Source organism: Tyto alba, unplaced genomic scaffold, assembly GCF_018691265.1.
Source record: "Tyto alba isolate M040663 unplaced genomic scaffold, T.alba_DEE_v4.0 Super-Scaffold_2, whole genome shotgun sequence".
NCBI classification, from domain to species: domain Eukaryota; kingdom Metazoa; phylum Chordata; class Aves; order Strigiformes; family Tytonidae; genus Tyto; species Tyto alba.
In genome coordinates, this window is record NW_024881282.1 from 33621164 (window position 1) to 33758308 (window position 137145).

The 137145-nt window shown below is 51.8% G+C and overlaps 6 protein-coding genes, 1 long non-coding RNA gene and 1 other non-coding gene across 12 annotated transcripts in view; 5 read left to right on the plus strand and 3 right to left on the minus strand.

Annotated features, from left to right (window-relative positions):
• Positions 1-15751: 15751 nt before the first annotated feature.
• Positions 15752-23374, minus strand: RPL3 (ribosomal protein L3). 2 transcript variants are annotated; one of them, XM_042792046.1, is made up of 10 exons: positions 23308-23374; positions 21829-22021; positions 21088-21256; positions 20058-20193; positions 18682-18868; positions 18123-18283; positions 17731-17832; positions 17143-17238; positions 16579-16698; positions 15752-15865 (listed from the first exon to the last, which is right to left on the minus strand). In XM_042792046.1, exons 1-10 carry the CDS (start codon positions 23308-23310, stop codon positions 15824-15826), a joined length of 1209 nt encoding a protein of 402 aa, XP_042647980.1. In that variant the 5' UTR covers positions 23311-23374; the 3' UTR covers positions 15752-15823. The 2 variants fall into 2 exon arrangements, with proteins under 2 accessions (XP_042647980.1, XP_009969074.2); XM_009970772.2 differs by lacking the exon at positions 23308-23374 and having other exon boundaries at positions 21829-22057.
• LOC116962617 lies at positions 18479-18571 on the minus strand. Its single transcript, XR_004407678.1, has one exon. It is a non-coding gene; the product is annotated as a small nucleolar RNA U83B (small nucleolar RNA).
• Positions 23375-28802: 5428 nt separating the features above from the next.
• SYNGR1 (synaptogyrin 1) lies at positions 28803-45358 on the plus strand. 2 transcript variants are annotated; one of them, XM_042792166.1, is made up of 4 exons: positions 28803-29051; positions 40684-40921; positions 42436-42581; positions 43767-44383. In XM_042792166.1, the coding sequence occupies exons 1-4, from the start codon at positions 28953-28955 to the stop codon at positions 43863-43865; spliced, it is 582 nt and encodes a 193-aa protein (XP_042648100.1). In that variant the 5' UTR covers positions 28803-28952; the 3' UTR covers positions 43866-44383. The 2 variants fall into 2 exon arrangements, with proteins under 2 accessions (XP_042648100.1, XP_042648099.1); XM_042792165.1 differs by lacking the exon at positions 43767-44383 and adding an exon at positions 45014-45358 and having other exon boundaries at positions 28807-29051.
• Positions 45359-54673: 9315 nt separating this feature from the next.
• Positions 54674-64398, plus strand: TAB1 (TGF-beta activated kinase 1 (MAP3K7) binding protein 1). 2 transcript variants are annotated; one of them, XM_032996709.2, is made up of 12 exons: positions 55151-55265; positions 55410-55458; positions 55636-55772; positions 55965-56118; positions 56739-56825; positions 57389-57527; positions 58035-58148; positions 60461-60572; positions 60675-60819; positions 61207-61429; positions 61727-61883; positions 63745-64398. In XM_032996709.2, exons 1-12 carry the CDS (start codon positions 55168-55170, stop codon positions 63950-63952), a joined length of 1623 nt encoding a protein of 540 aa, XP_032852600.2. In that variant the 5' UTR covers positions 55151-55167; the 3' UTR covers positions 63953-64398. The 2 variants fall into 2 exon arrangements, with proteins under 2 accessions (XP_042648098.1, XP_032852600.2); XM_042792164.1 differs by lacking the exons at positions 55151-55265; positions 55410-55458 and adding an exon at positions 54674-54766.
• A 22182-nt stretch (positions 64399-86580) lies between these two features.
• MGAT3 (beta-1,4-mannosyl-glycoprotein 4-beta-N-acetylglucosaminyltransferase) lies at positions 86581-110421 on the plus strand. 2 transcript variants are annotated; one of them, XM_042792412.1, is made up of 2 exons: positions 86581-86794; positions 103622-110421. In XM_042792412.1, the coding sequence occupies exon 2, from the start codon at positions 103623-103625 to the stop codon at positions 105129-105131; it is 1509 nt and encodes a 502-aa protein (XP_042648346.1). In that variant the 5' UTR covers positions 86581-86794; position 103622; the 3' UTR covers positions 105132-110421. The 2 variants fall into 2 exon arrangements, with proteins under 2 accessions (XP_042648346.1, XP_032852660.1); XM_032996769.2 differs by lacking the exon at positions 86581-86794 and adding an exon at positions 96981-101476.
• A 7977-nt stretch (positions 110422-118398) lies between these two features.
• On the plus strand, positions 118399-119087 carry LOC122153454 (MIEF1 upstream open reading frame protein-like). Its single transcript, XM_042792881.1, has 2 exons — positions 118399-118523; positions 118838-119087. The coding sequence occupies exon 2, from the start codon at positions 118864-118866 to the stop codon at positions 119074-119076; it is 213 nt and encodes a 70-aa protein (XP_042648815.1). The 5' UTR covers positions 118399-118523; positions 118838-118863; the 3' UTR covers positions 119077-119087.
• A 56-nt stretch (positions 119088-119143) lies between these two features.
• LOC104356376 (mitochondrial dynamics protein MID51) lies at positions 119144-125373 on the plus strand. The gene is made up of 5 exons (XM_009966572.3): positions 119144-119248; positions 120402-120550; positions 120713-120893; positions 122901-123163; positions 124269-125373. The coding sequence occupies exons 2-5, from the start codon at positions 120407-120409 to the stop codon at positions 125073-125075; spliced, it is 1395 nt and encodes a 464-aa protein (XP_009964874.2). The 5' UTR covers positions 119144-119248; positions 120402-120406; the 3' UTR covers positions 125076-125373.
• A 9032-nt stretch (positions 125374-134405) lies between these two features.
• LOC122153419 overlaps positions 134406-137145 on the minus strand; it is a 4210-nt gene continuing 1470 nt past the window's right edge. The window contains exon 2 of the long non-coding RNA XR_006165304.1: positions 134406-137145. This exon is cut by the window's right edge and continues 487 nt beyond it. This is a non-coding gene — a long non-coding RNA (uncharacterized LOC122153419).

Sequence of the window (137145 nt, forward strand, 5' to 3'; positions counted from 1 at the left end):
CTCGGGAATCCCAGAGCATGACTGGGCTTGCTGGTTGCCTCCTCAGCAGATGTGACTGACGAGCTGCTTGGCTGGAGATTTGGGCTGTGGTGGTGCCTCAGCTCCGCACCTTCCTGCCTACTCTCCCTTGCCAACAGTGGGGAGATTGGCCATTTTCTCTGGCAGTTCAAGAGGAATAACCTGCCAAGTCTTCAAGGTGAGCACAGACATCCAGGCTGGGGTCTACCCAGTGGAGTGAAAAAGCAAATGAGAGGAAAAACAAGGATAAAAAGGCTGGCTGATGGAGCAAGAAGGCCAAGACATGGAGCTGGTGTTTTATCCTTGGCCTGGGCACAAACCCTTGGCGCGGGAGGGGGATCCTTGCTCCGTCCGGAGCAGGATCTGGGAACGTTCCCGTGGGGCTGGAAAAGATCACAGCAGGAATTCAGTCCTTTCAGGCAGGGACCCTGGACCACAGCTTCCAGTGAGACGGCTCAGACATTTCCCTGTCCCCTGGGGTCACCAGCCCATGTCACTCAGCAATGGGCAGTGCCCAGTCCTCTGTGGTGCTGCAACTGGGACGCGCAGACTGGGATGCCCAGAGGCGGGCTGGTCCCTCAGCCAGCCCAGCCTCTGATTCATTCCTGCTGTTTGTTGCCGGTCCTTGGCAAAGGGAAGGCTGAGGAGAGCATGGGAAGAGGGGGTGACTCATCCTCAAAGCCCAGGTGGCTGTCCTAGCCGAGGGACACCTGAGGGCTTCCGCTGTGGCAGGAAGGGCAAATATTCCCGGAGGAGCTGTGCGGAATAACCGCAGGAGAACAAGGGTTTCCCTGCCTCATTGTGTGCCTCCGCATCTGGGAATCTCATCAAGCCCACGCAGCAGAATGAGCTCATAGCCAGGGTGGGAAGGAAAACCCAGGGCTTTGTCCACCCTGAAGTCCCCTCCAGCCATCGCTTTGGCTCCCTGTTGTGCTGCCAGTGCTGGCAGCTGAGTTGTTACCTCCTTGTCCCACCGCAAGTGCCACAGCATTGCCCTGACCTACTTGGGATGGGATAAGGAGGTGGGAGAGTCCTCAGCAAGCATGCCCTTGAAGGTACAGGCACACCTTCAATAGCATCAGTCACCTCCCTGCCACAAAACACTTCTGTGCCAACACCTCCAGAGAGCAACTGCTCAGGGGAAAGCTGGGGAAGAGAGCACTCAGGAGAGCAGAAAGAAGAGAGGAGGGAGAAGAAGGTATGGATGAGGGCAGAGGAGATGGTGATCCAAACAAGGGAGGCTGAAGCCAGCCAGGGAAAGCCCGGGGCTGGGTTTTGAAGAAGTAGGTGAGATGGAGGTGGAATGGCTGTTAATGAATAGTGTATGCGACCTGGCAATTGAGATAGATCGTACAGCAAGATTAGAGGTCATGGAAAGTGTATTAAAAACCCTGCATCGCTTTTATTCACTGGAGACTGTTGGAAAAACAAGCAGGAAGGCAGCACAATGGGTCCCCCAGCCACGGACATCTCAGCACACATTTGAAAGACAATGGAGAAAACGATTAACTCCAAGAGTCCTCTATCCTGTCTCCAGTAAGATGCATGCCTTGTTTTGCCTGGCTAGGAATTAGGGATCAAACAGACGATGCCAATTAAAAAAAAAAAAAAAATCTTTTAGAAATTTCTTCAGGGGAAAAAGCGGGTGGGGAGAGGGGAAGAATGGCTCAGCCACCAGTATTAAGCACAGTCTGAGTAAGCTGGGCCTTCGACAGATGTTGACTTGCAAGGGAAAGCAGGTTTGCACATAGCCTGCCGCTTTGGGGTCCCTCAGTCCTAGATGAGGGGTGCTTTGCTCTGAGGATGTGGTCTGGCTGCCGGTTGCCACAATCCCCAGGCGCTGATGACTAGCAGAGGTGTCCCACCTGGCCACTGGAAGCTGCAATCCACGACTTGGTCTGCAAACACCATGTCTCCATCTCGGGAGAGTGGAAGGCTAGAAATCCAAGCATTGTGGAGGAGAGAGCGCTTTGAGGGAGCGAGGGCTGCAGGAGCTCAGAAGCACCCAGATTCCGCAGAGCCACAGCCAGCTGGCCGTGCTGGGGGGCTGTGTCTCATCTGCCCTCGCCCCCCCAGACGGCAGGGTGGCCGGTGGGGTCAGGCACTGGGGAACAGCAAGGAGGGTGCTGAGAATCTGCATCCCCTCTTCCTGCTGTGGCACTTGGCCTTGGCTGAAAGGACAAGGTCAGGAACATCCTTGCATGAGGTCTCTCCAAATATCTCTCCAGGAGGGAAATTTGCAGCCTGTCACCTGTCTTAATTAGATAGATTATCTAATTAAATTGCTCTTCCACTGGTATTCTTCTTTCTGGTAACAGATGGTGGCTTCCTTTCCCAGGAACTAGGAAAGCTGTGCATCTCTCCTCGTGTTCTGTCACATCCCTGCTCATGACCACATCCCTCCCTCCGTGGATAACCATTGGCAGTTCACTGGGTTCTACTGAGGATTTTAAAGTTCAGTCACATTTGGCTGACAGATGGGTGGAGGGACCCTGAGGGACTGTACCACCTTCCCTGCATGGGGTCACCTGAGTCCTTCACCAGTGACTTGTCTACAAGATGGAAGCAGGCCAAGAAGTGTGGGCACAGCTCCTCAGGACTTCTGATCCCCATGCTGGCAGGGCTTTCCCACACCTCCCTGGGTTTCACAGATGACTTGAGCAATGGCAGACTCAGATGGGCAGTGGAATTAGACAGGCTAATGTGTTTGTAAGGTCTCTCAAAGACTAGAAGGGCCTGGCATGTTGTTCAGGTTGGCCTCTTGCTTCTTCTGCTGCCACAACAACAGCCTGTTTGCTCTTCCAAACCTCCCAAAGCCCATCACATCCTCACCATGGCCTCTCCCAGGTCAGCAATCTTGCCCCTCCGCCACTGTGCCACTCCCCGAGTCAGTCCTGACCCATGCGTACCCTGTTAGTATGGGCTTGAAAGTTTTCAATCATTGGTTCTCATGTCAAAACGAAAAATGGGGGACAGCAGAAAAACAAGTGCTACAGGTGGAGGAAGGCTAGGAGAAACAGTGGAGGCGGGAAGAGGTGTGGGGCAACCCCTCCTGGCAGCACCTGCTGTAAGCGACCCCCTCACCACCGCTCTCCATGGAGCTCCGGGAAGGTACCGTAACCTCTTGGCTCCGGAGGAGAAGGGATATCCTTAACATCACTTCTTAAGGTATTTCGGCTGAACATCCGGTCCTCTCTTCCTCTCCCTGAGTTCCTGTCCTCTGCAATGAGCAGTGACCTCAGCTCACTCAATGGGTTGTTGAAATCAGAGGTATGAGACCTCCCCATGGTCCCTTCTGGGCCAGTAGGCTACTTGGTTCATTTCCTAAGTCTAGAAATAACCTGTTATTTCAGAAGATCCTTCCCAATTTTTCAATTAACCTCCTTGAGAGTGCTGTTTGCTGCTTTGACTCATATACCCCCTTCCTCCTCCTGCCCCAGCCTAGGAAGGGCCTCAGCCCCTAATTTAACCACAGGTTTTGATGGAGTGCCATGAGGTTCCAAAGAACTGGAGAGTCTCCAGTTAGTTGAACAGGTCCTCCCTGGAGGAAAGAAAAGCTTTACACAGGGTGGGGAGGTTTTGCCACCCTACCTTGTGTCTCTTTGGTGTACCTCAGCAATCTATTTCCATTGCCCTCTATCCCTCCAGCTTGCTTTTGGGGACTCTCTCTGGAGCACTCTAAGCATCTACTCCCTTCCCAGCATGGTCCCTGAAAGAGAAGCCTTCCCTGATCCAAAACCATCCCTGCTCTGACCTCCATTCAGCACACGTCATCGCCGATCTCCCTTTCCTCTGCATGCCCTTCCACGTTTCCCTTCCCAGCCCTGCTCCTGGACACGTGTGACAGCCCCCAGGTCTGCTTTGCAGCAGAATGTGCCTCCATCCCTGGCTCTGAGCCCCTGGCTGTATCCTACTCCCCAGAAGCAGCTTAGTTTTGTGATTCCCAGCCCCACTCCACCACCTCCCACAGGAAACGCTGTTCAACATGAAGAGCAGCAGTGCTGGATCCTGCTTCCAGATCGGCATTTATCTCATGCCGGGCTCCATCCCTCAGTATCCCACACACATCCTTAAACCTTTTGTGTTCTACATAAACATCTTTGCCTGGATCTTCTAAAGGGCCGGGCAAGAGAGGAAGTCTACAAAGAGCATGAAACTTTTGCGTCAGGGTCTTATCCACTCGTCCTTGACAGACGCTGACAAATTTGACTATGAGACACTGTGTGAGGCAGGGGCTGCGCAGGGACCAAATGGAGATAGGTAGTGTCCGAATGTGCTGCAAAAGGCCAACGTGTGTCTGTGATAGATGCAGAGCCGGAGTTTCCTTCATCCTGAGCCTCAGGCTCCAATCTGGGTCCCACAAAGCATCCCATACGCCCCCCCACACCTGCAGCATCCTCTCTGTAACTGGAAGCCCATGAACCACCCAACCCACCCCCGGCTTTCCCTGCTGGGAAGAGCCAAGCTCCTGAATCCACGTACAGGGAGTGAACATGGTCCATCCAGGAGGAAAAGCAGGTGCAGATAAATTTGGAGCATAAGGAGGCGGAAGAGGCCTCACAGCCTGGTGGAAACCAGCTGCTGGTGCCGGGGGAGCTCAGAGGAGAGGCGGCAGCAGCAGCACGGCGAAGGGCAGGGTCACAGGGGCTGGGGGGAGGCTTGAATGGGGAAAGGGGGGGTGAAGCTGGTGAGGAGCATCTGGAGATGTAAGTGAGGTCAGGTAATTCCTCATATAGCAGTTCCTGCGCCGCTCTGGGAACAGGCAAACAAGGCTTTCCTTCCTCCCGGCTTCCTCCTCCTCAGCAGCTCTCCTTTTTGGGAGAGGCAGCTGACCGGACCGCTCCTCCCTCATCACTGGCTGCATCCCTCGGGGCGACACACCTGGCCCTCACTGTGCTCCACGGCTTCACAGCTCCCTGTCCCGCCGTGGGCCGCGTGGGCACAGGGGTCCCGCCTGGGACCCACTCAGGGCAATCGCCAGTGGTGCCCTGGGGTGGCACAGGGGGGTCGGGCAGCAGCCGGCGCTGCTTTGGGCAAAGGTTGCAAAGCACATGCTCGCCTCCCAGCACGGCGAGGCCACGGCTGCTATTTTAGGCTGGGAAAGCGCAGGAGAATAGACCTGAAATCTCCCCGCAAAGCCGCGATGGGCACTTGACCAGGTGTCAGCTCCAGCACTGGCAAGCCCGAGTGGCGGTGCTATTTTAGGGACGTATTCTTTCCCTCTGCTGGGGCTATTTTTGGAGGCTGAGTGGGTACCAAAAGGACCCGGATATGTTGCAGATAAGGGACTGATGACATTTTGGCGCTCATATTCCAGCCACAAACACTGCTCGTGAAGGCAGACCCTGGGAATAGCAACACTCCTGGCAGCAGCAGCATCCTGGCTGCGCTGCCCTTGTCGCAGGCAGCAGGGTAGGGGGGCTGTGAGCTTCCCCCCAGCAGTGCCACCCCGCACAGCTCCGTGGTCCCCAGTGCTCCCCCAGGTGTCAGCGGTGCCCCATGGCATCACTGATGGGAGATCCTCCTCCCTGGATCTGGAACAGACAGTGCACATGCCACGGGGATAGGGTTACGGACCAAAGGGGTCTACACCTGATGGGGCTGGGACAGGCAATTTCTCCTCAGCCGCAGAAGGGTCTGAGATGTGAGTGCTGCCCCTTGTAACAGAGAAAAGGAGGGTCTTCATTGCAGGCAGCTGTGGTACACATCCTTTTATTGGAATTAGGGATACAGAGACTGGATGGGGGGGGGAGTTTCCTTGGCACAAGTGTGTCGAGAAGCCTACGTCCACTGTCATCGCACTCCACTGCTATTCACAAGGCCAAGGCTTAGCGAGCAACCCAGCCCAGCCTGGCTGGGACACCTGCATCCCGCAGGGCCAGGAGCTGGGAGACCCAAAGCCATGTGGAAGAGCCCTTGGCATTTGGGATGGGGCTTTCTCAGGACCCAAAATGTGCCATGGATGGGGACATGGACAAGGGCGGCACGTGATTCTGAGGCAGATGCTTGCACGCTCCTCCCAGCCCCGGGTGAGATTGGCGGCCAGGCCCTCTGGCCTTTTTACTCAGAATTTCCATTTGTGCCTGTGGGACAGAGGGCCCGTTGTGTGCGTGGGACACGGGGACAGCCCCCCCTGGCATTTTGGGGTGGTGGAAGGGAGAGCTTTGAGACAGCGGCGAGGCTGGCGCCCACGCCACCACCATGCACGGCTCTGTTCCCACGCCTGCCCTCGCTCTGCCGTGCCCTAGCCGAAGCTCTCACAGCAGCTGGGCCCAGGATAGAGGACATTCCCCTGGGTCGCCCTCCCCAGGGCTTCTCCATACCAAAAACATTGGTGTTGGCTTAGAGCTGCCTCCTCTCCCCACCCTGGGTCCCCCTGAGATCTCCTTGCACCCCAGAACTTGGCACAGGGGGGCTCAGGCTGGGGGAGATGGAGGCACGGCATGCCGGAGGGGCGGGAGGTGTGCCATAAGCTGGGATTGAGATGATTTGTCCAGGCTGTCTCCAGCACGAGCCCGTGTATAAGCCCTCCTGAATCTCCGTCTTTGTTCCCCTCGGTGGCGTCAGCAGCTCTTCGCTCCCTCCAGGAGATGATTCTGCTTCCGTCGCTGCCGTTTCCTGTGTTTCTCAATCGCCTTCTCGCTCCCGTAGAGGCAGGCAACGCCGGCACAAAAACAGGATTCGAGCTGCTGGAGAATTACCCTGATAACAATGACCAAGGAGACAGTCCGCTGGACGGGACCCTCCCCGGAGCCAGACGGCTCACACCAACCCTTGGCACTCCCCCTTCCCTGTCCCCTGGGGCTGCTGGTGCACGGTGGGGATTTCGGGCAGGGGATTGAGCAGCCAGAAAGGGGAAATCCTGGGTGACCCGCTGCCCACTAGCAGGTCCTTCCATCCGCACGCCTTGGTCATGGTGGCCTGGCAAAGCAGCTCTGACACTGTCCCCACAACGGCTCCCGTCCCCACCAGTGGCTGGCAGAGCAGCAGGGACCACGTCGTGCTCTCCCTCTCCAACCCAGCTCCATTTCCCAGGGGGACAGACCGTTTTTGGGGAGCAGCCAAGGGCAACAGCCATCCCGTTTCATCCATGAGCAGAGCTGAAAGGCAGCTCTGGCTTGCAGGCAGGCCTGAGGGATACAATGCCTGCAGACATGCTCCCAGGCAGCAGTAGCCCTGGACCTGTGTGTCCATCCCTTCACCCCAAGCATGCCCAAGGGAGAGCTGGGGTTGCTCAGCTGCCCAGACGGAGATCTGAAACCTGGGGAACCCTCACCCACGGCCCCAAATCCTTGCCTGGATCTTCTGAAGGAGGTCCTATCCCCAGGTGCTGGCCACCGCTCTGCCGAGGAGCTGCTGCCCTCCCGGGGTGCTGATGGGGGAAGCATCACCCGCTTCTCTTCATGCAAAGCCGGCCGGCGCAGCTGAGGCAAGGGAAGAAGGGGCCTGAGCGAGCCCGGCTGACGGTGCCTGAAGCGAGCGAGGGAGCACATGGACAGATGGATCTGCTGGCAGGCCTGGAGGCAGCGACAAGGGCTGGGAAGGAGCCACAGAGCAGGAGCACAGCTGGAGCCCGAAGGAGACGCGTCTGTAGCCTCGCTCCAGCTTGATGAACAAACCGGGCCGGTGCATGCACCGGTGATTGCTCACCCCTCACCGAGTGTCCCCTTCACCTCACACAGCAGGCACGTGCAGCTTGGGGGGGGCAGCAAAAACTGACTGGGTGGCAGCAAAAACTGACTCTGGGTGGCAAAAACCACTCGAGTGACATCCCCTCTGGTTTTGTGGCCTGGAAACCACACCGCTGTGCCCCGCTTTAAGGGGGCGTCTGCTTCCCGTTGAGGCTGTGGGTATCTTGGAGGTGATGCAATGCAAGAGATGTCCTAGAGATGGAGGAGCTCAAAGAAGAAACAACCTGCTGCAACCACCAGAAAATGCCAACCTTGCAGAGCAAAGCTGAAGCAGGACGTTGTCTCCAGCCTTACTGATCCCTCCAGCCTTAGTTCTGACCTTGCTGGCCCAAGGGGAAATGACCACTTCCCTACCCTCTAGATGCCCAGCAGATGCCCAGATCCTTGGAGCAACTGGTGGGACCAAGGCCAACTGTAGGCATGAATCTGTCCTGCCAGGGCCAGGGGGTTGTAATCCCCCGGTTAGCAGCGGTGCTACTGATCCATAAATTCCCAGCGAGGGAGGAAAAGCTGACTTTTGGCCAACACAGGAGGTCTCTGACCAACAGAGGCAGGAAATAGCTACGGTGAGCGAATAAATAAATGGTGCAACTGCAGCTCTGCCTTACATGGTCTTCATGGGGAGTTTTCCTTTGTTTTTCAGGTTGGCTATTTATACCATAGAGTGTGAAAATGATGTCAGCGAAGCCTCTGCTCTTCGCTGCGAAGAAAACCAGCCCCAAGAATTTTTGCATGGCTGAGAGACCTCCTTGAGCAGCTAGACTCAGAGGCTGTTCACAAGGCTGGTGGAGCTGGCAGGAAACCCCAGCTGCCATGCAATTCCCTATGAGTCCCCTCCGCTTCCATGCACACAGCTTGGGGAGCCAGTTGTCCCCAAGCCATCTAGGATATGGCTCTGCCTTTCTTAAAGTCCATCTTGTCTCCCATAACCCCCTCCTAGAACACCTCCAACTCCCACCCAGCCTCCCTTTTCTTGCTGTCTTTTTTTTTTTTTTGCCCCTTTTTTCTCTATCCTCTTCTCCATTGCAGCTCTTAAGGGTTTCAGCTCCAGCCTGCTCAGCCTGGTGGTGTTGACCCAGGGCTGCCTTAGGGGACAGGGGAAGAGGGGACAGGGTGACCCTCTCCTTGTGGGGCTTTGCTACTCCCCTGGGAAATCCCAGCAATTTTAGAGAGCTGAGTTCCAAGCCCCACACTCACATGGAGTGGGAAAGCACAAGTTCAGCCCAGGAAAGGAAGGTCCCTCAAGTTCAAGCTGAGCCTGCCCAGTGCTGGAGGAGAGCAGCAACTGCCCGCTCCGGGAGAGGGGAAGAGGAATACACCCTCCCTTCCCACTGTGCTTGTTCCCTGCAATTAGGAGGGGTGATGATGAGCCCACCAGAGCCAGTGAAACCTCAACTGGCAGCCCCAGTGCCTGCAGGCAGGGGCCACCGGTGGCGGCGGGGTGGGAAGGGAAAAGCCAACTCAAGTTCAAGAGCTGCCGGTGTACTTGAGACAAGAAAAACTCTTGCTGGTGACACATGCATCAGGTGTTTCCAGATGATAACAAAACCTGCCTGAGGTCATCGATATTTAATTAGCAATGGGCTCTGTTAAACATTATCCCGGGGGCAGGAGGGAGGGGAAAAGTGCTGAATTGAAGAGAGAGATTTAACTCTTTGCAGGGAAAGAGGAGGAAGAGGGAAGGTTGCCTACAAGGAGAAAGGGTGTCCACGATCAGACCCCATTGGACGCCAATATTAGGCTGGCTGGAGGGCAGGAAAACCTTTGGGCTACGCACCTCCCTCAGGGCTCCAAGAGAAAGAGGAGCTTTGCCCCTTGGAATCAAAACGAGCTAGAATGGCAAATGTTCAACAAAGGCCCCAGGGCGTCCGAGTGAGGCAAAATGCTGGTGAGCGGGCGAGGCGAGCGGCTTGTCTGGTTCCCCCGGCGGAGCCCTCCGGGCTGCGGCCATGCCGGCGGCTGGGGCACCGCGGCGCTTTCTCTGGGCTGGCTGAGTCACAGCCCTGCTACCCGCGCAGGTTCGCACCTGGGTCCCCGCCTCGCCGCCGTCTCCCCCGTTTCCTCTGGCGGCTGAGCCCCTGGCACCCGTCCCATGCCCCCACCCCAGGCAGACCTGGCTCAGCACCCCAGGAGAAGGAGGAGGAGGAAGGAGGCATGGGGGAAGGCCTTACCTAGGGTTTCCCTTTGAGAGGAAGGCTCGGGTTGAGGAAGAAGGGATGATGAAGGCTTGGAGTAGAAGGGATGTGTGCGCGTTGGCCCTCCAAACACAGCTTGACACCCCAGCACATTCCAGGGGGAGATGCTGTGAAGGTCCAGCTCAGTCTGGCGCACGAGAAGCAAAGCAGCATGTGGTGGAGGGAGAAAGACCTGTTGTCAAGGGAAGGGAACTGCTTTGGGGTTGCAGCTTTCGTATCCTCGTGCTCCCTCCCCAGTCCTGGCCAGTGTGTGTGTGCACAGCAAAGGAGGGGGCCGGGCCGTGCACAGGGAGCTGCGATTAACGGGGCTGGATCATCCTGGTCGCTGCGGGTGCTGCGGTTGGTTGTGACAGGGAAGCTGTGGACCCTGAAACAGGGAGCCAGCACCCAACTGCGTGGGGTGAAAGGCTGCTGTGACACCTCGACATGAAGCAGGGGCAGGCCCTAGGTGAAATGGCACTGAAATCCCGCTAGCACCCACCCTGCTCCATCCTTCTCCGGCCCCTCATCTTCTCTCCGCTGCTCCCTGCCACTTCCCCCCTCCAAAATCCCCTCTTGGCTGCCCTGAACCTGACACCCGTAATTACCCCTGAGATCACAGGGACCTGCTGAAAGAGCAAGCATGAGCCAGGCCGGGGTGGGGCGGGGGGGAACATGAAAAGCAGCCGCAGCCCCTGCCCGCAGCCAGACACCACCACCACCCCCTCCCGCCGCCCCATGCCTGCAGCCCCCCGGCACCAGGGACACCTGGGGAAGCCTCTTGCTGGGAGAGGGGAGCAGGAATGTGTTCGGGAGGTGGACAGGACAGCACATCCCAGTTTGGGATGTGACCAGCCGCAGCTCCCGCCGACCCTCCGGCACCCCTGGGGTCTGCTCCTCCCGGCAGGGAAGCTTCTCCTGCTTGCCGGTGGCCGGGTGCTGGGGGGATGCTCCTGCTCTGCCCCAAGCAGAGCCTGGGGGGACAGTCAGCCTTTGCTGGTGCTGGGTGTCACCTCTCCAGGGCTGCTGCTGTCCCTCCAGCATCCCCCCCCCGTGGTGGCAGCAGTGGTCTCCCAGGGGCAAGCCCCCAGGAGGGACCGCCAGAGCAAAAAATAAGCCTTTGGGGAAAGGGTCTGTGCAGAGCCCCACGGCAGCAGCACGGCAAGGGCCCATGGCTGGGACGGGGTCAGCAGCAGCAGGTGCTCATGGCAAGGATGTCACCCCCCGTGCATCGCTGGTGACACAGACAACCCACCCAGCACAGCTGTGCCGTGCTTCTAGGACCTCACCCTCCCTTTATCCCTGCTCGTCACCGGAGCCGGGCACCGAGGAAGAGCGGGGGGAGGTATGGGACAGAAAAATAAACTCCTGCTGGGCACCTTCCTATCAGCCCCTCACCAGGAGCAGGCAGACTCTCTCACCCCCGGCCGCAGTGACATCCATGGCACAGACTGCACGGGAGCCATCAGACGTGGAGTGTGTCCTCACCGAGGTCCCTCAGGAGTGGGAGAGGGGATGAAGCCGAGGTGGGGAAGGTGGCACGGTCCTGGTCCCCCTGAACCCCTCACCCACGAGCTCTGAAAATGGGTGGGAAAAACGAGGAAATCCCCCCGTTTCAGGGCAGAAGAACCAGCAGCAGCAACCTCCCAAGTCTTCAAGAGAAGGAAGAGGCTGCAGCCCCAGGCAGGGCGGAGCAGGGCGGCAGATGCAGGGATTTCATCTACGAGGAGCGAGGAAATGTCCTGGAGTTGTTTGATCTTATTGTACGGAGGGAAGCGGGAGCGGGCGTCCAGCCTTGCTGGAACCAAACAAAGATTATAAATACCTCCTGCCATCAACAGCTCCTCACCAACCCGGCCTGCCTGGGCCCCGGTTGCTGGCTGATTCCCAAGGGGAAGAATGAACTTTGGTTTCCATCCAGCCCTCGAACGTGGTGGCAGAGAGGAGCAGAGCGCACGGCAGACAGCTCCAACCACAAAGCTGGGGGAGGATTTGTCTCTGTGGGAGGATGCGTCGGGGAGGGGGGGGACGGCCTCTCCCACTGGCCATACACACAGCCACGCACAACGGGACTGACCCTTGTTGGCTTAATTCGGTCTCTACGACCACTGGTGTCAATAAAGAAGTTAAAAAATATATCTTTTAAAAGCCCTGTGATGTGGTGGCTGGGTGTGAAGTGACGCCTGAGCCCAGCGACAGCCTCTGAGAGGTGTCCCCACATCCCTTAGGGCATGAGGCTGGATCTGGGCACATGCCTTTTCCCGCTTCAATCCTTGAGTTTGAATTCAGCGCCGCACGTGCCACCAACAATGCAGCCCGGCATTGGGGTGTTCTAGGGCTGGGGGGGGGGGGCCAAGCCCTGGCACTGCCTTTTGAGTGGCACCTGGGTCCCCCCCCCGGGGACCCCGGCACAGCGGCTGTCCCCTCCAGGAAGGGAGGGCAGCCCCGCGCCGCATTTTGGGGAAGTTGGGAGGCAGTAAGAGATAAATTTAGTCTTCCCCACTGTGCCTGGCAGCCACCGCAGAAACACGTGATTCCCCAGCACCGTGCTGGAGGAGATGAGACTTCCCAAAACTCACATGGGCTCCCGTAAGCCCTGTGCCTGACTGGGGAGCAGCGCTGCACTGGGACCGACACTGGGAAGGCCATGGTGGTCATGGGGGAGCTTCAGCCTTGGCTTTGCCTTGGCGTGGGGATGTCAGGGTGCCCCCAGGGCTGCAGTCCTGAAGCAGGGCTGCCTGCCCCCCCCCCCCGCCCCCTTCCCTCCACACAAGGAGGGCCTGACCTCCAAGGGGGACCCATCTCCCCGCCTCATCCATCCCTTCAGACATCCTGCAGGCACTTCTAAGCGTTGATGAGAAGCCAGAGTTGTCAGGTACAAAAGTAGTCCTCGGGCCGGGGAGGCTGCACATCAAACGCACGCCGCGCTCGGAGGAGCCCAGTGGAGCTGCTCCGGCAGAAAAGCCGCCGTGCGGCGCATGAACCCGGCTGCGGCTCCCCCAGGGGAACCTTCCTCAGCCCCTCTCCCCCCTCAAGCATACTTGAAGCTCCCTGCCTGTCACTGGGATCAAAGGCAGGGGTGTCAGCTGGGCCACTTGTGAAGCTGACTGTGGGAGCCAAGACCTCCAACTTGAACCCGCTTTTTTTTTTTTTTTTTTTTTTTTTTTTCCCCCGGGGCAGCCTCACACACTTCTAATGTCGCCGCTCCAGCATCGCAGCTGCATCTCGTTTCATCTCCAGCGAGGGAAAGAGGCAGTGCTGGAGCCAGATGCACCCCAGGAAGGCTGGAAAAGTGCCCCCCCCCCCCCCCAAAAGGTCCCAGCCCCTGTGCCACTGGCAGCTGGGGAGCACTGGGTGCCGGGGGTGAAACCCAGCCCCGGCCCTCCTGGCACCAGCTGGGATGGGGCACGTTCCCACGGTGCTGGGCACTATTTTGGCGGGGTCAGGGCTGTGTTTGTCCTCCCCGCGGCTCTGGGGTTGATCCGAGCATCAACCAGGGCTCAGGATCTTTTCTGAGTGGACAGGGATGTTATTGGCCATTTTGGAGCAGAGGAGAATCGCTCAAAGGAGCGCTGGGGGAGCTGGGGGGGTAAGACAGCCGTGCCGAAGAGAAAAAGCTCAATGTTAAAGAGAAGGTGGTTCAAAAAAAAAAAAATCATAATACACCCTAAAAACAGTTTCTGGGCTTTTGGGAGCTGCTGCACCGATGCTTGACATGCACTGATTGCTGCCTATTGCACTGGGGACTGTCCCCAAAACAGAGGACAGGAGCGGGAAGGCCAGGGGACAAGGCAGACCCAGGCGTTGGGAGTGGGAAGCTTTGCTGAAGGCAGCTCAGCATCCCCCCAGCTACGCTGGAGGGGATCCCAGGAGCTCCCCACTGTGCCTGGGCAGCATCACGGGGCTTCAGGGAGCTGTCGGGGGGGGGCTGAGAGGGACCGCAGAGACCCAGCCCCAGCTGAGTAGGGTTTTTCTCCAGGCCAGCCCCCCCAGCCAACAAGCTCTTGGGGACAAATGTCCCACACAGCATCTACAGAGGGAGGAGCGCCACCTCCTGACGCCAGGTGTCCTCTTGTCCCCAGGATGGAAAAAGATTAAAAAACGCTTTTGTGGGGCGGTTTTCCACCCCCCATCCCGTGTTCCATCAGTCAGCAACCATCATCTCAAGAATAAAAAAAAAAAAACGAGTCCAGCACTGGGTCCTAAGCTGAAGCAGCTCCTCCTGCTAGACAAGTGCTGAGCATCTTCAAGGACAGCGTTTCTTCAGGAGTACTTCCTTCTACTTAAGTGCTAATTTGACTAAAAACTCCCTCTGCTACCATTGCCACTTCCAGCTGCCTTCACCAGCTCCCCAGCCTTGAATGGAACTCTCACCGCAAGATGCAATCTGGTACAATTAAGGTGCTTTTACAGATTTTCATCGAGGCAGCATCTAGCTTGTCATGGATGCTCATCTGCAACACTTCTCAGTTTATTCTGATACTCCCAAGTACCCTTGGAGGTATCTGACTGGTTTGATCCAAGCAGACAGGTTTAGGGCCGTGCACTTGCTAGCCAGCTAGCCCCTACGTGCTTTAAAATGGCCAACTCACCACCAAGTGAAAAGACCACCTAACAGGCAGGAAAGCCTCGTTCTTCAGAGCTGCTCGTAAAACTGCAGCCTCAAGATGGACAGAAGTTGGAAGTTCCATTTTCCTGCATCAGGAATTTAAGGCTGTTTACCCATCTGCTGATTTAAGACTTGTGGCACCGGGGGGGTTGGGGGGTGGGTGGGAAAATGGGTGAGACCTCTCTTGTTACACTTGGCTGAAATCAGCCAGCAGGTTCATGTGTTAAATGAGGCTGACAGGGAGCCAGCCAGCTTGTGCAGTCATGGAGCCTGGTTTCTAGGGAAACAAGGTAAATGTTTTTCTTCCCTCTTGCCACCTTTTAACTCTTAGAAGGTTTTTGCACACCACCACAGGAAATGTTCTCTACCATCCACCTTTCCCCATGGCAGTTGGAGCAAATAGCATCACACTGGGTCCATCTCAGCCCCCCCTAACTGCAACGCTTCTGTGGGGAGTGGTGCTCTACAGAGCCAGTCCCCGCAGAGCTGCCGGGTCTCCTCTGCCCGTCACCCCCAGACTCGGCCGGGAACACCGGCCAAACCCCCTCCCGGGGAGCCAACAGAGGGTTTTGAGCCATTCAGTAACGCAACACCAGCAGCACCCAAACCTCTCCCTCCGCCGTGGAGGGTGGGGATGCAGAGGTCACCCCTCATCCCCTCCCAGGCGAGCCCGTTGCCCGTCACCAGGCGGAGCCTTTCGGCAGGGATGGGAAATGGATCCGGGAACACCCAGCTGCTGCAAGGTGGGGATCTGTCACATCACCTGCTGCCTTCTGCTGCTCTTAAGAACAGCAACAAACTGCATTTACAAACAGCGCGCAGGTTACAGCCCCGCTGTCATGCCGAAACTGGAGGGTTTCCATGGCAACAGCCAGCATCAGCCACCTACCTAAAATTTAATGATGCTTCCACTATCTGAAGTAGTTTCGTTATTTCAAAACCCGTTTCACTCAAAGGAGCTCCCTAGCCACCCAGCAGAGGATTTAACATGTTGAATAATACCTCAGTATTGCAAACACATTCGCGGCTCCTGCTGCTTCTCTATTTCACACAACCCAACAGAGAAGCCTTGCTTTAACCCCAAAATTTTTGGTCTCCAAAAATAGCAATGGCAGCTTCTTTCTCATTACAGGAACCCTGCTGTGAGTTGGATGCTCATGGATTTCAGCTCTACTTGCTTCTTTTGGCTGGTCCCACACACAGGGTCTGCAGTGAGAGTACCAGACTTGAAGCAGCTGGCTATAAACCAAAAAGCAAAGTTCGTTTCTTTAAAATATTTATTTTCTGGTCTGAGAGCACACAGGCCACAGGACTCAAGACCATTCCACATATTAAGCTGTCTCTCTTGCAGTACGATCTTTCTTGAGTGGTCCCTGAAAGCAAAAAGAAAGACTATGTAAACAGCAGTCTGCAAAGACCGTATCACCTCCCAATTTCAATGCTGCAATTTATTCTCTTGCTGCAGAGAAATTAAGGCAAAAAAAATCCCTCTGTGTTGCAAACCCATTGGAAATCCCAAGCCCCATCCCCACAGCTACGGTTTTCAAGGGAAAAAGCTGAACCCTGCACAACCACACCGCACCAGATCCATGGCTGCATATATTAAGAGAAGAAATGGTGGTGCCACCTTGTGGGGAAGCTCCCGTGCAGCCCCTGAGCAGCTGAACTGCTCTCTGACCACGCAAGGGCCTCGCACCCAGGGCTCCCCCCTTGCTTTCTCCAGCCAGTGACAAATTGAGAATGCCACCCCCCCAGCCCGCTGCGAGCACCCTCATCCGGAGCTCTCAGGAGAAATGCAGGGCAGAGCCACTCCCCACGGGGGGGCAGATCCTGCTCTGTGCTTGTTCCACACCTCTCCCCTGAACCACTTGTGCCCAAACACAGCAACAACTGAGCTCTGTCACAGGGGCAGCAAGACCCCAGCTGCCACGGTGGTTATAACCAAGTTGGCAGGAAACTACACACTTTATTTCACAGGAATCTTGGCCCTGTGGCAGCCCAAAGGTCACGCTACCGACTGCTATTAGCTGAAAGACAATTAGAGACACGCAACACAAAGCTGTCAGCTTTGGAAAGTTGTCCTTACCATGAAAGACTTCTTCTCCTCAGCTGTCTGGAAGCGGCCATGACCAAATTTGGAGGTTGTGTCAATGAACTTCAAGTCAATCTTCTCCAGGGCCCGGCGCTTGGTCTGCACAAGCAGGGACTAGAAAAGAGATGCCAAGTGAGCATGCAGCAGCACCCTTTCAGCCTGCCAGTTTGCTGGCTACTTCTCACCACCTCCGTGGCTAGCACCTCCCAAGTCACTCTGACCTCACTCTTCAGCAGCTGTAACATGCAAGCAGCACTTGCTAGTAAGCCAGTCTACACCTTTGGCCTTCAAGGCTGAAGACTGGTCAGCTCAAACCAGCAGGTGAGCTCGAGTCTGCCTGCCAGTGTCCTTAACCAAACAGCCCTGGACTGATTTAAGCAGGGAAAGGACCTCGTGCTTTTCCCGAGGTCATTAACAGGAGGTGGGTTTGCATGCACAGGGGTTTTCTTTCTATCTGACTACGTGAATCCCCACAGCATCCAGTGACACCTGTACCGAAGGCCACACAGCTAACCGAAAGCTGTTCCAGCCCATCTGACAGCAGGTTGCACCACTCACCTTGCGCAGGGTTAGGACCCTTTTCTTGGTCCCAACAACGCAGCCTTTCAGCATGATGAAGTCACTGGTCACCTCACCGTAGTGGACAAAGCCTCCCTGCACAAGGAGAGAACAGTCAGTGTATAAAGCAGGACCAGTGACCACATCTGCCTACAGCCCAATGTTCTCATACCACTTCTGAGTCTCAGGCAGTCCCACATTCACCAAAATCCTCTTTCTGGTATTACCTTTCACCGATCGTGTTTCTCGATACAGCAATTTATTTGCTGCTAGGAGGCTTTTGCTGAGAACAGCAACGAGAGACCAACAAAACAGCAAAAGCTGCTCTCCCTTCTAAGTTATTCCTTATTTACAAGTATCATTTCTAGGTTTGTAACATTTCTCTATACTGTTGCCACATATCAAATGTAATTAGCAAGTTACACAAGTCAATACTGAGAATGACTAAGCAACACCACCTCCTCCCGCAGCAGCTGAGTTTTATCTCAAGAGCTCATTCAATCACTTTGCAACTTACACCAGGCCCATTTGCCTTCTAAAGATTGCAGCTCACACGCAGACTCTCTCCACAGAGCTGCAACAACTCACCAGAGGATTAATGCTCTTGTCAGACAAGTCATAATCAGTCGACGCATTGTTTTTGATCAGCTTTCCATCCTTAATTTGGTAACCCTGGCCGATCTTGTAGATCTAAAAATGTCAAGAATTTCTACTTAGCAAGAAGTAGGATAACAGGCTCGTCATCAACCAAAGTGCAAAGAATTCTACATAGGGTTTGAGAAAAATGTCTGTTTCCCTTTGAAAACATGTGGCCATACACCAATTTTATGGTTATCCAACATAGCAGACTATGGTTACTGCCCCCAAGATGACATTCAAACAGAGCGAAACATCCAAAGCAGCACTCTCCACTCCTCTGTCATGCAGCAAGTGACCTGTGCCAGCTCTTGTTTCTTCCCCAACAGTTCAGACACACAAACCTTCTTATTGATTTCAGTCCGATGGTGATACCCCTTCTGGCCAGCCCTGGCCACAGAGAAAGCCACTCGAGCAGGATGCCACGCACCGATGCAGGCCACTTTGCGCAGACCCCTGTGAGTCTTGCGGGGCAGCTTTTTGGTGTGCCAGCGGCTGGTAACACCTGAAACAAACCAAAGCAAACGTCGTTTTGTCAAGCTGAGATGTCACCAAATTGTTCAACTAGAGTTTAAGCCGCCTTTCAAGCTGCTGTCCCCGAGCAACATGTGGGAAGCCTGGACCCAGGAATTAACCACATTTCCTGGCGAAGCACCCTGCCCCTGAACCACCCAGGCTCCCTCCCCAGCAGTCCCTGGGTTGTGTTCTCAGAAGGAAGGCAGCATGGAATGACTCCTCACGGCTGTCAGACGCTGTGCCCAGCGCTCATTCCATGGTCTCATCATTGAACCGTGACAGCAGCATGGATTCACCTCCTCAGCTCTTAGCCCACACACTTGTGAAAACTAGGATTTCATTAAAAACTGTATCTGAACACAAAGAGGAGAACCTCCATGCATTTACCTTTGTATCCCTTGCCCTTGGTGACTCCAATGACATCTATCATCTCATCCTGGCCAAAGACAGTTGACACTGGCACCTGCTGTTCCAGCTTCTCCCGGGCCCAATCCACTTTCTCAGCAACAGTGCCACCATTCACCTGAATCTCCATCAGGTGAGCCTTCTTCTGTCTCAGGGGAAGCAAGCGCATCTAGGAAACAGAAAAGAAGAAATTTAGCTCCTGCTGTTCTACGATGGACCTTACATTAACTAGGCCGGTATGCTACACAACTTCAACATACTGAATTAAAAGGCCCTACTCTAAAGGGAAAAGCTGTACTGTGGCTTAAATGACAAGTCAGAGTATCTGGAAGTTATATGCTACCCACAGGAATACAGAATTCTAACCACACAGCAACCAGGCAAACTCCAGGAAAGACAGGAAATATAATACAGGGCAATAGTTTTTAAACTGAGAGGTGACAGATTTAGATTAGACTTTTTTTTTTTTTTTTTTTTTTTTATGGTGAGGGTGGTCAAACACAGGCACAGGATGCCCAGGGAAGAAGATGCTCTACTATTCCAAGCGTTCAAATTTAGTGCTTTGAGCAACCTGATCTAGTAGTGGAAGGTGTCCCCCATGGCAGGGGCATTGGACTAGATCCTTAAAGGTCCCTTCCAACCCAAACCATTCTATGATTCTTCAATAAAGCCTGCTACACTGAAGGCACTTTGAGCAGGGTCACATTTACAGCTACTTTTACTACATTTAGCACAGAGGGACTAATAAAGAGTATCAACAGCAGCTGCAATACTACCTTTGCTGTCTAGTACGGAAAATTAATTCCAGTAAAATTAGCACTGTCATAACTAGACATCTTATTGCACTCATGGCCAACTCAGATTTAACTGCATCTCCCAAGAAAGTCTGGCACAGCACTGATGGTTAGAGAGACACCACCATACCACTCAGCAGCACACCTCCTTCAGCTGAGCAACAGAAGCCACCAAAAGCCTCTGGGTGCTTGCAGTCTCTATAGAACGCAGCCTGAAATGACACTGACCACACAAACCCCAGAGTTAAGTGTTCAGCCTGTTTTTATTTATAGTTGTAATTAAGAGAGCCGAGGTCTACACGGTATCAGCAAAGGACTCAGTCCAAGAAGTTCCTACTATGGTTCAGTCTCTTTTGGACACTGCTTCAGAAGACTGCCAGCAACTGCCCTCAGGCATCCTGCGAGTACACACTTTGTACAGAACGAGGAGTGCTACTATTTGTCTTGTGCTTAACAGCATCAGGCTGCAAGGGAGGGCAGAGATCTCCCTACAGAGGTGGATCAAGTTTTATGCTTGCTCTCTTAGCTGTTTCCAGCGTACATCTGAGTCCTGCAGACACTTACCTGAGTGTGAGCCATGACTCTAATAACCTGGCAGTACTTCTTCATGCTATTGAAATCTTTCTCCAACTGCTTTTTGCCCTCCTCATCTTGCCATTTCTTGCAGTACTTGGTGAAGGCCTTCTTCTTGGATTTGTGCCTTCAGGAGCAGAGCAGAGACAAGGTTTGGCTAAGCCCTTCATCAATCCCCCAGGGAAGCGGGGACGAGCGGAAGGAGCTGCCACCTCAGCTGGTTTCGGCTCATTGCCAGCTTCTAAGGACTCTTTTCCACTGGCAAGCGGAGCCTGGAGCTCATCAGACAGTGGCAAAGTTGCCAGAGCTGAGCGGAGCTGCCATGAATTCCAAAGCACATTAATATTCACAGTACAGAAGACAAAAGACTGTAGAGAGATGTCAAACAGTAACAGAAAAAACAGATCTTTAAAGCAATTGTCAAATGACTGCTATCTGCTTCAGAATACCATAGCTTCCCCCCTTTTAAGCCCGAGCTATGCCTGACAGCAAGGTCATTACTGTAACACCCTTGAGATCATTATTGCTCTGACGTGTTTTCAGCCTGCAAAGTTCATAAACAGGCTGTAAGCTCTAGACACACTGGAGCCACACTCGGGCAAATGTGCATACTTTGAATCACAACAGTGCCTGGAACAGTAATCAGAAGTAACACTTGTCTTCCCCTTTCCTGAGAAAACAGGGCTACAGTCAGGACTCGACACTCAACAACAAGCGCCAGAGGCGATTTTTTTATGTCCGCCCGTCGAGGTTATCATCACATGTAGCCTGTTAAGGAGATCACAGGCAAAAACCAACACTGTCACCCCCACACCAAGAACTGTGCTAAGTAACATTACGCTCACCCTCCCAGAACCATTCCTACAGCCTAATCCCATTATTAGGCCAGTTCATCGAGGCCAAACACTAACTGCTGAGAAGCCTCTTCAAAAAGCTTCACTAGCATAATCTGCAACCCAGGAGAAAAAAAATAAACCAAGGCATGAGATTAAGGCAACAAGCAAAAGCCCTGCCCTCTTACCAGTTCTTGTAGAAGCGACGCTTACACTCGTCACTGATGTGCTCAGCAAAAATGGTCTTGAAGCTACGGAGTCCACGAGGAGTCTGCACGTATCCCACGATGCCCACAATGATCATGGGAGGGGTCTCTACTATAGTGACTGCCTCGACCACCTCCTTCTTGTTCACCTCTGGATGAAGACAGAAACGCAGCATAACAATTAACACCAGCATCAGCTATTAAATATCATCTGTTCTTTCTCACTCTCAAATCCTTCACATGAGGGGTTAAAGGGCTCTAGCTCTTTTCACAAAGGCAAAGATGATTCATGGTGGACTGACCAACTCTTAAATTGCGACTTAATGCCTTGCAAAAATTTGAGGCCGGCTCAGTAGGAAGCACAGCAAAGCCCAACAGGCAAAATGGATGATAGCAAGTAACAAAACCACATTCAGGACTGGATAATGAGGAAAAAAAAAGGTCAAAGGCAATTTACTTATGTCTGCCCATCAATAAGAAGTCATCCTAAGTAGCCTGTTACAATACAGCTAAACCAAACCATCAGGTCACAGTCCATCACAAAGAAGACCCTGCATTCACATGGGAGGGGCTTGGGTGCTTCATATCCCACCCACTCGAGGACTTTGAACTGGGTAGTCAATCTAGGACTAAAATCCAGAGCAACTAACAAGCAGGTCATCTTTCGCCGTTCATAAAGAACAGAAAACCACCACTTCTATTAAGAGGAACATTAACACATACTGGATCCAGGTCTGTCGACTTCACGGACGATGTGGGTCATGCCAGCTTTGTACCCCAAGAAGGCGGTGAGATGGACGGGCTTGCTGGGGTCATCTTTGGGAAAGCTCTTCACCTTGCCCCTGTGCCTGCTACTGCGCTTGCGGGGCAGGAAGCCCAGAGACCCGTGCCTCGGAGCTGAGAACTTGCGGTGAGACTGGAAAGAGAAAATAAACATTTAGTGCCTGCTAAAGAAGCTCACTTATACCTACACAGGGGCCAAGGTCAATCCTCTTCTTGCCTTGAAACAGGAATATTACATATACACAAGACACTCTGCATTCTAGAAATTCTACTCTGCATCAGCTGTTTGGCTTCTGCATTCCAATATAATAAGAACTTAAACCTCACGCCCCAACTATGTCATTCCTGAATTTCCTGAACATCCCCTCCCCTTCAGGCTTATTTTAAGGTATCACCAAGTCCCACTCTAGTTAGGGAACCACATAAGCTGTAGTTTGGTGACGGCACGCCACCAGAATTTCAACACACCCCAGGAGCCTAGAAAACACAGAAGCACGGATCATTTTAGTGTTCCAACAAATCAATAACGCTACAAAAAGAAGCATTATAAAATCATTTTCGGTTTGAAAAGCTGCAATAAAACAGCATTTCAACACCCACATTTGAGTCGGTCACTTTGGGTAGAAGTGCAGGTTTTTTCTCTAAGGCCTTTTCCTCAACTACCAGCCCTGCAGCCTCCCTCTGCAACCCAAGAGCCCAGTAAGGCTGGGTTCCACCCACAGAACTCAGCCCAAGAAAGAATTACCCATCCAAATTTAATAAAAATATCGTACAGCTAAACACGGAGCTAACAACCAATCGCTAAAAAAAAAAAAAAAAAAGTCTTACTTTTAAAAAATACTCAGCACAAATTGCCTCAAGCAGAGAGTTTACCAGCCCCCAAAAGGGCTTTCTGCCAGGATTACAAATCTCGCGGCGGGGCGCAGCAGAACCAAATTCTGACCCTTCGGCGAGACCGAGGGCTGCAAGCACAACCCCTCCGCGTCCGTTATGACGCCACCGAACACGCCATTTCCTCTCAGAGCTGGAAGGCGGCGAACCGCACTACGAGACCGACCACTGGCAGCAGCCGCGCACCGGGCCTCAACCGCGGGGCCGCCGGCCGCGCCCGACAGAGCCACCCGCTACTCCCCACCCCCCCCAACACCTCCCCAAAAAAACGGGGCAGCAATCCCCGCCTCGGGCACGGCGCCCTCCCGGCAGCCCCCCCCCCCCGGCCCCACCAAGCAGGCCCGGCGGGCGGCCCCAAGGCAACGCCGCGCCCGCCCACGCCGGAGCCCCGGGAAGGAGCCCCGGCGCCGCCTCCCGTAGGGCCCCGGCGCGGCGGGAGCGGGACCGGGCGGCCGCCGGGGCCGGGATGGCGCCGATGACCGAGGGATGGCGCGGCCAGGCCGGAGCGGCGCCGCCGGCTGCACCCACCATTTTGCCGCCGCGCCGGGCCGGAAGGGCCGCCCGCCGCCGCGCGCGCGGCTTTTATGGGCGCCCCGCCCCTCCGGCGACGCGCTGACGCAGGCGCGCGCGCCTCGCGAGAGGTGGGCGGGGCGGGGCGGGGCGCGACGGGTGGCGAGCGGGGCCATAAGGGGGCGGGGGGGGGCGGGGCGGCGTTGTTGGAAACTTCAGTGCCTACGGTATGTGTCGTAACAGGTGACGTTAGCGTTATAATGTGGTTTTGGACGGCAGAAGGAGAGGGAGGAACGTAATAAAGCACATGCTGGTACCCGTGAGCTAAGGTTATTAGAAAACAGGTATTTGTGGAATAGAATTATTAAGATCAATTTAAGCTGTTTTAACTGTTGTGGTGCAGAACCAGCACCGATCTTTTGAGGAATAGTTAGAACAGCCGTAGGATGAGGAACTCGGAAATAATCTTACTTGAGACGGTTCGGCCTTGTAGTAGCAGGCACCAAAAAAACATAAGGAAGCTGCAAATTAGCAACAAAACCAGAGCGGGCCAGCCTTGGGGGACAAGATCTACGTGACCTCAGGACTGAGTTTGCACAGAAGTAAGGGTCAACTGGCGGACACAGCAAAGAAGCCTACGAGCCTTCATCTAAAGACCTCTGACAACCACCTGAAGACTCCAACAGACATGCACAAGAGACGTTAACATACGCTAATGAGTGCCTGGGAAAGTTATGAATATGATCAAACACGGTAACAAATTCAATGAATATGTATGATTAAGGTAGTATAAATGCTTGTTGATTTCATTTTCACACACACGCATTAGGAGGAGCTATCCCCTGTGTGTCTGGCACCATAATAAAGAATGCCTGCTTTCTAAAACTCCAAAATTGAGACTTAGAGAGTGAATGAATTACCGCCTTCGGGTAACAATGCAACGCCTTACATGAGTGATTGGCTGCAGTTCTTTCCCACGTTATGCAAAACCGTGACATCCTCGTGCCATCGTTCAGGTGTACGTAGTGTCAGAAAGCGTGTCCCGCTGCAGTCGCCCTCCTCACATAGGCTACATGTTCCCTTTCGCTGAAAATACTGCGCTGGTTCCCAGCTGAGAGTGAGCACCTTCCTCGGCAGAGCATCCCCATATCGTGTTTAACTGGGCTGATTAAACAGCTCTGAATCTGTAATGACTCCTGAGTCAAAAGGCGCTTGACAAATCTTCGTTGCAGTTTGCAGAAGTTGTTAGGCAGTGTGAAGAAACGCAGTAACGAGAGAGAAATTAAAAAAAAAAAAAAAAAGGTAAAATAGGTTTCACCACTAACATCGTCACCCATTGCTTTTGCATATATCTCAAAACAGAAAAAGACATCGAGTAATCTCTCTCCTTTCATGCAGGGACACATTCTCAGGCTGATGGTGTGTTTTTCAGGGGCTGCGTCCTGCTGTGTATTCCCACGGTGCTTGGTACCGCGCAGCTCCAAACTCAATCAGGGCCTCTGTGTGCTACTGTTGAATTAATAATAAACAATAAAACCAGTGCAAATGCTAAAGTTATGCTGTGAAAGGGGAACTGAAAATAAGTCTTCCTCTGGAACCTGTCTGGAGCTGTTGTTATTCATGCTATTATTTCTCTCGCTCTATTTACTGCTGTTTGGGCACACGGGTGAGCGCCGCCAGGACTGGCCGTGGCTCTGGGAGATGTTGGCTGGCTCGGCCCACGTCGGAAACTTGCCAACACGGGAGCTGGCACTGGAGCATCTCTTCAGGATAGGGGCGAAGCAGAGCCGAGGTGAAACCTGAACAGAGAGGGAGCTGGGGGACAGGAAATAAATTATTCACTCTCTCTCCATTGATGCCGGGAAATCAGATAGGACCCAGCTGAAGAAGCTCCCTCAGACTTCCCTGGATTGGGAACGGCACGAGCCCACTTGCAGGATAACTGGTGTGACACACAGCTCCGGCTGAAATGTCCCCTGAAGCGGCTCTGGTCCTCAGCCAGAAATCCTGCACCTCCTGGCCGAGGAGGGGGAAGGAGGACTACCCTAAAGGATCTGGAATCAACCCACATCTGAGGGGCAAAAGAAGGTAACGGGGCCGGGCAGAGCTGCCCACTTTGCCCAGCCGCCTGCCCAGTTGGGGCTAAAGACCAGCTGAGGAGGTATCAAGAAAGCGATGCTGCGAGACACGGTCCCTCCAAGGGCCACCACAGGTTGGCGCAGGGACAGGCACCCTCCCGGCCTCGCAAGCCGTGTACCTGATTTTTCACATGGCTGGAGACACAGGACATGCACCCGGCAGCTGGGAGAGCTGAGAGCACCATCCAGCCCCCGCTCCAGCAGCTGAAGGCCAGTCCCTTTGGAGGAATGACTCCTGGCTACTCGCTCAAAATGTTGGGGTGTACCATTGCCTCTGGGTCAGCCTGAGAGTCTCATCTGAGCCAACACAGGCTGAACCCCGGCTTCAGATAGCTGGCATCCAGGTGGCTGGTAAACCTACGAGCCCAGTCAGCTCAGCTGGTGGCCACATCCTGCTACCTACAGCCCTTCTGTGGGGTGAGGGTCAGGACACGAGCAAAGCGAGGAAGAAGGCAATGAAGCCACTGGGTGGAGGAGATGGTATTAGATATATCCACAAGGTTATCTGTGGAAAAAAAACAAACTGATGAATAATAAGAGCCACCCACACCACATCCAGAGGATTAATAAATTAGGAATAAGTAGATAATTCGGTGTTATTATAAGGAACATGTGCCTTAATCCACCACTGCCTGCAGTACAAAAAGGGATGCAAACCCAGGGCCATGAAGGTGGTGGTATCCAGACCTGGGTGGGCTGGAGCTTCCCACAGATGTGGCACCTGGAGTTTGCCCTCAGGATCCCCTGGGGTTTACGGAGAAGGATGTGTTTGACAGACACCACACCATGGGGAGATTGGTGCCCCTGGGGATGGCTCCTGCTCTGCTACCTCCTCTCTCCCTGCCAGGAACTGCAGCACCATGCAGAAGCCATCCGAACTCCCACCACAGGGGTGCTGACCCGTTACACATAGTGTAAGTGCTGCACATTACAGTTACATCAAGTTACTGCAAACATTCATTAAACAATTCAAGCAAACACCTACCTGTAGAGCCAAATCCTGCTGCCAGCTGCACAGGTGTAACACAGCTAAGCCATTCAGCATGAGGGTGGGGGGGAGAGGCTGGTTACCCAGCTAGCGTGAAATAATTAAGGAGGGCATATCCAAGTGTTAAACACGCTTAATCAACTCCCAGAGACCTTCCACCTCCCCAACTCCAGTTCCCGCAGGTGAAGTAATACCCGAGGCTGGAGGCTTTGCTGGAGGGACTCTGCGTGCAAACCTGCGTGAAAAAGCCTATACAGACCGAGAGGTTCTTCGTTTGGAGGATGTTTCATTGCCTGCCCTAAGCTGGCAGACAGTGGGAAGGGAACCAGTATGAACTGGAGGGCTGAGGGTCCGGCTGTGCTGGCACTGCAGCTCATCTTCCTTTCACAGAGCTGCCCCCACCCCTGGAAACATTCAAGGTCGAGTGGACGGGGCTCTGAGTCAACCTGATCTAGTTGAAGATGTCCCGTCTCATGGCAGGTGGAATAGGTGACCTTTAAATGTCCCTTCCAACCCAAACCATTCTAAGATTCTGTGACAGGATGTGATGGGGGAGTGTCCACTCCCTACCTCCAACCTGCCCCTCGGAAAGTGTCCCAGATGAGGGATGGCTGCTCACTTTTTAGGGTGCTACTCCTAATGGGCAGCCAAGGGTGGGCTTTAAATGCTTGTTTCTCTCTCCCATACATTTGCCTCTAGCTCCTGCACTGAGCTCTTGAGCCACGAAGCCGATTTGTAGACTCTGCCAAGAAAATGGATTCGGACTTGGGCAGAATGAAATGGTGCTAGAGGGGGGTGAAGCACGTTCCCCATGCCGCTGCTCTGCCCTTTGCTCCCTTGCTGCTAACTGGACTCTCTGCAGAGGTGTGACGTGGAGGTGAGGAGGATGTAAGCCATCCAGCCAGTCATTCTGCTTTGTCAGCCTCCGTGCTGATGGTGGGGTGAAGCACCATCGCTCCGCCTGCATCTGGAGTGGAAGCAGCTGGTTTTGCTGCGTACCTGGCTTGCTTGGCCAGGTCCAAACCCAGTTCATCCAGAACTCCGGGGCATTTTGGACACCTATGTAGCAAAACCAAACCTCTCCCCTCTTCATTTATTTCTCCTCTTTCATTCATATCCCCCAATTCATGGGGATTTAGCTTTCAATACGGGGAATTTTATATTGATGGGACCTTCAGAGATGTCCTGGAGCTGTATATGACCTTACAGAGTGCCCACAGCATTCTCACCTCACCCTTCATCTGGCTGCTCCCAGCAAAGCTGCTGCCTGGTTTGAGTTGAGTGTCCTCATAATGAAGAGCTAGAGTTGTCCCGTGGTACAGCTGGTGGAAACGCAGTGCTGAGCATCTGCTCACCTGAAGCATTTGAGCGGTTGAGCTTCAGTTGTGTCCAGGCTGAAGCAGACAAGCAGATTCAGAACGGTTTTGGCCTCTGCTGCCGAGCTTAGGGAGCCACGTTCCAACCCAAGGGCTTGCTTTTCAGTCCTGTTGATACAGGTTGTTGGGGACTCTGCAGAAGCCAGCGGACCGCTGGTAAGCAGCTGCTCTGCGCAAAAGCCACGGGCCAAGGAGCTCGAGCCACCCCTAAGGCTGGACGGCTTCTCCGTGGGGCATCTCTCCCCGTCTGTGCCGATGGCCGTGGTGGTACCGTGGCTGCCAGGGAAGCCCAGGTGACTCCCAAGGCTGCAGCCTCAGAGATGCGAGGTGTGTATTTCGCCGCCTTAGCCTCCCGGAGTCAGGGGGGGGGGGGGTTCTCCCCAAAATCTGGACTCCCCATATTCGCAAAGGGCCTTTTTCCTGCTGTCCCCCCTTCCCAGGGACGCGGTGTCTGTAGGGTGAGGGACACCAGGGACGAGAGCCCGAGGCTTTGCTGCGGCGCGATTTGGAGGCTCACCAGGCACCCCTGCGTGGGGGGCAGGCACCGGGCAGGGGTGCGGCACCACCGAGTGCTCCCCCCGGGGATAGCCGGGTGTCACCCGAGGGGGCCCAGCCTGACCCCCCCGGGATAGCCGGTGTCACCCGAGGGGCCCAGCCTTACCCCAGCGCAGGGGTGCGTGGCAGAGGGGTGACGGGGGTCCAGAGGGTGTGAGCGGGTGGGGGGGGGGGGGGCTGGCCCCGCGCTTCTGCTAGGCCCTACCAAAACAAAGCGGGGCAGCACCCCTGCCTCCCTCTGCCTTTGCGGCAGTGGTGGGGTGCCTCTGGGCTGGGAAGGTGTTCACGCACGCCCCCTCCCCCAGCACACCCCAAGCAAACACACCCCACACCCCCACACCCCCCCCCAATTCCTGCACCACGGCCGCCCCGACGTGCCCACCCCTGCGCGATGTGGCACCGGCGGCGGGCGGGCGGGCGGGGGGGGGGGAAGGGGGTGGGGGTGCGCGCTCCCGGCGCGGCGCGCCCCCGTGGGCGGGAACGCGCGGCTCGTCGCCGCCGGGCTGCCAGGCACGACACGGAGCAGCCCGGCACGGCTCGGCCCGGCCCGGCCCGGCACCGCCCGCCGAGCCCCCCGCCCGCCTCCCGCCCACCCCCCGCGCCGCCATGGACGGGGGCGCCTTCGGAGCGGGGAAAGCCGGCGGCGCCTTCGACCCGCACGCCTTCATCCGGCAGCCGCACACCCTCCTGCGGCTCCTCTCCTGGGTAAGGCCCCGCCGGCACCGGCACCGGCACCGGCACCGGCACCGGCACCGGGGGGGCGGGGGCCTGCCGGGCTGCGGGGGGCACGGGCGCGGGGCTGCCCTGCGGGGTGGGGGGGGCTACCGGCCCCAACCCCGACCTCTCTGCACGCCTGCGTATGTGTTTTATAGAGATAAATATATAAAAAAAAAAAAAAAGTCACGATGTTCTAGGCTGTATATGATGATATATTTATTAGATATTATTATCTGGTTTGATATGTTTGCGTATGCATATGTATCAACACATATAGCTATGCATATGTCCATTGATATGGCTCCACACCTCTATATCTGTACACACACATGTACGTGGATGCACCTCCGTAAGTGTTTATGGGTATATGTGTGTGTATATATATATATATATACACACACATATATATATGCATGTATGTTTGGATACATGGATCTATCTCTGGGTTAACACATCTCCATATGTTCGAGTCTCCATATATACCTCCACATATACGAGCACACACAGATGTACAGCTCTATGTACATATATATCCGTGTGCATGGCTATAGGGCCGCGTGGGGTGAGAGCGCTCTGGTTTGGGGTTTCTTCCCCTGGGAGGGAAGGAGCGAGCTGGGTTGGACCACGACCCCATCGCCAGCTCTGCTTTTTTGGGGGGCAGTGGTGGGGTCTTCTCCCCCCCCACCGTGCCGGTGGGTTTATGGTGGGCATGGGGAGGGGTGTGGGGTGATGGGGGGGGAACTGGGGGGGATGCGGCAGTCCTGGCGTTGCTTCTCAGCGGTTTGGGGGCTTGGAGGGGTGCTGGGTTCTGGCTGTGCCGGGGCCAGTTGGGGGGGGCTCTGGGGGGGCTGGATGTCAGTCTGGTTTTCATCCTCTCCCCCCTCCAACCTCCTTTCCCTGTTACGCTTTCCTCCCTATAATTTGTGGGGAAGGGGGCAGAGGGGAAGGGGGGGGTCTAGCGGGGGCGGTGAGGATGCCAGGGGGGGGAAGGTTTCTCCCGCTTCCCGTGACACCGATCCCAGGGGTGCCCGTGGGGCCGGCGCATATGTGCAAGAAGGTCATTGGGATTAAGGGAACAAGAGCTGCAGCACCGAGCCGGCGGGGGAGAGATTGAGGTCTCGTCCGGGAGCAGGGAAGGGAGGGCAGAGAGAGAGAGAGCGGAGGAGACACATGCGCACCGGAGCTGTGAGGAGAGGCGTCAGGCTGGCTTTGGAGAAATAAAATAAAATAAAAGCAGTGCCAGCCGGGGGGAAACGAGGAAGGGAAGGGAAGGGTGGCCCAGCTTGCTGCTGGCGGTGGGGACGCAGCTCTTGTGCTCCCGGCCGGGTGGGTGGGTGATGTCTCCTCTGGGTGACGTGACTCGGAGGGCGGCCAGAGAGCCCCAAGACAGCCGAGGATGTGATTAATGCAGGCAGTCTGTCCATCCGTCCGTCCGTCCGCCTGAGCTTGTTTACAGTACACCACATCACGCCGGGAGCAGGCTGGGCGAGGGGGTACGTGTGCCCCCCGCTCCCGGGCGGGTGGAGCAGAGCCAGCCTGCGTGCCCGGGGATGATGGACGTGATGTGACCTACAAAGGCTCTCCCATTGCTAATCTCCGTGGCAGAATTTCCTCTTTCTCTCTCTCAGTCTAGTGGGTTTGGTTTGGTTTGTTTTTTTTTTTTTTTTTTTTTTTTTTCCCCTTCATCCAAGCACTGCGGGATTTTGGCTTCCCAGAGGCACCAGGTGAGGGAGAGAGAACAGGAAATATGTTTAGTTTTTAATTAGGCGCCTACTCTGCTTCAGAGTATCTCAGACCCTGTCAGCTTGCTCACCAAGCTCAGCTCTGCGCCCCACAGGGTCTCCCTGGGCAAGGACCGCTTCCCGGGGACTGGCATCTCCTTGGGACCCCGTGTTGTTTCCCCCAGCCCATCTGACCTTGACAGAGGACAGAACAGGATTTACCTGGGGCATGCCACTTGGCTGTGGAAATTAAGAGTCGTTTTGCAGGAGCTGGAGGTGCTCTAGGTCAGTGGTCCAGCAAGGGGGGCTGGCCTAGCCATCGCGGCACACGGCTATGTGTGCACCTCTTCTCTCCTGAAATACGACTTCCTTCTCCTGCTTTTCCACCAACTTGGTCTTGTCTGTCCTCCTGAGTATCTCTCCGTCCACAAAGCTGGGGAGCCATAAGCTCACCCCAGATATTTAGTTGTGGGTTTGGTCTTTTTTTATTATCTAGAGACCAAGAGGGTTCCTCGTGGGCACTGAAGTCCTATCTCATCATGTCACAAGCATCAGACTTTTTATGGCCCCTTCCACAAATTGGTTTAACTTTGCTGCAAAAAGACTAGTCCATGGGGTTTTTGCCCTTCTCCCTCCCTCTGGGAGAGGGTTCAGCGGCACCAACAGTCAGGGCCTTCCACCAGAAATCTATTCTTGGCCGGGTTTTTATCCATTTGCTTTTGTGCTCTTGTGCCCTTCAGTTTAAATGGTGCTTTTCCCTCCCTGGTGTTTTCCCCCGGGTGTATTTATAGACTGCGATTGCATCCACACTTAGCCTTTCTATTGCCAGGCTCTACGAGCCAAACTCTCCTGGTGGCGAAGGGCTCTCCCTCCCCGAGGTCCTTGTGAGACTCCTTCCTTTCACCTGCTCTTGCACGCACAGGAAGCACCTTGCCTGCCATCTCCTGAGATCTCATTTGCCTTTATCCTGCTCGTGGCGTGGGTGGTCCATCATCTCCCCAGGGCAAGCTGGAGACCCCTTTCAGCCCGTTTCACAGGGAGCAGAAATTCTCGCGATCGCTTCCCCAGGCAGTGACCTTGTGCTCAGGTCATGCTGCCTTTTAGCAGACTTTTATGATGGCACGGAGGTGCATATGGCCTTTTACCAACAGGCAGCAAAACTGGCTCATGCCCAGGGAGTTTGCAGCCCGGTTGAGATGGTGGCAAATCTCCAGGGAGAGCTGCAGGATCAGGAGCAGATGGGGTGACCAAAGATTATTTATGTTGCTCCTTGCTGAGGAGGAGATGGGATAGGTTTGAGAAGGATGCTAAACTATGGAAAGAGGTTAGCAATTCTGGCGCATCTCTCCACCGTGACAGTGTTGTGAGGCAGCTCATGTTTCCTGGGTGCTTTGGAGGTCAGGCACAGCAGAATAAGTATGCATCTCCCTAGGGAAAGGTTGCCTGGCATGGGTGCTGGCAGGTAGTGGTGGTCCTGCAGAGCATCCGTGTCAGGTTTGGATGTTCAGCCTCAGCGTGAGCCATTTCTCTACTGCTGCCTGCCCCAGATACACTTATCTGGATGAAGCAGCACCTTGTAGCGCAGGGAGGCAGCCCGAGAGAGCAGTGCCTCCTGAGCATCTCTGCTGAGGATGCCTCCAAGGGCATCTGGACCTTGCAGTGAGGGGACTTGTCCCAGTCTGGCTGGACTGAGGCTTGCACAACGAAAGCAGTGCGCCGCTGGAAGATCCCGGAGGCTTCCCCACCTCTGTGTGGGGAAGGGCAGAACAACTCCCTCCCTGTTCCCAGCGGTGGGCGGTGAAGAGAAGACAGGCAACTTGCCCTGTTGCGATGGGCGGCTGGGGTTTACTCCGAGCCCCGGTCTTTCAAGGCATTGCTCCACGCTGCGCCGCTTTGCTCGCTGCTGGCTGCAGCACGGACGTGTGCTCTGAGCTGAGCACAGCTAGCTCCCCACAGCACACGGGACATGGGTGCATGGGTGGGTTTTTTACCACCCTGCTACATAAACCTGCTTTTAGGCCGCTTAGGTGACCCAGCTGCTGGAGCTGGTGGTGCTACAGCTGGAGCTAGCGGAGCTAGGTGACCCACACCAAGCTGGGTACGTGGCTATGGTACGTGGCTCCAGGATCATTCTTGAAATAAAGCAGGTGAGCGTGGGCACATCCCTGCGTAATCCTCTCGCGCCCTGACCCACGGTACTCTCCACAGCCGGTGCGAGGGAGCTGGGAGGCTCCTTTGCAACCCGCAGGCGTTGGATGTAGCACTGGCTCCATAAATAAGTAAAATGCTAATTGAAACAGGTTGTTCCAGGCACTCCTGATTGCTTGGAAACCTGCTTGCTGGAGAAACCGAAGCGCTGCTCGATGTCAAAGCCTAACAAGGCAAAAGTAACTCGCTTTTTGGAAGCAGGCCCAGCTAGGTGGCTTGAGTGAGAGTCTTTCCAACTGCAGCCACGTAGGCAAAGCAGCCCATTAAAACTTGCCACATAGATTGAGACACCAAATCTCTCTCTTTCACCAAGGGCATTGCCCCTCTGGAGGGAGGTTTGGTGAGGAGAGGCGCTGCCTGCCCTCCGTCTCCTCCTCCATCATCTGTCGCCATTGCCACCGTGTCCCCTGGCTGGTGGGAGCACACTGACATTTCGAGCTGGGGTGGGAAGCGCTGTCCCCTGTCTCTGCAGGCACGGCACATCCCAGGCAGCTCCGGCTGGGCAGGCAAGGCAGGTGATGGATGGGAACCGCATCCCCGGCCTCGCTACGACAGGCTGGCGCCTGCGAGCTGGAGGATGGGGGCAAGCCCTGGTGTGGCAGGGAGCCCCCTCTCCTGCCTTGCCGGTGGGTCCTGGCTCGCCACGCTGACACCCTGCTTACGACACCCTTTGTCTCTTCCCCCCCACGCTGCCCTTTGCCATATGGAAAGGTCACCCAGCATGGGCTTCCAGTGGCAGTTAAACCGAGCCTTAGAACCCCAGGGCCACATTAGTCTGAAACCAGATGCAAACTCCACCTTCTTTCTGTCCTGGCTAAATTTAACTGAGGTGTTCCCCATGCTCGTGCTCTCTGCGTCTGATCCTCCACGTGACTTTTGCTCCAGCCACCACGTTTGCTGGCTGCGTGCTTGAGAGATATGTTGGCGCACAACGAAAGGAGCACGACAATTCCAAGCATGTGCTTTGAGTCAAGCCCTAGCTGTGGTTCTTCATTGGATCCCCTTCCTTGGGTCAGCTTCAGAAGGGTTTTTTGGGGATCATTGTCATCGGGATTGGGTGAGAGGCCATGTCAGAAGACAAGAAATAGATGCGCAGAGCCATGGGGTGATTCAGGGTTGGATACAGCAGGTTGCATTGTTTCCAGCATTGCACTTCCAGGAAAGATCTTGAAGCAGGAGCAAATCTCTCATTAATGGCATTTGCAGACAAAAATCTGAGGAATAGCACATAGGGACCAAAGGCAGTCAGAAATATGAGAGAAAAAAAAAAAAAAAAAAGATAGTCGCATGTTATCTGCTATTTCAAAACACGAGAGGCACACAGGTGAGGAGCAGAGAAATTACATGGAGATGAGACGTGGCTAAGGCAAACATTTGTGGCAGCAGAGAGGACTAGTGTGGCTGTGAGGGGAGCAGATGCAGGTGGCAGTGGATGCGGTCCTCCACCTAGGTTGGTACAGCCAAGCCAAGGAGGTAGAGATGTGTTGCCAGAAAGATGCAGCTTTTGGGTGGTCACTTTGCTGAGCAGCAACCTGGTGGTGTAGGGACCATCTGGAAAGCACAGGAGGACCTGGGGACTACCATGCAGGTGTTGGCCTTGGGGAGTTGTCACTAGTAGCGGTGGGACAGAAGATGCTGTTTGACCACGAGAAGGACTTGAAACCGGCAGGACTGGACGGAGCTTCCTGAAGTCACGCTCTGGGCCACAGCTCCCCGTTACACCAGTGAGCATCTTCCCACGGCAAAGCCCGTTCCTCCCTCCCCGGGGCGGCGCGAGCGGCTGCTCAGCCCGGGCCTGGCTGTTGTCGGAGGTTTCCTGGCCGCTGGCTCACAGAGTGCCCCAGCATCGCCCGGGGGTTCCGGGGGGAATGATTGACCCGGGCACGGGTCTGGCAGGAGGTGGGAGGGTTAATGGACTGTTGGCTGCCAAGCCGTGCGTGACAAAAAGCGGGCTGGCCGGGGAAAGCCTGTCCCAGATCCCGTGGCAGGAATTAGGGGTGTGGAGCCTTTCTCCCCTCCATCACCTGCTCCAGCTCAGCCCTGGCTGGGGAGCTGGTGCCGTGTGGCTGCTGGCCAGGGAGGGTGAACTGGGAGGGAGGTGCTGGCGTACCCGTGCTCTTCCCCCCCCCCGTCCCGTGCTCAGGGGAATAGGGTACAAATGGGTACGGGGAGGCTGGCTCCCTCCAGCACCCGCACAGGGCTCAGACACGCCAGCGAGACCGTGGGCAGGAGTTGTTTGCTGCCTGCGTGGTTCCGGCTGGAGGGAATAAATAGAGGCCTCCTCTTTCCAAGCTGCCAGTCCCATGCATATCAAGAGCTGCATATGTTTTTAAGATGAACTAAATACGAGTAGATTTAATGATGATGAAGACGGAGGGAATAAATAGAGGCCTCCCGTTTCCAAGCTGCTGGTCCCATGCATATCAAGAGCTGCATATGTTTTCTTTAAAATGAACTAAATACAAGTAGATTTAATGATGGTGATGATGATGATAATAATAATAATACGTGTCTGTACAGAGCTCTCCAAAGCTTTCCGGAGACCCCATTTGCAAGTGGCTGAATGAAAATGAAAAACAGATAATCTCTGACAGTTTATCGTTTGTACTCTCCCTTGCTCTTGCTTTCTTTTTAAACAGATTTATTCCTGGTCATTACCAGATCAGATACAGAAGAGGTTATTGCTTCATTCTGCTTGAGGTGGATTTGATTTGAAGTCCCACGAGGAATATAATGTCACCAAACTATTTCCTCTCTATAATAGAATATAAAAAGGGGGTTTGGGAGAGGGAGAAGCATCACGCAGTGCAACAGAGCCTGTGACCGGAGGGCACCGCAGCGAGCCCAGGCAGGCGGCTTGACAGAAACCCTCTTCAGCCTCATGCCTGCTGTGACCATCATGGGGATCTCGGGGATGAAGTCAGGAGGCAGCGTGACAAACTCCTGGGATGACACGCAGGAAAATCCTAGTGCACCGCCAGAGGCTGGCTGTGCTGTGCATCCATCACATGATGCTCAGGAGCGTCTGATGCATGGCTGGGGATGGGCAGCGCGGTGAAAAGCTTCACATGATGCTCAGGAGGTTTCGCCTGGCTTTCTGCGGGGCTGAGCCTGCAGCAGGGAGGTGGGGAGGGACCGGAGAGCCTCTCCTCTGAGGGCTCATCTCTTGCCTTTGCCTCTGGAAAAATCAGATCACCCGGTTCAGTGAGAGAAAAAATAAAAGGTCTTTTATGGTGGGATGCAGCCTTTTGCCTGTTCTACACTTTTGTTGCTGTAGTGAGCCCTTACTGCAGTGGCCAGCACGAGCTCCTTGAGAAACTGGGACGGAAACTCGCAGGCTCTCCCTGTCTTCTCCCCGCAGTGCTCAGCATTACGTTCATTTTTCTGCATCTTTCAGCAAGTTGCTCTGTCTCTGTCAGCTTTGCAAAGTGCCTGGATCTGGGCTTTGCTTAGTGTCTCAGAGCTCTTTGATGAAAACAGAAGTCTAGGAAAATCATTGTGACAACCTTTGTGGATGCAATGTTTAAGGAGTGGCGAAGTCGAGAAAAGCCAGGTCCCAGCAGCAATGCTGAGTTGGTCAGGTCTTCTCTACATGCTGTTTTCTGTCCCTCTTTTTTTTAGCAGAGACAGATATATTACTGCTTATTAAACGCACACCTCCAGACAGGCCACACACCTGCCCAATTAACATTGCTCTTGGAGGCTTAAGGAAACCCTCTCAACCTAAAAATCTCGTTACTTTAGGTCCCGTTAACTGACTTAAGCAGCCTCACTAAAGAAGCGAGGCCGTTCAGGTGCACAAAGCTGGGGATGGCTGGCTGGTTTTAGCCACCGAGTGCAGGAAAGTGGCTAATGATCTCCCTCTGCGGTGCGGAAGGATGGGCTGTGTTTGGGAGCGTTGGGTTGCAGTGCTTTGTGCCAGCCTCCTGCCAGCCTTTGGGCAAGTCACTTCGCTGCGTCTCGGTGCTTAGTCAGGAGAAGACTCCTGCCATCTTCTCCTCGCCTCCTCTTTGCCACTGGACGTGTATTTTGGACCGTTTTATTAGTGGCTGTAGGCAAGACTTTGTGCAGCCAGGATTTGCTATGCCAAACGGGCATAGAAGGAACAAGCAGCAGTAACACAGAGGGGCAAGAGGATTGTGCCAGTGCTGCTGGTAGCTGACATTTCTTCAGAAGTGCTGCAGATGTGATGGGAATGAGAACGTAAATGCTTCATCCTGCCAGGCTTGGTGCTTTGTTTATAATCCAGGCAGACATTCATACTGCACCTGCTGCCTGGATCATCTTTGCACGGGCACAGATAGTGAAATCAAGAAAATAAAAAAGACTTGCTCTTTCTGTGATGACTTGCTGCATCAGTGAGCTACCCACCTGCCCCCTTACAACAAGAAGTAGCTGCCATGGATTAAGTGTGCGACAGTTTCTCCTGAGGGCTGGAAGATCCGGGCTCTGATAATTATCATTTTCTCTAGAAAATTGTTTGTATGTGCACCCATCACAACAGTTTCTGGGTATAGACATCACAGGGATGAAACGGGCGACACCCCCTGTCAGCAGCAGCAGCGATTGATTGCCTCTTCTCCTGCTGTCCAGTTCTGCCTGTCAGTCTGAAACCCCTGGTTTGAGCCTGCCCATTCTTGCCCAGTCAGTGTTATCCAGTCCAGCTCAAGGCTTCTGCACACAGCGGATCCTCACAGCGCTTTGCTGTGCCAGGAGGGTGGTGGTAGGCTGGCAAAGGGAGCGAGCCCTCTCCATTGCCACTGACTTTGCTCTCTCTGCAACACCGAGGAGCAGAGCATGGACCAGAGCTGATCCAGCGGTGAGGAAAATGTGGAGAGAAGGAGACATCCCTTAAGTTGCTGTGCTTTGGTCCGTAGAAAGCTGTCCTAAGGACAAAGAGTACTTTGGGGTGGCTGTTTCAGGACCCAGAAGATCAGCATCTGCGGTGACTTGTTCTGCTCACGAGTGAGAATACGCTTAGTGGAATCTCCCTAGAAAAACTAGGATCATCTTAAATCAGATGCTTGCCAGTAAATCATACCTTGGCACCTCTAGGCTGAGAAATGGGTTTCTCTTTATAGGAGAGAAGTTGTGACATCTTGGCTGACCGAAGATGAAGAAAGGAAGTAGGAATGCCACCTCTGCTTGAAAATTAGGGAGAGGGAGGTGTCCCTCTGGTCTCGTGACTCTGAGCTGTGTCTTTGTGACGTGCTGGCATAAAAAGGCATAAAAGAGAAAATGCAAAAAAAAAAAAAATATTGTGCTTCTTCTGCTCACAGATGAGAGCTCTTCCAGGCCAGCAGCAAACCCAAAGATAAGAGCAGAGGGAAGATGTGTATCAGGATATGAGCAGAGTAAACAGAGGTGTCTCTGGGGAGAGGCCATTACAGAAGTTCATTCATCCTAAATGAGTGAGCAGAGACTTGCAATACAGCTCGCTGCAAGTGTTGGCCTGACTCAGGGAATTGACATTTTACTAGTTTTGAGCCCTAAACCAAACCCGAACAGCTGACTAATCCACTTTTGAGGCTGTTTCTCATCATCCAAAGAGAAGATACGCACTCTGACTAATGCCGTGGAAAACGGGGCACCCGCTTTGTAATCCCAATATATGGAGGTTGGTACTTCAGGTGGCAGCATTGGTGCTGGTCACAGCCTCACACTGGGACATTGCTTCAGGAGTCTGTCAGCTCCCCCTCAGGTTAGAGGAACACGGTGTTAGTGCCAGCGGTCCTAGGCAGACCTGTCAGCCCAGCCTGTTGTGAAGGTGTGTAAAACTTCCCACTGAAAAAGCCTGGGTGTAATTGTGTGCAGTTTTGCTGCTTTCCAAACCGTTCAGGCTGGAGTTTTGAAGACCAGACCTTTGCTTCAAGCAGAAGAGATTTTTGTTTAATTTTCACGGGCAATTTCTGCAAAGATCAGTCTTGATTTTCAAGAAGAAAGAGGAGGAAGGACAAATCTGTTGTTTTACTTCTAAGCTTAAAAAGCTCTTGTGAACTTTCAGAGAACCCATACAGTCCCCACACTTAGGAGCACTGGCTTCAAGCTTTTTTAGTTTGCTCTAGTGTATCAAAAATGTGCCCAGTCTCAGCAACCCGAGCGTGTCCCAATTATGAGCCTTGGGATAAAAAAATAATATCGGTGTCAGTGGATACTTGTTAGAACTTGGCAGCTGAAACGTGGTCAGGATGTTGGGGACTGTAAATAAGGTTTTTCCTCTGGTTCTGGATGCCACAGGTCAGTCAGCAGAGGTCTGTGCTGTGAATCTCAGACGTCCAACCCCACTGATGATAGATGGTGTATTGGGTTGGCATGAATCAACAGTTAATTTTCCGTGCACTCACAAAGCTGCTTCTCTGTTTTCTGAGTTGTCTGCCATGTTATCTTCTGATGCTTGCTTGGTTGGGTTAAGTGGTACTAAGCTCCTTCTGACCTAGCAAACCCTCAGACCTACCTCCATGCCCTGCAGAAGGCTTGGCCACTTCATCTTCTCCTTGGGGATGGGGTGGTGGTTCCAAGGGTGCCAGGTCCCTGCTGTGCCAACAACCCCCAGGCTAGCAGAGTGCCCCAGTGATGTCCTAGTGCACGTTGTACGTATGTTCACCCTGTGCTTGAGGTCCCATTTCCCATCTCCTTGGGGCTCACGCAGGCAGCCTGCAGTTGGGCAGCTCCTACTAAGGATCTCAAGATGCCCTGCAAAGGAAAATCTATACATGCTGATTTAATCTTCTCCTCTTTCTCCTGTGGCTGTGAGAGGAAGATGCTTATTTGAGATGCAGGACTGAGGCTGCTGTAAATAGCTCTCCTGATTTGGTGAACCTGCTGTGTCAAAGAGGGATAGCCTTGGGGCAGGCAATGAAGGCTAAACCCATGAGTGAAGATTAGACCAGCAACTGCAGATCATGGCATTTCTACCTGGACTCATCCTTAAATCTACCTGATTTAAAATAACATGCAGTGGCAGTGGCAGTGATGGGTAGGAAGGACTCGTGGTGGCCCTGCCAGGTGGACCTGGAGGGGGGATGTTTGGCTCATGAAATCCATAGGGAAGGTTGGAGGGTGTTGGTGTATGGGTGAGTGGCGGAAGGATGGGTGGTGTCATGGACTGGGCTGGTGGAAAACTGGTGGAGCGAGGTGTGTGACGTGCGGGGAGATGGGGAGAGCGGGAGCCTGGCAAAATGGAGCTGCAGAGCAAGCAGGGCTGTGGATTGTGGGAGGGTGGATGGGGAAAAGACCATAGTAGCTGGATAGATAAAATTAGTGAACAAATGCGTGGTAGAAACAATGTATTCCTAGAAGGGAGAGGAGTGGGTGGGAGAATAAGTGCAGACTAAGAGGATTTCCACTACCCTTGTACGCAGGCACCCGCACCAAAACCATATCCCAACTTACACTCCATGTCGCCTCCCTGTCTGTCTGTGTCTGTGCTTTACATTGCTTTAGATCAGATGGATAAAAAGGCTCAGTCTAAAAGTGTCCTATTTTAAGTTTATCCTCAGAAATAAAATGACACCGTGTCCCCAGTGAGCAACCTGTGGCTACAGCCCAGGCAAGGCAGCGGGACGGGAGCTCAGCAGAGCAGAGCGGTGCTTGCGAAGGGTGTGGATCCCCCGCAGAGCTCTCTGCTCCTTTGTGCTGGTCCACAGAGATGGGGCTTGCCCTGACGTGTCTCCTGCCTCCCTCCCTGCCAGGTGTTCTCCATCGTGGTGTTTGGCTCCATTGTCAACGAGGGGTACACGAACCACCTGGACGAGACACAAGAGCACTGCATTTTCAACCGCAATCGCAATGCCTGCAACTATGGCATTACCGTGGGTGTCCTGGCCTTCCTCAGCTGCCTTCTTTACCTGGCTCTGGATGCCTACTTCCCACAGATCAGCAGCGTCAAGGACCGCAAGAAGGCAGTGCTCTCAGACATCGGAGTCTCGGGTGAGTTGCCTGGACGACTGGCCATAGTGGAGTCAAAGAAAGTAGTCCTCTCAGTCCTCTTAGTCCTCATAGTCCTCTCCGCCAGCAAGGGAGAGGGAGGAAGCTTCTGCTACCTTGCAGGCCAGGTTCCTGTTAGCAGGGAGGTCTTTGGGTTCCTTATTCTCTCAGGCCTCTCTCCTTTTCTTTCCCTTTCTCTTCTCAGCCAGTCTAGCTGATGCCTCTCTGCTGTTCTCCATAGGCGTAGCTCAGGGAGCCCTTTAGGATCAACAGGTCTTTCCTCCCTGCACGCTTGTGCTTGCTAAGTCCAAGTGTTGATGCCTCTGGAGATGGTACTTCCTTCTTTTCCAGCTCCAGCTGATTGAACCCTCTATATTTTAACCTAAAAAAAGTTGAGGGTTTTTCATGCAGGCTGACCAAACCAGTCCTCCTAGGTTACTTAGCATTGCCTATGTGAATAGCTGTGCAGCACCTCAGCCAGCCCTGAGGCTTATACTAACTTATAGTCAGATCTCTCCATCTCCAGTGGTGTGTTGAAGTGACGGAGTGATGGTGCGTGTGTACGTGCACGTGTAATGCCAGTCAGCAGCATCACGAGGAAGCGCTTTGCTCTCGTGCTGTGATCCTGAGTCACTCTCCTGGCTTACTCCGGCCACACAGGCAAGCTCCTCCACGTCAGGGTCCCCCCACAGTTTGTCAAAGGGGCCACGGGTGGAGCAAGGGCAGGATCAGATGCAGCGTCTGAACTTGTTTAGGACTTCTGGCTTGCAGGTTTGTTGACGGTTAGCCCCTTGCCTCGCAGTCCTGTGTACAGCCAAAAAGAGACGGGGAAGGACTGAGCCCTGTTTTGCTGTCACTTAGGAATGCCCATTTTCCTCGCTGATGGGTATCTGGCAGTGCCTGGCAGAGGGGGTGAGTCCCACTCCTCCGCACCAGCTGCCAGTCTGGACTCGGGGCTCCCCGCTACCTTGACCCCTTTCCCAGGGGTACAGCATGTTATTGATCCTTCATCAACTTTCCTCAGTGTGACTCCCTTCGCCTGTGCTGTCCTGAGCAAAAGCCAGTTTCTGTGCAACTGCAGGCCAGCTGCTTCCCACTCTTCTGCAGCTCCATTGGAAGGAATTGCTCTTTGTTTGTCCTTACAGGAGAGGCTTGTTGAGGCAGTGGCTGTTTCAGAGAGCCTAGGTGATCGCTTCTGTACTGGAAGCCCTTCAGGCTCCCTCCCAAGGCCAAATGCAAGTCCTGTGATCAATCCAAACACAAGCAAATGAACTCTCCTGAGGTACTTTCCGCAGATACCTATCGTCACCTTGAAAATTTAGCCGTCAGCGAGCCTGCCAGCTCGCGTGGGCGTAGACAGGCTGCACAGTCAGGATTTGGCCCAGTCTGCAACACATTGGTGGGTCTCGTAGGGTTGAAGTTTACAGAGAAACGTGATGTGTTTATGCTCTGTTCACACGTAGCATCTTGGTGTCTCTCCCCTTCCCCTTTGGCATGCTGGTTGCGGTTCATTCCAGCCTTTTGGGCATTCCTTTGGTTTGTTGGCTTCTGCTTTCTGACCAACCAGTGGCACGCTTCAAAAGAAGAGGACAACCCAATGAATGAGGGAGGGGATGCAGCCCGAGCAGCCATCACGTTCTCGTTCTTCTCCATCTTCACCTGGGTGAGTACAGCGGTCATGATGTTGGATCAAGTGTCCTCTGCACTGTATTAGCTTGTGGGGAATGGAATGTGGCTGGTTAAGAGTGATTCCCTCTGAAATCTCAGTTCACATGGCTTCTGAGAAGGGAGAGCAGAAGGGGAGGTGGTTAAGAAGCAAACTTGGGAAACGAGGACTCAAAAACTTACAGGGAAGAAGGTGCTAGAGCTTTAATAAGCACAGTGGGAAAGAGGCTCCCGTATCCCAGTAAGGAGTGTCCTTGACAAACCTCTGATATGACCTTGGACAAGCCAGCTCCCCAAACATCATTTTCCCTGTGCGTCAGAGGACTTGAACAGCATTTTCACCTCACAGGCACTAAGCAGAGAAGGGAGCTCCAGGCCAGGGGGGTTGCACCCACCTCCCTCCCTGCTATGCTCCCATCACATGAAATGTTGTCAGTGGCCACAAGAGCCTGCGGTCAGTGTCCCTCTGGGCTCTCCATCTCCACCCACGACTGCAGTACCGCCTCACTGCATTGCCTCTTAGGAAGGTGATGGTGCTGCCTCTTAAGACTACCCTTTCCCCAGCAGTTCTTTATTGCTCGTTTCCTGGAAAAACTGTGGTGCGCAATATAAATATCCCCCACAATTTCCTCCTGTCTTTGAAAGCACCAAGCTCAAGTGATTTTTGGCTGAAGTCACAGGAGCGCGCCTTCACAGGAAGGCGTTTTAGGCCAGTCTCCATGCTTAAATCCTTGTGGCTTTGTCTTCGCCTCTCCCTGAGGGCCTCAACATTGGGCAGAGGCCAGGTAGGAAGGGTGCCGTAAGACCATGAAGCTATCACAGAGAGGAAGGGGGGCTGCAAAGGGTTGTGTGGTCAGCATCCTCGCCAAGGTGACACCAAGTCAGGGCAAGGGACAGCAGTGTATGTGTCCCCCCCACGAGCTGTCTCCTGCACTCGAGTGCTGCTGAAAGCTCCTTGCAAGCTCCAGCGAAAAGTGTGACAAGGAGCGAGGCTTTTGCAAGGGTTCCCTCAGGACCCTTTTTGAGGTGCCACCACCTGCAGTGGTCCTCCTCAATGCATGGGCTTGCAAGTGGATAAATAGGCACACTCTTCCTCCAATTCCTTAGGGTTTTTATTTCAATCAAACGCTGTGGTTTCCTCTTCCTTACTGATTCTTCTCCCCACACCCCTCTCTCCTCACAGGGCTTCCTCACGTTTCTGGCTTTCCGGAGACTCAGAGACATTACTTTTCAGGAAGAATACAACACCCTGTTCCCTAACTCCCCATCCTTGCTGCCTTAGTGGCCCTCGCTGATGGGGGAATTTGGGGGAAGGGGTGGAGAAGTGCAGCTGGAGGAGGTTACTGAGCAGAAACAGTTCCAACGCCCCAACTGGGGGTGTGTGATCACTGCAGGGCACAGGGTGGGAAGACATGGGCCACTGAACTGGAGTGGAATTGTCCCTGCTATGGGGGATCTCCCTCCGGGGAGTTGGAACTGGCAGTTTCTTCTCCTCCTCCTCTGCTCCCTTCTCTCCCTCACCCATACCCTAACTAATGCTGCATAACACTGCTGTGCCTTTCTTTCGATGACTGCTCAGACCTAATACTTCAGCCAGGAGATGCCCTCTGCCTCCACCACTTTATCTCCTCCATTTCCTTCCAGCCCCCATTCCCCAAAAACCTCTCCCCCTGTCACCTGCTAGACTGCTCACCTCTGTCAGAAATGCTCTGGGACAACGAGCTGTGCTTGCTGGGGTCTGTGTTGCTGAACTCCCTCAGTCCACCAAAGGGTGTCTTGCCTGCAGTGCCTGGGGCAGGAGGCAGCAGTGTGCTGCTAACTGTGCCCTGGTTTGGGAAGCAGCCGCTTTGCCTCCTGCTCCTCCTTCCCAAGGTCGGTGCTGCTCCGTGTGGATGTTGCCCGGCGAAGGGGGGTTACAGGGGGTGACCACTACCTCGCTACTCCGGGTCAAATCTTGCTCTCTTTCCTGGCCTCTGAAGGCAAAATGGCCTCTGAAGGCAAAGCTGCAGCGTAGCTGAGGCAGATTGCCTTCCCAGGGACAGGAGGAGCTGAATGGGATAACCGCATTGCCAACTGAGCCTCTGCGACCCCTGTGCCACGTTGGTGAAACCCCACCGCCGGGCAGGAGGTGCCCAGCACACCCCAGGGCCAGCGGGGAGCCCCGGCAGGCTGCACCCAGCCGGCTGGGCTCACAGCCACCCCTGCCCATCCCTCCTCTCTCCCGGCGGGCTTGTGCTTTCCGTGGGGCAGCCTGAACCTCCATGCTCTCACGGGTGTTCCGCCGGTGGTCTGCCAGGCAGGCCTCTCGCACTAATCCGTAACCACTACTAACCTCACTTTTGTTTGTTTCTCTTTCTCGGTACGTTCCCCCTCTCTCTCTCCCCTCCCCTCTCTGCTTCCCATCTCTTCCCTCCACCTTCTCCCTTAAAGGTGGGCCAGGCATTCCTGGCGTATCAGCGTTTCCGGCTGGGTGCCGATTCGGCCCTCTTCTCCCAGGACTACATGGACCCAAGCCAGGACTCCGGCATGCCTTATGCTCCCTACACGAACGAGGAGGATGCTACAGATGCGGTGGGGACGTACCAGCAGCCCCCTCCAGCAGATGCTTTCGACACCGAGACACAGGGGTACCAAACGCAGAACTACTGAGCCACCGATGCCCCTTTCCCTTCCCCCCTTTCCCTTCCGCCCCCTTTCCCACTGCCGGCAGAAAGCCGAGGCACAAAACCAGACACGTGCGTAGTGGCACAAGAGGTGGCTCTCAGCTATGCTCCAGCCTTCTGGGTCATCTGTTTTTATTTATCTTTTTAAAAAAGGGAAAAAAAAAAAAAAAAAAAGAAAAGAAGGTTTCCCCATCACCTCTTCCTTCTCCTCCTCCCCCAAAAGTACCTGCCAGAACCAGATTCTTCCACAAACTGTCACTGCATTGTGACAGGAAGGTCCCCCCTTCCCTCCTCTCCCTCCTGCCTTGCTGTAGAGGGCAGAGTCTGGCCAGTGGGCAGGAGAGGGGCTACGGCACCAGCGGGGCAGGGAAGGGGGTGTTGGAGGAAGAAGGGGAGAAGTGAGAGGAATCAGGGACCTTCCTAGAAGAGATGGTGTCGCTAAAGGCTGGAGCAGATGTGGAAGTATCCGAACTGGGCTGGAGGGCCTGGTGGCTCAGGGAGGGGGATAGTGTTGGAGTCAGTATGCAGGAGTGTGTGGGGGGGGGGCTGGAGGGGAGTGGGAATGGCATCCCCCATGAAAAGACAGGGGGGCTCTTCTCTGCCACACATTAGTGAGGGAGGAACGCTTTATTTTTAGAGGGTTTGGGGAGAAGGGGTATTGTGGCAGCAGGGGGCACAAAGCGATAAAATGGGAAGGAGGAAGATTTGCAGGTACAATCAGAAACCCCAGGCACGTCTGTCGGTTTACAGCAAGGGACTCTGCAGAGCAGAGAGGCAGTGCCACGAGAGTCACTCCTTCCCCAGTCCCCTCGGACTGAGCTGGAGGTGGGTCCCCTTGCCTGTACGTCCTGCTCGCCACTCTTCCCAGAGCGGTGTCTGGTGAGGCAGGAGGGGAGCCATGCCCAGTGCCTGGCCCCCAGATGCGGTGCCTGCGGGAGGAAGGATGGAGGAGGTGGGCATCTGGGGGGCTCTGAGAACCCTCCTCCCCAGCTGGACTGGTTCGAGTGGGAGAGGAGAGCTTTGCCATTTTACCCTGGGCAGGAGGAGGAGCGGAAAGCCAGTTTTGCTCCTCAGGTCCTGCTGAACCCTGCTCCGTTCCTCTGCTACCGCAGCGCAAAGCCTCTTGCTGACACCATCTTTGTAGCACACAGGAACGGAGCAGGACTCCCCCTGGAAAGAAATACTGCTGCTGGGATGGCCAGCGTGCGTCTGGCTCTTGCAACAGGGCTGCAACCAAGCAGGGAAGGGTCCTGCCCCAAGCAGCTGCACTTTGCCTCCCACTGAGAGGGGGAGAAGGTCTTGGTGTGCAGAGAATTGGCTGGGCCAAACTGAGCTCTCTGAAAACCGGTCTTACTGTACTTTACATAGACTGTATCTTAGTGCATCTTCCTGTGGCATCTCAGATCCTGGCTGTCTTTAAATCCTCACCTAGGTGGCAGTAGTGACTCTCAGATAGGACTCATAGGGACATCGTTCCACACTCCTCATGATTTTGCTTCAAGTAAAGACACAGCTGTGGAAGCACACTTTATATTCCAGGTTAGAAGTATGGTCTGTGTACGAAGACGGTCCCTAAAGGGAAATGATTCAGCAATAGCCACCGGGAGAATTCTCCCCAGCATAGATGTCTCTCGGCACAAGAAGTGGGGTATGCCTTGCAGCAGTGAGGAGCTCCATCCAGGCAGCCGCCCTGCTCCACACAACACTGGCCCCAGTAGCAGGGATCAGGAGCAGATCCAAAATCCATAGGTGCCCTTCCTGAGCGACCAGCCTATTCCCCATAGCACCCTTAGGAGTCCGGAGGAGGTCTGGCCTGTGGTTGTGTGAACATCTCATCTGGAGGACACTGAGGTTACCAGTCCTTCCCCTCCTCCCTGCGCGACTCCCCTCCAGCTGCCCCACAACGATGGGGAAGGGGGTAGAAATCGTAGAGCTGCAGGCTCCAAGAGGGAAGGGGGACAGTTGTTCTCTGTTGTATATAGGCACCATTTCTACCTGCTCCTACCAGCAGACTTCTGCTGCCGGTGGCTGTCCGCATGGCTTGTCCTCCCCGTGGCTTTCCCCCCCCTTGCTGGTGGTTAACCACCGGTGAGGACGGGAGAGGGGGACCAGCAAGCCCCATGGACGCATTGGGAGGGACTGGGCACACATCCCTTGCTCTGTGGATGTAAGCGAAAGCAATACTGTAAATAGGAGGGGTATTTTTTGGAGGGAAGCCCCTTGGGCTTCTTTTTCTGTGGGTTCAGCCTAATATTTAGGCTTGGGAGGGGGTTACTTTATTGAGAGAGGGTTGTTATGACTGTGGCTGTGGTGGGAGCTCCCTCCAGTCCATCTTTCCCAGCAGGGGAAAGGAAAGAACAAATTACAAGGTGGAGGAGGAGAAAAACTAGTTGTACTCACCCAGACTCATCTGTGTCATCCTTCATACTTTTGTTTGGGGGGGGGGTGGGGGTGGGGAGGGTGAAAACCAAGAGGAGAAGGAGGCTGTAAATAACCAGCCCTCAGCACAAAAATGTGTTGCACTTTTTGGGAGGAACTGCCCATCACTTGTCCCCTCTCCTTGGTGAGGAACCAGGTGCCTGAGGAGAGGTATGGACCATATATGGGGGGGGGGGGGTGTCTACCTGGGCTCTGTTTTGGGGTGTAGCACAGGAGCATCTTCCATGCCCTTTCTCCCATCAGAGTTACGTAGATGACTAAACACCATTTGGGGCTGACTAATGAGCAAGCTTTTATTTAGCCTCTTTGTCTTGCTTCCCTCGTGTAACCAGCTGACGGGCTCCAGTGGGCTTGAGGTAGGAATGAGCCTCTCCCTCAGAGCCAGAACTTCAGTGAGACATGAGCCGGGTGGCTTCATCCTGGGTTACTGCCCATCTCTCTGTCCCTTTCCTCCTTGCTTTATGTCGTAGGAAAGGCATTGGTGTGGCAGGGGACACTACAACAGGAGATGCTGGGGCAACTTCTTGCTTTTGCTCCTGGGAGAAGACATACTCTCCTTGGGTTGACATGCTTTCAACCTTTGCAGTGAGTGGAAGGTTGGTGGTGACAGACCTGGGGGGTGGGAGGTGGGATTCTCCTTGTTTGCATGCAGCTCTTTAAAATGCAATTTCCAGTGGCATTTGGCTGGTTCTGCAGCTGATGAGACATACGGACCTGCCCAAAAGGTTGGTTATCTTCTCGTAGGCGCTTCTGACAAGGTGCTGCCTATTTCTGGTGGTCGTAGGCAAGGCCCGAGCAGCTGTCTGGAACATGTCCCTTTAGATCCTAAACGTGGGTGCGATCAGCCGCACTCTAGGGATTAGGAGATCAGCGGGAAGGCTGTATAAGCAAAATGGTAAGGCGGCTTTCTTCCCCCTCTGCCGTTTGTCGGGATTACAGAGGATTACGCATCCCCTGTTGGGAGCAATGGCCCCTTGATTGTCATCTTACAAAGCCCCCAAGTAAGGGGCTATTTTGTGGAAGTAGGGGCTGTGAAGGGCAAAGGGATGATGGAACTTTGCCTCAATTTTACCTGTGGCTTCAAGTCTCCTGACGTGTCCCCATCCCCGGCTCACCCGCGTCCCCACCACGTTGTTCATCACCTCATCACGCACCCCCCCTCCCCTCCGCGTTATTCCTGGCAGTTCCCTCCGGGGAGGAGGCATCTTTGTCCCTGCACCCTCGCAAACACTTGGGAGGACCTGGGAAGGCAGGCGTTGCGGGGTGGTTCCCACAGGAGTCTCAGCTCTGGTCCCCAGAGCAGGTAGAAGGCAAGGAGCCCAGCGAGGCCACCTCACGCAGCAAGTCCAAACCATCCGCCCAGACGGCTCCCTGCTGCCTGCGTGGCATCCGAAACATCACCTGGGCTGCCCTGCCCCTTCCCCTGACGCATTACTGCCTGTGTATAGTATATATATTATATATATATATTTAAAAAGATGTATAATATAAAGCTATACATATATACGTATATATGATGACTCATGGATGGCCTGCCGCATACAGGATCCCCTGAGTGGTCTTGTCTAAGCCCGAGTGTCCCTTCACCCCTCCTCCCTCTCCGCCCCTCGCCCCCGTCCGTTCAGAAATCCAACTACAGCGAACCCCGCCACCTCGACACCCGTGTTTACAATGTCCTGTATGTTTGTGGTTAACAAAGTGAAGGTGGTAACTACTGGTGTCTCAATAAAGTTATGACGTTCAAAATAACCAAACTATATGGAAAAAAAAAAAAAAAAAAAAGTGGTCTGGATTTTCTTCTTTGGGGGAGGGATGGCTTTTTTCACATGGTTTGCTATGAGAGCATGGCTTCTGTGCTCCTGCACGCCTGGACAGCAAGTTTAGTGACAATCGGTGGCTTGAATGGAGGAGAGAGACCTAAAAACCTGCCCTTACAGAGATAGGGATTTTAGGGGGAGCTAATGGTTGCTTTTTCTTGGCCTAAGTTTCAAATCACATGCACACACCGTCAAGCATCTCTTGCCTAATCAGTAGGAAATAATGAGAAGGAGCCTGACATGCCACGTGTGAAATGGACGTGGCTACAGGAGGTGTGGATGGGGGACCTACAGGAACACAGGACACAAACCTATATGAAAATAAACATCTGTATTTCCACACCCGGGGAAGATGATCTGTTTATTCCTTTGATGTGTCTTTACCTCTGTTTGTCTGTGTGTGACCATTGCTCGGGTGTCTAGCATAGTACCCATTTTCAAAACATAATCGGGTGCTGGGAAATGAGCTCTCAGGGCACTGCCGACAGTGGGTGTCAGTAATCGATAGCCCACCATTAGAAAGGATCGCACTTCAACGGGCTCTTCAATAAAATTCAAAATCCCATCCCGTTGCTGATGCTTAGGTAAAGCTTCCTTCTCATCCCCTTTTAATGAGGCTGTCACCCGAGTGCCCAAGTATCACGTTTCCCAACCTTTGTGCAGCGTGAGGGTGGTAAGCAGGGGTGCATGATGGTGAGCAGGCTCTATCCATTCCTCCAAACTCTCTCCCCTCTTGGGGACACAGCTGAGCACAAACCCGCTGTAGATCCACATCAGATTATCTGCAGAAGTGTTGATAGACCCAGCTGTTTCCTGATTAATCTTTGTTTGGACAAAGACCCTTCCTACAGTCCCAGCTTTTGGGGTGGAAGTGTTGTGGAGATAACCATGCTCATAGAAAGGCAAATACCTGTGTTGGCAGCAGGTGGAGTTAAAAACTGGTGAGAAAAGATGTTGCCAAAAAGCAGGCATTTAAGATGAATAAGACTCCAACTTTAGTAGTTTGTGTCTTCTAATCATCTGAAATCTCTTTAATTTTGCTTTCTGGTATTTCAAGCTCTTATGAGTCATGTTTTGAAGCTTCTCCCTGTGGCCATGACATCTAGAAACATAATTCTGTTATAAAGTTGTTTTTCAAGAAAAGTTCACATAATCCCAGGACTCGGGGAGATGAGACTTGTTTAGTGTATCAAGGAATTCAATAAAATCGTATGTTTTGGCACAACTGAAGCAACTCCATTTCCCTCCCCCGAGAATCCAGCTGGCCTAAAGCTCTGCAGACTGTTTAGCAGCGATATTTGGCTCTCTCTCAGGGGGATCAGCACACCCTCACCATTCCTCCTTCCCCTTGCAGAAGTTCTCCACGTTGGCTCTCCAACTCTCTGGAGGGTGCTGGGAGAAGGAAGCTGCTGTCTCCAGCTCTTTCCTTGATACTTGTTCTCTCTATTGCTCCATCTCTGTTTTTTTTTTTTTTTTTGCTGTTCCAGCCTGCCTGGAAATGATGGCCTGCAGAGGAGTGAGGAACATTAGGGCATCTGCACCCGTGGGAAGCATCAGGCTGAAGTTGGTAGAGGTAACTGGGGAAACCTCGGTGTGGAGATGTGTGAGGGCTTGCAGTGCCACCCCCTCCACTATCCCTTTCTGTAATGGTCTGCCGAAGGAGCAGAGCCGAGTGTGGCAAGCTGGCTGTCAGAGAGACACTTCTTTTTTTCCATATCACCTCCTGCAAGCCTTGCCAAAAGTCATGACTTTCCTTTCTAACCCCAGCCTCTGTTATTATCAAAACAAGGCAGGAAAAAAAAAAAAAAATCTTCCTAAACATATCTCACACATGATCAAGAGAGAGAAACTTCTGCTTCTGCTGGCGATCCTGTATTTGCTTCCCATTTTGTATGGTTTCTGAGTGCCTACAAGCACAGGCTGCCCAGTGCTCCCTGCTCCCCACCGCATGCTGTTCAATCATGTTGTTCATCTTTTAACCAGCAGCCCAGCAGTGACCATCCATCTTCCTTTTCTACAGTCGAAACAGGAAGGCAGCAGTACAGCTTGGCACCAGAAATACCATTTATATAATCCCTAGCATTGGCGACAAAGCAGCAATGAGAAACAATAATTATAAAAAGAGAGAGAGAGAGAGGAATAAGAAATGTGGGAGTTTAACACAAGAGAGGGAGCTGTGGATCTAGTTAGTAGTCACTGAATCATTTAATTCATTTATTGGTGCATGGATGATGAGGTTCAGTGACTGTCGTCCTCCATCCTTGGGGAGATTTTGGCTGCGTGAGAATACAGCATGGTAATTTCTGAGAGGATTTACAGAAAGTAAGAAGTGTAACTAAAACAAAGGATAAAATTAGCTTGATCAATACAGCCAACAAAAACTCTGTTGGTTCAGTATTTCATCTTGCAAGAGTTGCATAAAGCTACCGGTGCTCATGAAGCACCACACCAGCTTCGGTAGCACTTTCCTTTGGAAGACTGTAAATGCTGGACAAATATGCATTTTGCACTGCAAGCAGCCTCGTTTGGTAAATCTTACTATTCACTTTTTGCAGGTCAAGACGTTAGTTGCCTCGCTCAATGTTAGGGCAGAAGCTCAGTGACAGAACCACAGGAACATCCAGAGAGGATCTGGCACAAGTATTTTCACCAAGAAAAAAATGTTTTGTGCCAGGTCTGTGTCCCAACCCAAACAGGTAGGAAAAAAAAAAAAAAATCAGAATGACAAAGATTAGTGGCTGTGAGCTGAAGCTAGACACTCAAATTAGGAACACGGTACAGTTTTAACTGCAAGAGGTGACTAGTCATTGTACAAACAAGGAAAGTGGCTGCTTTTCTTTAGGAAAGTTGTTTTGCTCTCTCATTGAGATCACATTCTGCCCTATCACACCCACACACAGACTCTGCTCTCGTTAGTCTCAAAAGGACTCACTTATGGATGTAAGAAGACAGAAATGACTCCTAAATTCCCAGTCCTGCAATGCGATACAGCTGGCAGTCTCTGAGCACACCCGAAGCCTTGCTGATTTCAGAGGTGCTCTGAGCAAGGACAGGGTCTGCCCGTGCTCATCAAGGTGCATGACTGCAACCTTGAATGTCATTAAATAAGCATAAGGTTCTGCTGCAATGCTGAAAAAGTGACATCGTGCTTTGAAGCAGAGGAACTCGCCTGTTGCTTTTTAATGACACGGACAGTGCTGTTCTACACATATTTCTGCAGCACCAGGAATTCTTGATACTGGTAAGGAAACAAATCTTTATCGGTACTAAATCTGTCCATCCTACTTTTAATTTCAATGCAGACTTGAGACCCATTCCTATAATTATTTGTACCCACTCACAGCTTTACCCACAGGAATACTCCAAACGACATCGGTGAGACCAAGCTTATACAGAAAGCTAAACATATGGAAACTTGTTTGTAGACTGGGGTTCTAAATTTAGGATTTTCTTCTATCTTTGGCTAAGATAATCTTTAAAAAAGTAATTCTGCCTGTGTACCTAAGTCTGCTCGAATCACTGAATATTTGTGAGCCTTGTATGAAGGGGAAGGATCTGTAATCTTTGTACATTTGGGAGATAAAACAAAACAATAGAAAAAGAGTTTACAGGAAAGGGAGCTGGAATCCTCCAGCAGGATCCCCTGCAGCAAAAACTATCTTTCCATAGAATGAGGCTAATTAACTGGCAATTATTTCTGAAGTAAGTCTGAATCTAATATATTTGCCACAAAGATGTCATTAAAAGAGTATCAAGCCACTGCTGGAAGTCAAGACTGCTTAACACTCCCACCCTCACCATAATTGCAGTGCTACACATGACTGAAACTGCACGTCTCTCATGTTGGACCCCTTCAGCCTCGATTCACACAGTGAAACATGCTCTTCCTCGAGCCCCCCGCTGATGCAGCCTGTCTGCAGGCCATCACTCACTTCACGATATGCCACTCACACACCTGGAGGGCTCTTCTACTGACTTATAATGTTAAGGAAGTGATGGGAATGATTCTTGTGTCTTCCCTCCTTCTCCAGCTGAGCTGATTCAATGGAAGCTGTCCCTCCTGAAACAGCCTACTTCAGCCTAGAAGAGATCTTAAAGAGAAAAATCTGTGATCTCTGGTTTTGTCTGTATTCAGGCAGGCGCACAAGCTATTTTACTATTGTGTCTGACTCGAGACTACCGAGGACTGCTCCAAATCTGTGGTGGGTATTGAGAACCACCTGTCAGCTGTTCTAGCCACCTTCCCACTGCGGGCCTTGTCATGGTCTGCAAAAGAGGGTAAGAAAGGGTTGTGGATCGCCTCAGCAGAAGACAGATTCCAAGCTGAGACAAATGGATGCTTCTTGTGGTGTCTGTGGAGCCGCAGTGCCGCTGACAGCTGGTATCTTGGGCTTATCTGGGCTTGGTCTTCCCTAGAGGTTGCACAGAACATGACACAGCGCTAAGAAAAACATTTCAACACCAGGCTCCCTTAGGGCTCTCTGCCGCCCAAGGTGACCCCGTTTCACAGGTGCCTCACAACCGGGCCCCTCTTCCCTCCCTCTCCACACACGCTGGCTGTGGTGGCCAAAAGGCGCCCCTTTCTCACACAACCGAAGGCCTCAAGGGGAGAAATGGAGATGTCTCCATTCACCCTAGCCAAGAGGATGGGGTAATGAGAGGGAACTCTTAAAAACATTTCACTTCCGTGGGATTTATCTCCTCAGCAGGGTGAGGTGCCTACGCTCTCTCCTCCAGCCACACGAGTCAGCGCCACACTGGGGCAGCACCACAGGCTCCCCTATACCGCAGGGTGTGCGGGGGGGGGGGAATGCCCCCCCGAGGGTACCACTTCGGGAGCCCCTGAGGCCTCAGGGCACCGCTCAGGTTACGTTTTCAAGCGCCCTCAGAGCCCGCACACCAGCGCGGCCCCGCGGCCCGAACCCCGGGGCTGTGGGGACAGAGCCCGCCTCAGCGCGGGGGGCGGAGCCTGGGGCGGGGGGCGGAGCCTGAGGAATGGGGCGCCCCCCGCCGCTCTCGCCCATTGGGCGGGGAGGGGGGGGGGGCGGTAGGGGCGCGGCCATACGCGAGCGAGTGGGCGGAGCCGGTCGCCGCCAGGGGCGTGGAGAGGGGGGTGGGGGGGGGGGGTGGGAAAGGCGGGGTCCTGAGGCGCGGCCGTTCTATCCGGCGGACTCAGCTGCTCTGGAGGAGAAGGGCGGGTGGAGGGGGGAGGAGGTCGCTCCTGTTCCAAGATGGCGGCGCAGAGGAGGAGCCTGCTGCAGAGTGTGAGTGGCACCTTCCCCCCGCCATGCACACGCACCCCCCTCCCCCCCGGGTGGGTGCGAGGGGGGGTACCCGGGCCTTTTCCTCGCCCGCCCCCCGCGGTGCTGTGGGAAGGGGGAAGGCCCGGCGAGGGCGGCGAGCGCGTGTCGTGTGTGTGTCCCCCCCCGCCCCGCCGCCTCCCCTCAGTGGGGAGGTCGGTTGCTGCCCTCCCTCCCCCTGTGCCGCCTGAGGGCAGGGGGCTCCCAAATTGCGGGGGGGGGGGGGCCCTGCGTGGTCATCCAGCCTCACCCTAGGCTGGCCCGCAGCGCTGTGGGACGGGCGGGGGGGCGGCAGGTGGCTGGGGGGGGCTGTGGGCTTCGGGGTGCTCAGCTGTGTGAGGGGGCAGCTGGCGTTTGCAGGCCGTATGCGTGTGAACGGGCAGTGCGCGCCGGGGAGATGGAGGCCCCCGGGGATGTCTCTCAAGTTGCCGGCACCAGCGGGGCCCCAGTCTCCTTGTCCTGGGTGAGCGGACTCCGGCGGGGAACCAGAGCCTTCCCTGTCCTCCTGTGCCACGGATGCGCGAGGGTCTGATGAATAGCTAAGCTAGTGCTGTGCTGTTTCGAGCGTAAAACTCAGGTGCAAATTTCACTTCTGGTTTCTTGTTAGCAAGAGCCCGAGGTGCAGCCAGAGCTCAGCTTCAGAGGGAAAGGAAGTGGTAAGTGTTGCAGTTCTGCAGCAGGGAATATTAAATTATTGGCTGGGGAGGTGTGCTACCCTGTTAGCAAAGGGAGAAGGGTTGACAAGAGGGTGGGGATGGACTTGTAACCCATACTAGACCAGGATTCTCACTTCAGGCTGCTTGGGGCTTATGTGATCTCTTTCTGTCTCCCAGGAACAGCAGCCCAGTTGGACAGATGACTTGCCATCCTGCCATCTCTCGGGGGTGGGTTCAGCTCCAAACCGTTTCTACAGTGCAGATGGCAAGGGGACAGAGGGTCACCCCTTGGAAGATAACTGGTTAAAATTCAGGTAAGTGTGGTGCACCTGGGACACAGACTGCTGCAGACACAAGGGCAGGTAAAAATGGTATTTAGTTTGTCACACAGGACTCAGAAGAAGAGGGTGGGGCCCGAGCATGCAGGAAGTGTCTGGAGGAACTTGTTACCTATGTCTGTGTCTCACAGACATCTGTGACCTCTTTGCTTCTGCCCTATTTGTCAGGAGTGAGAACAACTGCTACCTCTATGGTGTCTTCAATGGCTATGATGGCAACCGAGTCACCAACTTCGTGGGTCAGAGGCTCTCTGCAGAATTGCTGCTGGGCCAGCTACATGCAGATCACAGCGATGCTGACGTGCGTCGAGTTCTGCTGCAGGTAAAGAAGCTTTGGCTGGGAACGGCTCCTGCTTCTCACACTACCCACCTCCTCTTTTTGCCACCAGGGGAGCAGCATCTGGTTTCCGTGGGGGTTGGGAACATCTGCCAGTGGTTGCAATTGCACTCATCCTGAGCAGCTGTAGCGCTTTGTTTCACTCCCGCCTCACTCCCATCTGTCCCCCTGGCTCTGTCAGCAGAGTGCTGAGAGCTCTCAGGAAAGCTGCAGCTTGTCTTCGCTGGACATGTAGGGACGAGTCAGCCTGTAAAGGAGATGACAGTGAAGGAAAGGGGATATGGGGAGGTGGATTTGTGAGTGCTCTTTCTTGAGTGATCGGAAAGTTCTTACCATCAACACACAGAATCAGATAGGTCTCTGACATTGCTGTAAGTGTCATTTTTGTGTTTGTCTCCTGCTTTGGGTAGTTGCAGATTGTTTTTACAAGCTGTTCACTAGTTGCGCTGAAATCATTGTGTTTTAGTGTGATGTAGGGATCCTTGAATGTCTGTGTGTACAGTGATCATCCACTCTCATGAGTCTTAGAGAGGTGGGTATGGGTAGCCTCAAAGTTCAGTAGGCGTTGGATAAGAGCTTAGTTTCTCTTTATGGCCTTTTTTTAGGCTTTTGATGTGGTGGAAAGAAGTTTTCTGGAGTCCATTGATGATGCCTTGGCAGAGAAGGCCAGCCTGCAGTCCCAGCTACCAGAGGTAACGTAACCTTAACAATAGAAATTGCTGGAGGTCCCACCTTCCAGATTGCTGGATCAGGCTTGGGCATATTAGTTAGTCTGGTCCAGGGGAGGTTGTAATTGAAAATAATTTCTCTGTGGTTCTCTTCTGGGAGCTTGTATGAAGTGAAACAAGCATCTCGGTCTGTTTCCCAGAGTTCCCACTGTTCACACTGGCACTACTTATAGACCTCATTGGTTACCTTAGTAAGGAACTAAATATCAGGCACAGGAGTTCAAACCTGTATGTGTGGCTCTTCCAGGACAAAGCCATATTACTCAGATAAGAGGTAAGGCCTCAAATTTGCATGGCATCTGGGCAGATGTGTAATCTGTTCTTCAGGTAAACCAGACTGTCATCTCCAGAACTGTTAGAGCGGTGTCATTTGTTAGGATTGAACAAATAATTGTATGTCTTGCACAGTTTTGGTGTGAGGCTAAGACACACCAAGATGAATCCCCTTCCTCCAGAATTTTGATTCCAGCTGTGGCTTCTGTGTTGTGGACTGTGTGTTTAAGCTTCTCCCTCATTTTGGGTTCCAGGGTGTCCCTCACCACCAGCTGCCTCCTCAGTACCAGAAGATTGTGGAGAGACTGAAGGTTGTAGAGCAGGAGATCTCTGGAGGAGCCATGGCTATTGTGGCTGTTGTTCTCAACAACAAGCTCTATATCGCCAATGTGGGTGAGTTTTGGGGTTTGTTTGTTTGTTTTTTTTTTTTTTGTCAGCAGCTCAGTCTAGGCATTTCTGAGGATGGCTGCGGTTCTAGGAAGTGAAAGAAATTTGAATGTGGGGGACAATTACTGTGGTCTGTGGTCAAGGAGTGATATGCTTGTTACTTATTAAGAGCACTTGAAATCAGCCTGGCTCTTTATTTCTGCAGATGTTGGCTGATGCAATGTGTATGACCAAAGAACAGAGAGAAAATGGGTTGAGAGGCAGTAGTGCAGCTTCACTGAGAAACGGAGAGCTTTCTTGTGAGGTACCAGCTCAGGCCTGGATGAAGAGCTGCCTAGCAGGCCTACTATGCTGCTAGCAAGGCTGCTTTTTGGAGATCATGATGAGACAGTACATGAGCCTTTCTCTTCTTTTCTGTCTTTATTCCCCTCTCCTGTTCCTTTTCCCTTTGGATATGTTCCCCCTCTTAACGGCAGAGCTGTCTGGTGCCTCATCTCGCTGCTCCCACTGCAGGTACCAACCGGGCACTGTTATGCAAGTCCACAGTGGATGGGCTGCAGGTGACTCAGCTCAACGTGGACCACACGACAGAGAATGAGGATGAACTTTTTCGCTTTTCCCAGCTGGGTGAGTGTTGGGTTTCATGTTCTTATCTGAGAACATCGTGTGCCTCTGTTTATCTGGGTCGCCAGGAATGACTCAAGCCGCTGGAAACAATAAGTGACCACAGAAAGAAGCTTACCCCAGTTTCAAATGACCAGTTCAGTGCCGCCTTTTTCTGCACATCTAGCTGTTGTGAGGCTACAGAGTGAGTAAGTTCAGCTCACTGAACCAGCAGAAAACACTTTTTTTTTTTTTTTTTTTTTTTTTCCCCCCAAGTTTTGAGTGTTAGTTTTGTGTCTGACTGCCAAACTGACATTGATTTGCCCTCCAGCTGTGTGATTGCTGGAGTTGATAGGAAGGCAGGAGTGGAAGCACACAGCCAGAGGGTAGAAGCAGGATGGACTGTATATGACTGTTCCTTTGGAGGCAAACCACAGTTATGCTGGGTTAAGTTCTGTGTGATGCCGCACCCTCGGGATGGTGCGTTTCAATATGCCTTTGTACAAGCTACTGCAAAGAAAAGCAGCTACACTTCAGACAGAGCCAGGCCGAGCACTGGCATTTACTTCTCTTATATCAGTAACTATTGAACTCAGTGCTGACATTTTGCTTTAGGCAGTTTCCCTTTTTCTTTACAATGTTTGACATGTTTCCTTTCTTGGTCTAGAACTAGCCCAGACTACTTGTGTGAATGATAGTACCAAATTCTTCTTGCTGAGATACTTAAGTTCTGTAACTTTGTTTAGGTAGATCTAGCTTGACATTCTTCATTAGGTTTGCCTGGTAAATATATTCTTATCTGGTAATTTTCTGCTGTTGGGTCCAGTTGTTTTCTGTTTCTCCTATTTCCTTTTTTACTCATACCCCTGCAGGTAGGGGTATGTGCTATGAAACGCAAGACTGAACACAAGAATCCAGGGAAGGAGAGCCTTTGACTGCCTTTCTCCTGGCGGAGATGCAGAATTTAGCTGCAGTCCATAGCGGAACAGGGGTCTGCTGGAAATGCTGACCTTAACTCGGTGCAGCAGCAGCTCATCTGCTGGCAATCCCAGCAGAAGGGAGAGCCTGTGGAACAAGCCAGTGTGCACAGGCTGTTTTGGGGACCTAGAGGAGGTTGTTGTAGGGCTAGGTTGAAGCACAGTGATAAGAGGTAGAGGGGATAACATTTGTCATGGTGGTGCCTGTGTTGCACCTCTCCTGGGGGAAGGGAGGGAGAGGTCTTAAGCCTTCATAGCTCACATTGCAGCTTGTTCGGTGCTCGGGGAGAGTTGCTGTGATTTAGACACAACCTCTCAGGCGTGCTGCGAGCCTGCCTATGTTTGTGTCTGTCTACAGCGTGTATCCCCCTGCCAGGAGCTCGCAAATAAGCCAGGCCATGTTGATGAGTCAGCTTTGGTCTGCAGCAGATGGCAGAGTTGTGTCTTATTGCTGGGGTAGGTGTGGAGCCATCTGTGCAATGAGGCTTGGTTTGACTCCGGGAGAGTTTCAGTTGGACCCCTGCCTTCACCTTGTACTGAGGACGGTCATCCCTAGATAAAATCTCAAAATAACGTTTTCTGCCTCTTAGCCCTAGGTATAACCAGGAAAGGGGAATTGCCAGAACAGACCAGGTCAGTGACTCAGTAGCCCCACCCAGATGGTCCCTGTTAGAACCTTCTTCAAGAGGGGATTCCTTCCTAGCCCCTGCCAGAGGTATAACCTCTTAAATTTATTTAAATAAACACTTGTTTGGTCATTATCCTTATTTTAGGAGTAGCCCACGTCAGTTTGAGCACTTGAGCAAATTCAGTGCCTCTTGTAGATAGATGGTTCTCCTTTTCTCCCTCTGCAATCTAGTGTATTAGTAAAATTGTCACATGGAGTTTAGGCGCGGGGGTTAATAATGGGCAGAAGAAAAAGCAGAATCCTTCACATCCGTTTTCTTCCTTTCTGCCTTCTCCCCTCACACAGTCCAGAGCTGACAGGCGCAGATGTTCCCCTGCCTTTTCAGCAAATGCCTGTGCACCCAGGCCAGCTGCTGCTGGTGGCTTTGAACCAGGATGTGGGCTTTGTCTCAGGGCCAACCGTTGCATTCAGAGTGCACGTGTCGGGCTGTGTGCATCCCTCTCCTCTCTCCTTCCCAGATTACAACTAATGGAAAGGTGTCCCTTGGAACACAGCAAACTGCTCTTCCTTTTCTCCCTGTTGGGCTCCTGATTGTTCTTTGGCGTCTTGGTTTCTCTTACAATTCTCTTTAGCTGTGGATATTTCTTTTATCATTCCTGACAGTGTAACCAGGGGAAGTCCTGCAAGTTTTCCAAAGTCAATTAAACTTTTTTTGTTTTTCAATCTGGCAGGCTTGGATGCAGGGAAAATAAAACAAGTGGGAACTATTCGTGGGCAAGAAAGCACTCGGCGCATTGGAGATTACAAAGTCAAATATGGCTATACTGATATTGAACTGCTCAGGTCAGAAAAATTTGTGGTTTCAAGCCCTCATTTTCTTTATGACCCTTCCATTCTCACCTACTATGTCACCACTAAATACTGAGTAATACCATCTCTTTCCAGTGCTGCTAAATCAAAGCCCATCATAGCAGAACCTGAAATCCACGGCGGTCACTTGCTGGATGGGGTGACTGGCTTCTTGGTGCTCATGTCTGAAGGGCTCTACAAAGCGCTGGAGGCAGCTCATGGGCCCGGGCAGGCCAACCAGGTGAGCCTGCTCACGTGGGAAACGTTCCCTTGGCTAGTGACTCACTCTGGCAGTGTCAGCTGCCCCTGTACAGACTTTCCTCCTCGTCTGTCGCGTGAGGGCTGGCCGGGTTGAACACCTGTGCCACCCCATTCCAGTCTGTAATAACACGGGAGCTGCTTTGCCAAGCCAGTTCTCCTAGGCAGCTGCCTGTCCCTTAGGAGCAGCCAATTAAAGGGGATGGGATGATTCGAGGCACACGGGCACGTGTCAGCAGGTGAGACCGACAAGCATCACAGTCAGATGGGTTGCCATAAAAACTCTTAGATCAGATGGCAAGAAAACCTTTCCTTCAGAATCTCCTAAACATCCTTCCCTCTTTTTTTTTTTTTTCCTTCTCTGGCTCAGGAAATAGCAGCCATGATAGCCACAGAGTTTGCCAAGCAGACATCACTGGATGCTGTGGCCCAAGCAGTAGTGGACCGAGTTAAGCGGATCCACTGCGACACTTTTGCCAGTGGTGGGGAACGGTCCAAGTTCTGTCCCCGGCACGAAGACATGACACTGCTTGTGAGGAATTTTGGGTACCCCTTGGGTGAGATGAGCCAGCCCACGCTGACGCCAACACAAGGTATGTTGGGGAGAGAATGAAACGAAATGGAGGGTGGAAGATAAGATCTCTTGATTGATCCAACATTGCCCTAACATTGGGAGAGGGGATACCGAGTGTTAAAGGAATTTTCTTGTTTAAGGCATTACTGTCTTCTGAGACATAGAGTCTGTGACAGTTTGGCAAAATACAGGACAACATCTAAGCAAGACGGTTTAATATAAATTCTTGGGTTCTCTGGCCTGTCTTCGCTGCTGTGCGCTGCCAGTCACTCATGTCTCAACCGCATTTTATAACTCTTGTTTTCTCCCTTCTCAGGAGGCCGTGTCTACCCAGTCTCTGTGCCATATTCCAGCTCCCAAAGCACAAGCAAGACGAGTGTCACGCTGTCCCTTGTCATGCCTTCCCAAGGCCAGATGGTCAACGGTGCCCACAGCAGCTCAACTCTGGATGAAGCCACCCCCACTCTCACTAAGTAAAAGTCCTGCTCTCTCGCTACCCGCAGTTTTTTCCCTGTACCTCACGCTGCGTAAAATGGTTGAAAAGCAGAGAGACACCTGCCAGTTCCCTGTCAATCCTGCCCTTATCTGGAGCGTGGCCTTCCTGACTTGCAGCACTGACAGCCAGCGTAACGTGTTAGCTGGAAAGCGATTGTGTGAGGAGTGGGAATGAGTAACGCCAGCAGCTCCGAAAGCCAGCTCTGGGAACGTGCCTGGGGAGCAGCATCTGCCGCCGTTGGCAGAGGGCACGCTGGCAGCGAGCAGCCCTTTGCATCTTGTGTGCCAAGTGCGTTGGGTGCTGCGCGTGGAGGGAGTGTGGGTGCCCTTCATTTTAATAAGGAAGAGGGGCTATGCAGGTCACCTGTAAGGCTGCTGGAGAGGCCGTGCTGCGCGAGTTGGCTTGCTCACAGGCAGTGGCCAGGGTAGAAAAAAAAGGGATGAAGGTTAGAGCTGGATTCTATTTGTATCCACTTCGCAGAATCGTACTAGTTAGTGGCTCTGGTTATGGCTCAGCCTTTGGCACAGGCTGGCGTGTGTACACACTGCAAAGTGAAGAAGCTCTCTGGTTATTGTGTTCTGGTAGCTCCAGAAACAATGAGGCTGACGCACTAGAGCTGTTTTGGCTGCAGCACAGGTCATGCAAGAACGGCTTTCCTTGCTGCCAGATTCTTCCCGTAAAGCTCGTACTGTATGGGTATGGGGAGGCCAGCAGAGTGCATGCCTCTCTTTCTTTTCCTCTTTCTTTCTTTTCCTCTTTCTTTCTTTTCCTCTTTCTTTCTTTTCCTCTTTCTTTCTTTTCCTCTTTCTTTCTTTTCCTCTTTCTTTCTTTTCCTCTTTCTTTCTTTTCCTCTTTCTTTCTTTTCCTCTTTCTTTCTTTTCCTCTTTCTTTCTTTTCCTCTTTCTTTCTTTTCCTCTTTCTTTCTTTTCCTCTTTCTTTCTTTTCCTCTTTCTTTCTTTTCCTCTTTCTTTCTTTTCCTCTTTCTTTCTTTTCCTCTTTCTTTCTTTTCCTCTTTCTTTCTTTTCCTCTTTCTTTCTTTTCCTCTTTCTTTCTTTTCCTCTTTCTTTCTTTTCCTCTTTCTTTCTTTTCCTCTTTCTTTCTTTTCCTCTTTCTTTCTTTTCCTCTTTCTTTCTTTTCCTCTTTCTTTCTTTTCCTCTTTCTTTCTTTTCCTCTTTCTTTCTTTTCCTCTTTCTTTCTTTTCCTCTTTCTTTCTTTTCCTCTTTCTTTCTTTTCCTCTTTCTTTCTTTTCCTCTTTCTTTCTTTTCCTCTTTCTTTCTTTTCCTCTTTCTTTCTTTTCCTCTTTCTTTCTTTTCCTCTTTCTTTCTTTTCCTCTTTCTTTCTTTTCCTCTTTCTTTCTTTTCCTCTTTCTTTCTTTTCCTCTTTCTTTCTTTTCCTCTTTCTTTCTTTTCCTCTTTCTTTCTTTTCCTCTTTCTTTCTTTTCCTCTTTCTTTCTTTTCCTCTTTCTTTCTTTTCCTCTTTCTTTCTTTTCCTCTTTCTTTCTTTTCCTCTTTCTTTCTTTTCCTCTTTCTTTCTTTTCCTCTTTCTTTCTTTTCCTCTTTCTTTCTTTTCCTCTTTCTTTCTTTTCCTCTGTTCCTCAGATGCCTGATTGTACTTAAAGCCTTCCAGTTAAATGTGAATCAGATACCTTTGCCGTTCATCAATTCCAAGCAGTTCTTGACACTTAGTGCTCTGATAGATCAGGACACTGCAACTTTTTACCTGTTTGCAAAGGACGGCTTGATCTGTGAAGAAGCTGGCACGTGTTCTGGTGCTTTTCTTGCCCAAAGCATCGGATGGGGAAGAATAAAGATGCTTGTGTTCTCTTTTTCTCTCCATAGCCAAAGCCCAACTGTGACGCTCCAGTCGACTAATACTCACACGCAGAGTAGCAGCTCGAGTTCAGACGGGGGGCTCTTCCGCTCCCGGCCCACCCACTCGCTCCAGCCAGACGAAGATGGGCGTGTGGAGCCCTACGTGGATTTTGCGGAGTTTTACCGGCTTTGGAACATGGACCATGGCGAGCAGGGAGCACTGACTGTGTCCTAACGTGGAAATCCGCCTCCTCCAGACACCCTGCGCTCCGGCTGCGGGAGCGGAGCCCGAGAGCGCTCCGCCGAGGGCTGTGTCCTGCCGAGAGTTAACCCCCCCTGCCCGGGCTGGGGGGCGCGTGCAGCACGCTCGACACACGCCTTGCCTGCGCCACGCACCCCGTCCCGACCAACCTCGTTCCCTCGGGAGCCCTGTGAATAGGGAAAGGGGTCTTGAGTGCAGGTTTATTGCCAATAAAGATGCAGAGAGGGCTCCCCCTGGCTAACGCGAGAGCAAGGGGCCTGTACAGAGGCTGTGTGCGCGTGTGTAGGTGTACACGTGTGTGTGTGTGTGTGTGTGCGCGTGTGCCCTCATCATGTTTCCACAACTCCATTCATAATGCTGTGATTCCAGTGTTCATAGAAGATACCTCTATTTTGCAGAATAAATAACTTATAGCTACACTCGCTGGCACCTATGTGGCTTGCTTACATTCCTTACAATCTTGCGTGCGGGTGTGACAGCTCTTCCTGGTGAAACCCTCTGTTCTTCCAGAACAGGGGGGTCGTACCTTGCAGCGGGCAAGCTTTTATTGTAAAAGTAGCCAGAGCCCTCGCAGGTGACTTAAAAGTGTCTTTGTCCTGTGCTTTATTTGCCGAGCTGGATTAGGGCTCGGAGTTAAAACCCAATAATCTGAATTTAGAGTTCGTCGGCGAAATGTGGGCAGTTTCCCTTAGTGCAGGCCATCTGGAAAGCTGCAGAGGGCAGGTGGGGGTTTGTAACGCAGTTTGCCTGTGGAGGCTTCTGCTGGGGCACAGCAGGAAATCACTCGGCTGGAACCAAAACTCTGTCGTGATGTGGCTGCCTTGGAGGTGCAGGTGTGCGCCCTTGGTGTCGGGGAGGAGAGGAGGGGTCCCGCACGGCGGGTGGGCCCGGGCCCGGGCGGGCTGGCGGAGGCATCGGCGTGGCAGCGATCCTCTTCAGTTCAGGGTTTTGACGGCAGGCGGCAAGCGCACCCCTTCCCTCCCTGCTCCAGCCTTCCCCTTCAGCCTGGCTCCCTGGGGAAGGAGCTTTTCTCCGGCAAACACAGGGAGGCCTCGGGGGTGACGGCTGTGCCGCAGCACCGGGTGCCTCCGTGGGGAGTTGCGATAAGGCAGCAGGCAGAGCCAAGAGGGGAGTTGGCAGGAGAAAGGGCAAGCGAGGGAACCGGCCTGGGTTTCTTCCTGGATGTATTTTTGCTTCCAGGCTTACCGCTTTAGGAAGGAGAAGGGGAATGGGATCGGGATGAAATAGCAGAGGGTGCTACAGTCAAGGGGAGCGTGTAGCCAAGCCCTTGTGCGTGTGGGTTCAAGGCACTTGGGGTGTGCCGCCCGAGAAAGGAGCAGAGAGGGATTCATCCCTTTGGCTAAATCCAAGAACACCGAGTGCCCTGAGGCAAGATCTGAGTTCACTGACAAATCCGTGGGCAGGATCAGCGCGGTGAGAAACACCCGTTTCCTCGGCAGGCACGGTGGGGGTCCCCTGCACGCCAGTGGGTGGGTTCTGTCCCACCGGCACGGCTTTTCCCTGCGGGGTTTTGTGTGAATCGTGGGGGGGCTGCTGGGCTGCCCTGCAGAAGCTTGCATTTCCCTGCTCCCCTGTAGTTCCCGGGCAGGCTGGGTGTGCTGAGCGCCCCAGCAAGGCACCTACGGTCGAGACCCTTCCAGCCCTGCCGGGGAAGGGGCTTTCAGAGGCGTGGAGGGAAAGGCAGCAGAGCTCTGTGAGGTTTGGTGCCTTGTCCCCGAGGCAGCAGCTAGCAATCCCTCTCCCATGTCCTCTGCCTTTGCCTCTGCCCTGTGAGGTGCAGGATGCTCGGGTATCTCAGCCCAGCCTGGCCTCATCCAGGACTGCTCCAAAATGTTGTCTGACCTGGGGAGTCTCTCCTTTCCTCCACGTTGTTGTGTGGCTATTTAATAGGATGGTGTGATCCCGGTATGGACTAAAATGGAACTGAAGAGGTTTTATCCTATTCTGCATTCTCTAACCTGGCACGGATTTTGATAGCTGTATAAACAAGTCTTTCTCGCTTATTCCCCCATCCCATTTATCTATGTTATTTGCTAACTTATACTGAGAACAGTTCCAATGGGAAATATTCCAGCATGAGGATGCTCCAGATAAAAGTTTAAGAATTGCCAAATGCATTTATATAAAGCAGATCACACAAAGCAAGCTTATCCTTTGGCATAATTACTGGTTTATGAACTGGGTAGGAGCGGGTGGATCACCCTAAGCTGTGTCTGTACAGCCCCTGGAAAAAAAAAAAAAAAAAAAAGAGGAAAATAGGTTTTCTGCACATGCTATGTAAGACATGGCTTAGGAGTCCAGGTCAAAGAAACAGACTGAACGTTGTGTATGGGGGGAAGGAGGCTTGTGAGCGAATGTCGGTATTTAATATTGTCCATAGGGAGCGATGGGAAGATGCAGGCTGGAACGACAGTGGAAAAAACTCCTCTCCCCTGCCCCTTTAAAATGAAGGAGTGGATGGAAGAGGACAGAACCAGAGCAATCTGGAGAAACAAGAGCAGGGGCCTTTTTGCAGTGTAGTGAAATTCAAAACCACTAGAAACATAAAGTCCTAGGCAGAAAGAGAGAAAAACAGCACAGCTATGCACCACTAGACTGCTAGAGAGGAGCTGGCAAATTAAAATCTGGATATGCAGAATAAGCCTGCCATAAAGGCAGCTAATCTTATATTTCAAGAACTATCCCCCTGAGAGGCAAGGGTAGAAATGAGAAGCCCTGTCCCCGGAATAGGAACAACAGGGACGCTTTGCATGTCCCCGAGCTGGGGGTGCTGGCTGAGGGTTGTTAGAGGTGCTCAGACTGTGGCTGATGAGACAGAGTGGGAGAAGGTCCTGGCTCCAAGGCCTGGGGGCAGCCAGGCTGAAGCGGTGTGTGCTGAGGATTCGGCAGGGCTGAAGGTGATGCAAAGATTTCAGACGGCCGGGGGAAGGACTGAAGCCGTCTGCATCTCTCTGCGCGCCAGGGGGGTGGAGAAAATCCAGCAAAGACTGGAAAGGGCTTTGCAGACTCCTCGCTGCCTTTGAGGACCTCCAGAAGGAGCTGACCCAGAGGAGGTCATGTGGGGGCTGGTTTCAGTATGGAGCTGAGGCTTGCATTGATCTGGAGTCGAAGCAGTGCCTCTGTCCCGAGCCATCCTCAAAAGCCTTCTCTTGCTCCTCCCCAAACCACTGTTACCACCTCACCAGGTGGAGGTGCCTCATCATCCTTCCCATTGCTAATTTTCTGCCCCTCCTTGCTTCTCCTCCCCTGAGAAACCTTTCCAGCAACCCGGTGGGGAGTATCCAGCACCGGCGGAGGGGGATCGGTGGGTGTCGGTGAGACGTTCTTGCTGGCAGTCTGCACGTTCTGCCCCCCATACATCTTGCAGTCCCAGGACAAGCAGGGGGGCCTCTGCAGTACTAGGAAAGGGCAGTTTCCAAAAAATGCCTGGCAGGGTCATGTCCACCCCAGCCTGAGGTAGAAATAAGATATCAGAGGGCGTGCTGGAAACTCCCAGGCTGCCTTGGCGTATGAGGGTTTGCAGCATGGGGGGGGGGCCTTTGAATGCCACCTCAATCTGAGGTCCTCACCACCTCTGCTGCTGAAGGATCACCAGGACCTTTTTTATTTTAAGCTCTCCATTATCTGAGCAGCACACCCATTTATAAAAAAAATCTTGAAACAGCGGAAGGATAGCCAGGCAGGGTCACGGCTGGCAGTTAGTGCTCAGCTCCAGTACACGGTCTGCGGGCAAGTCACGTAGGGCGTGGGTTTCCGTCAGCAGCCGAGACATCAGCTGAAGCTAACATGGGCTGGTTTGTTCCCATTCACCTCTTACTTTGCACTAGGTTGCTTTTAACACACCCGGACTTTCCAACAGGGAAGAGGCACATGGTGAGCGTGTGCCACTTGGTGCAAAGGAAATGCAGCATCCTCAACCAGAGCCTCTGCTCTCTCAGATACCATGCTCTGAAGAGGAAGGAATATGTTCCTCTTCCCTCACCCATACTTTTTTTTTTTTTTTTTTCCTACCACATTGAGGTTTTGAGAGTGTTAGGAGATAGCAGAAGGGTTTGTGGCATCGCTGAAAAAAATGCCACATTTGGCCTGCTGTCATCATGGGGCAGAGACAGCCATAGCTGAAGGGTGAAGCTGCCTAAAATATATATTTTTTTAATCTGATAGCTAATGGATAGTTGTTTATGTATAATAGAGTGATTTTTCCTTCCCTAGAAATTCTGAGGAAGGGCTTTAGAGTAATCCTGTATAGTTCATTACTCAAGTGACTTGCCTTTCTCCAGTTAAGAGCATCCCTGGCATCCTAAAATGTCAGTGCCATTAACATGAGTTGTAAATAAACCACCAGGGACGGGTTAGGTATTTTAAATCCTATAGCTCTTTCTGTAAGCATAGGAATGCTATTTGGAGCATTCTGGCTAAAATTCAACACAAGGACTTATATTCTGCCAACTCCAATCCCCTCCTGGAGTTTCAACTGGATATGATATTTATCTTCACTTCCCGTCTTAACTATTGTGTGTTGTCACTGTAGGTTGCTAAACAACTGCTGTCTCATCGGTGGCTGTATTTTGCTGGCAAATAAAGTGAGCCCCATGTGCATGTGAACTATAAAGCTATTTGGAGTCCTTGCAGAAGAACCCCAAGATACATGTAAGCTGTTAATATTTATTATGTGGAGCTGAGAACATCACTGAAGATGGAGGGATTAGAGTAACTGAGTTCAGGCTGTTGAGCAGCCAGACAGAATGGAAGAGAAAACAGATGCCCTGGAGGAATAAGAGCAAAAAGCATGAGGAATTTTCTGCATGCAGGATTAGACTCCAGCGGAGCATGGAAAGAAAAAGCCTGGGAATGCTCCGGAGAGCCAGGGCGGGTAGAACGGATGCAGCGTTACGGCTTCTTGCTTGGAGGCGAATCTTCCCCTCTCCGCTTCCCTCAAACAAGCAGCAGCTTAACCACAGGCTCACTGGGCTGCAAAGAGCAAGAGCCCTGAGAGAAGGGACCTGACCACAGCAGGAGGCAGGTTGGGAGAGGGTGTTGCCAGGGCGCGTGAGACAGGACTCGGTCTTCTGGGCTGTGCAATTCTTGGGCCTGGCCCTCTCTCTTGTCGGTGTTTCAGGAGTTTCCTAACCTGTTTTCTCTTTTTGCCTCATCTCTCAAGAACAGCATGACCTAGAAACTCTGCGTTTTGTCTGCTAGTTTTGCCTGAGCCGGGCAAAGGGCTTTTCTCTGCCTTACAGAAACCAAGTGACAGCAGGGAGCAACACCAGGCACTTATTGTGGAGCAAGGTCCTTGGCAAACCAGCTTCTTTGATGTCCAAAGGACTGGTAAGAAGGAAAGGCAAGGCTCGGAGAGCCAGAGGCTCTGGAAGGGTGGCCAGCCCTACACCTCTCTGTTTGGGAGCTACGGAAACGCTTCTGCACAAAGCCCTTCTGGTTCCTGTGGCACTAAGGCGGCCAGCTGCCACCAAAACATCTTGGGAAGCCACTGTGGTTTGTTTCCAAAAGGAACCACAAGCCCAGTCATCCAAAACTAAGGTTCCTAGAGGTAGTTGGGCATTTCCAAACACGCAGTGCAGAGCTCCCAGCTGAAGCAAAATCAGGCAAACACGGCCACCTCTGACCTCTGATGAGAGTTGGTTGCTTTGGAAAATTCAGGACTCTTTTTAAAGTACAGGGATCAAAGCTGAGCTGTTAGTGGTTTCATGCATCAGCAGTTTGGAAAGTCCCTTGCTCCAGCCAACAGCAACTGGCAATCGAAGTAAAACAGGTAGCTGCCCTCGTTTGCTGCAGGCTCCTCAGTGCCCGAGACGCTCGACCCCTGTCCTGGCTGCAAATCTGCTCAGTGAAATGACCAAAAAACTGGTGCATTCATCACCTCTGGGGCAGCTGGGCAGGGTCCCCCTCCCACAGCCAGGGAGAAGGTGATTTCACATCGCTGTCGGGCAGATGGGGACCATATGAGGGAGGAGAAGAACTCGGGTGCCTTGTCTTGACCAAATCTCCACTCAAGATCCGCCGTGCAATCCCCATGCAAGGGCCGCCAGCTGCCCGTGTCAGGAAAGGGGTGCCTCTGTGCCTAGTTTTAGGCAAAACAGAGCAAACCGGCCAGGTCACCTAGTTTAGCCTTTGTTAAAGGTTTTCTGTGGGTGCACACCATGGAGCGAGTGTGAGAGCAGAAATGAAAACCCATCTCTAAACAGGCTCGCCGGGCGCTGCTCATCAGTTCGGTGTGGAGGCTGGCCCCAGCCGGCCCTCCCAAGACCCACAGAATTTTTTTACCTGCAGTCATGTGCTGTATGAAAAGGGAAGAGGCTCTTCCCTCTGTCCGAAGCAAGAAATATGCAGAGGAGCAGCTTCAGAGCTCATCCCTAAAACACTTACAGCTCTTAAATGTAAATGAGAGTCGGGCACTAAGGAGAAATAGCTTTTCGATATGAATTCTTCATCCAGGTAGTTCAATAATTTACTGAACCCTCCCCCCTAATCCGAACATATTCTGAGGCCCGCTCTGCTTTCCTTATTGCTCCTGTCATTAGCTCTTCTAGGAGTTCTTAGCTGCTGTGGTGAGAAATATCCAAAATATCTCCACAAGGGACTTCTTGGAGATCTGAAGCCTTGAAACAACAACAGCAAAAAACCCAAAAGGCTAGATGGGAAATGGAAAAGGTGAGGAGACAAAACCAACATGCAGTCAATAAAAGCTTTCAGAGAAGAGATAAGAGCAACAAAACACAGAATGGCTTACTGCTTGGTAAAGGTGTGATGAGAATGAAAAGAGCTTTTGCAAATGTCTGGAGGGGGAAAGAAATTAGAGGAGAAGTGTATCCATTAGTAAATGAGTGTGTGTGTATTATTCATGGCTGCAAATATCTGAGCTGCAAAAGTGTGACATTTTTTATTTCTATCCGCCTTTAGTGGTAAATTTAAGAATTTTGGATAGCAAGGAAGTAATTAAGACCTAATAAAGCAGCTTGTGCCTGCTGATGCAAGCGGGGAACGTGGCGGCATCCCTCCTGAACTCCACAGGGCCGTTCACCTGGATAAAGTTACTCCGTGTTTGCAGAACCGTGGCTTGAGTCAACATGAAAAAACCCAAACAGATACAGCACCTTGACAGAAATAAGGTACTGTAGTCAGTGATTTGGCTGAGATGCGCATCAGCTGGCGCCCTTCACCGTGGGGCTTCGTTTTTGATAAACCACCGAGACCCTGCAGCCATCTGTCACCAAGGGACCCTCGCTGTCATCTCCTTGACCCCCAGCAGTGCCCCGTGGAGGGGTGCGGGAGGACTATGCAGCGCCTGGAAGCAAGGTGGGCGACTGAGCGTGCCTGTAATTTGCAGCTGCCGTTGCCAGTCCCACCACAAAGCGGTTGTTAATTGTTATGCTTGGCACCTCCAGACAGCCTGGCTACATCTGGTCGGCCGCCTGCCAAGTGTGCGAGCAAATGCGTAGTTCTGGGGAGACATGTTGTCGCGCTAATGGTCTTACGCGGAGCTTTAAGTAGGCTGGGGACCGGCGGCTCTCCAAGCAGGGGAAGCAGTTCACTCTCCTCTAATTAGACCAATTTCTCGAACCGGGGCATTGGAGTGGGGTTGGGGCTCCTGGAGAAAGGGGCGAGTCTGCAGGCAGCTTGCCAAACCCACCGCTGGTGAGGGAGGGATGTGTCCCCCCACGCAGGGGAGCTGGGAGGCACGCTGCCACACCAACCCTTTTGCCTCCGCCTTTTCCACACCCCACAGACGGACACACATGCCACTTCTGTGGTTCTCAGGGCAGCCAATAACCTGTGACACACACCAAGGTGGGATGGGGGAGAGATGTGAGGTCCAAGTGTTAGCCAGGCTCCGTGTCCACTGGGAAAGTCAACTTTGTGCCAGTAGCAGAGAAATGAGGGTAGTTTCCAGAAGAGCGGCCACAGCTAGTGGGGAGATCAAGGGGTGAGAGAATGATAAGTTGTGACAAACTTCGTTTGAGAGGTAGCTGATGTTTATTGAACCACAGGAGTGTGGCAGCTTTGATGGGAAATTTCAGCAGAGAATAGAAGCATTTCTGTATTTCTGAAAATAAATTAAAATTGGCGTGGCTATAAATACAGCCATGCAAAAGCACGCTGCCTAGAGGACCCAGACTGCAGTGACAAACGACTGCTGAGTGCTATTTAGGGCATGGAGGCCTAAGGAAGTGCCAGCAATCTAAATATCTAGTCAAGTCTTGGCGTCTTCACTAATGAGTTCAAAAGAGGATGGCAAAAGGAGCTGCTCCAGGCTCCCTACTTATCCGGGGCTTGTGAAGTCCCTGTGCTGGAAAATAGCTCTGAGAGGCCTGAGCTGCAGTCGTGTCGCTGCAGAAATCCCACCAGGCAGCAATGCCGGGGTGGTGACAGCCTCACAGAAGGTACGTTCACTCAACTGCATTAAGCAGATCATCTAGGGGCAGGGACATGGCCAGGAGGGTAGCACAAAAGTGGGCTGTGGCATGCAGACTTGGTAGGGACACCAAGGTTTGGACCCACCAAAACATTAGGAAATTATAATGGGCATCAAAAGCAACCGGGTTTGGTGGGAAACACCACGTCGGACAGCCTCTCGTGAGAAAGCCCTGTGGAGCTGGACTGGCCAAGCAGCCTGGTCTGCTGATCACTCCTTGCCCGTTTCAGTCCCTCCATTTATTTCTGCTAGCATGATCAAAAAAACAAGTCAGGGAAGTGTTTTCCAATCAGAACAATTCCCTGGCCAAACACCAACGAAACTCTGACTTTTTATTCCTGTCTGGTATGTAAACACATTTCAAAGGGCTGCAGCGGTGGAGAGGAAGGAATCTCTGCTCCAAGCCAGCTCCTGATAGCCAGGAGCAGTGGCCGTGCTCCCCGGGCACTGGGAGAGTGCTGCCCCTGGTCTTTAGGGAAGAGGCTCCAGAGTTTGGTGTTTGAACTCAGCTCGGACTGCTGATATTTCAGCTTTATTGCCAATGGGATGAACTCTAAAGCATCCCTGTCCTCCTACCTGCTCCCAGGATGCCCTTTGGCTCTTTTGGAGGAACAAGAGGAAATCAGGTCGAGGAGCTGAGCTGGATTAAAAAATAACCAAGGGGAAAAATTAAATTGAAAAAAAAAAAAAAAAAAAAAAAAAAGGGATTTTTTTCAGCCAGATCAGTTCCCCAGCTGGGCTCGGCAAACGGACTCACGTGCAGCCGAGCTGCTCGCGGCGCTCGGTTTTGGAGCCATTCCCACCACGGGGGTTGTACTGTGAACGGCAGGCTGGAGGGGTGCTAGGGGGCCTGGGAAACATGGGCAGGACGCAGCAACCTCCGCTCAGCCTTGCCGAAGTGGTACCTCGCAGGGACCGCTGGTGGGAGGAGGCAGAGCGAGATACACGTCTCCGAGGACTGGGGAAACTGGAGAGGAGCCAGCGCGGGTGATGGCAGGGTGGCGACGTGGGCCAAACTGGATTTTGCTACCCTGAGGGTAGGGAAGAGCTGAGGAGGGGAGGGTAGAGAGGGATAGTGCAGGCACAGAAAGCAGAGGAGGGTCTGAGTGACTGCCTGCGCTGCTTGCCCCGGTCCTGACCGCTCGTGGCCAAGGCGCCCAGAGCCGCCTGGCATCAAACAGCTCTGAGAGCCGGCGCTCGCCCAGCAGCCGGGGAGGGCTGCCGTGTGCTGGCATGGGCTTGGCAGGTCCAGAACTATAAAAATGGATTCAGCCCCCTCCTAACAGCTGAGATCTGAGGAAAGGTGTGCGGGCCACCTCATCGGTGGCACCCCTGTTTCTGCAGAGCCAAGGACGGGGCTCCTCGCTCTCCTGAACTCAGCTCCCGTGCACTGGCTGTGTCTGTTTGCAGAGATGTGCAGCAACATCTAGCTCATCCCCCGGTTCCCTCACTCTCCTCTTGAATCCCCAAATACCTCTAGTTTATCACTCCAGCAGCGGTGTGGCCTTCCCACCAGGGAGCAAGCGCCATCGTTCGCTAACCGAGACATGTCAGAGGGATGCTTTTGCTCCCCCTTGCTCCAGCTATGCTGAGCACGCGGGCTGACTGAAAATGAGAGATATCAGGGGAGATCAGCCCCGTGGGGAGTGTATCCTCCCCACGGCATTGATCTGCTGCTCCTGGGGAGGATCGGCAATGGGGAGAGAGTCAATTCTCCATTATCCACAGCACAGGGAAGGCAGTTGGGGCTCGCGGGGGAGCTGGCAGGAAGATGGAGGAGCTGGAGGGATGCAGCAGAGTTTGTACTACATTTACTAAACGTGTCTAAAACATGAGGCCAAACCATTTATTTATGGTCTGGCTGATGTGTACAACTTTGACCACAGTGACTGCTGCTAGAGAGAGACCAGACGCCCTTAGAAAGGCTGCTGGTGCAAACCCTCTGCTTGCCACATTCCTCCTACACGGGTGCAAAAGGCCACTATGGACGTACAAGAGCAGCAGCACTGCTGCACACAAAAGGGTGGTGCAAAAGCACGAGGAGGCAAGCGCCAGCAAATGGAAACTGTGCTCAGAGAACTGCTCTCAGCTATTTCACAGGAGCTGGAATCTGCATGTGTGTCCTGCCCCAAAACATCACTGCTTATCCCCAAATACCTGCAAAAAAACATACCTGGGCACTGCATTATACAGATACCTGAAGGCAGGAGAGGGTGATCTATGTTAGGGGGTATGTAGGTGGAATGAGATAGCCATAAAACCACCACCACCACCATGAATCTTGCTAATTTAACTAAGCCCCTATATTTATTCACTGATCCATAAGGCCTTGATTAGAGATGGGTTAGGAAGACATTTGTTTTAGATTATACGCAGGAAAAATCTCGTGCTTCTGAGAAGGCTCTGCTGTGTATCACTCCCAGGTGTTCAAGCACCACGAATCAGATCCCTTAATATTCTCGTGTTTGGCTTAAAATAAAAAGAAAATCATATCAGCTCCTTTCCATTTGTGTCCTGCTCTCCCAGCCTCTGAGGTGCCTCAGGTAGCTTCTCCAGGCAGTTCTGTGCAACTCCCCTGGCCCGAAGCTCCCAGAAAAGTGAGAGGGGCAGAGCAGGGAGGATGCAGCGGGGGGATGTTGCCTCCTCCTCCCCAGCTCAGCGATTTCCCCCATCCCACTGACGCTAAATGCAACTTCACCAGGCCTGAGCTTGTTCTGTCCTTAAGGCATCTGTGGTATTTTGGACACATCCATGTTCCTCCCACCCTCCAGTTCCCATGACCCATCTAAGGGGCTGGGGAGGGGGCTGCAGCCCCCGCCAGCGGTAGCTCCCACAGCTGCTGCTTGGCCTCGGGTGGGCAAGCGCTTCCCCCCGACACCAGCACATCTGCTCGGCCTTGGCTGCGAGCAACGAGCTTCGCACGAGCGATCCAGCAGCCCGGGGGGACCCAAACTAAAGCTGAACCACAGGAATGTCCCCCTGCATCCCCACCAGCCACAACCAGGAAAGCAGGGGCCGGGAAAGACCTTTTTAAATAGAGTCCGCTGATCCCTCTTAAATCTGGAGGAAAGCTCTGGCAACATCTAAAACCTGCCTCCTTTCACCTGCAAGGATTGTTCACTACAGGAAAAACAGGTTTAAATAAGCAAAAAGAAAAATAAAAGAGCACTCAAAAGGGAAATAGTTCTGCAAATTGAGACCCAAGGAATCCCGGAGGTATTTGATGCTTGAATGGCTGAATGAGATGCCATTCTGCAAGTCGAAGCATTCGGACTCATTTATTTATTTAAATTGGCATTGAGACACTGCTCAAATTTGCTGCCTGCAGCTATCCATCAGCCAGGATCCAGCGGGCTGACAAGGGCACTGGAGGCACTGTGGGATGCAGAGCGCTCCTCACTCAGCGCTTTCCTTGGGAGGGTTTTCTTCCACACAGCGGGCACAGCGGCGAGGGTAGGCAAAGCAGGGGACCGCATACCCCCCAGCACCCCCCGAAATGCATCACCCTCCACTCCAGCCACGATTTCCCAAGCCGGATGCCATCGTACGGGCAGTGCTGGGGCGGCCCGCGGGGATGGGATCATCCTTCACTTAGCAGGCTGTGACATTTCTGATATCACGTCGGATGGTGTTAAAATAGCCCAGCAGCGAGGAGAACAGTAATTCACCGAGTGGTTTGGCCCCCAGCCGATGGTGCATAAGCACACCAGGGAAACCCAGCTCTGGGGCATCCACAAGATGGAGCAGCCCATGGCAAGTTGCCCCAAACGAATTTGGGAGGGAGAGTTAGCAAAATTCAGGAGTGGCCTGTCAAACCAGTCCTTCCTAAAGGTCTTACAGTCAGTGCCAGTAACACCTGTACGCGCCTGGACAAGTCGTCAGCAGGCTCCAGGATGGGATGTAGACCCCGTGCAGCGATGCAGAGCTGGGGCTGGTGGCTCAAACACCCTGCTGTCTCCGCACTAGGGGATGCACGCAGCTTGGATAACTGCTTCTTCCACCCTGTGGCAAGCAGGAATGGAGCAGTTTGAGACCTGGCACAGGACAACAGCCGAGGGAAGGAGTCAATACTTCTCCTGAGCATCCTTGTCTCCCAGGCACAAGACCCCTTACTGGGCAGGAGGGCTCCCAACACCAACCTGCAGGTGGAAAAGGTGCTGGTTTGGAGGGGTGGGTCCTCCAAATACAGGACCCTCCTTGGAGGTACCTGCCAGTCCCTCTCCTGCTCCATGACCCAAACACAACTGCTGCAGCTGGTGGGGACAAATGGTTGTCAGGGCAGGAAGCAGTAGGAAATGGGAATTAATTGCACAAGGTGTGACAGGTCCACACAGGACCAGACCCCCTCATTTTTGACCGCCGGCCTCTTCCTGGCCTCTTCCAGCTCAGGATGTATAAAACAGCCAGTGGGTTACTGCAGCCTGTCAGGACTGACCCACAAAAAAATCAGGCAGCTAGGAAAGCAAGGAGGATTTTGGTTCCTGTCCCCAGCAGGCCCTGAGCTCAGCTGCATTCAGAGGAGTGGTTTGCTGGTTCAAGGTGGAAATTAAGGTAAGCTAAACCCAATCCAGGCTTTGTTTAACCATGTTATGCTCCTCTCTCTAGGGCTCTGCTGAGATCGTACGTTGTTTTCTGGACTAGCGCCAGATGTTTTCTGTGGACACATTCCCAGTGGCTTTCCAGACGAAGAGCTGTGATAAAAACCTAACCTGTTATGTTGTAGGGCACTTCCTCTTCACCCTCACATAGTCCAGGAATGGGATTTATTTGGGATATTTACAGCTGCAAAGGAACGGCACCTGGGTAGAACGTCTCACCAAACAAAAAGGAAAACCCCACAATTAAAATGCAGCTAAAGAAAACATGTGAAACCCGAGATATGGAACAAATCCCAGCTTGAATCATCTTGTTCCAAGACCTGCGTGGAGCCCATTGAGCTTGAGCTAATATCTATTCACAACATGCAAGAAGCAAAGACAAATAGGAATGGCCTGGAGCTAAAGTTACACGGCGCTGCATCCGGAGACGATACCAGCCCCCTCTTCTGCTCTGACACCCGGTCAGGACACCGGCCCCGCTCCCTGCATACACGTCTCTGTGGTGCTGTCACTGCCCTCTCCTCAAACCTCAAAGCCCTTCTCCAGGGAGGGCAGGAACACCACCAACGGGAGCACGCAGCCTTCTGCAAATTCGGGAGCTTTCGGCGACTAGACCTCGGGCTTGGAGAGCGCCTCGGCGTACCCCTGGCACTGTGGCAGCCCGGTGGTGCCGGTACGTGTCGCACCCGGAGGGCCGGTGGTTGCATGGGGCACTTTCTGCTGGCCTGGTGTCCCTCCCGTGGGAACTAGCTGGAGGGATAGCATGCAGCACCCTCTTAGGTGTCGCTCCCACAGCGGTGCCCCCAAGCATGCCATTTCATTCTGGCAACGCATCCAAGGGGGCGAGACGGAATGAGCCCTGCGTAGCGTTTCGGAGCACGCATACCTGCCAAAGCCTCCTTTGCAGCACCAACTGACCCAGAAGGGCTCGGTCTTGTGGGCAGCTGCACCCCGAGGAAACCCACCATCGCTTCTTTCCTCTCCCCGGGCCGGGCCGGCGCTGCTCCTGGCTGCCCGCCCCGTGCGAAGCCCTGCCTGCACCGGCACAGGCAACACGAGCTGGGCAAGCGAAGGCTGGCCGATGAAGCGGTCACAGTTAACCTGAGTCACTTGAGAAAAATGGGTTTCGCAGAGCCTGAGCCAGTAATTTTGAAAGTGCCCGGGAGGAGGCCGAGCCTGCTGGCGGGGAGACTGGTGGTGACAGCTAGTTGGGCTTGGTTACCTTTTAACCCTGCTCAGCTGCAGGCAGCTCAGATGCTATCAGACCTTTAGCTGTCATTTCCTTTCCAGGTCTCATTTTGCTTTCAGGGTGTTTTCCTAATTTTGCATTTCTGGGCTATCAGGAATCTGTCGTGGTTTGGAAGATAAGTAAATCTCTGTCGAGGGCTCTGTGCCCGCTCGCAGCTCCCCAGTGAGCTGGAGGGGGGTGCAGAGCCCCCGTGCAGGCACAGACCGTGGGTCTCCACCAGAGCATGCCAGGCCGGGCAGAACGAGCAGCTCGCTGCAGTGTAACCACATTAGCCCTGCAATAAGCTGTCACCCCGAGCAGGGTTTAATAGTTTAGTTAGATTTATGAGCCTGGGAGAGCTGATCCGGTTCATGCCCCAGCCATGTGGTTCAGTCACTGCAGCCAGGGTGAGGAATCACCATTAAGCCAGTGCAGCCAAATTTTGCCAAATAAGAGGCTGCAGGGTCAGGGCAGTCTTGCCGACGGTGATTGCACTGGCCTTCCCGCTTGCGCCTATCACCCCTCCTGAGACAGTCTGAATGGTTCTCTCTTAGACGCTTTGATAAGCCTCTGTATGTCACGGGTACTTCAGAAAAGAGCAATAAAATAAGATGAGGGGCTGACAGGACAGGCAGATGAGGGGAGAGCAAATGGCGCATGCGTTGTAGTTACCAGTTGACATATGTAGATGACAGCCCCCTCCTTGGGGGTTTCCTTTGAAGGGACAGGCAGATGTCGTCCTCCTGGGATGTCCCTCTGCTCCACGTCACCACCTTCTCCCACGGTGGAGGAGCTGTGAGTGAGTCAATATGACCCAAGTGCGAGCAGGCGTGAGGCAAGCAGTTCACCAGCATGGTGCGGGACAGGCTGAGGTCTCCCACCTTGTCCTGACTGCTGCGGGGCAGGGGGCTGCCCTGGCTGCTCACTACTTGCGAGGGATGTTTTTTGGGTGCTGTAAACACTTGCTGGAACCTTCCTCCAGCTCCCCTGTGCCAGCATGAGGGAGCTGTACCTTCGAGACAGCCCTATCCGACAACGATAACTCCTCTCCGCAACATTATCAAAGGCCTTATCAATGTAGGCAGTTGGGGCTGGTTGCAATGAAATTGGTTTCAAGCCTGTTTTCTTTACAATTCCCTGGCTGGACATGCTAGTATCACTCACAGGGGCCAAGGAAATCGATCCAGCCCCCGCCGAAGCACATTCACTCAGCCTCATTTTAACTCAGTCGGCTGCAAATCCCACCACACCTTTGCCTGTGTCGGAGGTTGGATGAGGGAAGGCAGGGGCAGCAGCACCCGCTTTGCTCCCAGGGGAGGTCAGCCACAATGCAAACCAGCCACTTCTTGCATGGGGCTGTGCTCATGGGGGACTACAGTGCTCCTGGCACTACCCTCAACTCTTCCCCAAACCCACTTGCCATGGCTCTGCATGTCTGGGTGAGTTAAAGTGCAGCCGATTTCTCTCCTGCTCACTGCCCCAGTGACTCCCTGCATCCCTCTGACTGCAGGCTGAGCACGTCGCTTGCCGAGAGGGCTAAACAGCCAAGCTGCAGGCACGCATGCAAGTTTTGCTATGACTTGGGCTTCACTGAACGGGGAGGATGCGGGCTCCAGGATTTGGCCTCGTCCAGTCAGCTAACGACTGTATTAAACACCGAGATTGGCCCCCGGGCCCCAGTCAGAGCCCCAGGGCTCAGACCCGCTGGCACCGCAGCGCTGCGGCACTGGGGCTTTTCCTCCCCTGGGGGTGCTGGACGTGGCCAGCATCAGCAGCGCCGGAGGTCACCCCAGAAGTTGATGAAGGTGAAGATTCATCTGGAGTGAGCGACAACAACAAAATTTTCCCCCAACTTCGGCCACCAGACTGAACACACTAGCGTGCCATTTTCCTTCCCTCCCATGTTGGCGAAGTGACTCTAAGCCACATTTCAGTATGCCCAAGCACACTGCTGCTGCTGCGCTGGATGGGCCTTTGAAAGAAGAAGGTGTTTCTCAACATATCCTTGTTTTGGCTGTGGTTATTGCCCGAGACACTGCTAAGAGGGAATGATGTGCCTGGAGACACCACGTCTGGTGAGTAAGGTGACGTGGAGATGCTGAAACTCAGGTCTGGAAGTGGTCCTAGGGTGAGAATTGAGGCCTGCAAGGCTGGGCGGAACACGTACTGGTCTTGTTTTCCTGCTCAGCAGCCCTGTGGGACCTGGGCTTCCTTCTCTGATGTGTAGGCACAGGTCCATTTTAGAGAATTTGGAAACTATACCTTCATCATGCTGCCCCTGCTTTCCCCACAGTACTTCTCAGCCCTCCTCCAGGAGCTGCCAGCGGGCCAGGACCACAGCAAGGCGAGATGCAAGAGGCACACGAGGCGAGGAGGCAGCAGACTCAGAGAAATGGAGAGATGCGTCAGTTTGACCTGAGCTGGGTTAATCAGGGAGAAATACAGTGCAGGTTCCTGCAACACTGCAAGCTGGGGTCTGGAGAGGTGTGACAGGTGATAGCTGAGGGGTGCTGTGTGTGAGAAGGAGAGGGAAGCATGGTTCACTTTTCTCCCAGGCTTTTTTCCCCCCTTATATTGTGATAATTATGTTTGCAAAACCAAATTAACACTCTTAAGTGTGAAGAGCAAAACTCAACCCTGGGAAGGAAGGAGCAAACTGCCTCCCTCCAGGAGTTCACCTATTTCTCCTTGACCGCAGCGACAGCTCTGTGCACCCCCAGAGGAGGGCTGCTGCACCCAAATCTGTGCGCCCAGAATCCTCCCAGAGTCCTTCTACTCCCTGTCATCGCATCACTCATAGAGATGAGTTCCTTTTGACTCATCCTTTATCTCTGTTTTGGGCAATTCTGCACACTGAAAAAAAAAAAAAAGAAAATCCTCTGGTTTGTTTGGTTTCCAAGGCCAAATGGCGATGACCTGTTGGCCCGTGTGTCCATCACACTGGGAGAGCTGGCAGGTACCGACTCCCCTGCAATCTGGAGGGTACAGACTAACCTGAGCTCAAGCAGAGACAAGAGCTGGAGGAACGAAGGCAGGCAACATTTTCCTTTTCTGTTTGCCATTGGTCCTGAGGGGAAGACCCCAGAAAGCTCCCAGCCAGGCAGCACTGCTTCTGCAAGAAGGGGTTTGCTGTCACGCTCAGAACGGGTGATTCAGAATAAGAGCACCCAGTGACACCAGGACTCTCGGTGCTCCCCACTGCTTATATGCAATTGCTGTTAGAGACCTCTTCTGCCTTGCTGCAGAAATGCCTCTGAAGCCACTTCTGCATGTGCTTTCTCTTGACTGCATTGTGGGGTTTTTATCCAATTTATGTGGAAACATACTCTCTTGCTGCCAGGCCGAATTTTTGCTCAACTTTTCCTTCACCCTTCTTCTGACAAGCCACCACTGACTTGCTACTATTTATATTTCAGTTGTTCTTGAAGGAATTGATGGAAGCTCCGACACATTAAGTGGTCTAAAACCATACAGCAAAATATAGCCCCACGCTGAAGAGTTTTCAGGCTGGAGAGGCACGGTGTTAGCAGGTACAAGTGGTGTGACCTGGGGCAGGCAGGACGCTGGTGGCAGCAGACACCCTCACCTCCATGTCCACCGCCTCCGGCAACCGTGCCGTGGCTGCCGCCCCCCTTTGCCCTCCCGGCTGCAGAAAGATTGGGTTTTTCCTGCTGCCCAGAATCTCTCTGTAGTAGGAGGTGAGGATGGAACTCGCTCGCTTTGCCTTTAAGACCGTAAACTGAAGAAAAGCCAAATGCATTTCAGCAAATAAATCCAAGGAACAGGGCTGCCAGAAACCCCTAAGTGAGAGCAAACAATCCTTATCTGGCAAAGCTTTACGTTACTTAACACCAGTGCAAGTTTAAAGGCATTTGTTTGTTTCTGTTACACACAAGGCATCTTTTCTGGGCGGATCCTGTTATTAGGGTTAGTCCCTGAGTATTTGTACCAGCACTTGTTCATCTTCCCACTTGCTTGACTACAGCCTGATTGCTGGAAATGGTGATTGCCAGTGACTCTAATTTTTTTTTCAGATCTCAGAGTGCTCAAGGAGGAGATAAATATCATTGTCTTACGCCGTTTGCCTTGTGACCGAGGATAGAAATGTCACTTTGTTGTTTTCCTCCCTGCCACCAGCAGTGCAAAATGAACAAGGGCATCGGATTTCAAGACTGGTTGGCTCAAAGGAGGACTTTGTTTGTGGAGTCTAGCTCAAAAAGGGCGTTAAAAGGACTGTAATCCCAAAGCGGGGGAAAAGTGGTGACCTTTTGGTGATCTTCTGGGGAAAGGGCGACAGTGAAAGTTGGGCTCTGTGGCCATCAACTCGACTCTGTAACTCAGTGTGAAGGAGTTAACCAAATGTCAAATGACTTGCACTCAGGGAGCCCAGGGAATCAGTTATCAGCAGTAGCCACATGGTGAAAAAAAAAAAAAAAAAAAAAAAAAAAAAGTGTTTATAGAAAAAGGACTGGCAGAGTTTCCTCCTTCTGTAGCAGCAAATCCTAAGGCACAGCCCCTCGGGTGGGAACGGGGTTCACCCAGTGGTGATGGAGAAGCGGGTGATGGAGAAGCGCCTTCCCACCCGCTGCCTTTGCCTGGTGGGTCAGAGCTACATGGTCCTGCTGGGGTTGGTAAAGCCCAGCACATGCCTGACACCCTGCCCGGAGGCTCTTACCCACACCACCCACTTTTGGTGCTGCCCACGAGGAAGAAAACAGGGCCGTGGCACAGATCCTGGCCTCCAAAACCTTAAAAAAAAAAAAAAACCACAAAAAAACACAGAGGACAATATTTTGCCTCAAAGCCTTGCACGTGGCGAGGCAGTAGCATGGGGTGGGGAGGTGCAAATCGTCATGGGACTGAACGTGTCACCAAAGAGCCCACGGTGGTTTCAGCTGCAAACACAGCAGTGTCTCAGTTAGCAAACCAGCTGAACGGAGGGCCCGGCTGTGGCTGGGCCATGTATTATCTCGCTTCTTCCATCAGAATTCATTTGCATGCAGGGGTGTGGATTTTTAGACCATTTAAGGTTAATTCATTGCAATATGTTAATCGGCTGCTTTCCCGGGGGAGCAGCCTGAGGTTGGGGGGGGGGGGTTAGGGAGTGAGGAGAGCAGAAGTTGCTCTGCCAGTGCCAGCAACGGGATGAACGGTCTCCGCCACGTGTGTGCCTGGGGTCGATGCACACCCAGGACATCCCTGCAGACACCCCGGCCTCGCCAGCCCCCCCACCTCATGCCCTGAGCTCAATCCCTCTCTCTTGCCCTGGAGAGGGGCAGGAAGCATCACACACCATGCCAGGAGCGGTGCCTGGCTGCCCCACGGCCCGCAGGTGCACAGGGGGCGCACGCTCTGCTTTCTCCCCCTCTTCCCTCCCCTATTTCTGCTCATCATGGAGCTCATCCGAATTGCTTTGCTGTAAGATCCCTTCCTTGCTGCCGGGTTCAGTTGCAATCGGCCAGTGGATTCAAACCCTGTTGTGGGCGGCTGATAGACAGGCAGATAGACAACATGATGGCAAGAATTTCACTGCTGTAAGAAATCGGGCTAAAAATGACTCCTTATCCCAAGGGAGCTTGTCCAGCCTGTCTCAGACTGAAGTATGCAAAGCAGAGGGAAAACGCTACACAGACAGCAATGATTAGGGTGCTAATTCAAGATCCACAGTCAAATTTCTCCCCTTCCACAGCCTCTCTGTTTGGCCTCCAGCAAATCACATAATTTTTCTAATCCTCTGTTCCTTTTACGCAAAACAGAGCCAGGGGTTTCGGGTTTTTACCTTTCGGTGAGGGTATGATGGCTAAGTAAATTAGAAATCATGAGGTGCTTGGATACTTTGTCTAAGCCTACAGTTTCAGTCTGGTGCCATCAAAGCACATATTACCATTAGAAGAAAAAAAAAAAAATACTTCTGCTGTCTGGGCCCACAAACCCACAACCACATTGATTTGGAAACAAGGGCCCACTCAGGAGGAGGAGGTACAGATACAGCTGTGCTGGGGTGAAGGAGATACCAGCACACTATTGCATCTGGTAACATACTAGCACATGCCAAAACAACAGCCTTCTGCATCATTCTGCTGTGTGGTTAGCTTGGGGAAGAAGAGCAAAATTTTATCTTTCCTCACTCAAATATTGAAAGGTGAAGGCAGAATCCCCCCTCGAATCTTTGCAGTGCATAACAGAGGGGCAAACACCTTCAGGGAGGCTGGGGGAGCCTGTCTCTCTAGTTAGGAGTACTCAGCGTGGCAAACAGTGTTTGTCACAGGACAGGGGAGCTCTGGTATTGCAGCTGCCTCTCCATGCGCAGGGATGTTATTCTGCCTCTAGATTTGTGATCTGATGTTCCTGAACACTTGCAATCTCTGGGTGAGCCCATAAGCCTTTAATTTTATCACGTTAACATGGAAAAGTGTTGGCCGTCTTCAAATCGCTCCGGGGATAATATCTGAAGCAAAGGGCTAAAGCTTTGCGAGTGAAGGAGGTCCAAAATAATGACCTTTTTTTTCCCATTAGCACCAACCACCCCTTCCGTGAAGGGTGTTCGCTGGCTAGGGGAAACGAATTGGTGGTTGCTGCCCATCCCTAACAGGATTTATACTCCCAGAGCTGAAATCACCCACATAAGCAAGGCTAATGCCGTCACTTGCCAGCCCTCTCAAAAAAAAAAAAAAAAAAAAAAAGAAAAAGGCAGCTGTGGACTCAGTGCAAATTGAATCATGGCTGCAAATTCTCCCTGGGGATGCAGGAGCTGAGGGCTCCCTTCAAGCTCAGTTTTCTGTTAGGGAATCGTGGCTACCCCGGAGAGCATCATACTGTGGGTGAGCAACTTCATCCCTAACCGAGAGAGACAGGGATGTTGTTGTCTTGCCGGTGTGTTCGCACTGATATGCTATTGCTGTCATCAAGATGGAGCCTTTTGGTGTTCTCAAGCACTTGTGCTGGTGAGGTATTGTGTTCTGCCACAAAATGACCTCCCTCATATGGTGAGAACTTTGCTTTGCTCGTTGTCTTCCTCCTCCATCCCCATTCCTTACCCTCAATACTTCTGCAACACTCCCGAGGCGCTTCTGAATCCAGCTGACGGCTGGCTGGCTGTAGTCATCCTTCTAGCTGAGTTTGCAGCGGGAAAAATTCCCCTTCACTCATGCTGTCTCTTTGCCCGAGCTCTGACACGGTCTCCATCTCGGCCTTAAAACTCAAAATTAGGGTGGCCCTTTCCCAAGGAAGCCCTCCCTGGTGCCAGCTAGGTGAGATGAGGAAAACAGGCAGAGGCTCAGCCTGTTGGGCAGACTGTTGTGCCTCCCCCTGGGTTGCTGCAAGCACTGCTCAGGGGAACAAGCGGCAGTTTAACAGCGACGCTTCTCCCCAGCAAGCCGCTCAGCTCGCCCATCTGAAAAATGGCAGGTTGGAGGGGTGTTGGCACCAATGCTTTGTTTTTAATATGCTGTTTTGCTAAATTCCCATCAAATCACAAGGAAGGGTGTGCTCTGGTTCTGCTTCCTTTTGACCTCTTGTTAGCTCCTGGCCTCAAGGGGTGAGGTCCAACGCTTTTCGTCTCAGCATGTTTGTAGCAGTGCCGTTTGGCCTGGGGGGGGGTTGTTTTGGTTTGGCTTGGCTTTGTTTTCCTTTCCAAAGATGGGCCTGATGTGGAAGAAGGCAGGGAAAAGTTGAATACTGAGAAAAGGCAGCTTTTGCGGTTGGGGCACAGGATGGAGAGTCAGCAGACGCAGGTTCTGCTTCTGGCACCGCAGCAAAACTTCCTGGATGTCGCTGGGCAAGGTGGCTCGCACATCTCCGCCTCGCCTCGCCTCCCCCCCCCCCCCCCCCCCCGCTCCCGCCAAACGACGAACGCCCCTGCCCTCCCCCCCCCCCCTGCCCGCCGGGCCACGGGGAGGGATGCTGAGCGCCGGCGGTGGGGGCCGGCTCTGTCGCGGGGCGGCACCGCAGCATCCTTGGGGGGCACCGCAGCATCCTTGGGGGGCACCGCAGCATCCTTGGGGGGCACCGCCTGGCCCGGCACTCGCTACCGCAGCCCGCTCGATATCCCACACCCCCCCCACACCCCCCCCCGGCCTTGCCACCGACCGCCGTCCCGTTCCCCCCCCCCCCCCCACCCACTTCACGGGCGCTCCTTTGTGCGGGGAGGCGGGGGGGGGCGGCCGGGCCGTGCCCCGGGGTTGGGGGGGGGGGGGGGAGCGGCGGCGGCCCGGGGGGGGCGGGCGGGCGCGTCGGGGGAGGAGACAGGCGGGGAGGGCGGCACAAAAGGGGCTGCTGCAGCCCTGCCCGCCGTGCTGGCGGGGCTCGGCTCCGCATCGCATCGCATCCTTCCCCGCGGCCGGGAGGAGCTGCCGGGCCGCTCCGAGGAGGAGGAGGAGGAGGAGGAGGAGGAGGAAGGGCGGCGGGGGGCTGTAGGCTCGCCTCGCCTCGCCGCGGCCGGCGCCGAGCCATGCCGGGGGTCGGCGGGCGGGCCGGGGGCGAGCGGCAGCCTCGCCCCGCCGGGGGCCCGGGGGGCACCGACGCTGCGCCGGCCGGGGGTGAGTGAGTGAGGGGGGGGCGGCGGGGGGGGGGGGGGGCGGCTTCGGGGGTGGGGGGGGTGAGGGGGGGGGGTGGGAGTGCAGCGCGGCCCCGCGCTCCCCGCTGGAGCCGCCCCGGGGCGGTGGGCGCTGCGGGCAGCGGCGGCGGGACCCCCCTCGGTCCGTGTGTGTGTGTGTGTGTGTGTGTGTGTGTGTGTGTGTGTGTGTGTGTGTCCTGTCCACTCCCCCCCCGCCCGCCCTCCCCCGCTGCCGCCACCTGCAAGTTGTGCCTCGACCCGGGGATGCGGCGTCATCCCCTGCGGGCGCTGCTGGAGAGGCTTCCCCCACCTCCCCGCTCCTTATTTATTTATATTAGTGTTATTTTTTTATTCTCTTCCCCCCCACACACACACAACACGCCCCCCCCCCCCCCCCCCCCCCATAATCCCGGCATCCCCTGCTAGGGAGCATCGGCGCTGGGGAGGAGGGAGGCGATGCTGCCGGCCCCGCAGATGCGGGCTCGCCGGGGATGGAGGCACCCTCCGGCCGGGGCACTGCAGCTCAGGCCCATCTGCCGCCCGTGGGATCGGCTTGCGAGGAGGGCACGGGCTGGGGATGCGTGCCAAGCCTGCAGCAAGCGAGAAGGAGTAACAGGAGTGCGTGCGTGGGAGGGAAAACATACATACAAATATATGTGTATGATCATCATCAAACGTCCCCTCTCCCCCTGCTCTCTCTGTCTCCACGTCAGATTGCTACAATCCCCCCGTTGGGGGCTGGCTGCAAAGGGATTTGGGCACCCAAGTTCTCCCCCCCCCCCCCCCCCCCCCCCCCCACTCGTATGAGGGCTGTCAGGTCATTGGGGGGGTTGGACATAGCTGTACGTTCTGCTAGAGTGGCACAGGCTGGTGTAGCTCTGTCCTTGTGAGATTTTTCGCTCCCCGGGTGAGCGTGACAAGGGTGATGGGGAACACGGCATCTGCTGCAGCTCTGGACTTCCTCAGGCAGCTCGGCAAGGGAGGGAGCACAGAGCGGGATGGCGAGAGGCTCCTCTCGGTGCTTCAGCCCATGATTTTTCTCCAGGGGATTTCCGCAGGTTGCGTTTCCGTGAGCCACGCCTGGGTTGCTCGGGAGCCCTGCCTTTTTCCCCAGAGCTGAAGCTGGGCTCTTGCATCTCTCCTGCTACCCTAGGGCAGAGCTTCGGTCAGAAGAGAGCCTGCCCTGTTTCCAGCACACGGAGTGGGTGCTGAGCACCTCCCCTCCCAAAGAATGACCCTCTGGTTAACTCCAAATCCCTCCCCTTGAGTGGGAAGTTCAAGCCCGTGAAAACACTCAGTGGCACCACTGCTAACAAGTATGACGAGTCACCAGGAGCCCCCAGCCCTGTGCAAATGGAATTTCAGATTCCCACCTACTCCTGCCCCCTGTCTTCCCCCACTGCAGCAGGGTGTGAGTCAGCAGGAACTTTTCAGTCCCCCTCCCCAAAGGGTGGTTCTCATGCTTTACAGATCCCACCTGCAGACGTGGTGTTCAAATCCCCCTGGAGCTTGTGATTTAGGAAGCATTGGCAGGTCCCTGTTGCTGAAGCGTGGTTGCTGCCAGCTCCTCTGAGAAGAGCTGAAATAAAACAGGATCTGCCATTGCTTGACCTGCAGAAAGCCATTTTGGGGCGGGTGGGGAACAGTGAGCTCCCCACCCTCCAGCACGCTTCTAGGCTCCAAAGCCCTTGTTAAACACAGCTGTGGCTCCTGTGATGGTTTTTCAGCCTTGGTAGTAGCGCTGGGAGCTTGTCGTCCAAGCTGGGGTGAGACAAGAGCAGTCCTTTGAGCTGTTTGTGGGGAGACTCCAGCCTCCCTGTAGTGTTATAAAGCAAGCTTTGAATGAAAGCCATTGCAAACTGCAGAAGAGGAGTGAAGCTGCGACTCTGCTGCTGCATGTCATAAAAGTCCCTCGAAGATTTATAGCTGCTCTACACCCTCAGGTGATTTTTGCAGTAGTGGTAAGAAATCCACTGCAAGGTGTAACATTCCCTCCATGTGAGGACTCTCAGTTATACCTGCAGAGCTTGTTTATTAATGCTCTGGACAGGGCAATTATATCCTTAGGAGAAGGGAGGGATTCTGGCTAGCTGCAGGTGAGTTTTATTGCCTTGCTCCTAATGTGGTGGCCCAGCACTGCCTTTTGTGCTGGCACACCTTTGGTCCCAGGTGCTGCTGAGGCTCGTTTCCATCGGAGGTGCCTGGAATGTGGGGGGATCATTTTCAAACTTGGTTCAGGGACTGAGCTCCTAACTGCCTCCCTCCCTCCCCACAAACGCCGGTAAGACTGGAAAAAAAGATGCTGCGTGGCAAGGAGGTGGTGGAAAACAGTGTATTTGCACGGATGTTAGCTTGAGGGGATGCTCACAACTGTAAGCATTTATCTAGAGGACTTGTGCCCAACATGAGACGGGGAGAGCTGGTCTGGTGGGGTCGCTGGGGCTGTTCTGTAGGCACGGAGCCTGCTTACCCTAGGCCAGGCACGGCAGCAAGCACAGAGAGACTCGGTGAGTTTGCCTGGGGAGCGTACCTATGAAGTTTGTGTGCTCATGCGTTTCTCATACGCCTCGTGTTTACCTTTCTTCTCCCACGCGCAACTGGTTCAGTACAGTGTGACTTTGTGGCCTGCCAGATGGGTGTAATGTGCTTATTGCATGTCTTTAAGGGATGCTTGCGTGACAGACGTGGGTGAGTGTTTGCTGGGTGCATGTAGCAACACACCCAGGTCCTGCCGGGTGCGCTGACCATGGAACACATGCGCTTTTGTGGAGTTTATGCCCGCAATGAATGTGGTATGTACAAGCAGTCATGGGTACAGCAGTTGTTCAGGACAGTGCGCGTAGATGTTATTGTGCATGTTCAGTGCGTGAAGGACACCTTCGGGCAGACAAATTTCTCTCTGTCCCTCACTTGCTTTGACCTGTCAACAAGCAGAGATAAACTCTGTCTTGTGGCAGGGTTCATAGCTGAGTTTTCAGCTTGCTCTGTCTGAGCTTCCTCCTGTCTTGAGAATAGCATCTTTAAGGTGCACCTGCTATCACGAATTGACATCTTCCCCCCCCCCCCCGCCCCCACATTGGATCATAGAGGAAGGAAGTGGGGGAATTTGGTGATGGATAGATGGGGCAAAGCAGGCCAGCATTCATTCCTAAGGGCTGATTAGGTTTTAGGTGGGGTTAGTTGCTCTGAAATGAGCCCTTTGTACATTGTTGGAATCTGTGACCCAATCAGTGGGATGTAGCTGGAGGAGGTGGTGCTAACGAAGGCTGGTACAGCTGACAATAACTCTGGCAGAGAGGAAGGCAGAGGGGGTACTGACTGGCACAAGAGACATCTTCACATCTTTAGGTCAGTGCAAGGTGGCTCAAAGGGCTGGTTCATGTCATCACCCTTGACTGTAGAAGTACAAGAGTGTGGCTAGTTGTCCCCACCTGCTTTTCACTAATGTCACTGTCACCCATTAGTTCTGCAACAAAAGGTCAGGCTGCACTGCATTTGTCCTGATGACAGGATGGCATCTTGTGGTACTACAGTGAAGCACTGCAGTGGGACCTGAACTTTGGGGAAGGTGGACACATGGGGCAGTGCAATGCAAGGGGACGTGGGGAATGCACACTGTTCCCAATCCTGGATGTTCTTGGAAAAACAGTGACGTACCCGCAGTACACACACAGACTGTGCTGTCAGGTCCTTGCTGCAGAGTGGCCTTGGGGAGCCTTGGCAGAGCTGTGTGGAGAGGGCAAGCCTGGGATTTTGGGCAGGGCCGGGTCAGATTTGGGGTGCTTTTGATAGAGTTAGGTGAGTGTGTTTCTAGGACTGGACCGTGCGGGTCAGGGCTGTGCCACAGTAGCAATGCTGTGCCGGGTGCCAGGACCAGCTGCTTGTCCCAGGGGCCAGGGCAGAGTTGCAGTCACAGAGCTGCCGAGTTCCCCCTTTTCCTGGAGGAGGTGGGAAGAGATGCTGTGCGCTGGAGCAGCAGTGTAGGGTGCATAAAACTGCTCCATGCGAAATGGACTCTGGCTGCAGCTCTTGGGAAGGCAGAAACATGATTTCTTTACTTTCCTTTTTTTGACTCCTTTGCACTCCCTGCAGCGTGAACCCTTTACTTCACTCAAACTCCTCCTGAAGCACAACAGGTACCTCCTGCTCATCAAACCTCTGAATGCCTGGAACAGGGCAGGCATATTTTTGAGCTCAGAAACTTGCATGGTAGAGCTGATGGGTGAAAGGGAGTGCAGCACTGCACTCTGAGCTTTCATCAGGCAGGCTGAGGGAAGAAGCCTTACAAAAAGTGAGGGCTTGTTCTTGAGCCATGATTTAGGAAGTGATTATTCCCTGCTTTAGGATAGCAAAAGCTACCTGAGCTGCTTGCTGTGGGGCCCTTGGCCTTTCATGCTGAGAACCCCCCCACACGTTGAATAGGCAACTTGATGAGCTCAGTTAATGTTCCCTGTTTCCCCAGCTAGGGGAGTGCCCAGGCCTGTGCCTAAATAGGATTTTTTTTTTTTTTTTTTTTACAAAAAATCGGCCATGGCTGTGGGGTATGACCAGACTGAGCTCTGCCAGCAGTCTTTCAGCCTATAATGCACAAGCTGCAAGCAGCAGGAGACGTGGATGTGTCTGTCCGGAGGGAGAGGAGCAGTGGGGGGCAACTCACTGAGGATCATCTGTGTCTTGCATTTTATGACACGGTTTCTCTCCAAGGGCCCTGAAGCAACCCATTAAGCTTCTGTTAATTAGGCAAGCCCCTTACCTGGAGTAGAAGAGTGTCTCTCCCGTTTCCCACCCAGGGAAACTGAGGCAGGGAGCGAGGCTGTGATGTGCCCAGTGGCACATGTAGAGGCTCAGCAGGAGAGCAGTAACTGAAGTGCAACACCTTCCATACGTGCTTCGCCGTGGCTGTCTTGGAAATCCCGGAGAATGGCTGGGTGCGGGTGCAGAGCCAGAGGTTATCGATACCTTGCTAGTCACTGCTTGGATCCCGCTGCCCTTTTCACCACAGGTACCGCCTCCTTCTTGATCTGCTGCCTGATTTATAACCCCAGCTCCCTGCTGCATTTCCCTTGGAGTGCCGTTCTCCTCTCGGTGTGGAAATCGTACAGGTTGGGCTAGGGTTAGTAAGCAGAATCAGACTGTTATCTCTTTAAGGCTTTGGGGTAATTTTTACCTCGGGATATTGCTGCATGTGTCTTGCATGACACTGCAGCTGCAGCAAGCAGATTTGAAGCATACCGAAAGACTAATGCAAATTAGACCCGCTGCATAACGGCTTCAGCAACTGTGAAACCTGTGATCTAAACACAGGTATCTGCTACGCTGACTTTATCTGCGTTAGGATCCCCTGTTTTGGCGTGCAGATACTGGAACTGAACAGAAAGCAAGAGAGAAAGCATGGCAGAGAGACATGAAAGAGAGTCTCTCTCCTAGATGCTGAGCCCTTTAAGAAAGAAGGGGGAAGGTAAGCTCGAGCCCTGAGATTTTAAGCTGGCTGTGTTGAGGCTGAAGAGAGGGCTATGGTAGCGCTTTCAATTTCTCCTTCCTCCGGCACAAATGCTTCTGGGTGGGCAGTGAGGAGGAGGAGGAGGATGGAGGCCTGCACGGACAGATCTTGGAGGCAGCGGGAGCGGGGAGAGGTTAGGGCTTCAGAAGAAGCGTTTGCCAGCACAGGGGCTGAGAGCGGATAGTGCTTGCTGTGTACGAGGAAGTCCTGTTTTCCTGGAGCTTGTAGCGTGAGGGCCAGCTCTGAGGCAGAGCAAAGGGCAGGGTAAATCAGGAGAACAGTGCCCTGGAGCGATCAGCGCGAGCTGCGCGCTGTTGCTTAATGGCCCCATTGCCGAGGGAAACCTCAGTGGCCCTGATATTCAGGGAGGCAGTATTCTCTCTGCTTTCAACTCGGGCTTCCCCATATGTTATTTGTGCTGGGAATACTGTTCCTTCTTTACTGCCTCCAGAGTTTTTTTCCCGTTTCCTTTTCTCCTTCCCACCTGCCCCAGCAGCCTTCTCCTCCCTGCCTCGCTGTGCCAGTGCCGTACAGCTGCAGCTCTCGCCAGCTAGCCACAGCTGATGGAGGCAAGATATACCAAGCAGCTTCACTTTTGAAGGGGACGTGAATTGCATGTTGGTTTTTTTTTTTTTTTTTTTTTCTCCCAGGGCCATGTGAGGTCTCTGGTGAAGAGGTGGGTTAAAGGAATTGCTGTTTCCCCATCAGCCCCGTGTCCCCAAATACCCTAAATACGTGCTGTTGTTTGGTGCAGGCCTGGCTCTTAGCAAGTAGCTGTCGTGCTCTGATACATGCTACTGTCACAGAGCCTCAGTGGCCTCGAAATCCCTATCTAGCAGCAACTTTTGGAGCAAGGGTTGACCACACCTGCATTCAGCTTGGCCAGGGGGATGATGGGATTGCTTTTGCATAATTTAGCAGTCTCTTGAATTATTTATAGTGCAGTTGTGCTCTGGAACAGAGTCTTCTCGCTTCCCTCGAGCGCTGGGGGGGAGGGAAGGGGAGTTTGTCAGGCATCCAGAGTCTATCACTTAGTGATGAGGAAGTGCTGTGGGTTTCCTTTCTGCCCGTGTTTGTTCTCATGTGCCTCTGTGCTGCTGAACTGCCCTGAAAATCCAGTTCTGGTTTCCGCATCACTCAGGTGTTATGGTACTGTGGAACATCTCAGTGGCTTGAGGCTGTACAAGAGGTTCCTGAGTTTGGAGCCTTGTATTTGCAGTAAAGAGATGGTGTCAACTGGAGACAGTGAATCTGGTGCTTGGATTTGGTCCCTGACTTAATTACAGTGCTGTGCTATGGATCTGAGGCAGACATCATTGGGACAGCTCTCTAAAATATACAGGTACTTGACAGCATTTTTTTCTTTTGAAGTCCCATCTTGTCCTGCCAAATTGTTTTTTAGCTTTGGCATGGCATGGTCCATTGGACTTTACGAGAGATCATCAGGACCTGAAGACTTGCAAGATCAGCTGGTTGAGCATCAAACTGTGCAGCTGAAATTCCCAGAATTACTCAGTGATTAAACCCTGAAGAGCAAGCAGTTGAGGGCAGAGGGAGTCTGGTGCAGTTTTTTACAGGCTCTTGCAGCAGAGGAGCGTTGTGAAGATGAGCTGGGCAGGCTGAGCGCTCACCCCAGCAACATCAAAATGACCGTGGCTTCCCCCTCTGCATTGCGTGTCCTTCTCATTCACCATGTTTTCATGGTGTGCTTACACATTAGTTTTGCCTTCCTCCTCTCCTTCCTTTCCGACCTGGATGTGGCAGCTGACTTCTCAGAGTTCAATATAAATGTTTGTGTTACTGAAGACCTAAAAGGGAAGGGAAAAGGCTGAATGTGGCGAGGGAAAGGAACTTGGCCTGTAATCAAGTGATTGTGGCAGTAAACTGCTCTGTCTACTGTACTGTTGAGCAGAAATGCTCAGCTTCCCCATTTTTATCTGCACAGTGTCAGTTTGTGGCTTTTGCATTTGGGGAAGAGTTGGCCAGACAATCACAGATGTCCCTTGGACAAGCTGTGCTGTCCTACCTGACCCTGGCCTGGTTCTCTGCTTCTTTAGCCTGAAACAAAACCCAGTCTTTCATCGAATGGTTTTACCTCTTGTCAGGGATGTCGGCAGCTGGCTAAATGCAAAATTCTTCCTCATCCTTCTCAAGAAATAAGGCCATCTAAGGGAATAATGTGAAGACAAATGGTCCCAAAACCTGTGTGATGTTCAGGATGACATTTGATTTCACTGATGATGACTAGCTATCTCCTTTTCCCATAGACTTGCTCCAAGTTCTTTCCGGTTGGTTTAATCTGGAGATCAGGGTACTGCTTTGCTTAGTGAAAGGGAATGTTTGTACAGAAGAAGTAAACATATTGTTGAGACCCAGGCCTGCTGCAGTGCCTGTAAACAAGATCCAGCCGTCTGTGGGAGGCAGAAGAGAGATTTATGTGACCCTGAGTTAAGTGCATTAGGAGGCTTTTGATTTCATTCTGGGAAACTGCCCCTTTTCGTGGCACCATATGCCTGTTACCGGCATAGAGCCATTACTGAAGATTTGATTCTTGTGGATTTAATCCGAGGGGCTGCGATGCTGCAATCAGAAGGATTACATAAGCAGGGGGTTGTCTCTGCAAGCCAGAGCCTGAAGTGCTCTGCAGAGCCCCCGAGCCAGTGCCCTTTGTCCACCCCAGAGGTTGGAGTCCAGGCTGATTCACTTCTGCCTTGGGCCAAGGCATTGAAAAGCTCTCTGCCTATCAGCGCTTTATTTCCGAAAATAATAACAAAGTGAAGTGGCAGCAGGGGATCTGGGCAGCACTGTGTCGGGGTCTTGCCTAAGTCTTGAAAGAGGAAATGAAGAATAAAGGCAGAAGAGACAAATAAATAAGGGTCTGTTCTTGGTCCAAGAAAAATTCCCATGGGTTCATGTAACATTCTCGGGAAGACGCGACACTCCCAGGGCTGGAGTCAGTTTTTGAGAAATAAAAGGAAAAGGGAAAGAGGCAAGAGAACAAGGGGGGGTGGTAGGTCAGGGATGGGGAGGAGAGAAGGAGGGAGAGACACCCTAGAGAAACCTCTCAGCATGGAGTCAGGTTTCTCTGGCTGTTCCCAGTGAAGAGGGGTTAATGCTCTTTGCATGGGATTGGCTGGTCACCAGACATTCAGAGAAGAGGGGGATCGGGGGGCTGCCAAGCGGGACCCCTGTGGCCTGAAAGAAGGGGAGGAGGGGAAGGAAGAGGCCGGGAATGCTCTTCCAAACAGTAATAGATCGGCTACTGTGGGAAAGTGAGCACACTGCCAAACCCCAAGTGGTTGGTGATGGATGGGGGAGGAAGGAGGGCGGGGATGGAGGGCCAGCTCTTCTCCGTGGCTGCTAGGATCTTGCTGCTGTTCCATGCCCTCTCTTTATTTATTGTCTTCTTGGGGTTTAATTACTCCCCTTCTCGGTCTGTCTTGGAGAGCTTTTATCCCGGGGATGCACAAACAACTGCTACCCGCTTCAAAAATAGCTGGAGGCAACGTGGTTTCTGCCCGTCTCTGCACTCTACCCATCACCATGGCATCGAGTGCTGCTTGCTTCCTGCCTTCCTTCTTTAACTGCCTCGCTCTGGGCCCACGGGGCACCCACCTCACCTTCCTCTGGGCTGTTCAACCTGCATCTCACTGTTGCTCGGGCTGTTCCATGGTCCCCAGAAACTCTCCTGCTTTCCTTTGCGCAGGGTTTATGTGCATGGTCTGGCATGTGCTCTTCGCCTACGGGCCCTCAACTCTGGGGGTAAGCTTGACTGCTCATCTTGGTGTTGTGCTCAGGGTTTGTGACTTGTACTCCCCTTGCTTGGCCTATGTGGACTGCCTGCCAGGATCTGCTTTGAAAGCAGTCACCCTGCTGCTGCCTCTTCCAGATCCCTACTTGAGATGTGATCCTTCCGTGATGCTGCTGGGAGGAGTTAGCAAGCTCATGGTAGTTGAACGGGGGCTTCACTGGTGCTTTGGTTAGATGAACAACTCTTTTATAAAAAGTCCTGTAAATTTGAGTGTCTGAGGATGTGTCTACATGATACCACAGTTTTGGTGAGAAGTGGACTGGTGGAATAACTTAGAAAGTTTCTTCTGGTCAGCTGCTTGTTCCCATGCCTAGGCACTTCTCTTGAAGTTTATTTTTAGCTCAGCTAGATCTGCCGCTGATTTGGCTTTACAGAGCAGACTTTCATACAATTGACAACTTGAATTCATACAACCGACAACTGAGGGGTGGTGAGCTGTGAAGGTGGTGAGTGAGGGGAGGGAACCTATGAGACAGCAACCTGTGTTACCACATGACTCACTTGAGGTCTCTGAAAGCATGATTTTCTTTTATCCTCGTACAAAATGGTTTTGTCCTGTCCCTCTCTGCAAGACACCAAGACTCGCCGGGAGTTCTTGCATACTACTTTGATTACCCCGTGGCCTGTCTGAGGACATAAGTTGCTTTTTTGTGTAGGTTTGTCCCTTTTCTGTTTCATATTCCTCATTTCATGATGGAGCACTCCTTCCCTGTAAGATACCAAAAGTCAAGAAGCAAAAGAACTAGCCAGCTCCATTTTGCACTGCTGTAATTGCTGCACTTGAAGCAGTGAGCAGCAGCAGTACTGTAGTTTGGCTGGGAGAAAGGCCTTGCATCCTTGGGGGGGTGTGTGTGTGTGTACTAGAGTCCAATGAGCAATGCCTCAGCTCACCCCCTGATGTCCTGAGAGACCCAGTCTTGGAGCCAAGTGGTGATGCAATCTCCAGGGCCATCCCAGCAGTCTTCGTGGAACCAGATGTTTTGAGGAGGCAGCAAGCAGGGTTGAGGAAGAGTCCTTCCAGGATATCAGGCACAAGTGAAGGAGAGGTTAGAAGTGCTGCTTCTCCTTTAGCAGAAAAAGCACTTAGACTGGTGATGCTAAGAAATGAAAACTGGCTTCTGAGAGTGTCTGAAGGATCAGAGTGTGCTGAGGTATCTCTGGAACCATGGAAAGACCTATGGTGAGACTGGCTTTAGCTGGAGAGAGGAGATTACTTACAAGGGATCCCACTATGGCTGAAAGATACTGAGAAGAATATTTCATCGTTTCCAATGAAGTTGGAAATCCAGCTTGAAGTTTTCTTTAGCATGCAGTACTGTACTCTTGTGATGTCCAAGTATTTCTTGGCTAAAATTAAATTGGTGTCTCATAGGCCCTTACTGGATTTCAGTAGAGTTTTTTAGTCTTCTCTGAGCAGATCTTCTTTTAAACCGGGGGCTGGGGATTTATATAATTATGCTGCTATTAGTATTATGGTAGTTACAGTAAGAACAATCTGTTCGAGAGGAGGGTTTTATAATGGACTCTGAAGGTGTTTGGATGCTGGTCTATTCTGCTGACTTCTGAAAGATCAGTCTTGAGCCAAAATCTTGTCAACAAAGACCACTTTATCTACAGGTCCCGTGTGCTCTGTATGGAGGGTTAAGAACTGCTTTGTCCCAGAGTGTACAGCTATCTCTATGTGGCTGGAGATGTGGCATCTAAAATAAGTAAGGCTTAGCCCACCAAAGAGCAGGACAAGACACGTGAGAACAGTTGAAGCAGTGAAAGCCCATGGAAAGTGTGGAGTCCAAAGGTTACTGTGCTTCCAGGAGTTGAAGGAGGTGAGCAGCCACAGTACTTCAAAACCTGGAGGCTTTGTACTGTGTCCATCTTAATTTCTGTATGCAGCAGATTTTAGCTACTGTCACGGAAGCACTTTGGTTCCTACAAGAGTGCATAGAAGACACCTGTTTTCTTTTTGACTACAGATGCTACTGGTCAGCTGAGGCCTAGCAAGACCTTGCACACAGTCTGGAGGCTTGTGGTTGATCTGATGTACATCATGTGTCTGCCTTCACCAAGAAGGGGAAGGCAATGCCTTTGTTTCTCAGCTGTGCTCTTACCCTTCCCTGGCCAGCCTCACCTTAGCCTTGTGTAGATTCACCCTTCAGCTGTCCGGAGCTTTTTTTCTGCATCCAGTTTTCTTCCTGGCTTGATGACACCCATTAATGGTGTGTGAATGGCAGCTCTGGAAGTCAAATGGATGCTGTGGTGGCACCCTGTTGAGAGTGGTCACCTTATATCTCTGCTTACATCCCTGTTGGAAGGGAGGGAAGATGCTTAGGACGGAGCCTCACTCTCCCTTAGCCTGACCTTACTTACTGGATGGCTAGCTCCAGCTGGTTGTGCTGGCAGCAGCTCATTTGGCACCTTGTGGTCAGTTGTCTCAAATCTGCAAAGGAAACGCATAGCATGAGGTATTGCTGTTTTGCATTAGCGCTGTGGGCAGCAGCTCTTGATGCAAGGTCATGGAAGAATATCGTATTCTATCCTTGAAACATGAACGGAAGCAGATATGGACCTTCTTGCATTCAAACCACCTTGTACTGTGACTCTGCCAGAAATTCCTGCTGACATCATCCTAGCTTGCAGTCCCTGAAAACACCATGGCATCCTTCACGTGAGAGAAGTGCTGAGCCCTAGCTACAGTCTGGTACATCCTGCTTCTCTCCACTTTCCCTGCTATCCAGCTTTGTAGATAATCTTCTCTTCTTATACTTAAGCAAAGCACAGTCCTGCTGTCCCTGAGCTAGTCACACTTTAGCTGTAGACAAATAGTAGGTTTTATAGTTTCTCCTTACTACTTTGGGTGTTTAAAGGACAAAAGTAATGAGGTTTTAGAGTGTTTTGAGGTATTATGACCCCAATGCATGTTGTGATTCCTGTGCCCTGTGGATGGCAGGTAGACCTAGTACTTCAAAAGTGTGGAGCCTGTTCGTTTGTGTCTAAGCTGGAGCAGACAGAGAGTTAGGGCCTCAGTGTGGAGTGGGGGATGGAAGTCATGCTGAGTTTTAATCTGCCATGTGAAAGCGATTCTAATTTGAATTGTTGTTTTGTGTTGAAGTGTCTGAGTGATGGGCAAATATGTTACTGCATGGGTGTTATGGGATAACTTTAGACAGAGGAGATGAGCTTCTCTGTATCGGGAAAAACAGAAGCTTCTACTCTGACTTGTCTTTCACAGCAGCTTTTCTCCTGTAACCATGGGAGAGGTCTAGGGAGTCAGCAGTCCTGGGCCCTAACAAGATGGAGTGTGGGGTATCATGCATTCAGTGGCCTGTTGCATGGCCTCTTGCCAGTGTCCTCCAGGAGAGAACATTAGGACTGGTGAACTGCCAGCTCTTAGTGGTACATATCTTTTTCTCTGGCTCCTTGAAAAATCAGGATATGATTTCAGGGTGGTATAAATCAACTGGTCACTTGATATAATGGCAAAGTAAAACGGTAACAGGTGCCTGAGGATAACTCATGCATACCACTTCTAGCTTTCCTCTTTCACTGAAAGCCCTTCCTCTGCATGGTAGAGGCATAACTTCAAGCAAGAAAATATCAAAGGGATCCCTTACAAAAAGAAGCTTTCAGCCTGTCTTGCTGAGACTGAACGTTGCTGAAGCGGTTTATAACTGCGTGTTCCCTAAAGAGCTTTGTCTTAATGGAGCTGACTGGCCATACTCCTGGCTTTTTCTTTTACTTGAGCATTAAAGCTCTTCTTACTGTTGTTTTTAACCTGACAGCAACTTGATCACTCTCCCTGAGATCAAGTTGGCTTTTTTTTTTTCCCCCCCCTCCTCACTCAAAATTGTCAGAAGGGAAATATCTCTTCTTGCTGTTTTCTGTGTTCCTGGTAACTGATGGCTGCTTTGTGACAGAGCGGCTGGACTCTTTTATGACAAGCTGAGATGTCTCCCTGACTGGTACCTCCTTTCTCATTTCCGCCACACGTACGTGTACTGGACGGAGAAGGTGGGTAATAACATCTGCCTCCCCTGCTGGCCTTTGTCTCCAGCTAGCTACCACTCAAAGACACATCTGTCACTGCAGCGCTGATCAGAGGATATGGGAAGGGATATGTGACTGATGGTTTTTAGCATCTCAGCCCACCCAAGGGTGCACGAGCTCTTGCCACTCCCCAGCGGAGGAATCCCTGGCATGTGAGGATGGAGGTGGGTTCTCAGAGACGAGGTTTTGAAGAGGACGCAGCTTGCTGCTTTGCTTCCCTCCTTGTAGGAGGGAATACGAAATGGGTTCGTGTTCCTACTCCCTGACAAAGGCAGCGCGGCAGTGAAAATTGCCTCCTGGGACATGTCAGCAGCGAAACAGCAGAGGGTACTGCAGGGCCAGCTGGCTTTGGCAGAGCTGCAGGGGAGGGGAGGGCTGTGCACGCCAGCCCGGTAACAGGGAGGCAGCGCAGCCCTGCATGGGCAGAGTTTTGCCAGTCGGTGAAGAGCTGCAGAGCCGTGTCCCGAGCCTGACAGGTACTGATGTATGCAAATGTCAAGTGGGAAAAATATGCTTTGCTTCCTAAAACCACGTGTCCTGCTATGTTGACATGGCATACCATATCCCAGATAATGAAGCAGTTTGTTGAATGTCGACAGTTACAACCTTTTGTCTGGGAATTTACTGTGGCATGAGGAGCATCACAGCCATCTGGGAAGAGGATGGAGGTGTGCCTTGTGTGACTCCTTCAGCACCTGCCCTCTGTCCTGGGCTGCCTGTGCATTTGTGTTCTGCAGGAAATGGGGTGAAACCAGCGTTACCTGGCAGCCATTGGGATTGCCTTACTGGAGCAAGCCAGCTGTTCATCTCACCCAGGTTTTGGTATCCGAGAGAGTGACCTGATGTCTGGAGGTAATGCCTTGGAGAAAATGCAGGACACCTGACTGGAGAAAGTTGTACTAATTTACTAGCGAGGGACATTTTCTCCTGACGGCCAGTCACTGCTAATTTAGTGTTTTCAAGCTTCCTTGTGCCTTTCCCTTCCCCACACTTCAAGACAGAGCAAAAACTGGTGACACGCAAGGAAAAGGCACTGGATACTCCTCTACCTTGCAGGTGATCTCGCTACTCCACCAAGCCATTAACAGAGCCTTAAGGAAAAAAGAAAAATTAATATCCTGGACACAATGAGATGCTCTTGGGGGTTTCTACAGCCCCTTGTTTTGACCCCATGAAGAAAGCTGGACAGCAAGCCCCAAGATGGTCCTTTATGGTTTTGAACAGGAGAAGATCCAGGCCCTTCGTGGCTGGGCGACCGCAGAGATGACCTCCCACCAGCTGGTCGCTGGGGTCAGGCTGTGGAGCCATGACAGGTAGGTGCAGGAGGTGAGGGTCTGCCTTGGCATGGCCCCCTGAGGAGAGCTGCCACTTCTTTCTTCCCAGCCTGACTGACAAGATGACCTCCTTGGGGTGCACAAAGCCAGAACTCTGCACCTTCGCTGACCTGTCTTATGTCAAAGTATACCAAAAACTGTAATAAACATTAACATATAGGATCAAACTATCTCTCTTTTTCTTTTTTTTTTTTCCCTTCTTTTTATTTTTTTCCTTCCCATGGGAATGCTGTAACTTTTCCAAGAGCTTCAAGCTCGCAGTGCCCCCCTTCAGAGCTTGACATGGGGGTCCTGACCCTGCTGCACAAGCATGGGGGATGGCATCGGTGGATGGTGGTTCTCACTAACTGCAAAGGGTCCAAAAATGCTTGTTGCTGAGCTGTAAGGTATAACTGCAGACAACCCCTTTACCAAAGTCCGTATCGGAGCCATCTGCAGAGAGCCAGATATGTTTTCCTTTGGGCAGTTGCCATCTGTCTAAATGCTTTATGGCTTTTCACTTCAGTATTAAATTCTCTCCAGGTTAATCAGTAAACACGCTTTGCTGTATTTTATTTAATACCCTCTGAGGTGGTGGGAGCAGGCTGGGTGCTTCTTCCTTCTGCTCCCACACTGGGACACATCGGCTGTGAGGTGCCCTGGAATGGGGGAGCAGGACAGCCCCTGCGTGGGGCTGGTGGCATGGGACGTGGGACAGCCACCCCTTGCCCCAGAGGAGGGAGGACCGCCTCCTGCGAAGGCGTTGCCAGCACCACTGCACACCGGGCGGAGGGTTTATAAGTGATGGCATGGGGTGTGTGGTGCCTCTCGGGAACTTTGGCCCTGGAAGGGGGGGGGGGACGGTGCCAAGGTGAAGAGCTGCCATGGGGGAGTGTGGTGTGGGAGGGGGCACAGCGGTGCACGTTGGATCTGTGGGGCTCGGAGGGGTCCTCTGCCTCTTCGCCTGCCACTGCACAGAAGGTTTTATGATCCGGGAAGGAGAGGACAGCTTCTGTGTTGCAAAGGGCTCTTGGGTGACCTTGTTCCCCTGACCACCTTTGCCTCAACTTTCCCTTCCCTAAACAGCAGAAGGTGAGTTCCTTTTCTCCTTTTCCTTGGCAAAGCATTGCATGAGATTAGTTTTTCTTTCCTTCCTTTTTTTTTTTTTTTTTTTTTTGTCCTTTTTATGTATTGTAGTCTTCAATCACTTCTCTGCCTGACAGCACCTCTGTGCTCCCTGCCTGGGCTGGAGGAGGGGATGTGGTGTAAGGAGAGGATGAAGGCAATATTTCATGTTGTTTGGAGGGAAGGGCTCCACACAGCTGGCCTGACATGGATCCATCGTGTTGGCACAGTATTACCAGTGGAGTCAGCTAGGCATTTATTTTAGCCACCTTGATCCAGATCCAAAGAAACCTCAACAACTGGTCTACGGAAAGCAAAAGCAAAGGGCAGCATTTGGAGATACAGTGAACTTGAGAAGGATGGGAGAAGAGTAAAAGTAACAGAAACTTTTCTTTTTTTTTTTTCCCCCTGTTCTCCCATGTGAACTTGGGTAGCATTTCCTAGGAACAAGGGTGGTTTTTAGGGCGTGTGTTGAGCAAACACTGAAAAGATCTGGGGAGCGTAGGTGTGTTCCTGGCTCTGGCAGCCTGGCTAATGATCTCAGTCCTTTAAAACTGCCTCTCTTACACCGGTCACGTTTCAACCGTGTACCCCCTACTCTGTCTCATCCCTCCTGCCCTCTTCGTCTTCCCCCAGCCCTCTGGCGATGTAGGGCCCGAGGAAGCCTGGGTTCATTTTGTTTCCATCAATGAATAGGGATAAATCTCTCAAGTGCGGTGAGTTCCTGTTACTCTGGATTTCCTGTCTTCCTACCCTGTCGCCTGTGACTTTCTTGTCCTTGTGAGTGCATAGGACTGATTGATCTAGAAGAGGTTCAGCTTGGTGTAACTCAGTCGAGGCAAAAGACCCACTGAAGATGGCAGGGGGTGGGGGAAGTAGTTCTTGGATTCAAGTCTCAAAAGATGCATGCTGGATTTGAGCCAGGTTTCTGCCACCCCAACCTGTCTTTCTACCAGTGATAAGCTTTTTGCACCTCAGTAACTATTGAATGTGACTTTCCTTTTCATGGCTTTTCCACAGGATGAAGATGAGACGCCATAAGCTCTTTCTGACTCTCTGCATGGCTGGTCTCTGCCTCATCTCCTTCTTGCACTTCCTCAAGGCCCTTTCCTATGTCACCTTCCCCCGGGAGCTGGCTTCGCTTAGTCCCAACCTTGTCTCCAGCTTCTTCTGGAACAATGCCCCTGTCACACCTCAGGTCAGCCCTGAGCCAGGGGGTGCAGAGTTCCTCCGCACACCCTTGTATTCCCACTCCCCCTTGCTCCAGCCCCTGCCTCCCAGCAGAGCCAGCGAAGAGCTGCACAAAGTTGAGTTCGTGCTGCCGGAAGACACAACAGAGTATTTTGTCCGTACCAAAGCCGGCGGCGTTTGCTTTAAACCAGGCACCAAGGTGTTGGAGAAGCCACCCGCGGGAGGGCGGGCGGAGGAGCGGGCGGATGGCGCGGCCTCGGGGCGGCCAGCTCGCAAGCCGCTGAGTGCCAGCGGGACCAAGCGACGCAAGTGGGTGGAGTGCGTGTGCTTGCCGGGCTGGCACGGCCCCAGCTGCGGGGTCCCCACGGTGGTCCAGTACTCCAACCTGCCCACCAAGGACCGCCTGGTGCCGCGGGAGATCCCCCGGCGGGTCATCAACGCCATCAACGTCAACCATGAGTTTGACCTGCTGGACGTCCGTTTCCACGAGCTGGGAGACGTGGTGGACGCCTTCGTGGTGTGCGAGTCGAACTTCACAGCCTATGGAGAGCCACGGCCCCTCAAGTTCCGCGAGATGCTCCTCAATGGCTCCTTCGACTACATCCGTCACAAGCTGCTCTACGTCTTCCTGGACCACTTCCCCCCCGGCGGCCGCCAGGATGGCTGGATTGCTGACGATTACCTGCGCACCTTTCTCACCCGAGATGGCATCTCTCGCCTCCGCAACTTGCGCCCGGATGACGTCTTCATCATCGATGACGCTGATGAGATCCCGGCCCGCGACGGCGTGCTCTTCCTCAAGCTCTACGATGGTTGGACGGAGCCCTTCGCCTTTCACATGCGCAAGTCGCTCTACGGCTTCTTCTGGAAGCAACCAGGCACCTTGGAGGTGGTCTCAGGCTGCACCATGGGGATGCTTCAGGCTGTCTATGCTACTGATGGGATCCGTCTGCGGCGCCGTGAGTACTACACCATGCCTGGCTTTCGGCAGTACGAGAACAGCACAGGACACATCCTGGTGCAGTGGTCACTGGGCAGTCCCCTCCACTTTGCTGGCTGGCACTGCTCCTGGTGTTTCACCCCAGAGGGGATCTACTTCAAACTGGTGTCGGCCCAGAACGGGGACTTCCCCCGCTGGGGTGACTATGAGGATAAACGAGACCTCAATTATATCCGGGAGCTGATCCGGACTGGTGGCTGGTTTGATGGTACTACGCAGGAGTATCCCCCTGCCGACCCCAAAGAGCAGATGTACGCTCCCAAGTACCTGCTCAAGAACTACCAGCGGTTCCGCTACTTGTTGGAGAACCCCTACCGAAAAGCGGAGGGTGCTGGGTGAAGGCCACCAGGGCTTGCGTGGGAAATCAGAGCTTCACAACAAAGGGAAAAAGTCGGGTGTTTTCTTCTGCTCCTTTTTTTGTTTTTTTTTTGTTCTGGGTGGGGTGTGCCATTTCTCTGGGGTCTCTGTCCTCTCTCCCTTCCTTCTCTTCTTCCCTTCATCCCCGGGTGACCCTGGGACACAAATTCCTCAGTTGTGTGATGGGCGGGAGGAGGAGAGATATTGGCGACCTACTGTGGCAGGAGCATAAAGACATTCCTGCATCTCCCGGACCTCTCCTGCTGGCTGGACAGAATCTCTGCAGCCAGCTGGCAGGTTTTCCCCTGGGGGAGGCTGGGAGGGTCCCATGGGGAGAGGGCAGCTGTTCCTGTCCACCCTCGTCCTTTGTGGATCGGAGCAAGCACAGATGTGAGCCTGGGCTGTTCAGTGAACGTGTGAGTCAGCAGGCACAAACTGATGCGAGTGGTCATGTGTGCAGATGTGTGTCACAGGCATTTTTTGGATGAGTGAATGTGCGAAAGCGTCTCAGTATGCGTTTATTTTTTTGTATACCTCTCTATTCAAAGAGTATTTTGGGGAAGGGAAATCCTTTGCTTCCAAGGTGTTCTCCCCAAGATGCAGCCTCCTCCCGCAGGCTTAAGGCATCTGTCCTGGGCTCTGTCTTTGCCTGATGCTCTACCAGACCCGGAGCAGGCAGATGGGAAGCAGAGGAGAAAGATGATTTTTTTTTTTTTTAATTTTATTTTCTTTAAACTCCTTTTTCACCCCTACCCCCGCAACACTGCACTGGCTTGGCCCACAGAAGCTGAAACATCTTCCCTGCAGTATATGCTTCTGTTGGGGCTGGGATAAGCTGCAGGGGACTTAATCAGATGGTGGGAGTATATGTTTACAAGTGCATGGTTTCCTATGTGCATGAGTGCTAACATGCATGGTTTTGGTATGCACGTGGGCGTTCGTTACCAGTACTGGGGGGGAAGGGGACATATTTGGGTTTGGGTGTGTGTATTTTCAGGAAATGGTGGGATCCAGAAGCTGTGATCTCTGTCTTGGCATGGATGACTTCTCGGGAAATTCATAGGAGAGGGGCAGGGAGAGCATTTGTTCTGCATAGCAGTGCTACACAAGTGGGACTGTTGGGTGCCTCTCCAGCTGCCTCTCGTAACTCTGTGGGCTGTGCTTGTTGCAGGGTTGCTGCTTATGTGTGCTGGCTATTCCTTCTTGCCGTGGGGTAAAAAGGAGAGAAGGGCAAAGCTCTGAGTCAGCAACGGGTGTTGTGGGGAAACACAAAGCCTGTCAAAGCACAGGATCCAGCTGTCTGCTCTTAAGGTGTGAGGGAGCTCATGGAGAAACGGGCCATGGGCAGACTTCCCCTGGGGTCAAGAGACTGTTTTGGGACAATCATGCAATCCGGAGAACGTGTGCAGCCCACGCATGCAGCCTGGGCCATGCAGACAAGACCGTGCAGAGGAGAAGGGATCTAGGAGGACGCTAGCTGCAGCTGATGGGGCCAGTGTCTGCTCGGAGTTTGCCAGTGATGGGTAGTTGGGATCTGGCTGGTCGTTGTACTGGATTGGTTCAGCTCACTGAGGAGGTAGATCCACGTCTCCACCCTTCCCAACCTAAGAGATGGCTTGATGGGGATGCCTGGAGCCTGGGCTGTAGCGGGCAGAGGGTGAAAAACATGAGGAACTTCCCCTGTTAGCCTTGCGGTGGAAAGACTGGCTCGTGTTCCAAGCGAAGAAGTGAGGATCATATAGAGGAGGAGGAAAATGCTGTCACAAGGAAGAGTGACCCTGACATCAGGCCAGCTGTGCTGAAGCAGGAAGGTTTCCATTGCCATTAACTCCATCAAAGCTCCATATTCCTGTGTTGCCCAGCCCACTCCCACCCTTGTGCCTCATTCCCATCTCTGCTTCTCTCTCTTTTTCCCTCCTATTCCCCTCTCTAGAGAATTGAAAAACATCAACAAAAATAACTCGATTGCCTAATAAGACTGAGGCTGGAACAGAATGAAGATGAATTTCTTTTTCTGGTCAAACTGAGATGGAGTTAATCCTAGCTTCTTCCACATCTCATGTGCCATAATACCTGCTTAGAAGAACCGAAGGACCCTCTTTTGCATGCTGTTTTTATTCGTTTTTAAAATCACCGTTCTCACTTCTGTCTTCCCCACAGGTAGAAAAGCCCCTTTGGGAACTGAGTGTGGGGAGAAACTTTGGTAGGCAGAATGGTCTTCCCTCAAAGGGAAGCTGTGGCTCTTCTAAGTCCAGACTTCTTGACACAGCAGGAGGGAGGCTTGTCACAGTCACGGGGTCCTTGTGCCAAGCAGCTGTGTGGAGGTCTTGAGCACAGAGGGATTCTAGAGAAATGGGGACCCAGCTGAGAAAGGAGGAGCCTGTGTTGAGTAAGATGAGAGCAGCAGCACTGAGGCTGCAGCACAAGGGGAACATGTTTTCCCCAGTGGCAGCTGTAGAAGAGTAGGTGTGTTACCTCATGTGATTTGGTAGCAGAAAAATATGGAAGGAAGAAGCTATTTCTTATTTTTACTTTTGGAAGGGAATCCGAGATCTACTCTCAGACCTTTTGCTCTGCCTTATCTCAGTAACAACACAAGCCCAGTGCCAGGCCTTCCTCAAGACAGGAGAGAAAAAGAAATCAGTCTTTGCATGGGTGCTTCGGCAGCACCAGAACCCTGTGAAGCTAAAGTGCATGCATGTTGGGGCTGTACCATGTTATCTTCTACAGTGGGAGCAGCCTCTCCCCTGATAGCAGCCCTTCCCATGCACGGGCATCCTTGGGGATTTTTAGTGCACTGCAAGTCGCATTTTCATCACTGAGGTATGGCCCTTGTCTCTTGAGAGTTTCAGATGAGCTCACAGCTGCAATATCTGGATCTCCTATTCCTGAAGCACAGCTTGTTGCCTTTTCTCCCCTCTCCTCCATTATTTACTCCATTTTCCAGCTCTCCCTCCCTTGGGCAGGAGGAGAAAGTCCTGCTGGCATAGCAGCACTGGGGCTCTTTCGCAGGACTCTGGCCCTATCCTCCTCCTGGACTTACTCACTTCCTTATTCTTAGGAAATTAAATTTAAAACAGGCTTCTGTTGTGGTGGGAGGAAGGGAATTTACAGATAAAATGCATTCTTTTTTGTTTCTCTTTCAAGAATCATTTAAACATTATTTGATTTAAGGCCAAACCAGTCAATGTTTCTGTCTGATTTGTCTGGCTAACCCTGTGTTTATTATCCTTAGAGAGTGAGAGCGCTTGTCGTTAAAAATCTTCCTTCTTGTCCCTTGAGGGGGTGTGGACTAGCAAGCTGACTTTTGCACAGTGATTTCCCAAGGTGGTGGCTTGGCCTCTGTCCAGCCTTGCCTGTACTGTTGTACCAGGACCTCTGTGGCCAGTGGAGAGAGGGGACAGCCACCATCCCAGACAACCTCCCCAAGAGAGAACCCAAAAGCATGGAGGGGTGTGGGGTGGTCAGAGAGGCAAAGGAAGAGGCAGGTTTGTGTCAGATCCTGATTTCCCAATGCTGAACTCTGAGGCGAGCGATGAGGCTCCTTGATCTTGTCTGAAACAGGTCCTGAGGTTTGAGAAGGGAAGGACTGAAAAACACCGTCCTGCCCCTGGGCTGGGACTGGGATCAGACCACCACAGCCCAGTGTTGGTTGTCGTAGTCACGAGCAGCGAAGCCACGAGCCCGCTGCTTCTCTGGGAGCAAATCCCTCCGGTGGAGGGAAGGAAAGCATCGCCACCCTTTCCCTTCAGCCCTCTTCAGCTCTGCTTTTTCTTCCCCAAAACCTTTTCACCTTCCAATTGGTTGGTGTAAAGGAGGGCCAGGTAGTAGGTGGAGCAGTGTGTGGCATCCGCAAGCCCTGCTTTTCTCCTGTCTGCCCATCTCTGGTCTTGCCTTTCTTTGTGCTTCCCACCTAAAAGGATTGTGTGTTCATGCATGGCTTTGGCCTGGGGAACTCATCTTCCTCCTTTGCCCCATGTGAAGGAAAGGATACGGGCTTTGAATCTGCAGCCAGTGAACTTGCTAAAGCAGAGAGAACAGGGCAGGTCAGCTGTCTTTGCCGCTCCGGAGGACCGCGGGTAATGCTGTACCCAAGTGATGGACAGAAAAGATGGGGTGGTTTTGTGCCTGTGTGGTTGGTATGAAGGATGACACGCTCAAGTCCAATCTCGCTGTTGCTTCCTCCGATTCCTGCGTCCTGCTGAGGAGTTTGCTGTCGTGCAGCTCGGGCCAGCCTGCTCTTCATGTGTCTGTGACAGGTAAATGAGGGGACCCTGTGGCCTCCAGGCAGTGTACGAGTCAGGATGGAGGGAGAGTGTCATTGCAAAATGGGTATTTGTTCCCTTCCACCCCTCCCTTGGTGGATCCTTGTGGGATGGTAGTGTCTTTTCCCCTCCCAAACGTCCCCCAGGCTCTCCCTGTCTCTAGGCTCCTGCCAGCAATCTCCGTGGCTGCTATGCCTCTGCACTGTGAAGAAATATGTCCAGGGTCACTCCTGGTCCCATTAGTGAACACTGGTGGTGAAGAGGGAAGGGATGGCTTGTCCGGGCTTCACTGACCTCAGACCTTGGTGAGAAAGGAGGGGAGCGAGTGGGAGAATGGATCCTGAATCCTTCCATCGTTGTGTTCTCCCCCTCCCCCCGGCCCCGAAAAACCTCCCTTCTGATTTCTGAGACATTGGACAAACTTGCTCTTATTATGGAAAGAGAGGGGGAGCTGGAGGTAAGGGGGTGGCAGGCAGGGGCTTGGATCCAGCACCGAGAAAGGAGAGCTGTTTCTAATGCAATACACTGACATTTAAAGCTTTGGGGACTACAGATAATGGATTAAGAAGGGATCTGAAATACTCTGAGACTAAGAATTCAAACCACTGTTTTTTTCCTTCCTGTGTGGATGATGATGCAGTATCATCCTGGAGGTGGTCCAGCAGCACTTCCGAGCCTGGGGTCCACCTGGACCTACTGGTGGTGTTGCCCCTGGGCTGATCCCAGAATACCCTGCTTTGGCAAAAGAATGCGTGGACTTGCCTAAAATAAAAGAGGGAAAAAAAAAAAAAAAAAAAGAGAGAAAATAAGAGCGTCTGCAAAGCTCCTTTCCACTCTGTAATTTATAAACAGCAAGTAATAATGAACTTTTTGTAAGGATAAATCAAGTGTACATTCTGAAATCATTTTCTCTGTAAATGGTTGGATTTCATTTCACCCTTAAAGGGATGCTTAAAAGGATGAGATAATAATAAAAATAAAAAAAATTTACAAAGTATGAAAGGAAACCACGGTGTACGTGTGTGTCAGCTTTTATTTCTGATCACTTGGCAGAGGGGTCACTGGAAAATGGAGTGAGGGAGGTTGCTTCCCACCTTGGCTGGACCTTGTTCCTGAGAAGAGAGATTGAGGGGGAGCCCAGCTGGTTTGGGGAATGATTCCTGATTTCGTAGGCCTAGGTCAGACCTAATCTTCTTCACGTAGGGTGAGTATGAGCTCGTAAAGGCCCATGGAGTGGGCAATGATGGCTCTGGGAAGAGCGGGTGGGTGTGAGAACCAGCACCACTGCTCATGAAATGGTCCCTTGTCACCATCTTCCTTCCCTTGGATGCATCCGCTTTTTCAAGTAAAGCTGTGGCAAGCCTGGAGCCCCACATGAAATCTCCCCACTGCAGAAATGTCTCTCTTTTGGCTGACTTTCAGCATGGTGCATGAGAGAACATGACCTCCTTGTTTTAGCTTATTTCTAAACCCATCTAATGTAATTTTGGCTGTTCCCATTACTTAATATCAAAGCCTGATCCTGTTCCGAATCCTCCTAAGCATCTGGCCTCAGCAGTGCCTTTGGCAAGAGCCTTTCACAGGCTTATGTGCCATCTACAGCTATTTCACTTTTAACTTTTTAAGCATCTTGCACTTCAGGTTCATTCCTGGTCCCATTTAGAGATACTGACTGTAAGCATCATAGGTTAGTGTCCTTATAATCGTTAGATCCAGCATGTTCCCTCTTCTTTCTTCCCCATCAGTCTAACATTTTAAATTCTTCTCTTGTAGAAGCATCTCCATCAAACTAGAGACTTCTGTTGTGCATTAGTGCCTCTCTGCAGCTTCTGTCTCTGGAACAGTGGGCCTGGAATAAACATACCACACAAAACTAACAATTAGAATTTTCTATTAATAATTTTTAGCCTTCTTAGTGATAGCTGTATTTTTGTGCCTGAATAGGGGATAATCTAAACGTAGGTGATTGCCAGAATTCCTCAACTTTCAATTTTTCAAGAGGAGAAGGTAAGTATATAAGCTTACGCCAATGGCAATTTACCAAGACAGTTTAAGAAATGAGAGTTGACTAGGTCAAAGGTTCTCTTGTTATTTTTCTTGCCTCCAACATGAAATCTTTTACTGACATTTATATTATTTTAAGAAGTAACATAAATGGCATTTCTTCAGTTTCTTGGGCGGTTTTAAAAGAAGGCATTGCCAGAACCCAGGACCTTTTTCTCTGGAAAGCACACGCTTCTGCTGCGGGAGCTGGAAGTGCCTCTGTGAGCGAGGGGTTGACTTTTCCACCAGCCAGCCTGCGGTAGAGACCCTCCTTTGCAGGAGCAGTGCTGACGGTCAGCCCAGTGCGGGGGGCACGTGGCTCTACTACGAGCCTTGTACAGCATCTCTCAGAGGGTCCTTCGAGACATCAGAAGGGGTCTTGGTACGTGCAGCATGCGTTCTGGATATGGAGCCTTAAGCCCCATATTGGACCAGGAGCATGCAGGCCAAGAAAACTCTGTGTTTTGCAGAATTTCTGTACCCCAACAGGTCTTATAGGGGAAGATGCACCATGGAGGGGCTCTGGCATAACCTGCCTGGAAATAAGCTGTTTCTCCCGCTGTGTCAGAGATGTGCTGTGCTCATCGTGGCCGCTGTGCAACGCTGCTGGGTGGGGACCAGGGCTGTGGCAGACCCTCCACCTCTGGCTGGTGGAGGGGCTGGCTGCGGCTGGTTACTGACCAATGCCTGCAGCAGGCTTGCAGTTCAGGGGATGGACATGTTTCCAAATTACCAGGGAGCTTGGAAGCAAAGTGGCCTCAATAGAACCCTACAGCACCTTTCAGAAAGCTGCAAAGGGTATACCAAGGGCCTGGGTGTTTTTGGTGCTCAGATACATTTGTTCCCTGTGTGAGGGCACAGCTTAATACGCTGTTGAGGGGGGACGGTTGATTTTTAATTATTAGTCCAATTTTTTTTTTTTTTTTTTTTCTAAAATCTCACTGCTTTAGAGCCTCAGCTGGGGAAGCAGTGAGGCTTCAGCTGGCTGGCAGGCAACCCGTGGAGCAGGCAGGGAGTCACCCCAGCTCTGGAGAGCATCACCAGCAAACGGCTTCGTGCTCACGTGCCCCCAGCTGCGGGTGCCGGCTGCCCTGCTTTCCAGAGCATCACCACGGAGAGGATTTGGCTGCAGCCGTGGCAGAAAGGAGGCATATTCTTGCTCCTGGCAGTGGTTTCTGTGGCTCACAGGCACGCTCGTACCCCAGCCGCATCAAACCCTCACCTGGGAGTAAGCTTTGCAGGGCTTTGCTCGGTCGCTTGCAGAACAGCCTCGGAGGAGCGACGCAAAACTGTCTCACCCAGAGAAAGGGCTCCAGGTCGCTGAAGTGAGAGGCTGACAATAAGGGATGTAACCCACCGGTGCTTGGGAGGGGAGCCTGGCTCGGGGCCAGGCTGCTGCAGGCTTTGCCTTCGTAGCTGCAGAGGGACAAGCGCACCAGCAAAAGGGTAAAGGATGAGCCCACTTCAGCTGATGTTTGGGAAGTTGCTGTAAGCATCTCTGAGAACCCTGAACACAAACACCTACTTGGAACTAAGGAAAATTTGGCAATCCTGACATTTCCAGTGTTTCTGGGTGTTCTTTTTTTTTTTTTTTTTTTTTTTAACACAAAGTGAGAAAATAGTCCTTACCATCTTTTGAAATACATTATAGCTATATAAGAATACAAATCTTTCAAGACCATATCTCTCCTCACCCTGACAAATGAAATACAAAATAAAACTCCACTGTTTTACTCATGTTTCTTGTGCCTTATGGCTTGAACAGTGGATCCTCTTGGCTGAAGTCCATCCCAGTAACAATTTAATTTGGGAACAACACTTCACCTTTCTAAAAATAAGGAAAAGTGAGAAGAAGAGCAACTAAGCTGTGCTGAATACAGATCTAAAATGACTTCTCCAGGATCTCATATTAAAGAAAATATGTTACCCAGAGAATGTATAAAATTAAATAATAGAAGCCTGCCTCTATGCAGCAAACTCTTTCCTGGCATTTTAGCCCTGTCTGGACCTTTTCCAAAGAGAGAGAACAAATCATCAGGTTTTTTTTTTTTTCCCCTCAGACACTTACTAAGAACCAGGCACACACACAAAAATAAAAGAATGTAGAAAACATCTACCCACTTCTGTTTGGTTCCCAGTATTTTTAAAGCATTTGACTCAAACTGTTACCCAGAAGTGAATGTCAAACTACTGCAAAACCAAAACCAGACAGATTTCCCCAAATGGGACAGAAACAAGTCTATCTAAGGACCTGTGACTTAATGGGACAAGATGTGCAATAAGTGCCTACACCTAGGAAAAGAAGAGAAGCAGCAGGATATAACAACCCTGCCCTTCTCAGGTTGTATATACGTATATGGGACCAAACCTCACACGAGGCTGGGAGTCCAGATGCCCTTTACACAAACCAAAACCCCATGTTCATGCTGGGAGGACCTCACGTCAGCAGGCAGAGGAGCTCAAAAAACCTGGGGTCAATGTGTGCAGCCCTGCTCAGGAAGCTGATGCCACCAGCTGCAAGCTCTCAGCTATCCGCAGATGCTTCTACTGCAGAAAACCCACGAGGCTGTCAGAGTGATGCAAAATCGCAAGGATAACTGCTCACAAAAACAGGGTCTCTGAATGGCTCTGGAAACCTGCAGCACGCAGCTGGTGCAAAGTGTAAAATGAGGGGAGAGTCTTACTAAGCAGGGAATTTAAAAAAAAAAGAAAAGTCCCCAACAAACCCAGCCACATGGAAATTTGGTTGAAGAAACGCGAGTCGTGCCGAGAATGAAGATGCGCGTGGACCAATTACCAAACTACTACAGCAGCATTTTCAATTTGTTAGGTAATAAAACTGAGCTTCCTCAGCGACCGTCAGTGCAGACCCTCACAGCAGCTCTGCATCATGCAGGAGACCGCTTGCTGCTGCCAGTGTTTGCAGCCCCTTGGGCTCTAGGGCTGGAGGCTGGGGAGCTGAAAAGCTCCATCTCAGCAGCAGCAGGGCTGGGAACCTTTCCTTTCTTACCCCCTGGCAAAGACATATCCCGAGTGTGACTCCCCGGAGTGGCTAGTTACTCTCTGCTATTAAAATCTGGAATCAGGAGTACCCCTTGAAAGGCGTACCTGCAGCCTCTCCTCCCACAGCACCCATCTTCCTTCCCACATGTCAACATCAAAGCTGCTGGGGGTTCAGGGAATGAACCCACCTGTGCCACCCTTGGCCCTCCGCCCCTCCTGGCTCATTGCAGCCAGAGAGCAGGAGCCCAAGTGCCATTATTCCTTTCAATTGCTTGATAAAAGTAAAGAAATAGGGCCGCAATGAAAGCGAGAGCTGTTGAACAGAGTTGAACAGACCACCAAAAGCCCTCTTGCAAGGTTCTTTTACTAGAAGATATTAAGGATATTAAGCCCAAGCTCAGATGGTATTGGTGGCTCCCTACTCATCTTCCCTCCCGCGTTTTGGGATTGTTTCCTGGCTCCTGTAAGAGGCCAGCCTTCTGTTTCCAAGCACAGGGCTTTTTCCTGACCCTGCAGAGCCCCTCCAAGATGCCATTTGCAACTCTGCGGGTCACTTTCACCTCCTTGCTGCCGAGGGAGTGTTTGCTGGCCGGTGGTGGGCAGAACAGGGATGTCTCCATGGCTGGGAATGGTCTTGCCCTTGCAAGATGGGTGGTGGGAAGCACTTGACTCCCAGGAGCAGAGTCTGCAAGCCAGGCTTAGAGGCAGCAGTTTGCTGCTTGTGGTGGCCATCAGAGCCTGCAGCAGCGGCCGCTGGAGTGGGAGGACCGGCCGCAAGCATGAGAAAGGCTGGCAGAGGAATGGCAGCTCCAGAGACTCCCAGGGAGGAGGGCGACAGAGGTGCTGTCTGTGCCTTATCACAGGTAAACAGCATGGGTTATTGTGCCCCATCATCCATGCTGCCTTTGATATTTCACCAAGCTCACTTAGTCATTTGGGGAAACAAAGGTTGTTATTGTTCTCCAGGCGCACAGCTAAGGCGTGCTCCCTCCTCTCTGCTTGTACCTTGCCCCACTGGGCAAGGAAATTCCCTTTCTTGCAGGGACTCAGGCTGGATGCACCAAGGGCACCCCATACCCAAGGGGTCCATGGGCAAAGAAGCCACCAGGCAATAGGGCTCTGCAGGCAACGGGGCGCCGGGTAAAGCATCCCATCAGGGCAGCACAAGCCTCTGGGGGTACTGGGTGGGTCCCCACTGGCGTGGTTGGTTGTTGGTGGGTCAGCAGAGGAGCTGACCAGATTGGGGAACACTGGAGAGAGGATGTTGCTTCACTACCTGAAGGCAGAGTTCAAGTTTACAACCCCCGTCACATCACCAGAGGTCCAGCGCTCGCACAGCAGCTGGGATGGCGTCGGTCGTGTTGCTCTGCCGCTGCGCTGGCCCGTCTCTTTGCAAGAGAGAAGGGGCAGGCTGAACACCCGTGCCTGCATGGCGTGGGCGTGGGGAGCCCACATCAGGCAGTGGGCACCGCGAGTGGCCTCCACGGAGGGGCAGGGGCAGTTTGGAGGCACGCTGCGTGGCGTGGCCAGAGGAGTTCACAACACGCACACGCAGCTGCTGGCGAGGGGCCCGGGAGCTGGAGGCCAGCCTGGGGGGGGGAAACACAGAGAGAAACACTAAAACAGGCACAACCCAAGGGGGCCAGGCTGGGGAAGGGGGTGTTTACAGAGGCCCACAGTCCTTGGCTGCCATGGCGGGAGGGCAGCAAGGAAAGGCCGTCGGTGCGCAGGCGGCCCCGGCAGATCCCATTTGTAGCACATCAGGGGTTTGCCACACGTAGGCCCGCAAGTTTTGATCCAGATTTGAGAGTTTCAGGGACTGGGCTCATCAGTGCACCTGCCCGGAGGTGGCAGAGCCCTGTTGTGAGGATTGAAGTATTTCTGTGGATCAACAACCCAAGGAGGAGGCAGGAAGCCAGGAGGAAAGTTCAAAGATCGATTTTCATTCTGGCAGAAGGTTAAGGGTAGGGAATATGAATGCTGCCTCCGAGGTCCCAGATAGCTCCGTATATGAACTGATGATCTGGAAACAAAGCTGAGCAATATACCAAACATTTTTTAGAGATGACTCAAAGCTATTGACTTCTGAGAAGATCAGAAAGGACTGTAAGTAAAATGCAAATGTGGCAAGTGGGCAGCACCATGCATTTACCAAGGTTTAACTAGGCATGTGCCAAATCAGAAAAGAGAAAACAAATTACACGGAAGAATTACAAAGCTCCAGACAGTCTATAACAACTCAAGAAAGAATCAGGTTGTCACACAAACCCTGGCTCTGTGAGTAGCTGCAGGTTAAAAAAAATAAGCACACACAAAATATTAGTATGCAGAAGGAAGAAGGGGAGAATAATATGGAAAATATGATAATGCTATTATGTAAATCACTAGCACGGCCTCTCTGGGAATACTGTCTGCAGTTCAAGTCAGCCTTTCTCAGAAAGGGCTGATTAGGGGCATGGCAAACTCGCTCACAAAGAGAGATCGAAACGATTGGGGTTGTTTATCTCGGAAAGGAAATGAACAAGAGGAGATTGGCACGGAGGGAGCCAGTCCAGAGCTTCTGGTTTTCTTCCTGTTGAATTCTATCGCTGTCATATCTGGTGTTGCTGAGAAGTGCATGAAGTGATGTGGCTCTCCTCTGTCACACACGGTTTGCTCTTTCACTCTCTCCCCCAAGGGAGGCACAGCATATGCAGTTATGGTTTATATTTTGGTAGGATGTGGGGAGGAGAAGATGGCTAAGAAGGAATAATTACTCCCCTGAGTAGACATGCAGTAGAGAAAGTGAGAACGGAAAAGGGGGATTTATACCTGGACAGAGGGGTGGAAGGTCCTGGCCTTTGGAAGGCTCCTTCCATCTCCTCAGGCAGACCCTGGAGAGGCTGCCAGCTGACTGCCCTTCTCCTACAGCCCTTGAGACTTCCAGACCAGGCCCTGAGGTTCCTTGGAGATAAAGACAAGGAGCTTTAGTTTGTTAAGTTATTCTGTGAAAAGCATCAGGGTAGTCAGAGGTACCTTCAGACACACACAGCATTCAGCCACTGCTCTCTGCCTACCCTGAAGAACCAAAGAAACCTTCTCTGTTTACCCCCACATTACTCTGGGCAGCCAGCAAGCACAGCCAGAGATGACCGCGACGGCCTCTGCTGTGGACATCGACTCGCTGCAGTGTGCTGAACTCTCCCCTTCCTCACACCAAGCCGTCTGATGGCATTTAGGCCTGTCAGAGCCAGAATGACAAAAGGAAATACCTATTAGTGCTCCTGCTGTTCTGGTCCACGGGGAGCATGCTTACAGGCACATGGAGCTGCCAAGGCCGACAACCCAGCCCGTTTCGCCACGGTACATGAAGCCCAGGCTGCTAATAAGACCATCGTGGCAGAACAAGCCTGGTGTCCCAAGGTGGATTCAGTACAGGTGCCCACCTCGAGGGCAGCTGCAAGTCTAAGGAGGGGAAGAGGAAACTCCTGTCCTCGCCGCCGTGACAGCTCAAGCCAAGGTGGGAAGCAGCTGCTCCACCCTGGGCTGTGCAGGCCCAGCCTGGGTCCCTCCGGGCCACACCGTGGGGGGTCCCACATACCCCTGTGCTCCCCTCAGCCCTTTCAGGGTGTCCCCAGCCCTCACTCCACCCCACCCTCTTCCCCACAGCCATCCCTTGAAGGGCACGGCCTCCTCAAACCGGAGCAGCACCGGGCCCAGCTTGCCCCGTCCCAGCCCCAGCTGGGAGCAACCAGGGGGCGGCGGTGCCCCTCCCCGCCGGCAGGGGGCAGCCTGACGGCGCGAGCGGGAGGCGCAGAGCGTCGCCCCCCCCCCCCCCCTCCCGCGCCGGCCGTCGAGGCGGCGGGCGCGGCGCCCCGCCGCCAGGAGGCGCCAGCGCTGCGCCCCCGCCCCCGCCGGGGACTCCCGCTCTCTGATTGGCGGCGGCCGGGGTTACGACCCGGAAGCGGATCGGCCATGTTGCCGAGTGACCCCCGGAGCGGTGCCGCCGGGCGGTTCTGCTGAGGGGACGCGGTTACCGTGAGGGACGCGGAGCGGTTCCCCTTCCCTACCCCGGTCCTTCCCGGTGAGTGGGATGCTGCCGGTCCCCGGGGTGTGCGTGGGGGGGTGTGGGCCGGGACACCCCACCTCGGGGCCCCGGTGAGGAATGGGCGCTCCCCGCGGGAAGGGCCGGGTCGTGGGGCCCGCCGGCTCCCCCGCAACAGGGCGTGGGGCCCGTAGCGAGCCCGTTATTCCCTGTGCCCTGTTAGAGCTGCTGCCCTCGCCCTCCCCGAGCCGCAGAGGACGGCTGCGTGCGGGGCCAGGCGGCGGCGGCGGCCGATGCGCCTCTCGGGGAGGGAGAAGCTGACTCGGATCCCGCACTCCATCACCTCTCTCTAGGTCGCCCGTCCACGCAGCTGTCCCCCATGGCAGCGTGGTCCCGGGAGGCCGTCCTGACCCTCTACCGGGCTCTGCTGCGCCAGGGCCGCAGGCTGCGCTACACCGACCAGGATTTCTACCTTGCTTTCATCCGCCGCGAGTTCCGCAAGAACCGGGGGCTGCAACAGCTGGAGGATAAGGAAAGACAGTTGGAGAAGGGGCAAGCTTTCCTGCGGAGCAAACTGGGGGGCCTGGTTTAGAGATTCGCTGTAGCTCCTTCTGGCCTCGCTTCCCTCTTCTTTCCGAAATCCCCTTGCCAACCAGAAGAGATGATTAACACTCCCTGCCTGCCACTGTCTTGAAGAAGTCTGGAAGGTGCTTCCTCAGGCACACCAGGAGGGCTCTCCTCTTCACAAATGCATTAGGTCACAGGTAGGTCGTTTACAATTATATAACCGTGTTCTTCATGCTACTACTGCAGTTAGCTTCATGAAAGTGTGGGTTTCTTCTGGGGCTGAAGAGTGACTGGACTCCTGGTTCATCAAGGCAGGAACACTCCTCCCGAGATTGCAGCTTGGCCTTAGAAAAATCTAAGGGCAGTTTTAAACCACCCAAGTTGGGCAGGCTCTGAACCTTTGAAACTGACTTAGAAAACAGATCTTGAGTCAGGTTGGAAGAGTTTTGTGGTGTTTTCATGTAGATTCACTGAGGATCCACCTACACTGTTTTACACGTGTAATTGGTCAAGGAGGCTCTTTAAATTTAAATATCAAGAGCAGGTTAAATGGGATTTGGGGGAAAGAAAAGTACACGTGTAAGAAAATATTAACATTCACGTTATACGTGACTTTTATGAGAGTGAAACCCACCAGCCTTGAGGACAGGAATAAATGTCCAGTGAAAGCAAGGGAGCTGTTCTTTCTGGTGCATCATTGTCTCTCCTGTTGATTCTTGGGTGTCTTTGAAGTATCTCGGACCAGCCATTGTCTAACAATGAGTCTGGGAGTGGGTGCTCTGAGACTGCCTGTCAGCTCTTGGGGAGACTCTCATTTGTTGTAGACAAGCAGTTGACTATCCCTGCGTCGCTTTCTCTGTGAGCAAAATTAAACACGTTAGATTAAGAAAATAAATTGGCTTTAAAAAAGCCATGCTTTGGCTGAGAAACGCAAATTAAAAGGAAAAGGCCATAGAGTTTTACATCATATAAAGGATTTTATTGCAGACTGTTGCTCAAGGAAGTCTTGCTTTCTTTTTGAAAAAGCATTAGATGATTGCACAGTTAAACCTGCATCAGTGATTAGAAGCCCCACATCACAGTCAGGATGTTTTTCTTCAGGTCATGAACAGAGCTGGAAGCAAAGAAAAGCTGTCATTGCAGAGCTGGGTCAGTACTGCTCTGCTGTGTCGGGGGTACAAGCAGCTCCTCAAGGGAAGATGATTAAAGAGGCTGCAGGGTTAGATGGTTGCGTCCTATGGCTCTGTGCTAAGAGCCCAAGAGTCGTGAGCGTGGGGTGGAGGACAGGGGAGCCAACCACGGGGATTGCATGTTTTGACCCCATTTGTTTAATGCTCCCGCTCCTTCCAGGTGAGATGGCAGGCGCTGGGCAGCGCAGAGGAAAAAAAGATGACAACGGCATCGGCACAGCCATCGACTTCGTGCTGTCCAACGCCCGGCTTGTGCTGGGTGTGGGTGGAGCAGCCATGCTGGGCATCGCCACGCTGGCCGTCAAACGGGTGAGGGAGCGTGCAGGACAGCGGGGTGGGACCTGAGCACGGGGGACACTGGAAAGGAGTAGTGGGAAACAAAAAGACCCGGGATGCTGGCACTAGGCTGGATAAAAGGCAAACGTTGGGTCCTTTAACGACTCAAAACTGTGCCTGGTGTTGTTGCTTTAGATGTACGACCGGGCAATCAGTGCTCCCAGCAGCCCCACTCGCTTGAGCCAGTCAGGAAAGAGAAGCTGGGAAGAGCCAAACTGGCTGGGCTCCTCCTCACGCTTACTGACCCAGGATATGAAGACGAACCTCAGCCGCTCCCTGCAGACCCTTCCCACCGATCCTTCGGCCACAGACACAGGTAAGGAGCAGGGTGACACTCCTGCATTACAGAATCATCCAGGCCCATAAACCCTGTATTCATTTATAGGAACGCAGGAAAGAGAATACTCTTTCTAGCCCAGGATTTTGATGTTTTTCTTTTAAGCAGGTCTACTGGTAACTTCAAGAATTAGAAGTCGGGTTGGGAACAAGTGAATAATAGTTCTCTATTTGCATCTTTCATTCCTCTCGTGACTTCATAGTCTTAAGCTTTATTCTCCCTCAGTCTTTTCTCTTTCAAGCTGAATAATTACTTGTGCAATCTTTCACGATAAAAAGCCATTCCATCCTTTCAGGCTCTTTGCCTTTCTTTGTATTGTTCCAGTTTGTGTCTTTTTAAGAGGAGAATATTCAAACTGTGAATGCACTAGCAATTTAGAACAGTAATTCCTATGTTATTTCCATCATTTTCCTAACAATTTCTGTAACGCTGTTTGCCTGTTTAGGGCTGCTTATCACTGAGGTAGTCTTCATCTGGCTGTAAAAAGTGACCTGCAGTCATCTTTTTGAGTGGGATAATAAGTTATTTAGAGTCCTTCAGTGTTTGTTATATTTGTCTCGTTGTTTTTTCTCACTGGTTTCACTTTCTATCCCTGGTCACTTCAGGAGATTTACACTTGCAGATTTAAAATAAAAGTCAGGATCAAGCTTTTAACTTGATTTCCAAGTTCTCTGCAAGAAAGTCAGGTTCAGAATGGCAATGGATTTTCTGCTGAGGAAACATTAAATAACTAGACAGTTGTGTTAAATGGGGCCTGGATCATTTGATTGGAGCCCCCAAAGATGAAGATTGAGGAATAAAACCATCGATGAAGGCCTCTTGCTTAAAAATAAATTAAAACTTAAGATGGAAAAGTAAGTTTTTTCATGAACAGGCAATGAAGTCAGGTTCCCTGTGGTTCTGTGAGCTATTTGCCTTTCACACAAGACCTCAAACCTTTCCAAAAGCCCACAGTGGGACAGGAGGGCAGCAGCAGCTGAGGTTGGGCAAGATGGGTCTGTGCACAGCTTGGTCAGCCATTCTGCATATGCTGCATGGCCAAATGCCTGATGCCAAACAAATGTGCAACAGCTGATTGCCTTAATGGGGCTTGGGAGTTTCTCCTGCACCCGTTAAGTGCCACAGCCCTTTGACAGATCTCTTAGATCTGTTATTCTTCCTTAATTCTCATTGATAACTTCTGAAACTCTTGGTCTGTATTAAGAATAGTCTGAAAGACAGATGGGAAGCATTGACTGACTTCTTTAGGAAACTAGTCAGGAAAAAAGGGGCTTTGTGGATCTGTGCAGGTTAGACATTGCTTAATAACACAGGTGGCAGCATAAAGCCTTATATTGCTGTGTTGTGCCTAAGAGTGTGCTCTCTGTTCCTCAGCCAGTGAAACTTTGAGGGAGGTTTTCCCTGGGGCTATGACTGCCTGAGCTCTGCTGGCCCCAAGATCTGTCAGCTCATCATCCTGATTAAGTGTTGTTCAGACTCTCAGCAACTGTTTCATTTCCAGGTGGTGTGATCTACTCTGCTCTCATAACCTAGTCAGGACTGGGGTTTGCTGATAATTTGTAAAAATCCATTATAATGTTAAAGACTTAATGAGATTGTGATGGTTGTTCAAGAGTGTTTTATCCACTGGTCTGGGATCAGGTTGAAAGTTTCTGAACTGGTAACAGTGCTGGATTTTTGATGAAATCGACCTGAGGTACTGCCCACATAGCCATTAAAATTACTTCCTTGTACACAATGTTAGTCTTGTTCTGGCTAAATTCCAAATCTAATAACTTGCTTTCATCCAGTTTGATGCTCATAGTAGTATCTTTTGAAGTTTCTCAGCGGCTCCCTTTTGACTGGTGCTTATGTAAAGCATGCAAAATGTCTGCTGAAATCTTTTGAGACTTAGGAGGCTGCACTTCCACGCTGCAGATTTTCTTCTGTGCATCACTTCACAGTGAAACACTGCGGACGATCAACAGTTTCCCTTCTGTCTTGCAGACTTTTTCCGACCCACAAGGCCCAAGCCATCTGCCAAGAGGAGTCAAGTGGAGCTGAAAAAATCCCGCCTTCGTCTGTCTCTGCAAGAAAAGCTCTTTGCTTATTATCGGAGGAAGGTGGCTATCCCAGCAGATGAGCAGGCCCGGGCCAAGCAAGCAGCTGTGGATATCTGTGCGGAGCTGCGCAGCTTCCTGCGTGCCAAGCTGCCGGACATGCCCCTGCGTGACATGTACCTCAGCGGCAGCCTGTATGACGATCTGCAGGTAATTCCTGGGCCCATGTGATGGGTCATTATTCAGAAGGCTGACAAGGCAGGGACGTTTCGGGCTTCCCTGGTGGCAGTGCTGGCTCAGCACAACATTCCTCTCTAATAAGGCTCCTGGGTGTCGACCTTCCCACTGTGGAGCCCAGGGGTTGATTTCTGCAGTATTGTTTGAACAGGCGTGACCAGGCCGCTCCAGTCTGCAAAGCATTTGCTTTTTGCTCTTTTATTTCTCCAGATTATCTCAGCCCTTCTTTCCTTCCCCTCTGTCTCTCCCTTTAGCAGTGTCTTTTACTGCTGTGTCCCTGGTAGACCTCTGTTTTCCTTCCTTCCAAATCCTTCCAAATACATGATATTCCCTTAGAACTCCTGTGTATTCATGTAGGTCTTCCCTACTCCTTTTTTTTTTTTTTTTTTTCTTAATGCATGACAGACCTGGATTGGACAGCAGTCCCTGCTGCATATCTCCCTGATGGCAAGATGCCCGTGGCTATAGTGAGTGATTCAGAGGCACACTTTTTTGTTTGAGTCACAGCTCTGGAATGGAGTGTCGAGTGTCCAGTGAAACTTAGATCCGGAGTCTTAATCACATTGGTGAAAAGGGATCTTTAATAACCTTTTTTCAAACAACGTGGCAGACCAGCTGAGGGCAGTACCTACTTGTAGCATGGGATAATTAAACCATGGCAACTTAAGCTTGTCTAGAAACTTAATACTCTGCCTGTTGTTTTAAATTATCATGTGGTGTTGCTGTGCCCTGGGCCAGCAACATCTCACATCCAAGTAGACTTAAAGCAATAGGAGGCAAAATGATTTGTCTATATGCAGCCCATGGCAGGTCCTGAAGTGTTAAAGATCTCCAAATAGCACAGACCATATAAGCACTAGCTTGGGCCATACCTTGGAGTTATCCCACTGATGATGGGAGAGTCCTTCAGGATTTTTTTTTGACAGAGGGAGGCTGTGAATCCCACTCAGAGAGGAGAGTGAGACAGCTGAATCCTTATTCCAAGCTTCTTTGAGCAGAAGGCTTTCTAAAGGTAGTGAATAGAAGCAAGTGTGGAGAGAGAAAGCTTGTTCTTACTGACTTTTCTCTCTTGTGAAAGGTAGTGACAGCTGACCACATCCAGCTCATTGTGCCTCTGATGCTGGAGCAGAACCTGTGGTCCTGCATCCCCGGAGAGGACACTATCATGAACATTCCTGGCTTCTACTTGGTGCGTCGGGAAAATCCAGAGTACTTTCCCCGTGGGAGCAGCTACTGGGACCGCTGTGTGGTGGGAGGTTACCTTTCCCCCAAAGCTGTAGCAGACACCTTTGAGAAAGTTGTAGCTGGCTCCATCAACTGGCCAGCAATTGGGACTCTCTTGGATTACGTGATCCGTCCAGCAGCTCCCCCAGCAGATTTGACACTGGAAGTCCAGTATGATCCAGAACGGCATCTTTTTATTGACTTCCTGCCATCCCTGACCCTGGGTGACATCATCCTTGTGGCCAAACCCCATCGATTGGCCCAGAATGACAATTTGTGGCGACTGAGCCTGCGGCCAGCAGAAACAGCTCGCCTCCGGGCCCTGGACCAGGGTGATTCTGGCTGCCGTTGCCTGTGCCTGAAGATCTTCAAAGCAGTATGCAAGTCAAACCCAGCCCTGGGTCACCTCACTGCCAGCCAGCTCACCAATGTCATCCTGCACCTATCCCAAGAAGAGTCCGACTGGTCCCAGGACATGCTGGCTGATCGCTTCTTGCAGGCGCTGAAGGGGTTGATCCGTTATCTGGAGGCAGGTGTTCTGCCTAGTGCTCTGAACCCCAAGGTGAACTTGTTTTCAGAGCTAACCCCTGAAGAAGTGGATGAGTTGGGCTATACCCTCTACAGCTCTCTGTCAGAGCCAGAGGTTTTGCTGCAGACGTAATGGGGCCTTACCTAGGGAAGTCTTGATAAGGTTTAGCCACGGTGGACTTCGATTACTGCGAAATATGTCTCCTCCACTTTTCTCTCTCTCTCTGTCTCCTTTTGGCTCATTATTATTTCCTGCTGTGGAGCTGGTGCTCCCACTGAATTTCTTGGTGCTACAGGTCCGTTTCCATCATTTCTGCCCCAACAGGTACCGACTGGCTAGGGAAAAGAGGCTAAAATTGCCCCTCTAAGATCTTTGCATAAATTCTGCACGTTTAAGTGTCTACCAAAAAAAAAAAAAGGCAAACTATGCACTTCTTTCTCCTGTAGTACACTTACTGTAGTGAGTCCATTTTGGTCTGAAGAAGGTAGAACTGGGCTGGTAAATCCAGTGATGATTTTAGCAGACTTGCATTGAGGTCCTTTCCTTTCCTCCAGTCTGACTTTGCCCCATGTTTCTTTTTCTCTGCTGTACCACACTGTCTCTCCTTTTTTTTTTTTTTTTTTTTTTTTTTTTTTTTTTTTGTTCTTCTTTTGTTTTCTGGTCCCTTTGATCCAGTCATGCAGGGCAGACTGAGATGTTTTGGATAGGGTTGTTTTTTTTATTTCTGAGTGGATAATGATTACACTGCTAGTATTTAGGGCTGTAGAGCTTGGAGTAGGAGAATAGCCATGCCCATGGCTCTCGCTCCTATGGGGCCTTCTCATCCTTTGCAAGCTGGGTTCAGGAGTAAAGGACTAAGGTTTGTCCAGTCTGCTGCAACACAACCTCCAGTACAGGCAGTTCTCACTGAAGCTGTCATAGGGGAAGAACAAACCTTTGTGGTCTGGTTATGTGATGAGGCTGAAGGAGCAGGGCTTGCCATTCCTGCCTAGCCAGATCTGCTGGGTGTTGTTGCTGATGGGAATGGCCCTGGGAATGGTGGCTTCTTAAAATGTCTCTGGCCTAGAGGAAGAGAGGCTGATTATGTGGGAGGGGTGGGAGGAGACAAACATGGGAACAGGGATCTTTTTCTTCTTTTTTTTTTTTTTTTTTTTTTTTGTTTTCTCCTCCATCTTTTCCTCAAGAGCTTATGGCTGTTCTGGTTTATAGGAGGTGGAAGCAAGACCACATGCCTCAAAGGGCTTTGTAATAAGCACATGTAAGCCAGATTCTCACCAGCTGTAAGTCTCTGAAGGTGATAGGACTAAACTAGTGTCATCAGCAAGGTTCTGTCCCCTACACTGATATTAGGGTACATATGCAGAGCTGGCATTTAGAGATATGTTGGCTTTGCCATCTGCTCTCAGTGGATGTTTTAGTCCCCTCCCCAGCTGCCTGAGCACTGAGACTGTCCATCCCCTTCCTCATTCCCTTGCGCTGACTTTCCAGGGCTCCCAGTTTACAATTACTCTTAGAAAGCTGGTGAGGGCACACCTTCCCATTCTGTCTGTTGGGACCTGTTGGTAATGCAGTTCTGCCCACTCCTGCTTATGGCTGGCGTCAGGAGGTTCTCCCTTGGCTGCCCTCCCATCTGCTGCTGGACTGCGGGATGGGTTTTGGGGGGCAGCTGCTGCTGCTCTGTTGGTATCTCCTAAACTAGCTGTGTAGACTCTATACTCAGCATTAAGCCTTCTGGCCTCCTGTCTTCAAAAAGGGGGAAGGAGGGTGCCCTCCTGAGTCTGGGGCTGTGTCTCCCTCAAAAGACCAGTGCAGCTGTCATTACAGAAACATCCTTGCCATTTCCCATCTTTAGCACTATTTTTCCCCCTTGCTATCCAGCTTCCCTAGCCCATGGAGAGGGGCACTGCAGCAGCAGAGTTTGGAGGGAGCAGAATCCTTTTCTCCTACCTTCTTCTCAAGATTACCCCCTGGTCTTCCTTTGACAGAGGAGTTTCAAGGTGAGTTTCAGGAATGGAACCACAGAGTCGAGTCTTTAGCCCTTGTTTTCTTTTTAGAGGCAGTGCTGGTGAGATGAGGGAGGGAGCATCTTTCTCAGACGATCCGTCCATTTTAGCCAATGTGTCAGATAGTATTCTGTATACAGTGATAACACAACGTCACATTTTAAATTATTTAATCCTTAGGGTACTGGTATTTTCTAGACTGCCAGATGTGTACTTTGAAGTTTGTGTGTGTATATAAAGTCTGTAGTCTACAAAAGGTTAACAGAAATTCTGTTTGTATGATTTTGTGTTTTGTAAGTTTTGCAGCAGTGTTGGTCATCTGTTGTTTACTCTTCACTCTGGTTCCCAGATTTCTTCCCCTCTTCCTTTTCCTGCCCTCTGCTGCCTTTCTGATGTCAGCCTTCCTACCCTGAAAGCAGACAGATGAGACTTGGAGCCTATAGGCTATTGGGGAAAATTCCCCTTTCTTTTAATTACTTGAAGGTCAACAAAAATATTAAAATATCTGGGTTGTCAGGAGCTCCCCATAAGTTCACTTCTTCGGTATGATCTTACCCCTCACTTGGTGCTGACTAATACTATGGTCTTCACACAGAATTGAGCAACAACATAGTCTGGAATTATCAAAACTATAGATACAAAAAAGGCAAGACATAAACAGGAGAAAGCCACTGTGAGCTGGCTTGAGAACAGTTGCCACATACATATCTGTAAAAAATTTTTTGCACGAGTGCTTTTACTTCTTCCTGGCAACCTAATGAATTAATATTTTATGGCCATTTCTTGCTGCTATTGAGCTCAATTTGTGTATCAAATGGAGACTGAAGCTGCCTTTTGGCCTTTTCTGTAGACTTTGCTCTAATTCACTTGAATCACTTCCATCACTTCTTCCCCTCAGTTTTGCCTTCCTCTGAGCTAGCCACAAGCCTGCTGTTGGGAGGCAAATGCTCACTTCCTACAGGCAGCCACCACAGCTGGCCATAGCTGCCCTGGCAGTGGCAGTCTGGGCAAAGGCCAAAGATGTGATGGGTCACGGGGACACTGCAATTAGGAGTATTTCAAGAGCAGGGTCAAGCACAAGGGCAACAGAGGCAGGGAAGAAAAAATAGGGTAAGTATGCAGGAAACTTATACTAATGCTGTACCTGGCCTGTGGGTCAAACAGACAGTTGCAGAGCCTTTTGAACTGGCACCTTTCAGTATTAAATGCAGTACATGTGTTGACATACAGCCCGGAGAGCTGTCTTACCTATGTGTAGGCTCCTTCCTAGTCAAAGCTGTAGCCCAGAGCAGGAGGACCTAAAGCTGAATGTGAAAAGGGCAGCTCCCAGCCACCTTCCTGGCAGAGCAGCTCAGAGACAGATTGATTGTAAGAGGCCCAGAGCGTGCATTTGGTCGGTTGCTGCCTGGGCTCCAAGAATGCATCGGTGTGTTCTGCTATAGCTTAGCTCATGCGAGCTTCCCACGAGATTGTTGCCTTGTTCCCTGTAACCACAGGGCAAGGACCAGCTTGCTCAGCTGTGGGGTTTCACTGCTGCTGAGCTCCACCACTAATTCTTCAAGTCAGATGGATTTCTTTTCCTGTGTTTAAAAGCGATTATGGAAACAAGAGGCTGCTTTCTGCCTCCTGGTGAGGTGCCATCAGGGCCTTCCCTCTTAGCATGTGGGTGCTCGCAGTGAGAAGTGAAGAGATGATGCTCCATCTCTCCCGGGCCTTGGAGGCTGTGGATTTACAAAGGGGAAAGTCTAAGTGCATGGTCTGTGACAGAGTGCGTGAAATTCTGAAATAAAATGACTTTCCACAGTAACCTGGTTGTCTCTGGTGCGTTTAATAAACACAGGAGCGTGTCTCCGCTGTTGTCCCAGCGCATCACCTTTATGCTGATACAGTTCTGCACCACACCCGTGCTTGGGGACTGACATGCCCCTTGCTGATTCACTTGCTTTCCCTTTGTGGCTCTGGGCGCTCGGCGTTCTGCAACTTGTCTGGAGAGAGCAATCAGCTCGGTACTGCAGCGAGCTGGCTCCTGGCAGCACTCTCAGCAGTCACAAGACGATGTGTAATTATGGCGCTGTGCCTCCCATCCTTTCTCTGATAGCCTGCGTGCCCGGACAGGCACCTGCTTTTCAATTGAGTGGCTCTCCAGACTTCGCAGGCTTCGGTGCCTCTTAATATTAAACTTTCCTGGGCAGACTCCTCCGCCCTTGCTCAGTCTCACGTTGGTTTCTGCGTGCCAATCCTTTCCCCTGCCAGATGTGCTCCTCTCTTATCCAAGCATCAGCCTTGTGGCAGTGAGGAAGCTGCTTGTGCCAGGGGCCTGTGTCTGGTGTATTGAAGCTTTTCACAGCAGGACCCAGTTTCCTGTGCCTGCCTGGAAAGGTGGGGCAGAGGTGTTGGATGTCACGTAAAGCGTGAAGTGATGCTGCTTTTGATGGATCCCAGGCCTCTTAATTCTGGGAAGACGTGCTGCGGCGACAACATTGTCCTGTGAGACTTGTTTTCATGAGGATTTGGCAATTAACACTTAACTATTTTGGAGGATATGTTACGGTATAAAGGGAGTCTACATCTCTTTTTTTTTTTTTTTTCTCTGATAGACCTTGCCTGTGGTGTTTTTTTGTTTTTTTTTCCTTTAATCAGTTCTGTGGTAGAAATAGATCAGATGAGGTCAAGCACATTTCATGTTGTATGCAATCTTATGGGAACAGCTAAAACGAACTGCTCTGTGGAATCTGTGCCAGGCATTACCCCCTCCAGTTAATGCCCCTGGAAAGCCTGGAGCTTGCAATACATGTTTAATGTATGCAGCGGTTTGCACTTTTGCATAAAAGCTGTCCCAGCATGAATAGGGAGGAAAGATCAAAAGATATGGGTTTGTTTAATGTAGAGAAGAAATAATTGAGGGGAGTCATGATAATTATTTCAAGTATGGAAAAGGTTCTCCAGGCTGCAAAGACACAGCATGTCTTTTGTTCTTAGCCTAAGGAACAAACAGCTTAGGTGGAAGGTGAATTTTGGAAAAAGCAACATATTTTGTGTGCTTTGTTACAGAACCACGGTCCTGTCCTGTAAATGAATGTAGCTGAGCTTACCTTTTACTTATTTATTTTTGCATCTCTTAATTTTAAAAATAAATAAATTACAGCCTGACTATTCTGTAACTAATCTTAGGCTGGGGGAGAGAGGGTGACTATACCCCAGATTCGAGATTATCATGCTAAAGTGTTGAACTGTATGATGAATGTTTCTTTTTTTTCTTTTTTTCCCAAATACTTAATGACCTCTGCGTTTTTTTAAGGTTTATTTTATTATTCTAAACTCCCAAAAAGCTGCAAACAGCTGCTGCTTTTAAAATTTAGTCTCATGGGGAAAAGAGGAGCCTCTTCCAAACAAGGAGATCCTCTTCTGGAGAAGATAAAATATGTTGGCCCACTACCCACACTAGGTATGATTCGATGGCTCCAGCATGGCTCACTGAATCATAGACTGGATCTTGAAATGTTAGGCTCTACTCACAGATGCAGCAAGGAAGAAATGGGAGATAGTCTCTCCTACTTGTGAAATGCAGTATTGGCTTCCAGTCCTAGGAACACTGCTGCAGTCTAGACACTTGGAGAACTGTTTGAGGTATCTGGATTTTATCTTCTTTCTCCTTGTCAATCTGAGTTATGATCTGAGGGATTCAAGAAGTATCTTCCCACTCCCTTTTTTCTTTTTTTTCCCCTCTTATTTTTTTCCTAAGATTCAACACCTTCTTAAAAATAGCTCTTGTGTAACAAGTGTGTCCCCTACACATGGAAAGCACAGTGTAAAAGTTTGACTAGCATATTCTGAGAGGGACTATTCACAAGTCACAGAGCCAGAGATGTAGTGGTGAGCAGGCTAATAAATGTCTTTATAGTATCTGGTCGTGTGAAACAATCTTGCAAATGGTAAAGCGAAAGAGCAATGGGTAGGGCAGGGAACACCCGAAATCATTCTGCACATAGAAAGCGTTCTTCCCATTTTACGAATAGCAGGAGAGTGGGAGACAGAGTTTGACTCATGGAACTCAAACTTCATGATCTTAAGCTTTCCTAAGTACTCATGTAGAAGTCAGTTCTGAACAAAATGACTTTAAACACGCTAAAAGTCAGATTGATTTTTATTTTGGTTCAATTTCCCTGGCTCCCGTGGCTAAGTAGCTCTTTGATCTGTCTACTAACACTCAGTGCTAAGCTTCTCAAGGGAAATATATATATATCAATTCTAATCACATTCTTCATGAAAAGCCTTCTCCATACAAATAATGGGCAAAAGGTGCTTGCCTGTTTAGGATTTTCTTTTTTTAGGCAACAGTGCCCTGGATTCAGCACGAGCCCACCCCTTCCTCTCCTCTCTCTGGTAGAATTGTCACGGTTCCACAGGAGCACAGGGGTGATATACTGCCCCATCAAGACATCCCACTAAAATGATCCCAGACCTGTGAGGCTCCTGTCTCGTTCTGATCAGCAGTGCAAAGGACAGCGACCTAACAGGCAACACACAAGGGCACAGATAGCAAATGATGGACTGTGTTGGCTCTTTACCTGTCCCACAGCAGACATTACTTCAACACTCGTAATGCCCTGCCAGGCTCCTTACCCCCTCTGAAAGGCAAGAAGCAATCATTCTTGGAAGCAGTATGGTAGAGAGACATTTTTGCCTTCAAATGCCTGAATTTATTTAGCACAGAGGATAGTTATAGCCTTGGACATAACTACTATTGCCACTTACATAGATAATATAATCTGAATTACATTAAACTCCTGGTTGCTTATAGCCGTGGTGATATGCTGTCAGAAGGCCTGAGATCTGTGAAGCAAAGGTAGTACAAAACGCAGTAATCCCATAGGTCACTGATCTGCAGCTCCCACATTGCTTGTTAGAGAGCATGTTGGCAGGGGTCCCAGCTCCTTGGCATTCAAGTGGAGGTTGGTTTTTGCTGAGGCAAGCACACGACCAAGGCACAAACCTTCTCTTTCCCAAATCACTGCCTGTGGCTGTGAGAATGACAATAGAAAACATCTAGTCCAGTGCCTTTTCTTGAATGTTCAGCTGGTGATTTGAATTGGGAACCTTTTTCCCCCTTCTTTTTTTCTTGTTTTTTAGTTTTATAATTTCTTGCTTCTGTAAGAAGAGAAAGTTAATAAGAGTGATCCATCTTCAGTCCATCACTTTGAACTGCAAAGGAAGATGTTTGGTGTCACTGGCAGACTGGACTCCCAAGCCTTGTGGCCTGGGACAGACTTCACCCTTTTGTGGTCAGACAGAACGCGCCCTGCCTAGAGGAGACCTGTATTTTTGATAAGTGCTCTGCATTCGAATCAGTCTCACTGAGACTGCATGACTAAGGTGAGTGGCTCAGATGTCACCTTTCTGAACAGCGCCTGTGCTGCCTCAGACCCAGAGGAGATGTCTGCTGTCATGGCAATCCCAGCACAAGGCCTCAACAAGGTCTCACCCTCGGAGTGCCAAAAGAGCAGGCCAGCAGTACCTCCCCAGCAGAGGTGGTTTGCTGTGGCTGGTTCCTCAGACAAACCTGCCTTTAGTTTCAAACCAGCTCTCTCAGCAGCCAAGCACAGAAACCTCACGTGGAGAGAACTGCAAATCTCCCTCACCAAGTGCCAAAAGGAGCAGTGGATTGAGAAGCCACAGCACCTACTCGATGCAATACTTTGGCCACAAAGTCTTTGGGGACTATTGCTTACCCATGGCCAGTCCCTCTGTAATGCATCTGAGGAGGTCACACACAAGCCCGTGTAAGTGCAGGGAGCAGAGCAGTCTCAAAGGATTCTGAAAGAATCTTCTTTCCGACATTGTTTGCCAATCTCCTAATACAGACCTCAGGAAGGAAAATTACAGTCTTTCAGGAGAAAGCTACAAACTCAGTGATACCACAACTGCGAACTTCTCTCCCCTGTTCTGTAAACAAGTAAGTATATGTTAAAACAGATCGAAGTCTGCTTGTAAATTCCAGTCACCGAGCAGCTGCTGCCTACGAAGAGTGGAGAAATATTACTGAATAACGTCTGCAGTGTTCCTCCCCAGGGACCTGGCGAGCTGCAGCCTCGATGGTGATTTATCCCCACATGAATTTCAGAGCTCCATCTGAACGACCTGGCTTGTCAGTGTTCCTACTGAAGCTGCCTGCCAGCATCAAGATCTCACACACACATACAAGATATCCCCAGGATTCTTATTTATTTCATTATTAGGGTATATCCATTCCCAGTCTCTCTTCCTGGCTTTATCAAGACACTCTGAAGCTACATGAAATTAAAAACCAATCCCCAGATGGAGCTCACAGAGCACAGCCTAATGTAATCAGCCTTTCATTGTGCATCCCCCCTCATAGAACAGAGAGGCTGAAATAATTTACCTGCTACAGACAAAGCTGCTAGTTTAGATGCCAGGTTCGGAGAGCAGCGTAATTGCCATTGGACTTACACAGCAAGGAGTCCTCATTCTTGACAAGTCTAAGGGGCTCTGAGACAGTGAGGGAGAAATCCACTGAAGTGTTGACAGGCTGTTAACTCACCCACTGGTGACTGTGGCTGGCTGAGATGCTGCAGTCTCATAATCCATACCTGCTTGTCAGGCCGCAGCTCTTGCTAACTTTGCACTGCTAGAAAAAGAAGGAATGTGTATTGCCATTCCCATCTTCACCCTTTTGCACAGGAAGCCACAAGGCGTGTGGCACATGTGTGACTCCAGCAGATGCTGGTAACGTACAGATACATACATTTTGATAGGCACTGAATTCACAGTCTGCAGCGGGAGCCACATTAACTACAGCCCTGTGAAGAACAACAGTTGCCATGAGGTATGTTCCTGTTCTTCTGTCTCTTGGACAACTGGAAGGCTTTTGTTTGTGTGCTAAACTGCTCCCACATGTGCTGAAACACAAGGGATTATTTTTGACCCCCAAGTCCTTTCACCATCATAAAATAAGGCTGGACAGTGAGAAAACAAAAACAAAACAAAAAAAAAAAAAAAATCCCCCAATGGTCTGAATAAAAGTCAGCAGCACCACCACCCCCCTTCACGCATATTTTTTGCTAAACATCATTTTCAAACAGTTGTAGCTTTGCTCAGGAAATTCATGCTTGGGCAAGTTACAAGTTAAAACTCACCTCCCTCTTACCAGATTTCCACAATGTTTTTACTTGTGGCAGCTGGCCACAGCCTGGCTGATTCTGAGTAACTAAGCCTCTGGAGAGCCGTATTTTGTGAACTAGCAGCACGTGCTTGGCATGCCCACATTTGTTCAGTAAGAAAAATGTAGGTGGACAGCCAGGATTGTTTCCATATCTGTCTGAAATAATTGAACTGTAAGTTGCAAATGTAAATTGCAGATTTAATCCTTTTTTTTATTAGTCTCATTTCAAATGTCAGTGATATTTACATAATAGGATGGAAACAGAAGACAGTGAGGGGATGGGTAAGCAATGAATGATTTATTAGAGATTCCATTTGGTGTACTAGACCAAAACAAATGAGGCAGAGCATATGGCTAACTTACTTTCTGTTTGTATGTAATAAAAGATGCACGCTAATACCTCCCAGCCTGATTCTTAATCACGTATATTTGCTTTTCAATCTAGTTTTAAAATGGAACGTCTATAAAGCAATCTCTAAAGAGCTTATGATGAGAATCTGGCAGGAAAGATCCTTCAGATACCTGCTTATGCTGCGTGAGCAGGGAACCAACCAAGCACTGCGAATTAGCCTGTGATGTAGAGGTTGTAGATAATTCTCCATTGAAATTGCTCAAAATGTCTAGCTCCTTTGCCTCATTCCTCTGTTGCGTTTCCCCCAGCACTTTGTCTCCATGAAAAATTCCTGCTGGTCTCCGCAAATGCTTTGCTCATTGAAGTGCAGGATAAGGCTTCCTGTCCCTTCTGACGGAAGGTTCAAAGGACAGAAATTATCACAAGAATCCCCTGGGGGACTTGCCTTCACACTCCTCCTTCTGCAAAGCAGGCCATGCTCCCTCCTCCCCAGTCACCTCAGCAGGGCTCAGGGCCAGCCAAAAGCCCATCTGCCCCTTCTCCAGGGCCCTGAGGCTCAGTGGGGGCCCAAAGCCACGGGGGTTGAGTGCCCTTCTGATGCAGCAGCTGCCAGCCCTTCTCCCTGGCTGTGGCTTTCCTAGCACTCCAAGAAAGAGCAAACATCTCCATTCATCTCACTGTTTTCTCTCCTGGCCCCAGCAATACGTACACCCTCCCACCTTGCTCCCCTGCTACAGGGGCCCATGAGTACTGCTCCCCCCCCCACCCCCAGTTTCTGAGAGCACCCTATACTGATGGTCTAGGCTGTACAATGAGATGTTACTATGGAAACATTTACGTCCTTCCTGTCTTTTGTGTACTTAATAACATAGCATGTTTATCTCCTGTACACTTGCTGGTGGAAGAAGAAAACCTCTTTTCCTTTGCAGTGTTAACTTTAAAAAAAAAAAAAACAAAACCAAAACCAAAAAAAACCCCACAAAAGTCTATATATTGACCTTCTATCTTCATGAAAGAAGGGGGTGAATGGAAGAATATTAGTTTTCCACCTCCTGGTGCTGCTGTTTGGCTGGAGGTGGCTTTCTGCAGTGCTGTGTTTATCAGGACAGTTCATCACTTGCCAGCAAGGTCACTTTGGCCTCTATCCTGCAGTGAGCTCTGCACGAGCAGCTCCTTTCGCTGTGGCTGGCCCCTCGTTTCTGGGTTGGGATGGATCTTACTTATGACAGGAGCTCTGTTTGCTGAGGTACGGTACCCAGGGCATGCAAGTAACATCCACGGTACCAAAGCTGTTAACGTGTCAGCAGGAGTTCACTGACCATGCACACAAATTAATCTTCATTCAGAAGCCACCTTTTTGTGTTGTAAATTCCATTTTCTTCAGAGCTGCCAGACTTCTCTCCTCATTCTCTGAGCCACAAATATTTTCTGTAATACTGGAAAGGAAAGCTTTTTACACACTTTTGATTAGTGGGTAGCTAGTAGTTCTCTCTTAGAAAATACTTGTATTTATTTTTGTACAGAAATTCCCAAGGAATTGTTACTTGAGTTTGAAGAAGTGTCTTCTACTTTGGTCAGAAACTCTAGCCACAAAGGAGAAACCTCTGACATAATATGTACAAATGCAGAGAGAAGTCTTATAAATGAATTTGGGATGTAGCTCATGATGTTATGTAACAACAGTAATTTGGCAGTCCTTTAGGAAACAGGGAAAAATATGCTGTTCACTAAATGGCTAGCTTCTGGTTACTTGATTTCATTTTTTGGATAGGGGATTGTTAAAAAATTTCTGTCTGGAGGTCCAAATGCAGACAAATTGCCACATAAGGTTACACACAAAATGGAAACCAGTCAGCTAGGAAAGAGGCAGATCTGAGTTAAGCTCCTCATTGCATATTTCATTTTTGCTTGCGTGATTCTTGCTCACACATACCCAGAGTCCTTTCAGAGAAATCTATAATTACCTTTTCAAGATGAAGGATTGGGTGTGTATAGCATTTCTGTTTATTTGGCCACGATTACAGCTGTACAATCACCCTTTTCTTTTCACTTAAAGGAGCCGCAAGCAGGCACAGCAGGGGATGTGAGAGCCCTTAGCCAGTGAGGACATGGAGATGCTGTCCACCCATTCACCCAGCCAATCACTCACTTGGCTTCTTTAAAAGCTGCTGCATCCTCTAAATTTTCCTTTGAAGCAAGATCTGCCTGCTCTGTGGTGTATTTATCAGAACAGTCATCTTAGATCGCTCAATTGCTACTGTGGTGCTTTTCTGGCATTGGAGGACATTTTTCTCTGCCTCCTCCATTTTAATGAGTCATTCCAAAATCTGCGCTTGCTTCCAGACAAAAAAACAAAACAAAACAAAACAACAAACCAAAACAAAACCCCCCAGCAATCCAATACAGAGGAAAAATTGCCTTTTTAAATTCAGCAGTTAGTGTTCAGTTTACAGATGTCGAGTGTCATGCTCTGCTTTGTAGTGATGATGGTAACATCAGACTCCTAAAAGTAGAAGCTGGGTCACGCCTGTCCTCATAAATTGTCAGTCAAGCTGTTTAATAAGTTCCAGGCAGTTACACCTAAGCAAACTCAGTGAAGGTCGTGGCTTTACACAAATACTACTGAGTCCCTAACTGGAAAATAGTGGAGCCTTTTGCAGAAGTAGC

What these genes read in the sequence shown, in the direction of transcription:
- RPL3 (XM_009970772.2), bottom strand. Translation starts at nt 22,042, where the DNA reads ATGTTTATTTTCTCTTTCCAGTCTCACCGCAAGTTCTCAGCTCCGAGG. An exon ending in GGGTCCTAACCCTGCGCAAG is followed by an intron (nt 16,699 to 17,142) that starts GTGAGTGGTGCA and finishes TCTCTTTTCTAG; the next exon opens with TCCCTGCTTGTGCAGACCAA. An exon ending in AGGAGAAGAAGTCTTTCATG is followed by an intron (nt 15,866 to 16,578) that starts GTAAGGACAACT and finishes TTTTGCTTTCAG; the next exon opens with GGACCACTCAAGAAAGATCG.
- SYNGR1 (XM_042792165.1), top strand. Translation starts at nt 28,953, where the DNA reads ATGGACGGGGGCGCCTTCGGAGCGGGGAAAGCCGGCGGCGCCTTCGAC. An exon ending in TCCTGCGGCTCCTCTCCTGG is followed by an intron (nt 29,052 to 40,683) that starts GTAAGGCCCCGC and finishes CCTCCCTGCCAG; the next exon opens with GTGTTCTCCATCGTGGTGTT. An exon ending in CTCAGACATCGGAGTCTCGG is followed by an intron (nt 40,922 to 42,435) that starts GTGAGTTGCCTG and finishes GGTTCATTCCAG; the next exon opens with CCTTTTGGGCATTCCTTTGG.
- TAB1 (XM_032996709.2), top strand. Translation starts at nt 55,168, where the DNA reads ATGCGTGTGAACGGGCAGTGCGCGCCGGGGAGATGGAGGCCCCCGGGG. An exon ending in CCCCAGTCTCCTTGTCCTGG is followed by an intron (nt 55,266 to 55,409) that starts GTGAGCGGACTC and finishes GTTTCTTGTTAG; the next exon opens with CAAGAGCCCGAGGTGCAGCC. An exon ending in TGCAGTCCCAGCTACCAGAG is followed by an intron (nt 56,826 to 57,388) that starts GTAACGTAACCT and finishes TTTGGGTTCCAG; the next exon opens with GGTGTCCCTCACCACCAGCT.
- MGAT3 (XM_032996769.2), top strand. Translation starts at nt 101,364, where the DNA reads ATGGTCCTTTATGGTTTTGAACAGGAGAAGATCCAGGCCCTTCGTGGC. An exon ending in AGGCTGTGGAGCCATGACAG is followed by an intron (nt 101,477 to 103,621) that starts GTAGGTGCAGGA and finishes GCTTTTCCACAG; the next exon opens with GATGAAGATGAGACGCCATA.
- LOC122153454 (XM_042792881.1), top strand. Translation starts at nt 118,864, where the DNA reads ATGGCAGCGTGGTCCCGGGAGGCCGTCCTGACCCTCTACCGGGCTCTG.
- LOC104356376 (XM_009966572.3), top strand. Translation starts at nt 120,407, where the DNA reads ATGGCAGGCGCTGGGCAGCGCAGAGGAAAAAAAGATGACAACGGCATC. An exon ending in CCACGCTGGCCGTCAAACGG is followed by an intron (nt 120,551 to 120,712) that starts GTGAGGGAGCGT and finishes TTGTTGCTTTAG; the next exon opens with ATGTACGACCGGGCAATCAG. An exon ending in TCCTTCGGCCACAGACACAG is followed by an intron (nt 120,894 to 122,900) that starts GTAAGGAGCAGG and finishes TCTGTCTTGCAG; the next exon opens with ACTTTTTCCGACCCACAAGG.